Genomic DNA, 123600 nt, shown 5'->3' on the forward strand with positions numbered 1-123600 from the left:
TCCGACGGATTTAATTTCCGTCGAAAATTTCCGACGGAATTGTTAAATCAGTCGGAAAATTTCGACGAAACTAAAATCCGTCGGAATATATGTGTTTTCCGACGGATTTTAGTGTCCGTCGGAACCATTCCGCCGCGATTTGCCTTTTTTCTAGTAGTGGTTGTAAACCAGTAAATTGGTCGTTTAAAGACAAATTGGATGGTTCCACATCCAATGGGACTCCCGGACGGTATTAGGGACCACGATAAACATTTCGGCAATTTTTATTTCCGGGCGAAAAATAAAGTCAAAAAAATCCAAAATTGAAGGCTAATATCAACGCTTTTTGAGAAATTTTGAAGGTTTCAGGGCCGGTGTCGAAAAGTCTGGAAATTCTATAGGATACATCTCGAGGTCATATAATTTCGTTTGGAACCACATATGATCATTATTTGTTGTCATAAATGTTCGTGATAGGCGTAAATTAATGAAATCGGTGCAAGTTGTAAACCGGTAATTTGGTCGTTTAAAGACAAATTTGATGGTTCAACCCACCCAATAGGACTCACGGACGGTATTAGGGACCATGGTAAACATTTCGGCAATTTTTATTTCCTGGCGAAAATAATCTAAAAATTTTAAAATCGAAGGCTAATATCCACGCTTTTTGAGAAATTTTGAAGGTTCCGGGGCCCGGTGTCGAAAAGTCTGAAAATTATATAGGATACATCACGGGGTCATATAATGTCGTTTGGAACCATATATGATCATTATTTGTTGTCATAAATGTTCGTGGTAGGCTTAAATTAATGAAATCGGTGCAAATTGTAAACCGGTAATTTGGTCGTTTAAAGGCAAATTTGATGGTTCAACCCACCCAATTGGACTCGCGGACGGTATTAGGGACCATGGTAAACATTTCGGCAATTTTAATTTTCGGGCGAGAAAATTTCAAAAAAATTTAAAATTGAAGGCTAATATCCACGTTTTTTGAGAAATTTTGGAGGTTTCGGGCCCGGGGTAGAAAAGTAATAATATTTTAGGGAATAAATCTCGGGGTCATATAATGCCGTTCGGAACCATATATTATCATTATTATATGTTGTCATAAATGTTCGTAGTAGGCTTGAGTTAATGAAATCCGTGCAATTTGTAGATCGGTAATTAAATAGGCCGTTTAAAGGCAAATTAGATTGTTCCACCAACCCAATTGGACTCCCGGAGTATATTAGGGACCATGAAAAAAAAAATTGGCAATTTTTATTTCCAGGCAGAAAAAAGTCAAAAAATTCCAAAATTGAAGGCTAATATCCAGAAAAAAAAAATCCACGTTTTTTGAGAAATTTTGGACGTTTTGGGGCCCAATGTCGAAAAGTCTTAAAATTTTAGGGGATACATCTCGGGGTCATATAATGCTGTTTGGAGTCATATATGATCATTATTTGTTGTCATAATGTTTATGGTAGGCTTGAGTTAATGAAATCGGTGCAAGTTGTAAACCGGTAAATTGGTTGTTTAAAGGCAAATCGGATGGTTACACACCCAATGGGACTCCCGGACGGTATTAGGGACCATGGTAAAAATTTCGGCAATTTTTATTTCCGTGCGAAAAATAAAGTCAAAAAAATCCAAAATTGAAGGCTAATATCAATGCTTCTTGAGAAATTTTGAAGATTTCAGGGCCGGTGTCGAAAAGTCTGGAAATTCTATAGGATACATCTCGGGGTCATATAATGTCGTTTGGAACCATATATGATCATTATTTGTTGTCATAAATGTTCGTGGTAGGCTTAAATTAATGAAATCGATGCAAGTTGTAAACCGGTAATTTTGTTGTTTAAAGGCAAATTTGATGGTTCAACCCACCCAATTAGACTCCCGGACGGTATTAGGGACCATGGTAAATATTTCGGCAATTTTTATTTACGGGCGAAAAAAAATCTAAAAATTTTAAAATTGAAGGCTAATATCCACGTTTTTTGAGAAATTTTGAAGGTTTCGGGGTCTGGTGTTGAAGTGTCTGAAAATTCTATAGGATACATCACGGGGTCATATAATGTCGTTTGGAACCATATATGATCATTATTTGTTGTCATAAATGTTCGTGGTAGGCTTAAATTAATGAAATCGGTGCATGTTGTAAACCGGTAATTTGGTCGTTTAAAGACAAATTTGATGGTTCAACCCACCCAATTGGACTCCCGGACGGTATTAGGGACCATGGTAAACATTTCGGCAATTTTTATTTCTGGGCGATAAAAAATCAAAAAAATTTAAAATTAATGGCTAATATCCACGCTTTTTGAGAAATTTTGGAGGTTTCGGGCCCGGTGTATAAAAGTATAAATATTTTAGGGGATACATCTCGGGGTCATATAATGTCGTTTGGAACCATATATGATCATTATATGTTTTCATAAATGTTCGTAGTAGGCTTGAATTAGAGAAATCCGTGCAATTTGTAAACCGGTAATTAAATTGGTCGTTTAAAAGCAAATTGGATTGTTCCACCAACCCAATTGGACTCCCGGAGTGTATTAGTGACCATGAAAAATATTTCGGCAATTTTTATTTCCGGGCGAAAATAAAGTAAAAAAATTCCAAAATTGAAGGCTTATATCCACGCGTTTTGTGATATTTTGGAGGTTTCTAGGCTCGGACTCGAAAATTCTTGAAATTTTGGGGGATACATCTCGGGGTCCTATAATGCTGTTTGAAACCTTATATCTTCATTATTTGTTGTTATAAATGTTCGTCGTAGGCTTGAATTAATGAAATCGGTGCAAGTTGTAAAACTGGAAATTAGTCGTTTAAAGACAAATTGGCTGGTTTCACTCACCCATTGGGACTCCCGGACGGTATTAGTGACCATGGTAAACATTTCGACAATTTTTATTTCCGGGCGAAAAAAAGTCAAAATATTCCAAAATTGAAGTCTAATATCCAAGCTTTTTGAGAAATTTAAAAGGTTTCAGACCCGGTGTAGAAAAGTATTAATATATAATTTAGGGGATACATAATCTCGGGGTCATATAATGTAGTTTTGAACCATATATGATCGTTATACATTGTCATAAATGTTCATGGTAGGCTTGAGTTAATGAAATCCGTGCAATTTGTAAACCGGTAATTCAATTGGTCGTTTAAAGGCAAATTGGATGGTTCCACCCACCTAATTAGAGTCTCGGAGGATATTAGGGACCATTAAAAACATTTCGACAATTTTTATTTCCGGCCGGAAAAAAAGTCAAAAAAAATTCCAAAATTGAAGGCTAAAATCCACGTTTTTTGAGAAATTTTGGAGGTTTCGAGGCTTGGAGTCGAAAAGTTTTGAAATTTTAGGGGATACATTTCGAGGTCATAATGCTGTTTGAAACCATATATGATCATTATTTGTTATCATAAATGTTCATGGTAGACTTGAGTTAATGAAATCGGTCCAAGTTGTAAAAAGGTAAATTGGTCGTTTAAAGGCAAATTGGATGGTTCCACCCAACTAATGGGACTCCCGGACGGTATTAGGGACTATGGTGAACATTTCATCAATTTTTATTTCTGGGCGAAAAAGTCAAAAAAATTCCAAATTAAAGGCTAATATCCACGCTTTTTGAGAATTTTTAGAGGGTTTGAGGCCCGATGCCGAAAATTCTATGAGATACATATTGGGGTCATATAATGTCGTTTGGAACTATATATGATCATTATTTGTTGTCATTAATATTTGTTGTAGGCTTGGGTTAATGAAATTGATGCAAGTTGTAAACCGGTAAATTGGCCATTTAAAGCCAAATTGGATGGTTCCACCAACCCAATTGGATTCCCGGCGGGTATTAGGGACCATTGTAAACATTTTGTCAATTTTTATTTTCAGGCGAAAAAAGTTAAAAAATTCCAAAATTGAAGGCTAATAATATCCATACTTTTTGAGAAATTTCAAAGGCTACAGGGCTGGTGTCGAAATGAAATGAGATTTTAGGGGTTACATCTCAAGGTCATATTATGCCATTTGGAACCACAAATGATCATTATATGTTGTCATAAATGTTCGTGGTCTGGTAGGCTTGAGTTAATGAAATCGGTGCAAGTTATAAATCGGTAAATTGGCCGTTTCGGGGCCCGGTGTCGAAAAGCCTTTAGATTTTAGGGGATACATCTCAGAGTCATATAATTCCGTTTGGAACCATATATGATCATTATATGTTGTCATAAATGTTTGTGGTATTTTTGAGTTAATGAAATCGATGCAAGCTTTAAACGGTAAATTGGTCGTTTAAAGGCAAATTGGATGGTTTCATCCGCCCAATTGGACTCCCGGAGGGTATTAAAGAACATGGTAAACATTTCGGCAATTTTTGTTTTCGGGCGAAAAAAAGTCAAAAAATTCAAAAATTGAAGGCTATATCCACGCTTTTTGAGAATTTTTGGAGTCTTCGGGGCCCGGTGTCGAAAAGTCTTGAAATTCTAGGGAATACATCTCGGGGTAATATAATGTCGTTTGGAACTATACGTGATCATTATTTATTGTCATATTTGTTTGTGGTAGGCTTGAATTAATGAAATCGGTGTAAGTTGTAAATCGGTAAATTAGTCATTTAAAGGCAAATTGGATGGTTCCACCCACCCAATTGGACTCCCGGAGGGTATTTGAGACCATGGTAAACCTTTCGTCAATTTTTATATCCGGGCGGAAAAAGTCAAATCATTTCAAAATTGAAGGCTAATATCCACGCTTTTAAAGAAATTTCGAATTTTTCGGGGGCCCGGTGTCGAAAAGCATTGAGATTTCAGGAGATACATTTCGGGGTCATATAATGCCGTTTGGATCCATATATGATCATTATATGTTGTAATAAATGTTCGTGGTAAGCTTGTGTTAATGAAATCGGTGTAAGTTGTAAAATGATAAATTGGTCGTTTAAAGACAAATTGGATGGTTCCACCCAGACAATTGGACTCCCGGAGAGTATTAGGGACCATGGTAAGCATTTCGGCATTTTTTTTTTCTGAGTGAAAAAAAATCAAAAAATTTCAAAATTGAAGGCTAATCTCTACGTTTTTTGAGAAATTTTGAAAGTTTCGGCCAATGTAGTACTTTAAATTTAATTAATAGAAGTAAACTAATTTGCAATCAGTAAACATAATTGTTCAATAATACGAGTAATAAGGTGAGGAATAGTTTCAATTAATGAGTAAAAAGACGGGGCTTTTAAAGTAAACTAATTTGCAATCAGTAAACATAATTGTTCAATAATACGAGTAATAAGGTGAGGAATAGTTTCAATTAATGAGTACAAAGACGGGGCTTTTGACAAGTTGGATAATGAATTATAAGGATCTAATGCTTTGGCCCACAAAAATGTAACCGACTCATGGATATAACTATATACTTGCCCCCACCTTCTCACTTGTCCAGACGCCAAAAGTATTCATTACTCATTTTACTTTTTAATTTCCTTTCTTTTATATTTTCATATACATATTTTTATCTTTTTATTTATGAATAAAAGATAATTATAGATCCTATATTTTGGGTTTTGACTTTTGACCAGTGGCGTATTCAGGAATTCCGAACTGTGGGTTCGGAATCTTAAAAAACAAATGATGCTCATATATTAATTAAATATTCAATATATAAGTTCAAATTTTTTATTACAAATGGATGGATTAAACAGTTATAAAATAATAAATAAAAAAAAACCCCTACAAAAGCATTCTTCGAGTTTTATACTTTGAAAGCGTGCTAAAAATATTACTACTTCTATAAATGATAAATCTATAATTATATTGCAAAAACTCAATATTACACGAAAATTCGAAAAAACAAAAATCCCAAGTCCCCAATAAACACAAATTTGATAATGAATTTTTTTTTCTAATTATCAATTAAAAGACCGAGTAAAAATTTTAAATTCTAAGTTTCTGAATTCAATTTGTACGTCAACAATATATCAAAACTAATTAAACAAATCAATAATTAATCTAATTATCACTAATTTACAAACAAATAATGATTTAAGAATTAAGATGAGTAGAGGAATAAGAGGACTGTTGAAACTAATTTAATACGTACTAAAGGATAAAAACAATAATAATATTAGATAAGTATGAAGCAAGTAAAATAAAGAACTCATAATATTTCTTCATGCTTACTTCACCAAATACAAGAGCCATATATATAGGCTAACAAATAATAAGCTAAAAAACTGAAAGTAAAATGCCATGTTTAACCCACTAAATAAACTCATTAACTTCTAAATTCATTTAACTCTCTAACTTAACAAAATGACCACCATACTACTCCTAAAATTATTGACCCAACTATGGACTAACTCATGAAGAACAACGGAAGAAATCGAAAGAGGGGAAAAAAACAAAAAAAATGAGGGTGGTTGGTCTCGAACCCATGATCAAGAGGAGCCTCACTACTATTAATCACTCCTTTACCAATGTGCCTGAGTTACATATTTGTTTATTTACTTCACAAAAATTTGTTTTAGCCTTATTTTTTTTCTTTTTTTAAAAAAAAAAATTAAAATCAAAACTTATAATTTTTTTCAAAAAATCTGGGGGTTCAATGAACCCCCTTGAACCCCCCTTAGATCCGCCCATGGAAGTGGGAGAGCATATTTTAAGAACCCTTTTACAAATTGCTGACTTTTCGAAGCTTAGAGCAAGTTTAGCCCTAAGTCTTAAAACTTGAGGTGACATCATCATTTTGAGTCTTAAGACTTATGCTTAAGTTTTTTTCCCATTTTTCTTCAAAAATCTCAAGCAAGTCTCAAGTTGAGTCTTAAAATTTCAAGACTCAACTTAAGATTGGGACCCACCTCACTTTTATTTTTATTATCCTTTTTTTTTTACACTTTTCTACATATAATATGTCAAATATTTAAGTCTTAGGGCTAAAGTGATAAATTTGTGTAAGTCTTAGTGAGTCATAACCAAAATTTAATGACATCATTTTCAATAGGGACCACCAAAAATGATGTCACATCCAAGTCTTAAGACTTGGGCTAAACTTGCTCTTAGAGCAAGTTTAGCCCCAAGTCTTAAGATTTGGGGTGACATCATCATTTTGAGTCTTAAGATTTATACTTAAGACTTTTCCCATTTTTCTTCAAAAATCTCAAGCAAGTCTCAAGTTGAGTCTTGAAATTTCAAGACTCAACTTAAGACTTGAGATTGGGACCCACTTCACCCACTTCACTTTTATTTTATTATCCCTTTTTTTTTTCTTACACTTTTCTACATATAATATGTCAAGTATTTAAATCTTAGGGCTAAAGTGATAAATTTGTGTAAGTCTTAGTGAGTCTTAACAAGAATTTGATGACATCATTTTCAACGGGGACCACCAAAAATGATGTCACATTCAAGGCTAAACTTGCTCTTAGAGTTTCATAGTATAGTTTGACTTGAATTTTGTAGAATTAGATTAAGAGAAAATACAAGTTTATCTGTATCAAACTTGTATAATGAAAAAAAAGGGTGATATGTGTTACAGTATCCAAGACATTGAATTTCATATATATCACTTGTTTTTGTAACTTTTTTTTATAGGTAGAAAGTAAAAATAGAAATAAAAAAATCCATTAATCCATAATTAATAAAGCCATTGTTACAGTAATTCCAAAATGGAGTAATTTTAAAATGTAAGGAAAAAGATTAGGGCTTCATATAAGAAGTTAAAATGGAAAAAAATGGCAATAAATAAACATTTATTACACCGATTTACTCGTGTATTGTTGATAAATTCCTAACTTAATATTCATACTAAAAAAAAGAATTAGGACTGCATATAGCATTACCTATATTTTAATCAACAATACTATTTTTAGCAATCGTATTTTGTCTCTGAAACGATTGTTATTTTCTGTTAAATTATAGTCAATAAATATTTCTTCTAATAATTGTCCGTCTTATCCTCATTCATACCTTAAGAAAGATGATGCAAATATCGATTTGCACCAAAAAAAAAAAAAACAATAACATGAAGAAAAGTAAGCATAGAATTTCAACTTTTAAAAATTGGTGCTTAGTGCAAACACCATATTTATTTTGTTTTTTTTTTCGTCAATTTTTTTTTTCTATGAATATCTATTTATTTATATATATTGACAATGAATGCACCATATTAAAAGAAAAGAGGGGTCATTTCAATTGTCTCAATCTAGAGAGTATAAAATGAGAGATTTCTTCTAAGACTAGAATTTAATTTATTTATTTTTTGGAGGAGTCTATTTTATTTAGACTCCTTATAAAGGTCAGTTAAACTTTTTAATATGGATTTTGCCTTTTTTTAGATTTTATTGAAAATATTCTGTTTTTGACTACCTATGGAAAATCCATTATGCCGTACTAAATTACCTTTTCAACGGATATGTCTTAATCTTTCTAATTCTTATTGCATGTATGTACATGTACAAGTACAAGTACGTAGCACAACGAACTTATAGTTATTTTCATTTATTTTGGCGAGTAATACTTAATTTGTCTTCCAATGCAGAGATGATTAATAATAATACTTGCTTTAAATTGTTTTATTGTTGGATGATAAGTTCATTATCAATAATTAATCTATACTCAATCCTCATATATGTTTTAGAATCGATTGAAATGTGTTCATTAGTAATTTTAGTATGAATGTATTACAATCATGTAATAATTTGCTTGAAACTTTTATAACATAAATTTATTTGAAATTAAACTAAAAAGGAATTGTTTTGGGTGTTTTTGTCCCTCGGGAGAGTTACAACACGAAGACTGATCCGGGGTGAGCTGTACCTGCAAAACAAACGGAGACACCAGTTGGGTGGTGCTCCGCCTCCGACGCACAAGTTAGAAACTTGAAAGGAGAAAAAGGTGCGGAAATTTAGGTGGGGATCTGCTTGGATTCCAAACTCAGGATGTCTCTATCAAAAAGTAAAATGTGTAATAAATGGTAAAACGTGTCCTCAAAATGAGGGACATCTCCCTATTTATAGGGTCTTTGGGAATTGTGCCCCTGATTAGGTTACTGAACCCTAATCATTGGTGGGCTGCGCCGTTAGGCGGCATTCTCGGGATTTGGGCCTGAAGGCCGCCTTTTCCCTTGATTTCGGGAATGACACGTGTCGAGCAGGGATTGGTCCATTTTAGACCAATCTGGGGCTGACACGCGTCACCTTCTGATTGGGCCACGTGACAGGGTAAAATTACCCTAAACATTTGCCCCTCACAGATGTGACGTGGCACGCCACGTGGCATCTGTGACACATGTCACGCTCCGGCTGGCAGTAATTTTACCGTTACAGAGTAACCGTTCACCTTCCGGGTAAATTACGGAAATGCCCCCAAATTTACCCTCTATATATAGCCGTTTTACCCTCATAATTTTGTACGTTTACAAAAATTTTCTAGAGAGAAAAACTTCGAGAGAGCAGAAGTCATCCGTTTGAGTCAGGCGCGAGCAAGAAACTTTGTTCTTCCGCAACCCAGCCGGACCCGCCTTCCTTCAGATATCAAATCCAAAGGTACCGTCTCTGTCTCTCTCAGCTCTTTTCTTTTTTTCACCGCTTGTACATATTTCTTGCAATAAATGGATGCATCACCAACACACACGGCACAACCTAGGTTAGAGTCCAGCCGGTCACCAGGGACGGCTGAGTCTAGGACTGGGAGTGCCGGCTCGGGGTGTTGGGACCACCCTTTGCCATGGATTCCGACCAGTTATGTGTCTGTGCAGGACACCATGGCTCGGACAATGCAGACGGCCACTGATCCGAATTATAGAAGCGAAGGCTCAGGCGGCCAAACGCCTGAGGGAGAATCGTCTGGTCAGGGAGACCAGACAGCTCTGGAGAGATCCCCTCCGCGCGCCCCTTCAACCCCTGCTGACTCTTTCTTGGAAGAGTGTGACCAAGGCGGCGACGAGGCCGCCTCTGCCCCCATGGACCAAAGCGAGGGGGAGACGGAGAGCGACAGCTCCGCCTCTACCTCCAAGAGCAGCGATGACTTGCCCCCTCTTCTGGATAGCGAGGAGGAAGAAAGGAAAAAGTGGAATGAGAAGGACGATCCCTTCAGCATCCACGTCTCCTCCAAGGACCGAATCCAGATGGAGGAGAACTTAGAGAACTTTAAGAAAATGCACCCGCTTGGAGACGGGTATAAGATCTGAGTGCCGCCTGAGCTGGGCACCATCGCTTGGGGGGATGATCAAGAGAACGCCAACAACTATTTTGGCTGTTATGAGGCGGCGTTCAAAGCCGGCCTTCGCTTCCCCCTTCACCAGGCGGTGAAGGCAATTTTGAGAGGCTACGGCCTTGGGTCTGGCAACTTACCCCCAACTCCTGGACCAACATTCTGGGGTATGTTGCCGCCTGCGAGTTCCAAGGGCTTAACCCCGGCTGGGAGGCCTTTGCAAGCATGCATTATCTCAGCAGAAGCCCAGGCGGCTGGAGGGCGTGGTATACTCTAACCACACAGCCGCAATACATGATGACCTTGGACAAGGTCTCCAAGTTCGATGGCTGAAAGCACAGGTTCTACCTGATGTCAGCCCCAACCAGACGGGAAAATTATGAATTCCGTCTATATAATAAGAAGCCCGACTTGTTGGGCAGGAAGTGCGCTCTTCCCCAGATCCCAGAAGAAGACTTTGACAAGATAATCGAGGCAGACTTTTTCGGCCTCACAGACGCAACTCTGTCAACCGGGGAAACAATAAAAGTCCCTAAGAATTGGATTCCTAAGAGCGCCTGGTTCAGGGATGAATGTTTCCTAGCCGCCTGCGGGCTAGGGCACATGTTTACGTATGCATCTGGGTTCACACCGTCTGTAGTATTTTTCTATCGGAATTGATTTATGATTTTGATCAATTTCTCTTTTTTGTAGAAGAAGCGCTAAACATGTTGCAGTCGGAGAAAACTCCCAAGCGATCTTCTGCGACCATTTGCAAAGATCTTGCGGAGAAAGCTGCGACCGAGCTTAGGGCCAAGGTATTGAGCGCCTGACCCTTTCTTAAGTTTATTTTATAAACTGTCTTGCCCGGATACTAACCTTTACTTGTGTATTTTCACAGGGGGGAGAAGTTGGGAAATCGTTTGAGAAGAATCTCAAACGGGCTAGAGAGGAGGCCCCAGTTGTTCCCAATAAAATAAAAAAGTCCGCCTCTGCGTCAACTCCTGGCGCCTCAGCCGGGGCTAAGACGATGCGGGTAGCGGGGCGGCTAGAGAAGGTAGGCGGCAGCGTGTGCCTTGATCTTGTCAACCACTTATCAGCAGCCGCGGGGTTCACCACGCTTGCAAGCGTTTCCTGCTTGGCCGGCTCTGAAGGTAAGAACCCTTTCGAATCCCCACTTGAGCTAGGGTGGCCTTTACGGGTGAAATCCCACTCCCAACAGACATCATCCTCAGACGGTCGGCAACAGATAGGTGTTGCCTTAGTTTCGCAGGTGCTGCCTTAGTTTCGCACTCATCACGTGTTGATTGTGGTGCAGATCAATCTCCCCGCTGGCCAGACGTCCAGAAAAACGCCAAGGCCATGCTGGATGTCGTCCGGAAGAGGGATAAGGACAATATCCCTGGGATAGAGACGTTCAATCTTGAACGCATTCTATCCCTTCTAGCTGAGGTAAGAAACTTGTCAATTCAATGTTTTTTTTTTTTTTTTTTCAAGTAGTTATCCCGCCTGTAATTCTTATACCGCCTGCTTTTGCAGGCCATGCTACGGGTGGACGGTCTCAAACGTCCTTATTCCCGCAAACGGGAAGAGGTAAAAAGGGCCAAGAAGTCCGCCATAGACGCTGATAATATTGCTTTACACTCGACTATCGTAAATTAACTTGAAACTAAAGCAATAATTATGACACAAGCGTCTAAAATCTAGTAGCTGGAGTTAGATCTGAAGGCGGCCGACCAGCGGGCAACGGATGCTGAGACGGCCAAGAAGGGGGCGGAGGAGGCCTAGAAGAAGGCAGACGAGAGCGCCAAGCAGGGTGATGAGGCGCTCAAGAAGGCCCAGGCGGACCTTGGAAAACTGAAAACCAAGGTTGAGAGGCCGGAGAAGGAAGCTGCTCAAGCTCAGAAAAACTTTGCAACAACCCTGGAGGCGGAGCAAAACCACCTTGTTGCTGAGAATGATGCTGACAACGACGCCCGTATGAAGATTTCTTGGGCTGCCTTGTACCCAGAAGCTGATTATAGCATCTGGGCAATGGCACACAACTATGCCGAGTACGGGGTGTACTTGAGAGAGCAAGGTGAGCCAGAGCCTGCCTCCTTTGAAGCCTGGCTCAGCAACAGTGAGCCAACCGCGCCTGAGCTTCCTGGTCCAGGCGAAGCGCACCAAATTCCCTCAGATGATGAGGAGAAGGGGGAGAACCAGGAGGCTCCGTCCGCAAGCCAGAAGTGACCCCTCAGCGGCAGTATGCCAGTTTGCTTTTTTTTTTTTTTTTAATTTTTATTCAGCGGCTGTATGCCAAAACTTGCTTTTTCCGGCCTTGGTGCCGAGTATTTGTGTTTTTACCGGCTATGGAGCCGGGTTAATTAACAATTTCTTTCTCCCGGACGGGGTGCTGTTAACATTTGATCCGTTACAACCGTTTGGTTGGATGGACTTTTATGAATTGCACCGACTAGGTCGGTTTTGATCATTTAGCATTTGAATGTTTGTTTTTTTTGCAAATTTTAATTTTTGCCTAACTTATCGAAAGCATGCGGCGATTTCTTGCTTAACTTATCGAAAGCATGCGACGATTTCTTGCCTAACTAATCAGTAGTCCGGCTGTCCTTGCCCCTGGGCGGCTGTGTGATTGGTTTCAATTGGAGCTGGTTGATTGACTTGAAAACGTCTGATGCTGCAAAGAGCATGATATGTTTGTAAGTCAATCAATCACAGTAGTGATTGCCCCAAACCAAGTGCACAGCCGTACACCAACAGGCGTTTCAGTCACTACACAGACGGCTTATGCCCGTCTTGGTAGAGATTTCATAGCCATTGAACTCCTGCCCCAATTGAGGTGAGGTGCAATTTTTAAATAAATAACCTGTGAGAACTTCAGCCGGTTACCGACTGATACCTATGGGCATCCGGTATTTAGGAACTTTTTCGTTCTTCGTAGGTTATTTTAGTCAGATGGCTATGAGTTGACCAATTTGGTCGTTCAATTTTTGCCGTCTACATGGATACGTAGAACCGACAGATAATCTGTTCTCTGCGACGATTGCACCCGGAGGGGTGTCGCCGGACGCCTTTGTCCATGTTGGGACAGGCGATTTTATAAAAATAGCAACCATCCGACCATTTTAGCCTCTGGTCCTTTTTGAGACCGGTTGTGTAGCCACTAAACGTTTTTGTGCTTAGTTTCTTAATCAGTGTTGAATTTACACTAAGTATCGAACTTAGTTTTTTAAACATACGAGTCTGTCTGGGTAATATCCAGACGGACAGACAAATATTTGATCATACTAAGTATCAAACTTAGTTAGATAAATGGAGAATCCGTCTGAGTATTACCCAGGCGGATAGTCAAGCAGTTGAATATACAAAATCAAACTTTAATAAACAAGAGATCCGAGTATTACCCAGGCGGACTAACAAATGAAACCTTCACTAAGTATCAAACTTAGTTAGGTAAATGAGGAATCCGCCTGGATATTACCCGGATGGATAATCAAACGATAATTTTGCAAACAAAGTCTGAATCTTCATTAACTAACACTGTTTACAAAAAGTTTACAATCTTAGAAGTAGTACTTTTTAAGATTGTCTACATTCCAAGTTCTAGGAAGGCGCCTTCCGTCTGGAGTTTCCAGGCGGTAGGTGCCGTCCCTTACTTCTTCATAGATCCGGTAGGGGCCTTCCCAATTTGGGGTTAGCTTTCCCAACTCATTGGCCCTACCGATTGCCTCCATTTTTCGTAACACTAAGTCGTCAACTTTCAAAGGAACTTTCAAAGGACGCTTGTGTACTTTTTTGTTGTAGGCTCTCGTCATTCTCAGACGGTAAATCTCATGACGCAAGGCGGCATTGCCCCTGCATTCTGGGAGTGAATCCAATGCTAGGCGCATTGCTTCCCAGTTTGCCTCTTCATCATACAGCATGACTCTAAGAGTCGGCTCGTAATGTTCGATGGGCAAGACGGCTTCAACACCGTAAACCATGAGAAATGGGGTTTCACCGGTTTCCCCTTTCGCTGTTGTCCGGATGGCCCACAGGACATGGATTAATTCTTCTTCCCATAAGCCACCAGCTCTTTCTATTTTCTTTTTAATGCCGTCTGAGATGAGTTTGTTGAAAGCTTCAACTTGGCCGTTTGCTTGGGGCCGGCCAACAGATGCAAAATAGCTTGAGATCCCCTGATCTCCCAACCAAGTTTTTAGCTGAGGCGTCTCAAACTGAGGACCATTATCAAAAACCATAGACATGGGTACCCCGTACCGGGTGATAATGTTCTTCTAGATGAAGGAAATTACGTCTGAGGTTTTGATGTTTTTAACCGCCTCAGCCTCAACCCACTTGGTGAAGTAATCCAAAGCCACTAAGATATAGCGCTTTCCGCCTGGAGCAGGCGTGTAAGGACCTAGAATGTCCATGCCCCATTTTGCAAACGGGATTGGGCTGTGGATGGTCGTCAGATCAGTAGCCGGACGGTGAATGAGTTTGCCAAATTTTTGGCACTTGTCACATTTCTTCACCAACTCCTTGGCGTCCGCCTCAAGAGTGGGCCAAAAGTAATGTCGTCTGGCTCTGACGGCTAGGGACCTGCCGCCTATGTGAGAGGCGCAGAATCCCGAGTGCAAGTCTTTGATAATTTCTTTCCCCTTTTCTGGGGTGACACACTTCAACAAAGGCTTTATAAACCCCGCCTTGAAGAGTTCTCCATTTTTCAACTCAAATCTTGTAGCTCGCTTTTTCAGGACGGCTGCTTCCTGTGGCGAATCAGGAAGTGTGCCGTCTGAGAGATAGGCCCGGATGCCATCCATCCAGGTAGAGCTTCGGTCCAGAATTCCAACGGGATCCTCATAGATGCTTCTCTTTTCAAGAACTTCCCAGAAGACTGATCGAGGCGTATCATGGCAGGCGGAAGATGCCAGCTTTGACAATGCATCCGCCTGGTTGTTTTCCGACCTAGGCACCTGATTCAGCCGGAATTCCTCAAGAGCCTTGGTCTCTTCTTTGACTGCCTGAAGATATTTAATCATAGCCGGATGAGTAGCCTCGTAGCTTCCCTCATACTGGCTAACAACCAATTGAGAATTAGAGTAGGCGTCAATTTTCATGGCCCCTGCCACCTTACACATGCGAATGCCGGCTAGAAGGGCTTCATATTCCGCCTCATTGTTAGAGGCCTGAAACTTGAAGCGTAGTGCATATTCAAATCTGTCTCCTTCAGGAGACTCATAAATTACACCTGCACCACAGCCGTTCTTTGTAGAGCTTCCGTCTACGTACACTTTCCAAACCTGATCAAGATTATCCGAAGCCACCGGACGAGTCATTTCCACAATGAAGTCGACAAACGCCTGACCTTTCACTGCCTTTCTTGGTTCGTAAGTGATTTCAAGGCTCTGCATTTCAATAGCCCATTTCAACATTCTCCCGGATGAGTCCAAGGTAGACATTGGCCGCTTGAGTGGCTGGTCCGTGTAAATCACCACCGGATGTGCCAAAAAGTAAGGCTTCAATTTTTTGAATGCCATATACAAAGCGAGGCCAAATTTTTCAACCATGGGGTACCGAAGTTCAGCATTTTTAAGAACCTGGCTAATGAAGTAAACCGGGAGCTGCACGCCGTCTCGCTCAGCAAGGAGAACGGCACTGAGGGCATGGTCTGAGACGGCTAAATACATGTACAACGTCTCCCTAGGCAAAGGACTGACCAACCTAGGAAGAGAATGTAAATGCTCTTTCAACCTCTGGAACGCCGCCTCAGCATCATCCCCCCATTCAAATATGGTCTTCTTCCTGATTGCTTGGAAGAAGTAGAGGCATTTGTCACCTGACCGGCTGAGGAACATCTCCAGGGCGGCCAGACAACCGGTGAGTCTCTAAACTTCCTTAACAGAGCGGGGTGACCTCATGTCAATCACCGCCTGTATCTTTTCGGGGTTAGCCTCTATCCCCCTTTGATCAATCAGGAATCCGAGAAACTTCCCAGACTCAACACCAAAGACGCATTTCTTAGGATTTAACATAACCTTATGCTGCCTGAGGGTGGTGAATGTTTCTCGGAGATCAGCAAGGTGATCCGTCTGTAACTTGGATTTGACTATCATGTCATCAATGTACGCCTCCACGTTCCTCCCAATCTGATTAATGAAGGTCGTATTAATCATCCGTTGGAAAGTGGCAGGCGCATTTTTCAAGCCAAACGTCATCACAGTATAACAAAATAACCCCTGATCAGTGACGAAGGTCGTCTTCTCTTGATCTTTTTTCCACAGGGGTATCTGATGGAAGCCGGAGTAGGCATCCATAAAGCTCATCAAGGCGTGACCGGCTGTAGAAACGACCAGACTGTCGATCTTTAGAAGCGGATAACTGTCCTTTGGACACGCCTTGTTGAGTTCTGTGTAACCAACACACATGCGCCAGGTCCCATTCGGTTTCTTCACAAGGACCACATTGGCCACCCAGTCGCGGAAATTACAAGGCCGAATGAACCTGGCGTCTAGCAACTTTTTGACTTCGGCAGATGCCGCCTGACTTCTTTCCTCGCCGTGGTTTCTCTTCTTTTGTCGGATGGGCTTCTTTTTGGGGTCCACGGCGAGTTTGTGGACAGCAAGATCCGGGCTGACGCCTGGCATCTCTTCCACTTCAAAGGCAAAAATGTCTTTGAATTCTTTCAGCAGAAGGTGCAAGCTTGCACCCAAGGTAGCATGAGAAACCGTCCCAACCTTAACAGTGCGTTCTGGACGGCAGTCGTCCAGTACGAGATCAATGCTTTTGCCAGCCGATTGGGGACGGAGCTCATCTGACCATTCACCGGTCAGTGATTGCTATTTTTTCTCTTTTTTCACCTCCACCAGCAGAGGAGCCTTTCTTTTCTTTTCGGCTGCTGATGGGGCAGGAGCTGGGTCGGCATCCTTGACGTTGTCAAGGTCTATTGGTTCCTGACCGCCTGGGGCCACGGTATCTCGGACGGCTGAGAGATAACATTCTTGGGCCGTCTTCTGATCCCCATTCAAGGAACCAACAGAGCCGTCATCCCTCTCATACTTGATGAGCATGAGGGAAGGGATGATTACTGCCTTGGCTACGTTGAGGGTTGGCCTTCCAAGAATGATGTTATAGGCGGTCAACTCCTCAACGACCAAGAATCTGACGACAATATGTCATCCCTGGCCTTTCACTCCCAGCCGGATGGGTAAATCAATTCTCCCGGCTGGGTAGACCATCCCACCCCCAAAACCAACCAAGGGGTGGGTGACCGGATGCATGCTGCTGACGTTGTATTTCAGCTTTTGCAAGCATCGGAAACTGATGATGTCTGATGAGTTGCCGGTGTCTATAAGGATCCGTCCAACCAGCTGATTGGCAACCTTACATTGAATGACCACCGGGTCATCATGCGGGCGGCGAACGCTGCCCCTATCCTTCTCAGTGATCAAGACGTCTGGGAAGGAGGAGCTGGCTTCCGCCTGTTCATCATCATCTTTGTCCATCTTTTGAAGATGGCTCTTGGTGCCCCGGATGGTAGGGCCACCACATGAGAACCCGCCTGCTATAGTGTAGACCGGCTCCTTATCGGTATCCGAGCTACTAGCAGGCTGGGGGGTAGTCTTGGAGGACTGACCCTTGTTTTTCTTTTTTGCCCCGGCTGGGGACTTAGAAATGTAGGACTTCAACAGCCCTTTGTCAGCCAGACGGTCCAACGCACGCTGAAGACTGAAGCAGTCGTTGGTGTCATGGCCAACCTCCTCATGGAACTGACAGAATTTATTCTTGTTCTGTGACTGGACAAAACTCTTCATAGGATTCGGCTTCTCAATGGACAGCCGGTCCTTTACCTCCATGAAGATGGAGTTGCAATCTTTATTAAACTCGTACTTGGGGACGTACGGTTTAAATTCTTTCTTTTTCTTCTGGGACGACTGATTAGAGTCAGTAACCGCCCAGACTTCTTTTCTTTTCTTGCTCTCTTCTTTGTTTTTAGCCGGCTGAGCTTACCGGCTGTCTTTCTGTTTGTCAGACTTCTTGGAGTCCGACTGGCTACCAAGCGAGCAGAGGTCGGTAGCTTGAATGTAGCTTCCGCCTCCCTTAGGGCCGCCTGTAGGGTGAAAGCCCCTTTTCTGACTAGGTCGAACTTAAAGGTCGACCCGTCTCTCAGACCTTTAAAAAAGTCTGTAAAAGCTACCTCATCAGACAGTCCCTAAATCTGAATTCTGATCAGGTTGAACCGCCTGACATATGAGCGCAACCCTTCTCTCTCTCCCTGCTTAACAGTGCTCAAATCAAGGCTTGTTTTCTTAGCAGGGATGTTCATTGAGAAGTTGGAAGCAAACAGGAAAGCAAGCTTCCTAAAGCTGTCTATGGACCCGGCTGGCAGGTTGCCAAACCATTGTTGGGCAATGCCCTTCAATGTAGCCAGGAAGCATCGACACCAAGTGGCATCATCCAACCCCTGCAGATACATGAGGTTGGTGTAAGCCATGAGGTGGTCTTCCCGATTGGTGGTACCATCATAGGTACCAACCAACACATTCTTAACCTTGGCCGGCTGAGCCGCCTCGGTTATCTCCCGAGTGAACGCAGAAGGTTGTTCACCCAGGCGCAGCAGGCGAAGCTGCCAGTCCAATGGCTGGACATTTGGATATGCCGCCTGACCCCCAAAGAAGGCCGGCTGCATGAAGTGAGGAGGATACTGCCCGTAAGCCAGAGTAGGCACGTACGGGACGACTCCAATCATATGAGGGCCAGAATGGACGGTATTACCGCCTGTCTGGCTCTCATGCAAGGAGGGTGCACTCCCTGTAGAGATGTTGTTGAAGCTGTCTGGAAAGTTCGACGTTGAAGCCGACTCAGACAGCGATTGATTTCTCTTCCGGTTGATGATCTCCCGGGCATCGAGAGTTGATTTTTTACTTCTCACCGGTTGATGAGGCCGGCGAGAATTATTGGGGTTCCCCCCAGGAAGGAGAATTTTCGACCAATCGATGGTCCCGGCTGCCTTCTCCTTTGGGTGAGGAGTGGGCTGCCGGTTTCTGACTAACTTCCCCTTCTCTGGAGGAGTCTTCTTCGCCGACTGACCTTTACTTGGGCCAGCCTGGCTTTTGGTGATCAGCTTTGTAATTTCACCCTTAAAACTCGTCATGAACCTCATGAGTTCGTCTCGGGTGACAGGGGCCGATCCAGCTGCCGCTTGGGTTGCCCCTTCCGGCTGCCCAGTAGGTCTGCTCGGACCCGCCTGGGAGGCGCCCTGCTCCAGAGTCTCTCTGGGCCGGATGCGCTTGACTCTGAGAGAGCCGTCCTCGACTGTAGAGGTTTCGACCTGAGGATCCTCCTCCTCCTCATGGTCTGTAAAGACTTCTGGGTCTTCGCCCAGACGGTTAGGGGGTGGTACAGACTCTTGAACCATCTTCGAGGTACTCTCCCCACAGACGGCGCCAAATGTTTTGGGTGTTTTTGTCCCTCGGGAGAGTTACAACATGAAGACTGATCCGGGGTGAGCTGTACCTGCAAAACAAACGGAGACACCAGTTGGGTGGTGCTCCGCCTCCGACGCACAAGTTAGAAACTTGAAAGGAGAAAAAGGTGCGGAAATTTAGGTGGGGATCTGCTTGGATTCCAAGCTCAGGATGTCTCTATCAAAAAGTAAAATGTGTAACAAATGGTAAAATGTGTCCTCAAAATGAGGGACATCTCCCTATTTATAGGTTCTTTGGGAATTGTGCCCCTGATTAGGTTACTGAACCCTAATCATTGGTGGGCTGCGCCGTTAGGCGACATTCTCGAGATTTGGGCCTGAAGGCCGCCTTTTCCCTTGATTTCGGGAATGACACGTGTCGAGCAGGGATTGGTCCATTTTAGACCAATCTGGGGCTGACACGCGTCACCTTCTGATTGGACCACGTGACAGGGTAAAATTACCCTAAACAGGAATGACATGTACTCTACCTTTGAAGTTTGAATTATGGGTTAGCTATACACTCTCTTATAGGTTAAATTTTAAACCCTAGGTCAACCAACCATCATTGGGGTTTGTATATGACTAATATTGAATTTAAACAATAATGTAAGCTAACAAATAATGACATACTCGTATACTTGAACATTATAAATATTCTTTCAAAAATTCATACCTAGAATTTTACTCATCAATTTTAATAAATACTCTGTACATAAACATATAGAGCAAATCTTCGCTAATCACGATATGCTTGAATTGTTTTTATGCACCTTTCTCTCAAGGGGAAGTCTCATTCGTTTGATGAGCACATAACAACAAAGATATAAATACATTCTTGTATTACATTTTTATTAGTGACTTGAAATCTTGACCTTCGAGGAGAAAGAGGAGAGATATAGTACTAGATTATATTCTTAATTCTTATTATTCTATGTACTAGTAATTAGTAAGTTATATGGTCCGAGACAAAATATGCAAATTGCATATGCCTTAGGCCTTTAGCTTATTAGTAAAGAATCCCACTTTTTTTAAAAAAAATAAAAAATAAAAAGCTCCTCACCAATAAAAATTAGTCCTATTTATTATTGTAAGTGATCGTACTACTCTAAGCACCGAAATAAAAAGAAATAAAAGGTACAAGTAGTTGTACTCTGAAAATCATCAACCGATTTCATCATCAAATCAAATATTAAAATATTGCAATTTGCATATTTTGTCTCGGACCATATAACTTTCATGTCATATAGGTTTGCTTTGATATTACTATTTCTAGTTAGTGGTGGGCTGGTGTCTAATTTAGGTGGTTTTATTTTATTTTCATTTTTTTTTTTCAAATTCATTTTGATATTTGTTTGTAAAGACTAAAGAGAATAAACTTATTAATATTCCGTCAATATTTCTTATCTAAAATGTTTTCATATACTACGTATATTTTTCTCAACATATATGTAAATGTCTAAGACAATACAACTATACAAGTACATCTTACTAGCAAATTGTTACTCTCTCCCGAGGTTCCTTTCTATCTTATTCATGCATTTTATAAGCATAATTGTATTGTGCTCTCTAGATGTGTAGATTAATCTCCTCTAACTTTAAGACTATAAATTTAAATTATTCTATTCTAACTCGGAAAAAAAAAGGAATAATGTAAACTAATAATCCCACCTTTAGTCGGTCTTCCACAAACAATCCCACCTTTTGAAATTCCAGAAATAATCCCACCTTTGATAGGGATCTTCCACTAACAATCCCTTTGACCTACAACCTGTTAAACAGGTTAAAAAAAAATTCCCTTTATTTATAAAACTTAATCTCTTCTACGACCACCAGCCACCACCGTGGTCACCCCAACCCTCACCCTTTACCGCCACCTCCATCCATTAGGCCACTACGAAACCCCCAACCACGCCGAAATACCATCACCACCCCCAAAACCCGAGCCTCACTCAAATTACACCACCCACAACCTCGAAAACACCACTGACTGCCCCCGAAAACACCATCCACAGCCCCAAAAACACCATCAAAAGCCCCCGAAAACACCACCCACAGCCCCGAAAACACCACCCACAGCCCCGAAAACACCATCCACAGCCCCGAAAACACCCACAACCCCGAAAACACCACTGACAGCTCCAAAATAAACACCATCCACAGCCCCCAAAACCACTAACACCCCCGAAAACACCGCCCACAGCCCCAAAAACACCAATGATAACCCCGAAAACACCACCCACAGCCCCAAATAACTCCTCTTGGCCCTAAAAACTCAACCCTTAGCCTGAAAAACTCCATAAAAACCACCCCATGAAACCCACCTATACAAAACCCACCACCCCCACAAAACCCACGCCTACAGCCCCACAAAACCCAAGTACCACCCTGACGAAATCCCACCCCCACGAAAAATCTCAAAACTCCGTGTGTTCGAATTACATCATCGTTGAACTCCGGGATTGTGCGAAATTGATGGTTGTGGAAGGGGTGTGCGACTGGTGGTGTTTTCAGGGTGGTGGTTGCCGGAGAATGCAAGGGCGGGGATGGGGAGAGGAGTGCAGTGGCAGGCTGGGCTAGTGGCGGGGCTGGGGGTTTTCTTCTTTATTTTTTTTTAATTAGATTTGTTTTTTTTTTAATTATTAAAAATCGGACTAAACCTATTAAAAACCTACATGGGTCTTTTAACTTAAGAAAATCGGTTACCAGATCAATCCAACCGGTCAGGGATTGTTAATGGAAGATAGGGGCAAAAGGTGGGATTATTTCTGAAATTTCAAAAGGTGGGATTGTTTGTGGAAGACCGACTAAAGGTGGGATTATTAGTTTACATTTTTCCAAAAAAAAAAAGCCATATACCAGTTAGTAAAGCAACTTAATATAGTATATAAATAATGAATACTATAGAGTAGTATGTACTAATATATTTTTCCCATTAAACAAATTTTAAGTAAGTAGGAAAAAAGTACTTCCTGTATAATTGTGATGTTGAGACAAAAAGAATATACAGCCAATTTTATATCTCAATTCAACATATCTTTAATTTCTATCTATGTATATGTCACTTTCTCGTCATAAAATACTACGGAGTATTAAATTTAATTAAACTTCTCCAATCCACTTTTTTCAAGATAGGCATTATACGTGATTAAGATAATATGATAATCATATTATATACGAAGTAACATTTATAATATATTAACCATAACTTTTACATAAATGCGACAAAAGTCAATTATATTTATATATATAACCAAAAAGAATATATATATTCTTCCTCCTTAATAATGGAGCAACCTAAGCTAATTAAAAATGGGACAGCCGGACAAGGATACGTGGCTTCATAACATACATATACATATATAATAATCCTAATTAAAGTACTCTATTATATAGTATAAGATGATCTTAAACAATACTTTATTCCTCATTTAGCAATATAATCTAATAGTGCACGCATAGTTTATTGTTTAGATTCGTATCTTAACCTAAATATATATTGGTCATATACCATTAAAAAAATTCAATTAAAAGAAAAAACCTTAACTTATTTCCTTTGTTTATTTTTTTTAGTATGCCCACTCAGTTCACCTAAGCTCCGACTACATTCGGATCCGACTCGGGTAGCACGCCTAACTTATGGTGGGTGAGTTTCCTAACCAGGGGCGGAGCCAAGGGGGGGCTGGTGGGGGCCTTGGCCTCCCCATTGTCTCAAGATATTAATTAAATTTTCCCTTCATTGTCATTAATTTTGGTGTAGAGGAGTTGGTTTTTTTCATGTGATAGTGTGCAAGTTGTCAAGGGATCAAATCTTATAGCTAACAAATTTTTTTATTTTTTTTTCAAGTAAATGTAATACGTAGGTATAATATTGCCCCCCTCACTTAGAAATTCCGGCTCTGCCACTGCTCCCAACAAAATTTTCATCATACGGTGAGACTTGAATCCATGACCTCCCTTAAGCGACATCAAGTCGCTTGCCTTTTGAGCTAACTCTAGTTGGTTATTTTCTTTGTTTATTTTTCCTCTACTTCATAAATAAGGCGTGTTGCACTATACTATATATGTTGATCTTTAACTATTCGCAGGATCTTATTTATTTATCTATCTAGTGTGTTTTATATTATACGCATGAAAAATTAAAGTCACGATAGATTATGTGACTGATGTGATCAGAGTTATGTGTTAAAGAAGCTTAAATATGTAAATGATGCACGGATTATAGCCTTAGCTATAGGCATATAGCATTATAGCTTATTGTTTGAAAGCAACAGATACTAGCTTGAATATGCAATATGCCTAGCTAGCTAATAAAGAGATAGTATTATTGAATTAAGCTCCACCATCTCAACAAAACACTAGCAGCCAAAAGTATGATTATGAGCTCATTGCTTAATAAGCAACACAAAAACATAACATAATAATATATGGTCTTACATACAATTATGTTAATGGGACCCAACACAGTTAATCAATTACACTGACTGTACTATATTTATACATAGAGGAGTGGGAGATCATATTATGTTATTGAGCATAATCATGATTATTATTTATTTACGTCATATAATATATTTTCATGTATGATGTATCAACCAACGGCGTCCATCAAATTTGTGATTGATTACTAACCTAATTTGCAAATGAACTGACCAATCAAATTGCTAGGATTTGGAAGAACTTGAAGGACAGTTCTAATAAGTTCTCCAAAAAGAGCTTTACTTTCACTTTTGCCTTTTTTTTTGTTAAGTAGGTTTGATGAGCCGCAATAACATTTCCATCTTGGAAGGAAATTTGACTATCTTCATTAGGGCTCAAATGATTTATTGGTTAGGTATTTCTTTTGATAAAGAGAATAAGATTTTAAAAAGTTTGGACCTTTCAAATTTTGTTATCCAAGATTGCCACTAATTTTACATTTTAGTATGATTTTCGTTCTTTGAAGTAAGGTAATCAGCATTTAGCCTATAATACGTGTATATATCATAAGCTTTGTTCTCCTCACTTTATTCTTTTTCATGCTTATCTATTCTTGTTCAAAATCTTACGAAGTATGTAGTAGTGTAGACAATTTCAAACCAAAGTCAAATAATACATATGTTAGAGGACCAACTCAACCAGAAGTTTAAGCTGATGGTTGAGGCCCAAGAAGATGTTTTATACTCTATCATGTCCCTTCACATGAAAGTCCTTTGGGCTTGAAATATGGATGCAACATGGGCTTCCCGCATACCCTACGCAAAATATTCCACTTTGAAAGGAAGGGTGGATGAGATTCGAACACGTGACCCAATCATCAGCTTAAGCTTTTGATTGAGTTGATCCTCTAACAACATACATAAGTAATGATTGATTGAATAGGAAATTTTTTTAAAAAATGATTAGACTAGACCAAACTAATATATATATCATACATGTAAAAATCCAATCATCCCAAATCAGGTTTTATAAACTTAATTTGGATAAAAACACCTTGAGCTTAAATAGAGAAATTTGTTTTAATTTGTTTTGTCCCTGAAAACTGAGAGGTGACATCTTTGTTTCAATGCAACTTCTCTAACTTCTAGTATAGCAAGAGTAAAAATGAAATTTTACATTGTATGCACGACTCATGAGCTCACATAGATCATAGATGTAAGACAATTACTCCTCATTTACATGTTGATTATTTATTTGATTATTCAAATATCTAATTTTCATAAATGCATTATTAAATATATACATAGTTTGCAATAGCTAGGTTGGCCAAATTAAGAATATACTTCGTGGTTTATAGAGGTTTAATTAATTAGATGAAACATTTTTTTTAAAACAAAAAAGAAGCTAGCTTTGGTCTTCATTAAAACAAATAAATACGAAGTAAATAAAAGCTTTGGTCTTCACCACCTTCCGCATGAAGATGAACATTGGCAACTAATTATTGATTAATTGTTAGTTGTTAATTATAATTTTGGTGGTTATTAACAACATTTATTTTTTAAAGGTGCGTGGTTTTTTTACAAAAACAAAGATTTAAAAGGTGGAATCTAACATAATTTCCTTATTATTATTTTTTTTTTTATAATTTACCTATATTTACATGTCTTTGTAAGAATAAAGGAATACACAAAAGAAAGTGTCGTATAAGCAATTCCTTAAACATTCTTTTATAAATATAAAGGGTAACACATCTTTAATCATAATTTACGACTCAACGACGAGATAACTCAAATAATATCCATCTTTGAAAAGGAGAGAATGGCTAATTAATTTAAAGACAGGGTGTTTCACTATGAGAAAAGTACAAGTTCAACATTTTAGCATAGGGTTATATTTATTAGGCAAAAAAGGCTAGAGTTGTAAATAGAGCGTAAAATCTATTATGTGCCAATACGTAACAAAAGAATAGATTATCACAATTTGATTGGTATTTACTATTAGCATGAAAGCTTGCCAACTAAATTATCATTTGAATAGAAAGGGGTTAACACATGCATTACTCCATGATTGTCAATGGAATTGAAATTGATTTATTAGCCTTTTTTTTTATTTTTTTTTATTTAAGGATGTCCACCCGATTTATTGGAGCTTAGCTGCGACTACATCTGGATCCGACCCGGATGATCTGATCACACACCTGACTTATGGTGGGTGAGTCTCCCAGCAAGAGTTTGGGTATACATTGAGGTTTGAACCTGAGACTTCTCATAAGCGACATCAAGTTGCTTGCCACTTGAGCTAGCCAACTCTTGTTTAAAATTTTAACCTAGTTCACTAAGGCTTATTATTTAACCTAATTCACTAGGGCTTATTAATTTATTTTTTTTGGTATATGATACAATTATTGATCACAATTACTCTCTCCATCCATTAAGAAGTCCGCGTACGTCTTACAAAATTTCCATCTTTATTCCATTTTTTCACAACGTTGTGGACCTAATTTCTTATTATACTCTATTGATCTTTTGCCTATAGAGATAATATACTCCATACTACACACTTATTAGGCCTTGTTTTGCAGTTTTGTTCTCATTATTTTCACTTATTTGAATAATTTAGATATAATAAGTTCAAAATGTTTGAATAAATTTTTTGAACAGTAAACAAAAAATTACCTAGTTTAGTTTAAAAATCAAATAAATTATACTTCCATTAATTTAGGATAATTTCTATCAAAAAAAAAATAAAAATGGTGAAGAGGATAATTTCTAATAAACTAAGTAAGTTAAATTAGTAGAATCCGATAAATTGAACATACCCTTACATCAAAGAACAAATTGAGTAAGATTTTAATCACATAGTGGACATAGTTAATTAGTTATATTTCTCAATTAACTTGGTTTAGGTCTTAAACCATAGCTTAATGGAATACGTAGCTCAAATTTTAGTAATTTCACAATCATTCAAAATTAGGATCTTCTACACTATGCCTTTGTTTACCCTTTAATCCTAACGAATTAGGTTTGTGTTGGTTGGACTTTTTTTTAGCTCTTATCCATATATGAGCATAATAATAAATTATGTCAACCTTTTTGTTTGGACTATTACTCCAAATAGTAACACTCTTTCCTTGACCTTATGGCTTATCCATGGCATATGAAGTCTTTCATCGGATTTTTTATTCTTCATATACCTCAATTATATATTTCATTTTTCACCTTCTTGTTGACTAATTTGCCGACATTAAAATATATTTCACATTTTGTCCCTAACTCAAAGGAAAAAAAAGAGAGTTAAAAAAACCCTATATTGAACTATTGAAGGTTTTTTCAACTATATTTTCCCCAAAAGCTAGAATATGCTTATAATTAAGTTGATAAACCATTAGAGAGGTCAACTGGCATCTTCAGTGATTCATGTTAGCGTGATTCTAAATCAAACATAAAAAAAAAAAAAAAAAAAAAAAAAAAACCAATAAGTTGAAAGGTTTATATAAAAGCTTTGAGCATATACTCTAATTTTCAATTATAATTAAGATAAAAACCGTATATCGAATCCGAGAATAATTGTTACATTCAAAACAATCTATTTTTAATTATAACTTTATTTATAAGTAGAAACTCATACTCCCTTGTCAAGTTGATGTCATTCTAAATTGTAATTCCACTTCTCCGTAAAGTTTTCCTCTCTTTTCTTTTATACTACATATTCTATTTTAATCCAAGTTGGCTACTCTTAAGGAGATTAAATTTCTTATTGTAATCTATTACTTTCCTCTCAAGAAAAATAAATATATAAATAAATAACTACAAGACTCCGTCATGATATTATTTTCACATTAAACTTGAAAATAATTTGCCATTAAAAAATCAAGGAATCATTCACATGATTGAAAACCATAAATAAAAGGCAATTCATATGAAAATAATTAAGTGGACAAATTATTCAATTATATGTATTTTTTTAATTTTTTTTTAAAGATGTAGGAATTGGTCGAATTGATTCCATACGTCTTTAACCGCGACTTAAATAAACTATCAATTAAGTCAACTCTCTACATTTGCATGACCTAAACTAGCTGATAAAAATTAAAATGAATAATTGACATAAAAAAATCCTAATTATACTCATCTTAATTTATTTTTAATAATTATTAGAATATATCGTCTTTGAATTAATCTTCTTAAATTAGTCTGAAAGTTACAAAGCAATGTTCAAAACAATAATATGTAGTCCATATATTATATTGCTTTAGGAAGATACTCATATTGATTTTTGCTATATAATAAATAAAAGGCGTAGTACATATAAAACTTCGTAAATGTTAAGCTAATAATGCAATTTTCCCTCAAAAAAAAAAAAAGCTAATAATGCAAGGGAAATTTACTTTAATGTTAATATTCGAAGTACTACAAAAATTATGAAAGCATAATCAATAAACCTAATCAGTAATTACACCTTAATATAACTTAATTTCAAAAGTTATGAAATCCTTAATTAATATCCATATTTTCTCTTTCAACAATAAAAATGGGCCTACAGCAATAAAATGAATGAAAAACACAATATTATCATGCTAGTGTAAGTAACTAAGTAATATAAAGTGTACAAAATACAAAATTGGTAAAAGGAAGATTTCTTTTCATTTTCCTTAAATAAAAACTCCATCAACATCAACCATCTCAACGTGCTTAAACTTCAACTACAGCACTGTATTTAACTTCATTTTTCTTTTCATGGGGTAAAGATTTTCCAACAATAAAGAAAAATTGAAATTAAAATTTACCCAAAAGAGTAAATAATAAAAAAAAAATATTGAAAAATGTAATTTTACGTCTCAGATTCAGATTCCCTCCACTTTTTTTTTTTCATTCAATTTCAAAAAAAAAAAAAAAAAGACCCCACAATCACAATCACCTGTTTTCGACGGCTGCAGCGTCGCCGGAGTAGACCGCGGCGGCGACGGAAGCGAGCTTCTGAAGATTAAGCTTAACAACAGTATCAGCAAAAAGGCGCGTGTCTTCTTCAGTATTACCTTCAGGAACATCAACTAAGTAACTCTCCAAAACAATAGTGACGTCATCCTCGCCGGAATCTGGGTTGTTAACAGGGTGAAGTGACGTAACAGAGCGGTAGTTACGGAGGCGGTGTTCACCACCGATGATAGTAAAGCCAGTAACAAAGCGGGAATCATCAAGGATATCGAGGCGTTCGGTGCTGGTAGCAGCAGGGAGGCCAGAAATGACGTTAACATCGCGCGTGGATCCAACGGAGAGAGTGAAGTTGTCGCGAACAGAGCAGCTTTTGATGAAGTGTTTGTAGGTCTGGGGTTTATCGAAGCGGCGGACGATGGACCAGACGACGGCGCGTGGGGCGTGGATTTTTTGAGCGAGTAGGGAGGAACATTGGCGGGATTTGTTGAGGCGGTAGGTGTGGAACTCGGTGATGGAGGGGATGAGGGAGGTGAATTCTTGGTGGGATAAGCCGGGAGGAGGGGAGAGATGGTGGGTGGTGGTGTCGGGCTGGTCGTGGGAGGAGGATTGTTGAGGAGGATCTTCTATTGAAGAGGTTTCCGCCATTTGTTGGAATTTGAGGAGGAGAGAGAGGATGGAGATGAGAGGGAAAGAGTGGGTGTGTCGTGTGTGGGGGGTAGTGGGGGCTGATAAGGATTTGTTGGGTTTATTTCTGGGGGGTGTGTTTATAATGTTTCGCTTTTCATTTGGGTTAATTTGGATTTTTTTTTTTTTTTTTTCGTTGGACAATTTGTTTATTTGATTCGAATGTATGAACCACTTGGGTTGTTAGGGATGACAGCGGATCTGGATTCGTAGATTTCGATCTGTTTTTATGAGTATGTCCTGAACTCCTAATGGATTCACATCGAATTTAGATTTTTTTTTTAGAAAAAATTGATATGGACACGGGTATAATCATAATTTCGATGTTCAGACTGTTTACTCGTTTTTTTCAATTTTTTTTAAAAATAACGTTTGTGGAATTATGGGTTGATCTTTTCATTTTTATGATACTCGCTCCTTTGATATTCAAATTATAATAAAAAATTAAAACATTGACTATGCAAAATATTTTAATCAAGGATTTCAAAAAAAAAAAAGAAAAAAAGAAATTAAGGCCTTCAAATCACATAATATAACAAGAAAGAGGTGAAAGTGATGCAACTATTGTATGCTCAATAGTCAATACTATATACGGAGTAATTCATTCCTCTGTACACGCTACTACGCTAGCTCATGTTACTTCGTAATTCTTATCAAATATTTCACATTTTTACTTAAAGGGGTAGAGGGAGTATAAAATTAGTATTGAAATAAAAGTCGTCCATAAAAAGGGTAGGGTAGTTCACTCATATTTTTGTAAAGCTCTCTAAATTTTACGTCTTAAATAAAACTACTTCATATTGTTAACTCTAACTTATTAAAACCAGTTATTATTTATAAATAACCAAGGAAGCTAATTAGTGATCTTTTTTTTTTTTTTGAAGATTAATTAGTGATCTAGCTTAAAATATATAGATTGGGACTTTGTGAGTGGACACCACACTAGTACACTACACACCAATTAACCTCGGCGTCATTACGTGATTTACGTCATAATATGTTACGTGCTCAAGGAGATTAAAGGGGTGTGATCTGGATTAGGCCTTTGGGACATGTACTTTTGTTAGGATAATTATGGGAGAATACATTTGATATATTTTGATATATATGATATCGATTACTTGTGTGTATTTATATTAGCATTACTTAATAAAACCCATCAAAAATAAATGTCAAAGGTGGTCAATTATTTGGTTAATACTTATCATAAATTACAAGAGTACATCTCAAAATTTCAATACAAACATAATAAGATTGGGTAGTAAATTATTTTTCGGATAACATCCAATGGCGCTTGTCTGCCCCATCAACATGTTCAAGTATGGCAATGACACTAATAAAGCCAAATTACCATGTAAAATCCCATGAACAACAAATTTGGGATCATGTGCGACTTGCAATCTCATACATTAGCTCACATGAGTTTTTTATACTCCAAACTAGGTCATAGGCTCATAGCTTACTTAGGCAACGATCTAATAATTGACAATTCTAATCACAACTTTATCCTTGCACCCGTTTCCGTATAATAACGCAAACTAATATTACACGTAATTATTAGTGACGGCATTAAATGAAATTAGGAAAAGGGTCACTTCCAAAAATAGGTAAGGAAGAAAAATAATTGAAAGAAGACTGTAATAAAAGAATTAGAAAACATAATTGTATGTACAAAATAGTCATGGGTAGTACATTTATATAAGCTGTAAATGAGCTGAATATTGAACCAAAGAATAAAATACCTGCCGTAAGCGGCACATTTTTTTGCTTTTTATGTCAATTGCTTTACTCAGATTTCTCACCCTCTTATTCTTCATCAATTTTCTTATTACTGTATTATTTATTTGATGGGAGGCAGATATAATACATTATCTGTATCTCTGTATTCTATGTCATTTGGTTAACAACAATAGTACAATTGTCTCTGGTATAATTATTATTCGACAGACTTTGGTTCAAAGTTTGTTCAGATTTCTATTGGACCCTATTTTACTGCTTCTTTTCCTAGAGGTTGAGGTTTTTTTTAGGCCTTGTTTGGCAAGTGGTTGTTGGCTGGTTCACTTGGCTTGTTTGACCAGCTGGTATGTTTGGCTGTTTATAATGGCTTTTGAAATTGGTTGTTAAAGTTGGCTGTTTATAAAAGTGTTTGGTAAATTAATTGTTGGTAGTTGGCTGTTTATTAGATAATTTGTGGGCCAACAAGCCAACAAAAAAGCTACTCAAAGCAGCTTTTTCATTTTGGCTTAAAAACCACCTTTTTCACTAGCTAAAAAGCCAATTATCAAACACATTTTTTGACTGTTTGACCTCATAAAAAAGCCAAAAGCCAAAAGTTAACAAAAATGCCATTTACCAAACATGGCCTAAAAATTTAGTGTGAAGTGAAGTATTTAAGGACTTACTCCTTTCAATATATGTGCTCTACTTTTGTGGATACAAATGTCAATATGATATTTTGATAAAATAGTGTTGTAAATAATATAAAACTTAAATTGAAACACATATTAAGTGAAGTATTTTAGGAAATACTCTCTTTAATATTTGTGCTATTGTTTTGTCGATATGTATGCTAATATGACATTTTGATAAAATACTCCATATTATAAAAGTCAAATACGAACACATATTAAGAAATGGTGAAATTTTTATTTCTCCATTTTTAAAAGTTTTTCTATTTGAATAGTGATTGTATCACACCTTTCAAAAAAACAAAAAGTGATTGTATCACAATTATTATTTATTTAATTTGAACTAATTAGAATTCCAAGAATGTTGTTGGCTAATCTGCTAATCCTACAAGAAGGATAACAAACATAAACTGCGGTAACCAATTGGTTGTTGTTGTATTGGTGATTGAGACTACACTTGGTAGGGAGGACTCGTGTTCAATCCCCCGTAACAATAATTGGGAGGGGACTAGAACCTAACCACCCAAAACTGATCTCCAAATCCGGATTAGCCCAAAGGGTGAACCGGATAGAACACACACACCCAAAAAAAAAAAGGGTGAAACTGTGAAAGGCCACTCAACAGTCAGCCCATTAGCTCCAAATTGGCCTTCTTAGTTCTTATTGTCCAAATGGACCTTAGTGTCTTTTTTTCCTAAAAAAAAAGGGCCTTAGTAGCCCTTATTGTCCAAATGGTCTATTGTATGGAGATTTAAGTGGAGCATTATTACACAACACACACATTTGTAGAGACCTTTCAGCTTTTCAAACAAAAATAGTCAAGCACTTTGGAATTGTTAACATGGTTATGGGATGCACCCTTCTACAAGAGATAGAGAGTCTACTTAACAAGTCGAACAAGTTTACGTTCCAAAACCATATGAAGTTAGGACATTTAACTTCTTAACCCTATACAGTGTTAACTTTTTCATAATTTATTGATGTAGGACACTTACATGTGTTGTTTGAAAGGTCACTCCTTAACAAAAACTAATCATACACAAATTCATACTTACTACGTACCATTATTAGTTACCACTAAACAAGATAATACTCTTTGGAGACATAGTCACAAGTCTCACAACATGAATACCTAGATTAATACAAGTATGTTTGACATAATACACAAGTGAAAAAAAAATTAAATGAAACCAAATCATGAGCAGCCCAATAATCTCAAATGTAACAAACTAGAAGGAACCAATTTCTTTTGTTTTGGAGAAGATTTGTCACCCTTACTCTTCTTATCTTGCTTTGTCTTGGCATTATGCTCTTTTTCCTCTGTAATCTGTGTAAAAAACATCAATTTATTTACATATTGTTTAAACATTCTCATAAAAACTAATATCGTGTTTAGCAAATTACGCGCATCTTGTTTAATCACTACGAAATGACTGAAATTAGACGTAGATAATACCGGGAGTTCGTCCATGCAAGTTGGGGATATTGGTTGCTTGTTGTTGCTACGACGAGGCAGCCTAAATCTAGAAAAAGAGTTGGAAAATCCCTTTCTTGATATTCGAGGAGAAGTTTCTTCTTGAGAGTATTTTGATGGAGACAAACCAGCTTCAGATTCAATGAGTGAGCATACCTATACATCATATTTGCATAGAGTATGGATGTGAGCTTATAGTCCCATGTGCATACGAGTTTGCGAGGTCACAACAATTACCATGTTATATAATTGACAGACGCAATTAAGATTAACAAGTTCAAGAATAAAAGATCATAATCTTTAGTTTGAACCTAAAATGCGGAGTGATATTTATTTAAATCTTTTGTTTAATGATTGGATATGTGGTCAAAATTAAATAAAGGACCGTTAAGGAGAAGAATGAACACAAAAAAAATGAGGCCGGATGCATTTATTAGCTCTTATAAATGAGTATGCATGATATGGGCCGGTAAGGGTAGGGAAAACCATACGCAATAAAACTTTTAGCTAATAGAAGTCTTTTCAAAACTTTTACGCTAGAAAAGTGATTTTAGCGCTACATATGATTTGACACTCATTGTGAAAGCACAGTTTTTTGTGTTGAATTTTTCTTATGCTTGTACGATAATTAGTAAACCAGGAATTCAAACAATAAGATACTTGCAGAGTATATTGTATATAGACTATACAACTTTGTTATTAACTGAATCCATGTACAATTATATAACTCTAATCACGAATTTACCTGGATTAATCGTTCCTCGAGAGACGTGATTCGATCCAAAATCGAACCTTTGGATTGAGCCTCCTTGACAGCCAAGTCAATTGGTATGCAATCTCTGTTCACAGCCCCAAGTCCTGCACCATCATTGGTCCATCTTGCTGATGAACATTTCCTACCTTCCAAATATTTAATCTTCATACAAAAGTATAATTTTAGTACAATGTTTCATAATATACTAATACAACTTATACGTTACATAGTAGAACATACTTAATAAAATGGACTTCCTTTATAGTATAAGATAAATCATAAACTTGCTTACCGTAGAATCCAAGTGATCAAGCCTAGAATTCAGAGAAGGCATAGAGTTTGAAGACAGAGATTTTCTCAGATTTCCATCCATCTTTTTTAGACGAGATATTCTTAGAGATAAATATATATATACAAGAATCTAAATTTGATAGAACAAAAAATGAAGTAAATATTTATAAAGAGATGGGAAGTTAGGAGAAATGCACATTTAAATGCAAGAAATAAGTGTTGACTGAAAAAAGAAGGCATGTGTTATGGGAGTGTCTGTTAGTGTTACACGATATTGTGGCCATTAAATGTGGCTGCTAATGAGGCATGGATGATGGATGTGTTTAGTGAAGTTGATCGGATAAAATATGGCAGCATTCACATGCTATTTACTATTGTGGACTCGAATGTTATTTTTATTATAGATACCTACTCTGCTTCTTACCCTCTTCAATTCTATACACGTGCGATGTATCGGGTTGTTTTTACATTACCTTGTAGCTCGACACATAATTAATACCTTATTGTATTAATAATCTACTATTTAGATATTTTGAAAGGTACTTGGAGACCCCTTCCATATCCACTTCACTTTCAAAATATTTCTCAAAATTCATATGAAGTCATGTATAACCTTCAATTTTAGAGAATATTAACTTTTTTAGGCTTGGAAAGGATAGAGAACTGATTTGTTTCCTATGAACTGATTTAGTCAATTATGGACACACCTCGCGTTAGTTACTCAAAGGCCTCAAGCATGTATGCTTGTATGTGATGTGATGCATATCAACGAGCAGCACTTCAAGCGAAATACTCGTAAGGTATACACAAAAGATTCATTTATCAGACTTTACAATTGTTCAGGAATTGGCCTGTTGTATGAAGATATCTTTCGACTTCATCGCCTCTCAATGCTCATACTAGTTCTACTCTACCACACTGTTTCCAAATATGATGTAAACCAACACTTTTTCTCCCACACTTTATTCAAGGGGTAAAAAATGATTTGAGCAAACGTTTGAAAGAATTATCAACATTAACAAGTCAAATCAGTAATAGTTTTTAACAAAGGGAACATTTAAGTCACCCTAAACTAGACCTAGTCATCTCATAAGCCAAGAAACAAGCTGCATTTGCTGGTACACTCCGACCCATTGCAGGACCAAACCCCTTGTACAATCCTTTGACACCCTCACTTGCTAATATCTTTTTGAACGCGTCTATGGAGCCAGAATATTTGGGTGCCTTAAAATCATCGATTTGGATAACACTCTTCACCACATCAGTCGGGTACACTGCGCCCCAGAAGCAAGCTCCACCTATACCTCCTGCCAAAATCAAAGAGCCCCTACCCAACGAGGAAGTATCATGGCCACCAGCTAAGTACATTTTGACAGCTTCATACACCCCAAACATTGCAGCATTGCCCGGAACTTCACGGGCTAGAGTAGGGACCAAGCCTTTAAATAGACCCCTTGCACCTGCTTCAGATAAGACATGCTTTGCTACATCTATAGGTCCTCCGTACTTAACTGCCACTGTAGCTGCGCCAGCTCCAGCCAGGGAACTCTGGGCCTGCAACCTGTCCTTGCCAGAGGATGTTTCAGAAAAAGTCTATTTACTTTGATCTAAAACATTTATAATACATTCCACTTTCACAACAACAATTTACATATGCTCATCACTGCTGTAATTTGCAGGTGTGCTTAGAATCTTAGATAATAATTTGTGTATCTGTGAGATCTCTAAATTCTCAGACATGACATCAATCAACATTTATTTTTCTGTGTAACATGTAAGAATTTTACAAATTTCTCACGATTGGAAGTTCCACAATTTAGGCAGAACAGTTAGCCAAACCATTAAAGAAATCAGAAGCAATTACCAACCAAACAACAGGGCACAAGAACTGCATAGGGTCATAGTTACAATCCCAACAATACAAATGAACACGTCCTAATCAAGACACCTGCCAATGCTTGAATCAAGCATATTAAAAAAAGCTCTTTTCTGGAATAAAGAAACAGAAGAAGAAAAATAATAGTATTCTGGCCAGCACAGCCTATTCAAATATACCAGTAAATCAACATGTTGCCTCCAGATAGTGAAATACACAGGTAAGCAAGCAATCACATCTAAATTCTGACCAAATTTAAGGAAAAAACATAAATGAGGGAAGCAGATTGCATTGTCATTGTACCTGCACTTGATCAATTCTGTGGGGCATGCCAAAAAAGAGACAGCAACTCCAGCTCCAGCACCACAAGTAACTTGCTGGCCAACTGTGAGGTGTGCCCCAGGTTCAGACCTTAACAGGCCTTCCATTTGGCCCCTAACTGTGAAAAGTACGGCGTTGAAAGCAGCAACAGTAGCAAGTGGGGCCCCCATACCTTTATACAAACCCCTAGGACCTTCTGCAGCTATTGTTTGCCTCACAGCATCCATAGCACCTGAGTACCTGGGAGCTTGGCCAGGAAGGGGAGTTGGCTGGCTTTGGAGCTTCACCTTGATGGTGTCAAAAGGATGCCCAACTACCAGCTGAGCAGCCCCTCCGACAGTCCCAGCAGTCAGGTCCTTTGCTACGTCTCCCATTTCTGAAGTCACAAAATCAAGATGTATCCAAGACCCTTAGTGATATAAGAACATCTCAGAGAAATTAAAAGGCATGATTTACATAAACATATTCTTCTAGTAAACAATAACACTGTAAACTGGACAGCAAGTTTGTGTGTTGCAACTAGCAACCGTAAAATCCAGTTCCAGTTCTCCTATATAAAGCAAATGAAGAAACCTAAACATCTTTTTCACACAGGATGACAAAAATCTCAATGATGAATTTCAAAGATTGCCATAATAATACAACCACAATTCATTTTTAAGGATAACCATTTGGTTTACCAATCAACAGAAAATTCTCACACAATTTTCAAATTTGCACTTTTGAAGCTGAATACTTCAAATTCTTTAGCCAATACTGCAATCACTATTTTCATCCTTCAAATTCAGCTGAATCACACGTAAACCATTCAAATGCCTAGAATCAATCCTCCCAACTAATTGAAACTGTACAAGCCCCTCATATATAATGCTTTCAACTGAAGGATACTCAGCTCTCCACTTTATCCTACCCTGTAGCCACCATTTCTTGACCTATTTCAAGATAATTGATTATATCATACATTCAACAAGGTCATCTTTTTAGTAGTTGATTTACAAAAGTCATAAAACTTCGCAATGCCCAAAAATACAATCTCCTCTTGAGCTACAAAGTATTTGATGAAACAAAGTTCAGTTAGCATTGGTCTATGAGACTGAGTTCAATGACTGACTATGAGGTAAAAAAAAGGAAGCTATAGACCACAAAAACAACCACCATCATGGAAAAGAAAAAAAAATACGTAGTACTATTTTTAGAATTATACCATCTTAAACCCCTATCCTAACGAAATTTATCAGAAAATACAATTCTTACTTCTGAAAGTAATGCAGTCATTTTTAATTGTGTGATATGAAGTGCTAAAGTGGCAACTAAATCGAGGAAGTAAAAGCATTTGACATCGTGATACTGATACATATACATCTCCAGGCTGGTGTTATTATTCCCCAATTCTGAAGTTCTTAAGCAAGCAGAAACTCTGCTCACTATTGCAATTATCTAAATACATAACAACCTTGAGAAATAAGTAACCATATGACAAAGCACTCAGAAAAAAATACAAGTATATCTTAAGATTTCAGCAATCTAACAAATAACAATAGCCGGATCAGCTAAAATGTATAAAGCAAACATGAAGATCTCAGAATGTTAATTAAATCAATGAAAAACAACATAACTAAAAAAAAAATAAAAAAAAATAAAAAATAAAAATAAAAATAAAAAATAAAATAAAGACCCCATTCACATGAAAAACATCAATGAGACTGAATCAATTATTGGAAATAAATTTGAGGTCAATACTTACCAACAAAATATTCTTATGCAACCCAAATCACAGCCAACAAAAGCTCAAATCAAGCTTCAAATTCAATCACTCAATCAGAGTATACGATCTGAAAAAATTAATCCATACACTATTACATTCAAACAAAAAAATCTCCACTATAAGACTAGTCAAATAATCACATTTAAACGAATTCAACAAACATTCAAGAAATAGAGGGATACCATTTGAGTATTACAGCATGAAGCCAGTAAAATGCAAGAATTTAAACAAATTAAAAAGAAACCCAGAAAGAGGGAAACTCAATTAGGGAAGCTGACCCATAAAAATTGGGATTATTTACTTTAATATTCTGGGAATCTGGGATTCTATTAAATATATAAAATCATTGAAAAGGGGTTTCCTAGAATCAGAATTAGAGAGCCACAAAAATGAGAGTAATGATAAAAGATAATCAAAAGGGACGTGGGTAAGAATGTAACCTTAGGTTAGAGATGATGAAATTGAGCCCCAGAAAATAAAGTTTGCTCCTTTTTTTTTTTATCTTCCTTTTTCCTGCAGCAACCACCACCACCAGTTGCAGACAGAAGGATTTGTTGCCGTCGATTTGGTGGGGATGAAGGAGGAGAGAGAAAGAGGAGATGTGGTATTTATACTCCATGATATTATGAGCAACATCCAAGGGCAGGCCAATCACTGAAAATTGACTCAAAAGATACTCTTGGGTTTCTGTCCTTTTCTGTATTTTTGTTTGTCACTTGTATAGTTGTATTCAATTTTAGGTAGTGCACACATGAATGTAACAGTACATTGTCCACCACCACAAAAGTTGGTCACCAACCCATGATCCTGCAAATTGTGTTGTTAGTCTCGTTACTATATACTCTGTATTATACACTCGGGTGTCTATATATTGTAAAGGCAAAGTCGGGTGTCTCTATATTGTAAAGGCAAAGTAACGTATGTACATGTACATCAGATGCTATCATGTACGTATTTATATTGTTATTCATATTGTCTAAACAAAAATGTTGTTTGTACGGAGTAGTAAAGATGGAGATGTACAGATTTTTGGGAATGAGTTGTTTTGAATTCAAATCAAATGAACTTAACATTTTTTTTTTATGAGAACACGTAAATATATTACAAGTACATGTACTGAAGTTTGCCAAATCAAACATGGGGGGGGGGGGGGTGGAGTACTTTCATCAGCTGAGTTGAACGTAGCATAAGAAAATGCAAGTTCAAGCCTAACCAAAATTTAGGCACTTTAGCTTTGAAATACGTACTCTGTAATAATTTTTGGAGTTGTCATCATTTGAAAAATTTAGCATGTACTTTGTATACAACAATTTGAAGTCCATAAGCATCTACTATAGACTCAAATATTACTCTCTTATTACGAAAATTCCGCGTTATTCACTATTCCTAAAAGATACTCCTAACAAAAACACAAAACTAAGAGTTTTAAAAAACTGACTAAATGCTGTAATAAATTACTACTTCAGCAACAAATTAGTTATCTTCAGCAATTACTGATGATTCTTGATCTTCAACCTGATTCTATGTTCCCCTTGGCGCTATTACCTGCTCAGAAATATCCAATCTGCAGACAATCTAATTAGACAATTCACACTTCAGTATTACATCAAAGGCAAAGGAAGGGAGATAAGTGAAAACAATATTTTGTGCTGCCGCTGAAAAGATCTCTATCACTGCTCAAAAGAAACAATTCTCACATGTATGAAACCTTTATATCTATCATCACACCCTTAGCTACTACTATATATGCTCATATAAGCACCTAACTATTATTATTATTATTAGTTATCTTTTGCTCTATATATATGCTATTTACACCATCTATACCTAAAGCCTGAGGATAAAAGCCGGCCCTCAGCAGCAGCAGCAACCGCACCAAGTACTCGACACCTTGGGTTACCTAGAAGAGGTCAGCTAGTTGAGCATGGCATCCCAAGAGAGAGAACTAATGAAACATCCCCGTCTCGGTCAATTCCATCATTCAGGGTAATTTCAGGTTCATAATCACTTTTGCTGGGAAATCCAAGAGCTAAATCCAAGTCCAATTCTTCTGAACCTGACCTATTGTCTAAGCAGTGGTTGAGATTAAGAGTATTATATCTCCTGGGATTCTCTGATGGCTCTATCTGCAGCTCAACAGCTGATTTAGCACATTCTCCACCATCGGATGATCCTGATGGTCCCGAGTCTAAAGAAAAGGAATTCCCACTGAAAACGTCATGCCCCTGCCTCAATTCAGAGGCTGTAAAACCCATATCCTTGTAGCTTGAATCAGAGCGAAATCCAACCTCTGCAGTGTGTTCCCTCGCTAATTGGCCACATGGAATAATATCAGTCTTCATAGGGGCCCTTTATATCGTTATCAGAGAAGGTATTATTTTTCTGCAAAAAGAATAAGATGCAATGAATAAATGTGAGACAAGATCATGCCACATATACAATATAAAAAAACTTGGACAGCTAAAGCCTAAGCATAAACCATTGTCAAACTCATACTGACTAGAATCTCATCTCTACCAACACCAACCCCTCCTCCCAAAGGATAGAAAAAAACTAGAAGTATAAGAGTAAGATTTATCAAGCAATATAGGTGATACAGTGTCAAGTCAACTTAAGGGGACTCTCACTTGCTGCAGTTGACTTGCACTCAATAACTCACCTCCCTTGAAGAACAGCAATATATGGGGACCAAAATTAATAAATACAAGTAAAGAAAAGGTATTGGTATCGTAAGTTCTGATAATACTCAATCAAAATATATTCCACACATATTCAGCTGTGCATACTGCCGCAATATTCAAAGACATAATCAGAGAACTCAGGCGAATGATACCTGCAAGTCATAACTATAAAGGCCCCCACCGGAATCCTCTTTACTCCAATCACGGACAGGTGTAATAGCATCGGCTTGGAAATCATGATATTTCAGAGTTGCTATATGTTTATTTAATGGAGGCAATTCATGTTCAATACTTTGTTCTTTAGACGTGACTAGAGCCAAAGATGGCAAAGCAACTGGTTTAACAGATTCTGGCCCATGCATGGAGCTGTATGATGTAAGTGCAGAGCTCCCAGAGAGTAATGCAGAAACAAATTTGTTCTGTGATCCACAAGTAGCAGGTGAAGAAACACCTTGATTTACAGTCACAACGTTCAAGTCAGGGACACGAGAATCATCAAAATTCTTTATTCTAAACACACCCCACAAAAATGGCAGAGAATTCCAGCCAGTCAAAAAAATATAAACAATTAGAGACAATAGGGCACATAGATCTTTGAGACCACCTAGAAATAAACACTCACTTGGTAACAAAGGAAGTTTACTTTTAATAAGAAAAACAAAGCACTGTAGCAAAGAGATACTTACGATGTGATCTAGCAGGAAGCAAGCTCGATGGAAAAACTAGAAGTTAAAAACCTCCAAAGTTCGCTTCCAGAGCTATATCATTGGTTGACATGCCTTCTAGCAACATCCTGTAACTTCTTTCATAACTGCATGAAATGCCAGGAAATTAAAAAGCAAGAAATCAAAATCTTTCACTAGAAAGGCAGATGAGGATTACAGGATTACTAACCTACACAAATCTTGAGCAAAGAAGTAGAGAGCAATATCTTGCTCATTCGGATTATTCTTCTGAAACTGAATGGGCCAAGTGTGCAATCGCGGCACTTCCTTCAACAGAAGTTCATCAGAAAACTTAAGAACCAAATCAGCAATCTTGGATGATGCACGAGTCGATAAGTGTGCTTGTACCCCATAGCAGTCAGTGGGGAGTTTCCCACTTTTCTCCAAACTAAAAGTACCCCTATATAAATATGATATGGTAACATTTTAATTTAAGATGCTCCAAGAGGTCCACAGATAAACATGAAAGATGATAGAGAGAAGAGGGGCTAAGCAAACAAAACAAAAGGAGCATACCTCCAAATACACCTAGATTCTGGAACTGCAGAAGTCAAGTTGGGAGCCATATGGTCAAGATTTACCGGATCAATTGTAGGCTTGACTTTCATATGCTGAACCGTAAAAGAGGAAACATCATTGTTGTTTCTTTTGATCTCGGCTAGCTCAGCCTTCTGAGTGGATAAGCTCATTCTCAGATCAGGGTATGCATTGACATTTTTGGCTGGAGAATTGATCACATAGCTTGCACAATTGGGAGAATTACTTTCTTCAACAGATCCAGCTACGACACAAAACAAAACTAAATATTAAAAAAGCAATACCGGAAAGAGGAAGTCCCTTAACATTGTTGACCAAACCACAGTTCAACAAAAGTCTCAAATCAGAACATGTAATAAGAATCCTACCTGATGTGTTCACACGGTTTTTGCCTTCAAGAGCAAGGGAATCAAATGCTTCAACATTTGTATTTCCATTAACCTGGATGGCAGATTTGTCCTCAAAACTCTTTATGGGTGAAGATGCCGCTTTACCAATCTGGGGAGCCACTTTGGCACAAGAAGACCTAACATTTGTAGGACTAGAACCAGCAGAAGGAAAATCTACTTGATTGGTCTTGCTCTCCAATGAACAATTTTTTTCAGCAATGTTGCTTTTATTTCCATATCGTACACCCTTAATATTTGAAACGGAAGACTGCATATTTGAAACCTCTGGAGGCATTGAGCTGGCACCAGCCAATGACAAAGATTCGACCACCTTCTTGTCAGGATGATCCTTCTTCAGTTCACAGTCAGCTTTATCTTCGGTAGATCTTCTCCTTTGATGGATATCTTCCCTCGAGTGTTGTACTTCCAAATTTGAGACAGAACTGTCAACTATTTTTTTATCGGTAAAAGACCCTGCAAATGAAAAGAAAATGCCATTGAGTTACTGACATAAATGAACTGAACACTGACATGCCCACTCCACCACGTTGTCAATTGACATGGGAATTAACAGGAACAACTTGCCTCCACAAGATTGTTGTTCAGGTTTGGATGATCTATGTTCTGATGAACCTTGCTTCACCATTTTGTTATCAGGAACAACAAAAGAAGATACCTGACGAGAAGCATTTTTCTTCTCATTCATGTTCTTCAATGAAGATCTATGAGTCAACCGCGAATTCCCTCCAGAGTCAGAAATCTTCAGCGGTTGAGCACTTCTGTCATCAATTCCTTTCTTTGCTTTTGATCTCACATCTATAGCAAGCCCAGGTCTCTTATCAGATGAGCAGGAAGCTTTACTCGAATGATTTGTCTTCATTTTACCATCATGATGAATAGCAGATATAATTGTTGGTGAACCTTGACTAGGTTCCTGTATCCGTGATGAGTTTGGAGCATCGTCTGGTCCCTCCATCATAACTTGCCTCTGTCTCTTTGGATCTTGCATCAACAAGCACTCTTCGCAAAACCAATCACCTTCGGACACTTTATCCATTTTAGGGCTCATGCAGTAACTAATGGTATAAACAAAATGCAAAAAGGGGCATCATCATAAATGCTTTGCAGGAATTTCAATTATGTTAAAAGACAAAATACGTATATATATGATCACTTACATATGCTCTGCTCCATCACTGCACTTGCTACAAAGAGCAAGTGATGCCTCTCGACCAGCATCACCACAAATATCACATATTCTTACCTATACAAAATGGAACAAGCTATGTCAATCCAGTAATCCACACACAAGTATGACTCAATCAAGTAGCAACAATTCAGATAACAAGAACTCGTGACTTCAGGAAGAACTTCTAAGAAACACAAGATATCATCTAAGCACTTGGCAACCTTAGTCAGGGTGCTGGCAGCTGGTACCAAATGCACAAAAAATGCATGCATGCATGTAAGGTCACATATAAAATAAGTAGAAGAGGGGCAGGAGTCTAGGTTAGAGACAGCGTAGACCCAATATTTTGCAGCAACATGTACACGTCCATAGCTAACACCCTAGAGCACGACTTGCAAAGTTTTTATTTTTTATTTTTAATTATTAGCATAGGCCAGCTAAAAGCTCTGAATTGAGTTCCAGCAATATGTACACAATCCACAGTAGATGTACCTGATAAAAACTTGAAAATATTCACTATTAGTTTCAATGAAGAGAATTTAAAAGCTTTGAATTGAGTTAGAACCTTATACACATAGATTATATCCAATTTAAGTTTATGTAGGTAATCCATTACTATGATGAGGCAATGCTTGTAATAACTTTTGCAGATATCCGGAATGGCAAACTATGAAACCCGACTCTTCCTACCAGTTGAACAATATGGCAAAGAAGCAGATGCAGTAAACCGTCCCAAAAATGCAGATGCAGTTCCGAAATCCAATTTGACACAGAACATGCCAGCTTCTTACTTCTTAGTACTAAAATGACAAACAAGAGAACTATGCGAGATTAATTAATCTAATTCAACATGTTCAGACACAATGACCTTACAAGAATAGAAACCCACCAAACAATTTATGCAATAGCTTTTTCTTACAAGTACTATGTTTCAAAATAGTGAGACAACTAAATTCCCCCACCCACCCCACCCCCCCCCCCACACACACACACCAAAAAAGAAAAGATAGAGTAAACATTAACAAAAAAACATACATCCACCAATTCATCTGGTTCATCTGCTCTGTCCTCATGCATTAAATTCTGGTTTTGAAGACAGGGATCCTGTGTGCTGGCAATTGGGGAACCTTTACTAATAGACAGAACATTCAAAGATTTCTCCAAAACATCAGGATAGGGGCTACTAACTGAAACTGCTCGGGATGTAACTATTTTGTGATCTTCACCACCATATTGATCACTACTAATCATAGCTGCACCATCGTCTTTACTTATACAAGAGCTGTTGTCCCCTTGGCAGTCAAAAACATCTTGATCCTGACGTTTTACTGTAGTCTGAGAAGTAATTGCAATTTGAAGCATTGGCAAATCTTTAGAGTAACCAGGAGATTTCAGAGAGTCCAAACTCTGAAGGTCGTCAGAAAATGAGCTCTGGCAAGAAGTAGAAGGTATGTTACTCACTTCACTACTGGATAGCTTCCCGTGACTATCGCCTTTTCTATCCTGAGAAGGATCAACAACTAAAGCTTGATCTATAGTTGACTCCGGAGAGGCTTTCAACAAGTCAACGTCCTGTTTGCAAATTTCAGAATTAAATCTAGAAAATGTTCACCAGGAAGGCATGAAAAGGCATAAAGATTGACATTTGAATTTAACAAGAATTCCACTAGAAAAATATATTCTTGATATTATTCAGATTCTACCGGATAATTATTATAGATAGATAAAGTTACTGCACAATTAGGCAGAAAGCAGTTAAAGCAATGCTAGACAATTTACAAATTTATACAAACTGTTAAGTAAGACTAGAAGTACTCATGTAGAAAGATAAACTCGTTGGAGCAAGGTCGACAAACAACTAATAAGTAGTCCATATATCATATCGGAAAATCAAAAATTCAAAAATATAAGCCACGTAACGATTAAGCAAGCCCGCCCCTTGGCGTCTAAAACCATATATGCATACTTCAGACACCCACCAGGTATGCACTTGGGGGTAAAATAAAATAAAAATTCAGCTTCTTAGGCAGGAAATTGCCAAGAAGTTTTACAGAATATGAACACCTCAGAGAAGCTTATCTCATGAAAGCTACAAAAAGAACTGCCAAATGCTATTGCCATAAAATAAATTCACATAAAGGCTTATAAATTCAAATGCGGTTTTTCGGGAGGAAAAGAATCAAACACGAAACATCAACGAGTTGAATACACGAGACAAACAACTAAACAAGGGTTCCTTTTCATATACCTGAAGCATTACTCAGTTAAGCAACAAGCACCTAATTCCTGATGCAAATAATCAAAAACATAATTGCTAAAACCCTCGAAATTCTAGTATAATGGAATAACACAAAAGATTCAACCTTTACAAGGTTATTCGACTGCGGAATGCATACCACCAATCCATCATATACAAAACACAGAGTCGACAATAATCATTCTTATTTACAGCATGATTAATCATGATCCAATTCATTCAGCTTCATCCTCCGACCCTAAACTAACAATTAAACATTGATTAATCTCCCAAATCCCCATATAAATCATAATTCTGCCTTTATTATACTAATAACACGTGCAGCATCCACCATTATTTCATTGATCAAGCATAATCATACATAAAACAAATACACGATTAACCATCATAATAAACCACAGAATTCTGATTAAAAACCTAATAAACAAACCGCCCCACAAAAAAAATTCGCATTTTTATACCATTTCAATCAATTTTCATGAAAATGGAATTCAAACAATTAACAATTTCACATTGATTAAACCCTTTAAACGTCAAATTCCCATATCAAAACCCAACACAATTTCACAATAAAATAAACCCCAGATATGAAATCTTAACCCAAAAGTCACGAAATTTCCAGAAACATGCAAAAACCCCAGAAAAATCTACCCCTGAAGATTGAATAAAAATCATCATAAAACAAATAAGACATTGGAATTAGAAAACATGCCTTGGATTTCAAAAGGGTAACGTCACGATCATACAGCTCTCGGAGTGGTTTAAACTTTTGATGTTTCTTCTTCATCACACTGAAATAACAGAGAAAATATTAAGGGAGAAGACTGACCTTTTTATATATTATGATTGTTATATTTGTTTTTTTTTCTTGTATTTTCCTCCAATCAAATAAACTAAAGACTCAATTTTTCTATGCTAATTTTTCTCTCTCTATCATCAGCAACGTGTAGTTTGCTTCATCTTCATGCATCATCTACAACTACACGCTCTCTCTTTTTTTAAAGTTTTACTTAATTATATAAATAATTGACACATATAACACATTTGGCAAATTTTGAATTCCAAGAATTGGTACATTTTTTTTAATATAAAAGGAATGGGGGATGATAAGAGGGTTTTTGGAGTAGCTTTATATCCCCTAAGTATTAGTTGTTTTACCTTTAATTGTTGATTTTCTACTTAATTACAAAAGATAGGATAGAGTCAATTAAATCCAATATCGGATGAGATTTTATTGAGGTTTTCACATCAAAATGGATTCCGATATCAATAATTACACTATGTTCTCTGCCCACAGTTTCGCAGCACTTTCTAGAATGTCATTAGCTGTAAATGTAATATAGTTGTGAATTGGGCTTATAATTTGGGCTTTGCAACATTACTAAAACACCGGTGAAAATTTTGTGGGAATTGATACGAAATCCTTAGCCATTTGATAAAGCAACGACACAAAATTCTAAATACAATTAGCAAATTATTTCCCTTCTCTTATAAGTCTATCTTAATTTTTTAGGTGATTTCTTATAAAGACTATTACTTATTAGATTAAGCAACAATGTACGTGTTTGTTTAAAAATGTAAAGCTTCACATTTTTCTACTTTTTGGTACTAGTGAACAACCATAACACTCCTACTGTAGAATAACTATATTTGTGTATGTCTATATGTGTGCAAGCAACAACGTAAGTTTATCCCATAAAAAAAATAAAAAAATAAAAAATAAATAAATTGTAGAAAGCCCTAAAAAAGGTGATCGCCTAATTATATAATGAATGAATGATGTTCCCTCTATCAAAAACAAATAACCACATATCATAATGTAACGTTATTGAAATAGTAGCTTTATAACCGAGGATTTGTTCTTATGAGCTTAATTTTTATTCAGTTCACTGTAATTCCTAATTTCCTTCTCTCATAAATAATTCAATTCAGCTCAGTTCAATAAATCAAAACAAACCCTAAATTTCTATTTATTAACTTAAACCCTATGTATTCACTATGAACTACTTTTGCTACTCGACATTATAAGTCTTATTCCGTATAAAGTATACAAGCATGTCATAGTGCATAACAAATGCATATGTATGATACATGAAATTATATATAAATATACCAAATCATATTGATATATGAACGTCAAATAGTTCTCATACTTTATAGTTATTATAGAAGCAGTAATCTCAAACACTTGTCTTAATCATACTTCAAATAATTGCAAATTATTTAACATGATAGGGTTTTGCCATTATTTATTTATTTTTAATTTCATTCTCCCTCATAATTTAATGCGATATTTTCAAGTATTAAAAAACAGATGAAACAGAGGAAATAATAATATAGCTGCAAATAAATTCAATTATATATTTTGCTATCGAAATTCAATATATGCTTAAACTATCATAAAATCAATACGAGTAGATATTTTCAATGGGTTACACTTTAATAATCATGATAATATCTTCATATGTACCACAAGAAGCTCGAATCTAGAGGTCCAAAAAACAATCATGAGAAGTAGTGAATTGATGTTGTTGCATGCGATATCGAAGCTAGACAAGTTCTAGAGAATACTAGAACTACTTTATAAAATGTTATAGGGCACTTGAATCAAAAAATATCCAATGTACACGTACTTACTATACGACGCTTGTTTGCTTGATTAGTGGCTCGCATACATTCTCTTGTTTACTGCATGATTTTATCACCACTTATCAATTGCCACGTACCAAGTATTTTTTATTTGGGTTATTTTTATTTTTATTTTTATTTTTGTCAATGTATAATTCTATCCCTTTTACAAAGTATATTTTTTAAATTTAGATACTCCCTTCATTTTATATTAAATTAAATGCAACATTAGTGTGTTTAAAAAGTTTACTCCATCGGTTTTGACAATGTTTTGTATTAATCGCAATATTAGGATGTTTACAAAGTTTAAGAAAATTTATAAGTTGTAGTCTAAAAAAGTTTTTTTTATATAAGTATAAAGTATAGTAAGATAGAAAAATAATAAATAAAAAAATAGCTTAAGTGATGAGAAATTGGGAATGGTAGGAAAGAGAAATACAGAGTAATAAAATATTTGTGAAAGTCTGGTTTGTGGGATAGAAAAATTATAAAATAATGGTGGTTCCTTTCTAAATGTAAAAGTGTTGCAATTAATATAAAACGGGTGAAAAAAGAAATTATTGTGATTAATATGAAACGGAGAGAGTATGAAAATTTGTAGCGTGGGGCCCAAAAGAGGATTTTTTTATGAGTTATTTCTTGTAACCCCGGTCTTTGGGTCAAGTCGCTGTGAGTCACGGGTAGAGAAATATTCAACCCCTAAACCAAAGTTTTGGATTCAGATCAACCCAATGAGTATAAAATTATTTTTGCTTATTTTTAGAATCGTATGATTTTTCAAGCTTATTTACTACTACATAATTTTTCAAATTTTTTTTCCTGAATTTTTAATCGATTTTCACTATATTATTTTTAGACATAACATTCTACATAATTTAAATCGTCACCATTTCACCAAAGCACATCAATTCCAAACTACTAAAAAATGATAATAAAATTAAAAATAATAAAACTTTTAAACATCCAAAATTTAAGGAGGAGGACAACATTATTATATGTGTGCAGTATATACGTACAATATCTCTTTTGACATAATATCACTAGACATGCATGTTAATCGGTGACATGACGGTGATGTGGGTTATCCAGATGCAATTAGTGTGGGTCGATAAGTGGTGTAAGAGGTGATTGGTGTAGATGTAAGCAAGAGTTATAGGAAATAGTTAAATAAGAATAAAAGATGTGAAATGAATATTCGATGGTAGACAAACAATCAAACTTAATCAATAAACAAATATTAATTTTCAAAATAAATGTATTTTTAAAAAAAAAACATAAAATTGGGTCGACGGGTCAGGTTCGGATCGGATTTTACCCATAAATTTATGGGTCAAACGGGTTCGAATAAATCGGGTTACGGGTCAAAATTTTTTGTTCAAGACCCACAAAACGGGTTAAATTCGAATCGGATTTGCAAGTCGGGTCGAAAATTGATAGGTTTAAGTATGAGGCATTCCAAACGTCTCAGGAGTGAGTCTCATTTGGTATGCCTCACAAGAATATAAAAAAAAATATTTCGCTATAATTTTAGCGATATCTTCTCATGGACGATCAAATAATACTTAGTGGCTCACCGTGAGCCGTTAGTTTCATTTATTAAGGACTTGTTTTCTTCAACTTATTTCAGATACTCCGTTATTATTACTTATTCCTTAATAAATTCAAATCACCCCCAGGGTGCGCACTCACTGCCGAGAGAACAGCCAGGAGGGGCTTGTTAGCTCGGTGGAGTCAGCCCGTAGGGCTGACCAGGCTGAATCCTCCACGTAGGAGATAGTACGCCTATAAATAAAGGGTAAAGTACAACGGAAAGGAGGTTAGACACTCAAGTTATTATACTTTCTATATCTCTCTAAGTACACTTTCTCTCTCTAAACACTCTCTAACTTAAACTTCGAAGGGGGGTTCCTCGAGCCACCTCCGAGGGCAGTTTACGTGTGCTGCCTTGTGTAGGTTGTTGACGGGACCCAACTCACCAAGCAGAACGTTTGGATCCATATATGGAACAGAAGGGCGTGCACCAAGATTAGTACATATATACTATGTATATACTTTGTATATTTTTTTTTACCAAGGTTAAATATAATTTATCTTTTTTACTAATTAATACATGCATCAATGCATGGTATCATCTAGACCGAACTGACTCAAAGTAAAAGGACAATTCTTATGTAGTGTATCATTTCAGTATCGTATTTTTTCTATTTCTTGATCCATTTTCAAATACCCTATGAGTTACTTATGCAAGATTTTTACATGCATTGAGTATGAAAAAAATATTGTCACCATTTTAAATCCCGGTTACCCGCTTTGATTGATTAAGCGTATTGTCACATGATGACAATGTAGTGCGTTCGTTCCACATAAATTATTAGATATGATGACTAACCTTGAGTCCACCTTTTATTCACACTTGATTGAACTTAATAATCCCTAATATTTTTTTACTTTTAAAGTGAAGGTATTGCACTTATTATTACTCCGTATTTTATTATCTGCCTAAAAAATAAAGTTAAAAGACTATTAAAAAAAAAATCACTAACCAAACACTCTCGTAACCATCTATTAAAAACCAATTCCAAGATTTCCAACCTACATACCCATTATAACCCGCTATTGATTATCCCAACTTGCTTATGGCCATGCCAATAAGAAGCTGAATTTGTTATTACCGGACTAGTGACTACATATAAACTAGACCCTATTCTAATTTTGAGTCGAATACAACCCGCCTTGTTTACATCCCTTAGTTGAATTGAAATAATTGAACTAAACGAGCTCATCATAATTGTCAATCAAAGAACCTTTTATTTCAACCCGAAAGTTTTCAACCCGACCCATAACCAAACCGTCCGAATCGACATCCCTAAGGTCCTAATCACTTTATAAACAACCATGTTTGTATTAAAAGAGTTTTAGTTGACGGGTATAACGCAGCAATTAGTAAGGTAATCATTATCTCCACTTGGCAAACATTAACAGGCCACCACAGATATCATCCTCTCAAAATTCCCATTTGTCACCATTAACATTTGAACCTCCATTACCATAAACTAACCACAGATTCACAAACTCCACTCTCTTTCTCTCTCCTCTCTCCTCTCTCAGCCGCTACTTCCAAATCCTTTATTAAAAAATGCCCATTTGCGAATTCACCCCATTTTTATTCAATTCATCAACAAATAAGTTAATACGCTATGCCAATTAACCACAACTTCACCCTGTTCTGATAAGGTTTCCTCTGTTTTCCCCCTTTTAATGGAGTCACTGCCATTGATTTACCGAGCTCCACACCCTCCAACGACGTCGTTTAAGGCTTATAATCATGGATTTGGGTCTCTCTCCTTTGACTTTTTTCTCCCTAAGTCAACCCTTTGCAGGAGGAGGTTCAAGTATGGTGCTGGTGTTGTGAGGGGTTCAGTGGACCCTGGTAGTAGAAGGAGAGATGGGGTTGATGGGATTGAAAGATCAGACGGTGGTGGAGTAGGGTATACCAGATCAACAATGGAAGTTACCACATTTAATCAGAGCTTTGGAGATGCTGCTAGTGCTACTTCTGCTGATTTTCCTGTTTGGGACAAGATTGGAGCTGTTGTGAGACTTAGCTATGGAATTGGTAACTTTTTTTATCTGGGGTTTTTCTTTTTTTATGTGTGGTTGTTTTAATTTTAAGTAATTTATTTTTATTTGATGTTACAAGGTATATATGTTTGTTGTAAAAAAAAAGGTATATATGTTAATAATTAGAAATTTTTATAAATTGTACCTTTTCATTCATTAATTGGATTAAGAGAGCAATAAAGGATTAAAGGGTAATGATGTAAACGAAATTTGATATGAGGTCTTGGTACTATCAACTCGAACAATGGGTGATGATGTAAACTAAATTCCATGTGAGGTCCTTGGTACCACGACCCGAACAATGGAATAAAAGGGTAATGATGTAAACAAGGTTTTGGGTATAAATTTTATGAATTATAATGAGATAATTAGGTGTAGCCGTGTAGTAGGTTTTGAGAATGAATTCCATTACCTAAATTGTTTAAACAAAGTTGTTATGCTCCATAAAAGTTTACCAGAAAGAAGGGTGGATGAGGGAAAATATAGAAAGTTGTTTTGTCAATATCATCCTTTTATTGTCACTTTGTTGTTCCTTTAAATTGTTGGGACTCTTGGGAGGCTCAATTTCTTTTTGTAGTTGCTTTTAGGTGAATAATCACATGAATTTCAAACGAAGAAAAAAAATAAATTATTAAGTAAATGATTGGGTTAACCATCACTTCTGCGAATTTTTCCATACAGTGATCCTCTATTCCTCTTTATTCGAATCTAATTTGTACATAGTATCTTATAAGTAATCCTTTATCCTTGTACACTGTAATGATTTTTGTTCCCTATAATGATATGTTACTCTGACTCGACTACTTGTGTTGGACATAATTACATGTGACAATGTTTCTTGATGTCAGTCTCGCTATTTAAGTACTACCTCCATCACATATTATTTGCAACGATTAGATATTTTTCCTCTCTACTTTATGTCAAATCGTTGCAAATAATATGTAACGGAGGTAGTAAAATTTCATGCTTTTGGTCCATAATCATATGTCAATTGTACATATCCATGTTACATTGCTGAGCACCCAACATGGGTAAGTTAAAGTGGAATGATAAGTACAGTCGTATGAAGTATTATGTTGGACTGTAAAGTAGACTTTATGACATAGCAACTTAGCAAGCAATGTGGTGCCATAGTGTTTGTCACTTAAGATTTGCACAGTATGCCTTATGGATTTCCTTCTATACTTGAAAGATGGTTCGCTTTATCAAATTATGTGACAGAAAAATGTGTTTGATGTACTGATAAAAGTGATAATTGTGTGTGATTTTGCTTACATTAGGCATATATGGTGCTATGGCTCTTGCTGGGAGGTTCATATGCTCACTTTCCGGAATAGACAGCTCTGGTGGTTTCCAACCGTCATTTGATGCCATTATTCAAGGACTTGGATATGCTACTCCTCCAATTATGGCTCTTCTATTTATATTAGATGTATGTCTTATGACTTTCCCTTTGAATGAGCCTGAGGCTAGCTATATGTTACTCTGTATATATAATCGCTGGCTTAGATGTTTTTAATTTTGTCATGTTCACCTTTTCATAATTAATTTCCTAATGGCTTATGTTAACTGGCTGTAGGACGAGGTGGTGAAGCTATCACCCCATGCTCGTGCGATAAGGGATGTGGAGGATGAGGAACTACGAAGCTTCTTCTATGGAATGTCACCATGGCAGGTAGATGATTTAGCAACTTTTAGAATTAGAAGACTTGCTAAATTGAGAAACATGTGATATGTGAAAAAAACTGTTGGAAGTTTTGACTAATAATATAATCAATTTTGCAGTTTATACTCATTGTTGCAGCAAGCTCAGTAGGTGAGGAACTCTTCTATAGAGCTGCTGTCCAGGTTAGTAAATGTCTTCAACCATTTTGAATTTCTTTATCAAATAAAACCAGTAGTAATTTTCCATTTAGGGAATGCTGCCACTTTGTGATGGATATTGGGGAGTAGAAATATAGTTATATCTTCTGCAAAACATGTGAAACTTTTAGCCTTTAAGATTGAATAAACACTATTAAAACAAAAATTTCAACTTCATAAAAGAGAATAGTAGCTAGTGATAGTTGCCCGCGTTAATTAAATCATAAGGACACATCTTAGCTTATTAGAAGAGGCCTTAAATAAACCCTCGGATAAACATCCAAAATGTTGTTTAAACCTGTACACTTCTAGCCTGTGCTGTGAAGTTTAAACAGTTATATGTTGATGCTATAGGGTGCTCTTGCTGATATATTCCTTAGAAGCAGTGACTTGGTGACTGATGTTCGGGGAGTGGCCGCTCTGGTAACAACCTCTCCTTCTTGTCTATTCTGCCATAGATCTAATGTTCTATATTGACTTGACATACTATCTCACCTTACCCTGTAATTCAATATGTAGACTGGTGTGCTACCCCCACTAGTACCTTTTGCCCAGGCATTTGCTGCAGTCATCACAGCTGCCCTTACAGGTTCTCTATATTATATAGCCGCATCACCAAAAGGTAATTTCTCACTGTCCTTGTTCAAGAGAGGTTCATGGATATAATTTATCATCTTATTATAATCTTGGAAGTTTCTTTGTTTTATTTCAGATCCTACATATGTAGTAGCACCTGTTTTACAATCTCGCTCTGGCCGTGAGGATTTGAAGAAGCTCTTTGCAGGTTGGTTTCTTCCCTCCTTTTGACTTTGATAATGCATTCAGCTGATTACATAAAGTATCTGTGATGCACGGTAGTTCTCAATTCTTGTTCAATTCTCTTACCTTTTCAGCTTTAGAGACGATCCTGATTTAGGTTCTCTGGTTGTGCTACCAATAAAATTAAAATTAATCCATAACAATGTGTAATTGAATTTATTTCGTTGCTCATATGCGTTCATTATGCAGCCTGGTATGAGCGGAGGCAAATGAAAAGGATATACTCACCCCTCTTGGAAGGAATTTTGGCACTTTACCTTGGATTTGAGTGGATCCAAGTAAGCTCTTCAATTCACTTGTGTGTTTGACATGTTTGTTAGATTTGTCCAACAAATTTGTAACTTTTTCTTCTTGGTTTGCCTCAGACAAATAACATCCTTGCACCTATCATCACACACGGGATATACTCTGCAGTTGTTCTTGGACATGGTTTATGGAAAATTCATGATCATCGACACAGGTTACGCCAGAGAATCCAGCAGCTAAATTCAGAAAGGAAGAACCTTTTTTGAGGTTTGCTAGTTACCTTTACACAAAACTGTATATCACTACCGTAGACTCTAAATAGATCCTCAGTTTTATGATTAATATCACAGGAACTATAATTGGAGTAGTATAGAGTGTGTATATATAGCTATACTATACTGTATACGATAGATAGATGAAATGAAATATACAAACTAGAAGTAACTACAAAGGGTTTGTAATAAAATGTACATTTAGCGAGTGTCTTCTATGATACTATACTTTCCTGCACATATATGGCTTCTTAAGCTTATGACATAACTGTCTGTATCATGCAATTTTTGGAAAGTTCATGCAATTTTTGGAAAGTGCATTCGGAGCACCTAAACTTTTAGTTGAAAAAAAATGGTCTTTCGTCAATATTAATGGATAAATCATTTAGACTAATGCCGGGGTGGCCGAACCGTTTACCCACTTGATACCCATGCAATCCACTGGGTCACCCACCAGGATCTGACCAAGCAGAAACCGAGCTTGGCTGGATCAGTTGAACCACTTGGCTATCCATGCAAAATCATTTTGGTTCAATTCTGTAAGTTTTGACAGAAGCATAATACTACTGATTTACTGATGACCATATTACTTTAACACATGGAATGTTACATGATTAAACTCAATCCATTCTTATAAATGAACTTATTATTATGACTGTTATTTAACAGTAAATGTATATCCATGTCTTGAGCATTAATGAAAACTTTTAAAATCCAGAGCAAATATAATCCGCAGGAAGTCAGTCTTCTAGTTGTGCAATAACGCTAGCAAAGACTCGGTAGCCTTGGCACATGTCCGACAGAAGGCAGTATTCATTCTTGGCATGGTAAGTTGCCATTAGACCTGTAAGGCACAGATATCTTATTAGACACTCACATTCACAATGAATTTTCTGATAGTTAAAGACTACTGATAGCAAGTGCACATCAGGACTGAAATTTGACCAATACTATCAGGCTAATGCAAGAGAGAACAAAGCAGCCACTCTAACATACAGAGAGAAGAAAATTGTTTCTATTGGGCTACCATAACATCTAGAGGTGTTTGGTTGGAAGTAACAATTCTCTAAAAGTTAAAAAACCTTAGAGCTTTGACTCCAAAGAAGAGTAAAAGAGTTGTTTGATTGACCAACATCCCAACTGAAGTTCCACTTACCTAATGGATTATGGAGCTAGGTAAGCAACAGTTTCCATCGAGTTAGATGTAGGGAAGCAGAATTTCCCACAAAGTGCAACTTCTTATGCTTTTGTCAACAAAACAACTTCATTGTCATCCAATTCCCATATTTATGTGTCAACCAAATGATAAATTGTAGCACTACTACTAAATGGTGTCTATATATATATATCTAGAAATCTTCTCTTCATGATTTTGACTAGTCTTTAACTCAAAAGAATTCACCATGACAAAGATGTATGGCTCAATTATATGATATGCAGTCAAGAGCAAAAAAAAAAAGCTATCATGCCATTATTTAACAAAATGAGTAAATTTGTAGTAAGAACAAGACTTTTTTGACCAACTGTGTGCATAATAAGCAAGTCATTGTAGAAAAGTTACCATATCCTGCTGTTTGAACATCAAATCCGTCATCCTGAAACAGAATAGGCATATCAATGCATGATGACATAACAGAAATCAATAACTAAAAATTATAGCAAAAAAATTACAAGTATATAAAAATCTCACTTTTAGATCACGAATCAGTGGCAAACTTCCAGTGATGGAGTATGGCTTAACATGACCAACAACTTCTTCAGTAGCTTTGCATAAGACGTGGAAACCACGAGAATCAAGATCACAAGCCACACCATTGTTGGCCTCGTCAAAAGTTATTGTGAGTCTGGTAAAGACAGCAGATGTTAGTTACCACAAACACGAGGAAAATTATACTAACATAAGATAAAATGAAGAGGTATAAACCTTCCCCTTATGTTTTCATCAGGTAGCACATATTTTGAAACTGGTCCTCTCGTATCTAGCTTCTCAATGTTAGAATTTATGTCATCGACATATTCTTGAAGCATTTTCATACAGTCATTAACACTGCAAAGGAACAAAAACAAGTACAAGACATCTGAATCACTGTTCTACCCAAAAAGAACCCATTGGTGTTGAAGAAGGCAAAGCAAGTAGAGCAACGCAGCAAAGTTTAGTTTGAGGATAAAACTAAAAGACACAATAGCATGAGTATGTTGTGCTTACTCGTAAAAGGGAGTTAACCTGCAAATAAAAAATAAGGCTTAATGAGACATCTCTCTTATCAATGTTTCACAGAGAAAAAGGGACACCACCAAAGTCAGCACTGATTAAGAAAAACCGTGATATACCTGACATCACCAGAAATAGTACACTCGCCAGGGATCTGGTTGATACCCCCTCCTGGATCTGAAACAACAAAAATCAGCAAGAAAGTCAAGCATCAATAACACATCAGCAAGACTATCAGCCAGTTTCCATACAAAAATCAGGAATTCAAAGACCAGCACTTACAAACCCATTGAGTGGGCTTCATGGTTGATGGGGTTGCAAATCCATAGCGTTTCTCTTCAGGGTGTGGAGGAAAATCTTTGTAAAATCGTAACTGTATCTCCTTAAGTGCTTCCATTGTCATTTCCATAGCATTTACTGCCTGCATATACAATATGCATCTATTATTTAAGTTTGGTTGGGGAGGGTTATTAAAAAGTGGATTGCATCATAATAACAAGCAACATTGTTAAACTACAACTACAAGATATTGTACCAAAATGCTTCCCATCTCTTTCGAAATAGAGTTGGTTTAGCTATTCTTAGCAGCTTCAATAACACAAAATATTAGATGAAGATTGGCAATATGCTTCCAGAAACATTCATATCTGAACTCGCTACACCGAACTTTGTACCTCTCCCAGCATCACCTAGAAATACATTACAGCCTGTCTGTATAGAAATGAACCCCTGTTCTAGTACTTACCTTCATTAATTTAAATAAATACTATACCAAGGGGGTTATGATGGAGTATGTGAATGTGTAATAAAAGGTTAATCATTTTTCATCATCTTCAGTACTCAATAGTGTCAATAGGCGACGACTAATTCCATGCAACAATAATCACACAGCTGGCTATTACACAAACTCCAACATTGAATTCAAAAAAAATGACATCCTTGAAATACATTAGATGTTAAGATGTTCCAGGTAAGTGTTTACAATATGAAGCAACCAGCTAATTCAGACAGAAATACTTAACAAAGAGGTAACAAGATTCAGTTCAAAGACTTTCAATTTATGCAAAATCTGCGCATAATTTACTCAGCTTGTTAATCTAATATAGCTTCAATCGACAAATTAATGTAAAAGGATTGGAATAAGACTTTCATAACCACCTACATGAAGACCTCGACAATAGGCTAGGTACAAAAGGAGGATGAGACCAGACGTTCTAAAATGTGGAATAGTCTAGATGTCAAAAATTACAGAAATGCTCTCCAAATAGAGAATTTCAAATGGTTAAATAAGAAAATAGCACCAGAAAGTTTGTAGTAAATTAATTTCTTATCTCTCAAAAAAAAAAAAAGAAAAAAAAAACTTCAAGTTTATCTCAAAGCACCAAAGAACCAGGAATGTAAACCAAAGAATCAGGAATTTCAAATTAGAATCTCCAACACTTCATCTGACATTGTAGGATGAATTGCAAACAAAATCAACTCTAGCATGAAAATCAGAAGATTTTAGCAAAAAATCTATCGCAAAGATTGAGAAATTAGATTGTAGAATATAACTGGTCACAAGGCAACTACTAAGAAGGTGGACTCAGAAAGTCAGAATCCTTCCGTCTCATCTAGTTCTACTCCATATTGACTTATTTCCTAGAGAGTCAGATTCAATGTTTTGAAAGACATGAGAGCTGAGACACTCAATAAGGGTCCTAAAACCTGAACACATACTACAAGGTGAAGATGCTCACATAGTAGTATTATGTAAGGAAAATTCATACCAGTCAAATATTATGAATATATCCAAAATTATGCATATTTCATAATGAAAAATACCTTGTGTGCAAGGCCACTGTGAAAAAGTTTTCCAACACCCTGTAATTTCCATGGTATCACTCCACCAGTACCAATGCAAGGTTGTTTATCAGCTGTGTCTATCCAAAACCTGAAGAAAATATAAAGGATTACATAGGTTAAGCATAAGCTTAAACATGAGGACATCATATGTGTGATGTTACAAATCATGGCCGAGGGACACATACAGTGGACCTCCCTTCAACTTATCAAGCAATCCATCCTTTCCAAGAGCATCAACACCAATGCCTGTTATAGCTGAGTTCTCCTCATTTGCTATGAAGACCGCAACCACAGTAGACTTTAATTTTGGTTTTGCCTCCCCTAGCTTCTTCATCAATGCAGCTACCAAGGCAACATGTCCCAAACAGTCTGTAGTCCCTCGACCCCTAAGTTTATCACCATCGATGCTCAATGAGAAAGGATCGAAGTCCTACAAATCAATCCATAAGTATTATTAAAGACCAAAACCAACTCAAGCAATGAAGCCTGAACAAGGGGCTTCCAAGAAAGTTTGAAAATATAATCAATAAACCTTAGTCTCTCACCTAAAGACTGGTCAAGACTCAAGAAAGATTTAAAGTATGTATTCATATCACAAGTGAGGCAGATAAGCTAATTTGGTGACTCGAGTAATTATATACACTCTGTGTTAGACTAGTGGAAAGGGAGAAAGGTAAGAAATTCATAAATCCTTTTAAACCTTGGAATGGAAACTAGAAACCTTAAGCCTTGGATTATGTTACCCGGACTATTCCCATGTGGGCCATGCCATATTCGACAATCTTACATGGATATGAACACTTGATACATAATATGGACCAAAAATATGGTATTTTTTCACAAAATAGCCAAGCATGCCATTTGGACAAATACCCAGGTTCAAATAACATAATCCTTAAAGTAGAAACTATGAAGAATACACATTAAGTCAAACACTCAAACCATATGTTATGGCAATGCCTCTAATGAGGCTTCTGCCTGGGCAAATCAGATGTATACAGCCTAAAGTGGCTCTTTTACCCTTATTAGTATAGCATCAAAAAGATTGTTTTCATTTAGCCCCCTGATTTAAAGGCAACTGAGTCACCACAGAGCATAAATGAAGTGACATTTTACAGACAATCGATACACTCGATTTTAGCCAAAGTCGAAATTACCCATTAGCTATTAATCCATTGGGATACATTAAACATTTGAAATTGGACAAGGGTTGTGATCAATGCTACCCCGAGAGGTCAATCATCGAATCGACCACCTTAATTGACTCATAGTCAAAACTCCAAGACTGCAGATATTCACACAGGACAAACACAAAGTAAGAACAATCTTGCTTGCATCTTCAAATGTTGACATTACTTCAGCACCTCATACCAATTCCCTTGACCCTCACAATTCAAATTCAATAAAATAGCATCCTTTACCAGAAAAGGCAGCATCAAGCCATCAAGTAGCACCATGATTCAGACCAATAAAAAAATCCCAGCAAACTTTATACAGAAGCAACAGATTCATAGAACAATCTCATGAGCAATCATTAAAATTTCAATCAAAATCAAATTATACATACAGAACTTCATATAAATCTAACACACTCAATTAGAAACACAACATTAACATCAATTAACACCTTAATCAAGCAAAAAAACAAAACCCCAGAAACAAAAAGTTCCAAACTTTCGCAAAAACTAAACTTTAATCAACAAAATAATCAAATACAGAGAAGAATCAATACCCAATCAGAAGGATTAGCAGTGACAACATCCATATGACAACCCACAAAGGAGACAACTTTGCCGGGTTCAGTACCCGGATACTCAACAATAAGGTTTCCTCTTTTCGGGTAGTAAGTTGCATGGTTGATGATGAGGGGCCCACCTCCGGTGGTGGTGGAAAGAGGAGAGAGAATCTCAAGTAAGTGGTTGACAACCCTGTCTTCTTCTGGGATTAATTCAGGTGGGTTGTTCTGTAAGTATTTGGATTCGCCAATTAATTTGGTTAAGAGATTGACGAATGATTCTTTGTTTAGTTCTCCAAGTGTTTGATCTAATTCTGATGATGGTGCCATTGAAGAAGAGACTATGAGAGCACGGAAGAGAAAGACTGGTTTAGGGAAGCAAAATGGAGGGTGTTTTTTGTAAGCAAAGGAGTTTTTGTAACGCAAGTAAATCGTTTATAGGAGTAATTTCATTGACTGTACAGTCTATACAGACTATACTGTGTAATTGTGCTTATTAAGCACTTGACATAAGTCGACTTGTGAAATGGGTTGGTTAGATTGGTCATTATTGGGGTAAGCATGGGACGGGTACCCATACTATTAGTACTAACGGTTCGGGTACCCGATAATCAAAATCCCTAAAAGTGATATCCATTACCTGGGTACCCGGATTTTCGGATCGGTTATCGGTATCCAATAAGATATCCAATAATGATAATTAAACTTAATTATGTAGTTATTATGATATAATTTACCACTAATTTACAACAATATCATATGATTTTGACCAAATTATTAATAATATTACTAATTATTGATATTATAAATTAATTATGAAGTAATGTAAGAGTTTTGATTTTTAAAAAATAGATTTAAGTAGGGAATAAAAGCAAAAAAATGCTTATCGGATCGGATGGGATAACCGTTAATTTTAAAATGATATCCAATAACCATATCCGATAACAAATTATCGGAACAGGTCGAATCGGTTACCCTAATTTTCAGAACGGTTTTTCGGTAGTGTTGCTCAGCACTAAGATTGGGGCTAACAAATTAGGTTTAAGTGCGAAAGACCTCTTGATACAGTGTTTTAGAAGTCGTCTCACATCCTTAAAGTTGTGAGGTTCAATTCTTAATATGCACAAATCTCATCCCTTTTCCCTCTCAGGCATTGCTAGTCACGATTCTTGTGATAAGAGCCTTCAATTGGGACCTTACAAATTAGGTTCAAATCAAGGGATGAATTTTCATAAATCATGGATGCTTTCATGTTACGGGTTTAGATTAATCAAAATAGTTAAAGAATCTAAACTTGTCTTGTTCTTTTTTTTTTTTTCTTTTTTTTTATGGAACTTGTCTTGTACTTGGTATATATGTGTCTATTGTTTAATGCATCATATAGAATTATTTTAATTCATTAATAATAAAATAAAAGTGTACAAATCGAATAAGAATCATGTCAAATCCAACTAAAAAAGATTGACAAAATGTGAATGGTAAAAGATTAAGGTATATTAGGTTTAAGTTTAAATCACTTTGAAGTTGTCTAGATTCACATAAAATCACAATTTAATTATACAACCTCCCTCTATCTTTGGATCAGATTGATTTTTAAGAATGATTTGTAAAGAACATTTTAGTGGGATTGATAGTGAATTTTTGCAACTAGGAATTTTGGATCATAAATTGAGTGTGACCATGGTGGAGGCCAAGAGGGGCCTTGACATAAATCACAAAGTTTAGCCCAGGCTAATTACATTAAAAAATTAAGGCCCATAAGTGCACACATTTGAAGCTTAATTTATCAATGCCAACTTCCACAGTTGCACTTCACTCTCTTTTATACGTGATCGTGGGTCAGGCTGGGCTAAGGGTTTAAAATCAGCCCGTTTGTTTGGGCCGGGCCATACTAAAATTCAGGCTGAGTAGGCTTGCTTAAAACCCGCATAAATAACCGGCTTTTCAGGCAAGGCAAAACATAAATAAACTTCTTTAAAAAAGTGTAACCAATATTTATTTTTTTGGAACGACCCCTTGCAATTTGATAGCAGTAACTAACTAATAGTCTAATGCAACTAACTAATAGTCAAATAGAAAGCAGTAACTAACTAATAGTCTAATGCAACTAACTAACAGTCAAATAGAAAGCAGTAACTAACTAATAGTCTAATGCAACTAACTAATAGTCAAATAGAAAGCAGTAACTAACTAATAGTCTAATAGAAAGCAGTAACTAACTAATAGTCTAATAGAAAGCAGTAACTAACTAATAGTCAAATAGAAAGCAGTAACTAACTAATAGTCTAATAGAAAGCAGTAACTAACTAATAGTCAAATAGAAAGCAGTAACTAACTAATAGTCTAATAGAAAGCAGTAACTAACTAATAGTCTAATACCATAACATAGCAGAGCTCATGCAAGTGTCCAATGTAACCAATGAACCATACATATATGACCTGAAAAATATGCCTTCATATGAACGAAATGATTACTTCAAATTGGGAACGAATTGAAAATAAATTTTGGTTTTGGTTCATAATTCCATTACATTCCAACTATATATCTTGTTTCTTCTCAAGGTTTTCATTTATTTCCACATATTTTTAGGAATATGTCATCACTCTCATTCATTACTATTGAACTAATATAATGCCTTCGTCTTTAGTTCTTCATGATTACTTTTATTTTGTTTGTTTTTGACGGGTTCATTACTTCATTCTCAACTAACTATTACACTATGCAAAAACTGGAGGAACTATACATTGATATCCAAGCATAGATAGGACCAGTGCCTTGCCACCCTCAAACTTTAAATGTGGTCCTTGCAAGAATGAACTCCCATTCTTTAAATTAATATATTGGTCATCGGTACCACGTAACATATGTATCAAACTAAATACAAAGTATGATATAGTTTTAATTTTTAAAATTGTTATATACGAGTAATTAAATAGCAAAAGCTAAGTCATTCAATAGTTGTCTAAAAAGTTTGAATAATGTACAATAAATCTATCGTATTATACATATAATGTAGAAGCTAGAACTAATGAATGGTTTAATTGGTTGTCCAATCTATTAGGCGGTACGTGTTTGACCTTGATTATAATCTCAAAGTCATTGGTGAAACTTCGGGACAAGAATTATATCTAGTATAGTCGAAGTTGATCTAGTATTATTCTAGTGTATGCATGGTTATTCATTGTATCATTAATAAAAAAAAAAAATTAAAAAATAAAGATGTCTATTTATTGTCAATAATATATGCATGTACAATGATTTCATAAGCTAAATGATGCCCACGGATATATGAATTCATACTCGATCTAATTCATAATGTATAATATATAGATATTGCAGTGCAGAAAACAAATTAGAGACAAATATACGTTGACAGTGCAATGCTATCTTCCAGAAAAAGCAGAAAGAAAGAAAAGGACAGTGCATCCTAACATTTCTCTTCTCTATCAATATCAACACTGTGGTCACTCAAACCCATGCAATTTTATATTTACTACTTTTGTGGTGCTACCTTAGTTTTCATCATTTGCATACAAGTTATAAAGCTTCATAGGAGTACTTGTATTTGGCGTTGATACCGACAAGAGTTGGCTCAAGTGTTAAGCAACTTGATGTAGGGCTTAAGGATGGTCTTGGATTTGGACCTCAACTTATACATAATCTCTTGTTGGGAGACTCATCCATCATAAGCCAGGCGTGCAACCCCGGTCGGATTCAAATGTAGTCGGAGCTAAGTTGTATGATGATTATTATTGACTGTTATTTTAGACAGTAATTGTCTCACAAATAATGTCAAAATTACATCAACTTCTATGATAATAACTAGAACTTATTAGGAAACGATGGAGAAAGTACCTGTATTATTAAATCGATCTACTTCGTTTTATCATCCATATGATCGTGTTAAAATTAACAAGAAAAACTGTCACCTTCTAAAATTGACAACTCCTTGAATAGGATAGTTACCTATCTACATTGATTAGGACACTGAACATAATGTATTAATTAATTGTTTTTTTTTTTCCATATATATGTTTTTTCTTTTTTGGTCCTTTTGGAGGAGGAGGAGGAGGGGGGGGGGGATGGGGTCCCTAAATGGGGGGTTCAATGAAATGAATGTAAACCTAATTATAGAATCATTAGTCTTAGCACAACAAAAGAACACCATGTACATAGAGATTAAATGACCTAATGCATTACAATCGATACGAACATCTTTTTAACCTAATTGATTGTCGTCGAACTATATATGTAATTGTTACGTTACACAAATATTAGAAGGTAAGTATATTTTGGTTTATTATGGAGTATATCAGAACTAGAAGTTTTCTCAGCTTGAAACCGTACACAAATAAAACTATATATTCAATGTACTATATATGTAATTACTAGCTTGATATATGATTTACGTACAACTTTAGTCTATAAATTAACAACTAGAGCTAAGATGTATAGTTAAGTGCACTAATAGTGTATTTAAACCAATCCTGGACTTCGATCAACTATCAGCTTGTGCTTTTTTTTGAGATTGATAATAACTCCTCTAACATGCACATCTCATCACTAAATCTACTAGAATTTTCATGTAATCTAGCTTCTTAGGTAATTAATAACACTCGTTGTATTGTTAAAGAAAACCCAGCAGTATGTATATAATAAATTATAATATTATGTATATATCCAATGTAATCATTGTACAAAAAGTATTACTTATGTGACACATCAAATGATATGATCTTTCATCCAATTATAAATTTTAATTTAAACCAACCTAGTTTCCTAGCTCAAACCATTGATCTATTTTTCAGAAGATATGACAAAGTTGAACCATGCCACTATCGATAATTGAAGAATGAATGCAACTGTTGTATAGGAAATCTTCGGAGAATGAAGGATGAGAGAAACCATGAACATTTAAGATTTCAATTGATTTGAAGACTATTCACTGTACTAGTCTGTAATCAGAATGATTTTCTATAAACTTTTTATTCAAATTAAACCCTTGAATCTGTAAACTTAAAACTTCAAACATACAATCAGAAAAGTGCTATTCTTGCTCTTGGAAAATTTTACATTAATAAACAAACTAAATACACAAAAAGAGAGCATACATAAGCTTATAGATGTACTACTTATAAACCATTAAATATTGATTACTATTAGTATTTTTAGAATTTTTTTTTTTTTTTTTTTTTGGAAAATTACAAACATTATCTTATCATCATCTAAAGTTAAGAACAGACACATTACTATTCTTCTCAAAAATATTCTCATGTGAAGCTGAAGGTCTTGGTAAAGGTATATGTCCTAAGCGAAGCTCGAGATCGAGTTCTTCAATGGGTGCTCTTTCCTCATGATTATTAACCTTAATAACCCCTTGTGACATCTCATTAACTTGCATACCAATATAATTACTACACCTACTATTAGAAGGCATAACCTCAAAATTATTAGTACTACTTCTACAATTAGCTAATTGATAAAAGAGAGACGATGTTGGACTAGTACTAGTCACCATGGATCGGGCTTGGGCTTGGGCCTGGGCCTGGACAGTGGACTGATGGTGAAGACGAGCACGGTCACGGCGGTGGACATTCATATGTCCACCTAGAGCTTGTGCTGACCTGAATTCTCTTTTACAAAAGGTGCAAGTGTATGACCTTGGTGGCCAGTTTGTATCCATGGTGCTCCTTGTATCCTCGGCGAACGCGCGAGCTAGCTCCCATGTGTCTTCTCCTTCTCCTTCTTTAACAATGATACTTACACCCTTCATATTAGTTGATGATCTCCACATTTGCTATATAATCAAATGTGTTTTGAACTTTTGAAGTTTAAGGGTGTATGTATAAATTTAGGGCTTTATTATTTGTTTTTCTTGGGTAGCTATTTGTTAGAATATATAATATAGTTTCTCAAATAAGGGTAGTAGTAATAAAAAAAAAAAAAAAAAAATAGAAGGGCACATAGTTAGTGGGAGCAACATTATTTTTCCATGGAATTATCAAAAGTGTACATTTCAATTTGTAAGATGATAAAATTTCACATGTTACAATGACAAAATGTTACTTGCTAGTTGCTACTTGAGGGGTTTTGCAGTGAATTAAGGAATGGGCTTGCTAGTGAAAGATGTAGACATAGATTTTATTTATAAATATATATATATATATTGTATGAAACCCTAGAAATTATTCAAGTTTATTGAATGTAATGGAGGAGTAGTAGTAGTTTTTTGTTGGTCCCCGTTTCATTTACAAGAGGTAGGTCCGAATCTTGGATAGAGGAAACGAAGGGACATCTTAGAGATAAGTACTAGCCATAGATTTAATTTGGGACTATCCTTGTTCCATATTATTACTCCATCGGTATTGCTTTTAAGTCGTGCAGCGTACTTGACATGCCACCAGAGATATGCATATGGACCATCGATCGACCATGAACCGTGCATGTATATACGTTATTTTCAAATCAAATTTGACATGAACCCAACACGAGTACGATAAGTTGGCCACTGTATTATTTTGCTTATTTTTACAATATATGAACTAATAGTAAAGTATTAATGGAGCTTGTTAGAACAACATAATTCGCCACGACATGTTACGTGGCCCCATGCATGGGCTTCACTATGAAAAATTTGCACAATCCGACTTGTGCCCACTTTGATGATAAAAATTGTTAAAATTGGCCTCATAGAGTTATGTTACGAAAAGTGTCAAACCTAAAAACAATGCCTCCAAAAGAGGTATTCATTTCAAAAACTAGTCTACCCTCGAACTTGACTGGACCAAATAGAACAACAATAGTTTTGAATAGTTTAGTCAGAGTCCGCCAGTCCGGTTTTAGCATAACCAAACTAGTCTCCAACTCTTTAATTTTAAATTTCCGGTCTTTAACTCGATTTTGAACAGGTAAACAACTTCGTAACCTTTTTTTTTTTTTTTTTTGAAAACAACCTCGTAACTCCTAAATGTCATTTCCTTTCCTTGATTTCTAACATTCCAATAGGTTTTAATAAATTACACTTACCCTTTGACATGACTAACACGCGACATTTTTGTTTTTTTTTTCATGATTAAAAGCCATTGGGGTTTAATTATGCCCGGTCTATATATCTCGAGGGTTAGAACAGTCTTCTCTCAAAATTGGTTCAAGAGATGGTGGGGTTACTCACTTAATTGGGGCTGGAAGCGTCATAAGATGAAGGAGAAAAAGGAGGGAAATAAAAAGTAATGGGAATTGGTCTGCTATTCCGTAATTCTCAGCCTTCTGAAAAATCTTCAACTGCGCATCAATTTGGTAATCTGTCGCTCTTTTGTTCTTCCTAATTTGTTTTGTCATTTTCGCTTTTTTCTTCTTCTCATTTTTTTCCCCTGTAATTTACCTGTCTCTGCTTTTTTTCATTATATTTCTTCATTTCCTTGATTGTTTTCATAATTTATTACTCCGTATTATATTTGAAGTTTATAATTTATAATTGAAAATGTACCCTTTAATTAATTTGTTTTTTTTAGAGTTGATATGTTCTTGTTGCTTAGTTTATATCATTATACTTATTTTTCCCATGAAATTATGATACAGTGTTCTTTGTTGAGTTATAATATGGGCAAAAGATTGAATATTGACTAGCAATTTTGCCAATTTATTTAGTAAAAATATTTACAATCTTAGGGTATTCAAGGAATGATGAAATATGGTTGTTCAATTTTGCCAATTTATATAGTAAAATCATTTACAATCTTAGGGTATTTTAGGAATGATGAAAAATGGTTGTTCAATTTTGCCAATTTTCGTTCTATATAAGTTAGGTAATGATTTTGTCATTTATTCGTTGTCACCAGAATTTAAGACGAAATTTTTTGCGGTTGTGTACTTGTTTTTGATGCTATGTAATGTTTTGAAGATGAATAGTAAATTGGAAGTTTTATATGAATGAATGGTGCAATTAAACTCAATTGGGATTGAATTTTAGAGATTAGGCTACCATATGCTCTTATATGTTAGTGGAGCGTGTTCGATGCAAAAGAATGGAGAAAATTGTGCACAGCTAAGGAAAACTTTGGAATGATTTTGAGTTGCATTAGTAGCACTAGTATTGAGGATGGTTGAATTTGAATGTTTAAAGGTGTAGCATACGCATTGCTATGTATGCTTTATGTACGAGTGTTGAAATCTAAATTATCAGGTTAATTGAAGTCATCAAACTCAAGGTTAATCAAAATCTTAGTAGGGAAGGGTTGGAGTTCTCTTTGTACGACGTTGGAATTTTCCTTGTACTTTTATTTTTTTTGTGTACTTTCCTTGCTTCTTTCCTTCCATCTTATGACACTGTAGCTTTTCATGCCAAAACAACACTGATATAGGGTATGATTGGATTCTTGTGTCCAATAAGCGCTAGTGTATCTCATATTCTACTCTCAATTTGTAGTATCCAGTACTTGTAACATGATCTATGCTTGAATTTTTTGGTTTTCATGAAAGACCTGCCCTTCCTGAACTGCAATACAGTGTTTTTTATTTCTTTCTTTTTTTAAAAAAAAAATTCCTATGTCGCAATACTTTTTTCAACTTCTAGTAAGAATAGTAACTCTCAAGCTATTCTAGTTTCACAGCATGATTTCCACATAATTTTTTTGATCTAAATTGATTTAAGTATTATGTTAAGGGTTTGAATAAGCACTCTTCTTGTACATTGCTCTCAACTATAGAATCATCATCTACTCTTATTTGCTTGATGTTTTCTGTTATATGAACTTTCTAGTTGTTGGATTTGGTTTTCTACATACAGAAATTTACTTTTGTTTCTGATTGGTTTTCAGGTGTTTTCATCAAAAAGTAAGAACATGGGACAAAATCATAGTCCAGTCTTCCTCAAATTTCCCACATAACTTCTACTGGAAGCATATCATGCATTTAAAACCCACTACTGGTAGGTGCTAATAACTAGACTTTTGCTCTTATAAAAATGAATACTCCGTATTATTTATTGATAGAAAAGGACCTTCATGTATGATCCATTATTTTAATTCTATTGAATTCATAATATGTTTGCTACACTTGAAGGTAGAAAATTGCTTGTTCTTAATTTTTTTCCGGTGTGATTGCATCATGGGAGATCTGTAGATGGCTTGTTTATTGGCCTTATATAATATACAATACTAACTTTCAGTGTGGTGATTTGGTTTTTACTATGGTGACTTCTTTAAGGCTGGATGTTGCTTTATATTGTACATTTTGGAGACTGACTTTCAAAAGTGGTATGGGATCTTTGTTCTCAATACATATTTTCCTAGAGCAGCTTAAAAAGAAACTGAGCCTACACGGTCACATGGAAGATCCCTAATCTTTATTTGAAACACTAGGTGTAAAGGATGCTAGTTGTAACCTAAATTTTTTTATGAATATGACCCATTGACCCCGCATGAAAGTTTTGGTGGGGAATGGTAGAAATCTTGGATGCTCTGTCTATGTTTTCCATTTGTTTCACTTGCCTAAAAACTGACTTAATCAAATTTGGAGACGACCTGACCAATTTTGCTGGCAGTTTGGTTTGACGTAAGCTTATTTTTGGTATTTGACACACCTTTATCATTAATAATTTTTAGGTTCCACAAGTGACCATTTAATTTTCAAATATAAAGGTATTTAAATATACTTCACACTGTGATGACTTATGAGAAGCACATTGCTTGTACGACTTATGTTTGTAAATTGTATTATCTGAATAATGAAATTGGAGATAGAATTCTAGTCAGCACACTTCAGCTGGTTGGTGAAATGCTAATGAAAAAAAGGCCATTTTAAGTAGTAACAGACATAGATCATCTGAGATTAAGCCTTTTTAGAGAAATATAGGGTTTTTCCTGATACCTTCGTGAAAAGTCTACAAACCATTGTTGTATCAGCTGCACAATATCCAAATGACGTTAGCCCTTCATTTTCCATCTTACAATTACTTCAGATTACCAGATGTTGGTATCATAAACCAGCCTTGGCGTCCAATTTTTTATGTCAATGACAATATTTTCTGCCCCTATTCCCCCTATCTGTCTTGACAGATTTTGTAGTTGCTGTTTACAGACTGTTTATTTGCATAGATTTTCTTTGAAATTACTTATTACGAAATATAATGGAGAGCTTTCTTGGATTCATCTACCGGATTATTATTGTAATATCCATTATTTTAAGAAATGAAGCAGTAGCTATGCTTGCCATTAAGTTGGAGCTGATTAGCTGACTTCCATTTTGCTATACTGCAGTTGACATTGTGCTAGAGAAGTTATATTGGGTAATTAGACTAAAATATTTCAGTGAAATTGGGCTAATGGCAGCACGATCTGCCCCTAAGGCTAACTAGCCTCACTGCTATGATCCACTCTTTGTCCGACTTCAGCAGTTTAAATTCCTTATTGTTGGATTGGATAGGTATTAAGAAACTAACAATCATATAAAACTTAAATTCTTCAACATTTTTATTAGAGGATTAGGCCGTGTTTCTAACAGTGTTATCAAGTACAGAAGGTCACTTTTACTTCTTTCTCCAACCACACCTCAACTCAGTGATGATTGATGTTTGTAGCTGTGAGTCTAAATGTCTAATACTTCATATTAATTAAAAGTTATACTTGTCCATATTAGTTCTAAAGTCTACGGGCATTTGCTGAAATACTTATCCATGTTGTTGTTGTGTCAGTTTTCTTAAATGACTTTTCTACATTTAGAAATTCGAAATAATCTGTAGCAAAGTTTGCCTATCCTTGTTTCAAGATTTTCTGTAGAGATGCTATGTTATTTGGACTCTTCATTTCACTTCACACTTATGAGATTCTTGACACTCTTACACGAGTATGGATACTTTAGTTTAGTCCTGTAATTTCGAATTTTTTTCGTAAATTATCCAAGTATGACACTTGGATACTTAATCATCTTCGAGTACTAGTAACACAGTGCAGTTGTGTTACCCTTGACAAGCCCTCCTTAGCTGCAACCCTTTATTGGCATATATTATTACCCATTAGTTATCCACTATTATAACAATCGTATTTGGGACAAAAGAATTGATGCTTTACCAGGAAACAGCATTTTTACTCGTCATTCTCAGTCCAATTCCACACCACGAAAAAAGGCATTCAGTTGTGCTTTATGAGAAAGAAAGAGGCCCCTTCTTTTTGACGTTTATTTTTCCGATAAGCTAACTATAATATGCTCTAATATCTGTGTCCAAGATTAGTTTATGCTAATTTAATTGTCTACTTTACCATTTCATCTGTTGATTAATTGGCTGTTAATGAATAATGGGTTTGGTTTCTGTTCCTTTCAGGATACGTATATCATGAGCTCCTTTTGTAATGAATCGACAAGGACAACACACACGGATGGTAACTTATTTTACTACAAAAGCTCGAGTTCTGGTGCCTCTTGATAAGACTCCTGTCTTGATATATCATCGTACAAGGTAGGCATATTCTATCAAAAACTGATGTTTAGTTTACCAACTTATATATATAACTTCTGATAGCTGCACCAATATCATCATGTAATTTGATTATTTGAAATCACTTTTGGTGAAACCTTCCACTTGCATCTGCCGTCAAACTAGACATAATTTTCTCTTATTTTTCCCATAATGTTTTTCTTTATTACTAAAATTATATCTCATCTTAAGCATTACATTTGTAAGTACAAAGGTACATAAAGTATCTTTGTAACCACAAGATTAGTAACATATTTGTTCATCTGTTGCCATTTAATCTCATGAATGAAGTTGCTTTTGAACCTACTTTGTGATTGGATAGAGGTAATTATTATACAAAGTTTAAACCTCACGATGCAAAGTTTAATTTTGGTGCATGATGCAAGCTTAGTTGGGGACTTATCTAGGTAGTGCACTGTGGGTGTGATTAGGTTAAAATACATTAAGGTGATAAGGACTCTGCTTGATGATGAGCTAGGCTTATCCGTAGATAATATATTTATAGGCATTGGCCCCTGGATGGATTCTTTTTTTACAACATAAATGAGAATAGCTGAATAGTAACTTTTTTTCCTTGCTTGAACGTCTTAAACCCATAAGTGGGGTCAGCTATATAAACTAACATGAGAATTTATCAGGAGGGTCATCATTGTGGCTCATATCGAGGGATGTGATATCCTTGGCCTACCGTAACCCTACTCCTTTATTTAGGCTTGGGATTGGTAGAAAACCCACTGGCGGAGTTAATAATAACTTATTATTTGATGTGGTAAATCCCAACCTCTATACTCAGGGGAAAAACTACGGTCACGAACTTCAAGGGTAAATAGCCCAATATAATGGGGAGTAACATGGTATAGGTATAACAATTTGTATAGATTTCTCTGCCTTTTAGTTAACTTTAACTAATTAAAATCTGTGTTTTGCTAGGTCTAAGTTTAGGATGGATTAACTTAAAACCTCTCCGTCCTACAAGGGCATTGGAGAAGAAGAGAGAAAAACTGTTGTAAACTACCCCATATTGGAGAAGATAACTATTGTTAATTGATTTTTGGATGAAACTTCACTTAGGCTTATCTATGTTCCAACTCATAATGTTCTTGATGAGTGTGTGTCCTAAATCCATTTAACCAAGCTAACACATTAATCTCGTAAATTCACCTCTATTGAATCGCTGATTAATTTATAGCCTCTAATTGTTTCATTACACTTAGGACCTGTTCTCATACGTTTATTTTCAGTTCAGCTCAACTCATTTCAGTTCAGCTCTTAATTTCCTTCTCTTATAAAATATTCATTTCAGTTTAGTTCAGCTCAGTTCAGTCCAGTCCAGTCCAATTCAGTTCAGCTGAGTTCAGTCAATGAGAAGGATTTAGAACAGACCATTAGTGTCTGCATCTTAGATACGAGTACACATTAAATTGATACATTAGAACTTTATAAGCACCTCATGGATAAACTTAAGTATAGTACTCGTATATAATTTGTTATATACACCTGGGCCGGGTCAATTACTCATTTAATCAACAAAGAGCAAATGGTTCAATTTAAATATTTTCACATAATATGAGCTCTTGTTCAGCTGTACAAGGAACTGGTTTATTTGCTTTACTTTGATTTGCTAGCCATGTACTCCGTATGCTACTTATGTCATACAAGTATATTGCTTTTGTTGTGATTATGGCATAGCTAGAACATTTCGTCAGTGGAAGTTAATGAAATATTATGGCTTTGCTCTTTTTTACTATAAAATAACATGTTTAAGAAAAAAAAATTACGTCCTTCAAAAAAAAAAAGAAAAAAAAATACGAATATAAGTTTATATAGGTGGCAATAAATACATATATAAGTCAATAAATTTAAATGGAATATCGAGACACATGACTTTTTTTTTTTTTGATCGGTAAACTACGGGGAAGGGGCCCCATCTTATCACAGAAATGGGGCTGTGAGGAGTCGAACCCCCCATCACATGGGGGGAGATGGAGGGACTAACCATCCCTCCATCCTCTCACTCCTCGAGACACAACATGACTTGTTATATAAAGCTCTTTTAACAAAAGGGGGTCACAAACCATAGTAGAATGATGCAAAAAACAAAAAAAAAAAAAAAAAAAAAAAAAAAAAAAAAAAAAAAAAAAAACTTAAAAGTCACTTGTTTCAATCAATTTGATTAACTCATTTGTTATTTAGGGATTAAGATTTTTCAGGAGGGAAACCAGAAGAGTGAGGAAATAGTTAGACGGGCCTATCTAATGGGCCAATGGAATAAAAGGTTGACAAGTGGTGTTTGGGCCCACAGAATTAGAACAGCTATTGAATTGCTGTCACGTGGGAGCGTGGGAGAGGGAAAAAAAGGGTAAAAATTTGATATCGAAAACCAACAAATCATTAAAACAGGGCACATGCAAGTACCCCCTCCATTCTTTTAGATTCTCACGTTCCTTGAGCCGCACGTGCTCACATGCCTAACCCTATAAAGTTTTTTTTAAAAGGATAGATTACAATACAAAAGGTAATCTTCGCTCTATGGATTTCTGTTATTTTTTAGAAGTTTGCTAATTGAGCTTTATTATTTTGGCTTCTTATGATTTATAATCCCATGGTTGAGAAATTATAATTTGCAAGAGTTTTTACTTATTTGGATTAGAGATATATTTATACGCGTTTAAGAATTACTAATGGACAGTTGAAATCAGGAACGCAACCACTATTAAAAGAAAAAAAAAGTGTCAAAGTAAAGTCTTTCGAGGTTAATTTTACATTTGTTACATCGATTGCTTACACGATTTTTTATCAGAGTAGAGATTCTAATTATACCATCGCAATGTTAGTTTCAATTCTCCTCTATAGTTGGTCTCCCCTTTGTGGTATTAGTCATGAGGGAAGATGCCTTGACTCTTGAGCTTATGTTGTCATTTTGTGAGTTAGGTTCTCATTTACTCATCATGAATTCTCATTTTCTTTCTTGTGCTTCATAATAAGGAGCTCTTATTTGTTTAACTTTGATTAAATATAAGAGTATATCTTTTCTATTTGCTTTGGTTGCCAACTTGTTTCATTTATATATACTGGAACTTGTTTCTAGGCTGCAGCTTGACTAGGGCTGGTTGTTGAAGTCTGTTAGACTTGAATATTGAGATGTAAACTACTAAATTTTGTTCATTTCAAGGAATTCTTTCTTGTTTTTACAAGAACATGATATTGTTATTGTCACTTTGTTTCTATTTGTCTCCTATAATTTGTTCTCTCCCTTTGATTATACCCTTTGTTTCAGCTATTTGTTTTTGAACCCAAATATAAATCCTTTTGGAGTATGAATGTAATCAATATGACATTCTAGGTCATTTTATAATATCAATTATATCTAATGCAATTTTTGTAAAACAAATGGAAGTTTCAATTGAATTGACTAAAATTTTTTATGTATAAAAATTGCTTAAGTGCTTATGTTTGATTTAAGGTGGAGAATTTGTCCTCGGTGTATAGGTTCAGTGGAGTACTAGTGCAATAAATTCATAAATAGACAATGTGGTATTGTGTTGTTACTTAAATATACTCTTACCTACCTTGTCATGCCCATGTAGTCCCTATGTGACAAAATACTTTTCTTGATCCTGAACAATCTTTTAAACGTAGCATTTTTTTGGTTCTTTAGGTAAGGAAGCGCACTTGGGTTGGGTGAGGCATCTCACCCTCAAAGTATCTCGAGCTCAATCAGGCTTATACAGTGAGAATTAAGTTAGAGGATCTCATCTTCATTCTTCAAAGAGTCTATTGAGAGTTAAAGTCACAAGCTCTACTCTTATATATCCAAGGGACCTAGATGTATTGTTGTCCAACTTTGTTTACAACTCCAGCACATTTGGCGAGTTTGAGTAACATAAGATTGAGTAGTTAATTTTATCATAAATCTTTGAATAGAGGGTGTGTATCTTAAACTCGTATATTGACTCTAGGTTACAAGAAGGTATTGTTTTGGGTAGATTATGTTGTTGTTCTACATACTCTAAAGTACAAAGTATTGATTTTTTCTTTCTTGGACGATCTATGTTACTTAGGTTTTATGTAAAAAATACTACTGTAGATAAATTCTTATTATCAAGATAATAGCAGTCTTAAAACTGAAGATTAAAAGCATGATGAGTGACATTATAAGCCAAATTCTTGTTACTTACAACATCATTCCTTCATGAACCCTTGTCGCCGCCTAAAGAAGTGTCTAAGCTGGCTGATTAGCCCAATTGTTCAACCAAAACTTCTTTTTTAATTATGTTTGACCAAGCAATTAATTATTATTATTATACTATTCATAATTCATTATATCAATTATTATGTGTTGCATTATATACTAAAATAATAGAGCTTGCAGTTTTAATTATATACCTGTCCGAGCATCATGGGCTTAGCTTTGAAAGTTGACATTGCAGAACTTTCTAGACGTCATTGTTTTTGACAATTTCAATATTATATCATAGTTTTATTAATTTTCAATATGAATACGTTGTATAGTACTTCAAAATCCATATTTAGGTGTTTTTCATGTTTTGATCTTGGAGAGGACTTATTCTCATAAGTTCATATTATGTCTTTATATAGTCTTGTATAAATCGTCGTGGAAGTATTACTCCTATTGAGCTCATTTTGCACAGAATGTAACCTTCTTTTTTTTTAACCGTCTCTTTAACTGAAGTGATCTAAACTTATTAGTCTTATTTGTAATCTAAATTGTTAAAAAAAAAAAAAAAAAAAAATCGATAACTCTGTCGGCCTTTGGCTTCTAATTGAAGTTTATATGGTTTCCAAGATTGCATAAATCTTCTACTTTATTATATTAAGTTGCACATTTATATTGCGTTAAATTAAACTACTATATACTTGTATATATCTGTATAACAAAACAAAAGAACAATCAAGGTCAAAGATTTGCATGCTGGATCTCAAATAGTCAATTTAGATAAATTAAAGTAACACAAAAGCTATGTTATTTGAAGTTAATTAGTCTTAATTTTTTCTTCTTTTTATTTGGCACATGATCGACTGTTTCTCTGTTAGATATTTGAAAAAGAAGCTTAAAGATCTAGATTTGCATTATTTAGTGACTTTTATGAAGGTGTGTTGTTAACTGGATTTCTAAAATTTCAGTCAAATAATTAATTTGTAAATATACTTTACTATTTTTAGAAACATTAAGAGGGCATTTATACTATATACATATGGAAGTTATTGGTCTCTTCCTTATGATTGTGAGACATATTAAATATGTTACTGCTTTTATTTAATTTGTTTGGACTATAGAATTATGTTTCTCTGCATATGTTGGGCATATAGTTTTGTATACTTTATTTTTGTCCTCCTTTTTAATGTATAGTATAATTGTATACTTATCCCTTACAACTTACAACTAGGCGATTGTACCCTGTATTTTCCCTATTGTATAACCAAAACTAGAGTCAGAGACTTTTGTTTTCCACTTAAAGTGACAAAATTATTGAGTTTACTAAAATTATTTTCTTGTTCTAGTTGTTCAAGTGATGGACTTAATACTTCTTGATAGGGTAAAGCAAGAGGAGGTAATGATCGCGATGGATTGAACCTGTCTAGGAATGGCACATTACCTGTGTCGAGCCTAGCCATCACCAGGCATGTGAGTTCGGCATGAGGCAAGACCCATACGATATTTGAGTTTAACTTTTAAAATTTGGCTTGGTTTAGATTTAGGGTTAGGGTCAATTTGTAACGTCGAACTACAAATTAGTGTTTTTATCTAATACCTTGGGCATGAAAATAATGAAATACAATGTTTATCAACTTGGTAGATCATCCCATGGTTTAAAACTTAGAAATGATCTAATCCAAACCCAATTCAATAGTCGTTCCAAATAACAGGTTGTTGTACATTATAAACTTCGTAGTTGTTAGTGGCGTTACATAAAAGACGCAAACTAAAGTAGTAGGAGTAATTAGTGGTCATTGTCGTCCGCGTGGATTACTGTTTGTTTCTATGTTCAAAATGATTATTAAATTTGATTAATGAAATCCTTTTTTCGTTCCGTTGATTAAGAAATTAATAATGGTCTAAATCATCTTCATGGAATCTATGCTGTAAGGTTTGTGACTGAATAATAAAGTTATTAGAGGTGGGCCCGGTTCTTAAACGAATAGATTACCGTCCTTTGATCGTACATTAAAATTGAGTTTAATATTAACAAGTTGGCTTAATTATATTACAAGCAATCTGAAAGGCCAGATTAAAAATTAATCAAAGTTGTTGGTCGGAAACTCGGAATGTTATGTACTCGTACGTGCTTGTCAATTTTATGCTGATGCCTTTTCCATATTCTTCAAATATTTAAATGTTTTATGAGTTTTCAACTATACATAAAATTCTAACCTTCTTTTAATTTTGTCCTTAGACATGTACATTGATAATATTTGGGTCTCATTTCTTTGTTACACATGCTGTATTCATATATTCTCTCTATTGATTTGATATTTCAATTGACACATTAAAATTTAGTTACGGTCTTAGACCGATGGAGTATGAGTAATTTTCAGCTTTTTGTTATTGCATATATACCGTGTAATTTTAAGCAATGATATTTAATTTAGGATAACGTGATTTTTGGATCAATATACAACTTATGGCTCAACCGATAGATTAAATTTAGTTACAGCCTTACAGACTTATGGAGTATGAGGAATTTTCAGTTTTTTATTGTTGCATATATGTAACTTTAAGCAATGATATTTAATTTAGGATAACGTGATTTTTGGATCAATATACAAATTATGCCATTTTAGGACGTGTGTTTATTACATGAGGATATCAATAATAGTAATGATTAGTACTCAATATTCTAGATTACAATAGGAGTACTTTATGAAGAATTAAAGGTGGTGAATTAGTGTCAAATCCTTGAATGTGTGTTTCAGACTGAGCTTGGCTTATTATTAGTGGTCAGTCTGAATGTTATAATTCAAGCTAGGATTTGAGTCATAAAAACAACAGAGATAGCGTACTAGAAATGAAAGATTAGATGCTACAAACTTTAATGGACTTTGACACTATGTCTACATCAATGACCAAACTAGTAATCACAACTGTAAATCAAAGGCAAAGACAAACAGAAATACATGCCAATTTCTGAATTCAATGTAGACTGTAATTTCATAATTTTGTGACTAGCCTGAACATCAAAATGACCGCAAAAAAATAATGTCTAAATTTAATTTCAAAAGGCAAATTTGAAAGGAAAAAAAAAACTCTCTTACAATTTGGTTACTACGGGCAAAGAATTAAAATCTAATTGCAAAAATATAAATTTAGAGCTTTTTTTGGCATTATTTTTTGTTTTCAATTTTTTTTTTTTAAACAAAAAACCAAAAACAGGAAACAATAAAAAGGAGTTTTCACCTTTTTTGTTGTCAGTTTTCAAAATTATCATGACTTTAACTAGTTTAACTAATTTTTGAATTTGATCAAATAATAATAATAATAATAATAATTTTTGATTCATTTTATGACATATATCATATTATTTTAAAAACAAAAAACGCAAAAGCACAGTGATGCCAAACGAACCCTTAATTTTTTATTTTATTCATTGATAGTGATTAAAGGCTTGTTCTGATTGACTAAACCGAACTGAGCTGAACTGAACTGAACTTATTGGAGCTGAATCGAACTGAATATTTTATGAGAGATGAAAATTAAGAACTGAACTTATTGGAACTGAATTGAACTGGACTGAAATGAACTGAAAATAATCTGAAGATAACAGGTCCTAAGATACTTCATACAAATGACTCCCTCCATCCTTTAACTACGTGTCTATTTCTCTTTATTATGTGAATAATAAATGTTAGAAATAGAAACGTAGTTAAGAGAAGTTACTATAATTCTTAAATCAAATCAAGAGATTATTAAATAATATCCATTAAAAAGATTACTCTAATCACACATAATTGGCTAAGTTAAACAATTTTATTGGGATAAATGTATCACACGATTCATACCTGACCACTTTCATCCTAATCATAATATGATATATCCCCCCTCTATTTGAAGCTACCTTTTTCCAAATACTATGGATTATCTAACTAACTATTATTTTACCATATAACTCTATAGTTAGTCATCAAATTCTATATTAATTACCTCCAATGTCAATGGAACACACTTTAATTTTATAAAGCGGCAAGTTAATTTTTTAAACTTCTCTTCTAATAGTACTTATATTCTTGTTTATTGATACATAATAAGATATGATAGAACTTTTGACAATGGTTAATAATTATTGTTAATTTTTTTTTTTTTTTTTTGATTACTTACTATAACAAGAAAAACATAAACTGAATATGATACTAAGTATAGTAGCTACCTAGATCCAACATGATTTTTCCTATAGATTAAATTAAGGTATTGATAATAGTAAATATTGATTGTTATGTCAAATGAAGTGCTCATCATTACATGATTGGATTGGATTGTAGAAAATCTAATTAATATCCTAGGTTTAGGCATTTGCATTATATTAACCTTTCCTTATGAAAGGTGAAAAAGACACCATAACTTATATTATTATTAATTATTATTATTATTTTGTTAAGAAAATAATGACCACTTATCTTTGTTTCTTCGACTTATTAAATTTGTTTTCTTTCAATTGAAAGCAAATGACAATACGCTGTTGTGATTCAGTACGTACTATTTGTTTTTTGGTACTATTTGTCAATTAGCGATTAAATTTACTACCATTTCTATCTGTTAAATATGGCAAATTTTTGGGTGTACTCCGTATCATTTTGTTGTCTTTTGCTTTATTTTGACTAGGGCTGAGTTAAAAATATCCGAATATCCAGTTTAATATTATTCGATCTAGATATAGGGTATTTGATCAGATCAATAGTTTTAGTGAGATTATTTGGTCACTATTGAACATTTAATTAGAAAAAAATTTATTAAGGGTTTGTTCACATTTACTGAACATAATTGATTGGAGTTGAACTGAACTAATTAGAGTTGAAATGATATTTTATGAGAGAAGAAAATTAGGAACTGAACTGAACTGATTGAAGCTGAACTGAAATTATGCTGAAGTGAACATGCCATAAATCAGTGTTAGGTAATCGTTATTTTTGTGTTGGCAATATTCTACAAGGAGTTGTTTCCTTGGCGGAAATCAATTTAATATAATCTTGTTAATGTATTCCCTCAACAACAACAACAACAACAACAACAAAAAGTAATCGCTATTGTTATGACTCTGTGATCAAACCTCAGAGCTAAGATTTTTGGACTTTGACTTTTATTATCACTTATACTACCTCGTCATCCGTTTATTATTACCTCTATTCAATTTCATATTTCTATATTTGATTTTAATTATCCTTTCATATATAAGCATGTCTCAGTAATAACATGATACCTATACACATACATGAACTCATAGTGGTCCACTTTTTATGAATTTACCCCAAGCCATGTTTCATATCTTATATGAAATACATGTGTTTAACATGGGTAAATTCTGTGAGGAGTATTGAGCCTTATATAAGTTGTGCTTGATCACATATAGTAAAAAGTATAAAATAATGAGGATGGAAAAAGCTCTTTAAAATCGAAGGAGATCTTAGCTTTTTCCATTGTTAGCAAGGAATAGGTTCAAATTTTATTCACCTTCTCGTGTATGTGGCTCATAATCATTAACTTGTATAATTAATTAATTATCGATCGATTTATTAATTTGTCGGTGAACAGATAGATAAACAACCATCAACATAAACATATTTTTTCCCCTCTTTATCAAAAACTAATTAATCACAAAAGTTAGTGTTGCATTGAACATATTCATAGTGGACAAGTCCTTAAAAAATGTTGGGTCTTAATTTAATCGACGGACTTGAACACGCATATTACGGATTGTTAATTAATGGGTAAGGTCCGTAGAAGCATTATTATTGGTTAATTGTTGTGTTATGAGTGAGACTACCGAAAAGATATTGTTAATTAATTACAAGTATTAAGAATACGACAAAAATGCACATGTACTTTCAAACCCAAAGTCCAATTTGCTCTAGGATCACAATGCATTTTAGTGCTTGCAATTATTTGATCTGTCAAACTAACATCAACATTACTCCTTAACACTAACTCGCATTATTATTTAATCTCAATATATGTACATAGTATGTGTGTAGTTTAAAATTGTTGTAACATTTTCTAAAATAATACGGAGTACGTACTTCATAATAATAATAGCACAATTGTTAGGAAAATAGGAAGACTATTATTTTTAGTAATGCATCGCATCTTTAATTACAAGAAATTAGGATAAATAAACGTGATGATCAAAAATTCAAAATCAAGCAGCTAATAGAGTTCGGATCAGAGTATGTGTATCATTTGGCTATTTTTTTCCTACTCCCAAGTACCATTAAAGAAGAAACTAGTATTCTAGTAATATTATTATGAATGTTAGTTGTATCAATGATTTTATCTTTGTACTCTTTTGATATACTACTATTCTTCTGTAGGTTTGTTTTTCGAATTTGTCATATATACTTGTAATATCTAATCCGTGATTAGTTATTCAAGCTAATCCGTACTTCTATATTCCTAAAATTTTAAGATTGAGATTTCATATGATGATATTTAAATCATCAAGTAAATTAATTATTTTATTCGAATACAATTTAAAATTATGTATAATGTTTACAGCAATTGGATTAGGAATTTAACAACCCTAAGTAAAGTAAACTAATTATTGCCTAGTTTTGCAGTTAGATTATGTCATTATGAACACATTTTTGTTAACATTAATCAATTGTGCACATGACACTTAGAAATAATTTTTAATGGATACTCACCAAACTAATCCACTTGAATAAAAATTATAGACAAAAATCAAGTTTAATTAAAAGTTGAAAAGTAAGTATTTGTTAGGAATAATAGTGGATTGAGTCGGATTTTAGACATAAATACTTTTGTCTTGAGTTGAGCAAATAAATATAAGTGGGGAGTACAAGTGAAATAGAAAATCCAATCTATACATTACCCCTAATGATACATTTACCATTTTAGATGGAGGAAGCAAAGCTTTTTTTTCTTAAAATAAAAATAAAAAATAAATAAAAGGTTCTAGGAGTTGAATATATGTATGTAGGAGAAGGGGGTTGGTAGGTGGATACTCCAAGAATAGATCATAAGAATGCAATAAGCACTTTATTAGTAAGGTCAATGCTAATATTTAGCAACTTCTTTACTTTTGAACCCTCTAACTTTATTTAATTAATTAGTAAAATTTTGTTGATTATAGTGAATTGAAGGCTAAAAAATATTGGTGAGGCAGTGAAATAATACTACCTCTGTTATATATTATTTGCAACGATTAAATATTTTTCCTCTGTACTTTATATCAAATCGTTACAAATAATATGCAACGGAGGTAATAAAATGAGGTGGAAAACACATGAATGGAATATGGTTTTGTCCGTAAGAGTATAATAATACGGAGTATGAGCAGGGTGAAGTGTGACACATGACATAGTAGTGTCATAGAATTATAAAGAGAGATCCAAAATCAGAGAGAAAAGGGACAGCAGAAAGAGTGAGTGAGTGAGATTGAGCAAGTTTGTGTTTAAGAGGTAAGGTGCCCTAAAAACTCGGGGGAGCATTCCTGTGTTAATTGGGTCAGAAAAGAGTCTCAGTGTTACTCCTGCTTCGCTTTTCTCTCTGCCCTATGCATACACAACCCTCTCTCCATCCATTTCTACATTATATTTACTCTCGTACTATATGCCACCCTTTTCTCTTTTTTTTTTTTTACTAACACAAGCAAACAATATGCAACCAGCAACCCCCACTTCACCTGAGCTAGATTACAGTGTCACCCTTAGCATTTGTTTACATTTACTGAACTAAACTGAATTAATGTTTTGTTCGTGTTTGTTATTGTGTAATATGGTGATGTATTAAATTGGATTGAATTTAATTGAATTGGGTTAAAGTAAATCAAATTATACAATTACAATAAATAAGTTGATCAACTAACTTAAAAATAAGTTCAATAGAACATGTCTTACTGTGTAGTGTGTTTATTACTCTATAGGAATTTAGGATAATTCCTCTTAGTAACTTACTTCTAGCTAAACTTCGTATCATCTCTAATCTAATATGATCTACTCTGATCTAATCTGATTCAATGAAGTTGTACGTGTTAATGATTATAAGGGCTCGATAGTAGTGCAAGTAGGGGTTATATATGGACAGGTGGCCCCCGGAGAATAGGGGAGTCATATAACTAAGAAAGAGACAAATACCTCGTGGCCGACAGCTATATAGTCACCTCCATTCAATCTTTCTCATTTCATCCCTTCCTCACTCACTCACTCACTTAACTCACTCACTCACTCACTCACTCACTCACTCACTGTCTTGTTCTGGCTGAACGAAGGTTGTTTTTTTCATTGACTATTTGATCACACGTGATGCCTCTGATTTTTCCCAATTTTGTTTCTCACAATCTGCTATTCTCTGCCGCATTTAACTAATCCTGCTTACCAATTTACCATGCTCTTTGACATTTATGTCCAACAACATCAAAGAATTTGGTAACAATGAATATGATGCATTCGACACATACTCATTGATTCCATTGTTTTGAGTCTTTGTTAATTGTTTTGGATCTTATTCTTAATTATTTGCAAATATATTCTGTTTCGGTTGAAAACAATGGGACCTTGCCGAAGGTCCACTGAAATGGAGAAGACTGGATTCGATCCAAGCTGTGTTGGGCCGAAGGTTTCCTGCACAGTGAACACACGTAAACTAGCCTCGGGGGTGTTTCCGAGGAAGGCCCCTCCGATGCTAAAGTCAGTACAATGTGTAAAAAGGAAGACACTATGCAAGAGAGTTTGTAGCTTGAGGCTTTTGTGGAGTATATCTCAATGCAAGAATGAGCATATGAGTTGGAATAATCCGTGTATGAGATAATGTATGTGATGATGCATGTGTTGTTGTGTCTGATAGTGTATATGATGTTGAATGTGTTAATATGAGGGCTTTTATACCTCATCATACTTGGAGAGGTTGGGCTTTAGCCCAATTGGCTTACTTTGTGGGCTGACTTTTGACTTTTGAGCAATTGGAGAGTTGAACCTTGACCTTGGGCTTTTAATTGGATCATTTAGTGCTCCGGCCCAATTTTGACTAAATTGGACCCAAACAACTTGCCCCCCAGACCCGATTTGGAAGAATGACGGGTCGGGTTTGATTTAACTCAGAAAAGGAGGGAAGTAAATGATTTAATTGATCCAAAAATTTGAATTTAAACCGTAATTAATGAGATAACAACGGTTAATGATTTGCGGAAGTTGGACGGATAATGGGCAGTTTAATCACAAGACATGTGTTTAATGGTTACTTAGTGGGTACTTAAGAGAAATTAAAGCACAGACTCTTCGTATCCCGTACCTGGAGATATAAACAGAGGCGCGTCATTCTCCTCACTTATTCACCAACACAAACCCAGAATTCTTCGAGAGAGAAACCAAGAACCCGCATCAAAACTTCGCAAATTCCCCCGAGCATTGAGCTTAGAAACTGAGACTTGCCACTACGAACTCGTAAATCGGCAACTTTCGCTTCAGATTAAGGTAAATTCCTTTGATTTCAGTTTATTTTTCTTCGAATTCGAACTCCTTCCCCCTTTCTTTCGACTTTTCACTTCGAAATAATCCATGGCAAGAGGAGTTAGAGGTAGAGCCCGTGCTCCAAGAAGAGCAAGGCCGATTCCCGATCCTAGGAATAGGATTGGGACCTGGAATGGTCAAAGGCCGGAGTCTGTCCCTGCTGAAGGGATTAGGGCGACTCCCCTTTCCTCGGCTCCTCCTCAAAGAACGGATGAGCCGAGTGCTTCTGGACGGGACGATGAAATTCCCGCTGTCCTTTGGGATATCCTCCCTGGGTTTTCAGAGTGGGAGAATGCCGAAGTCGCTTCGGCCATGATAAAGAACCGCCCCTACTCATGGTGGGTAGAGAACGCCGATCAATATCGATTTGCTGAGCAAATTGAGTTGCACTACGGCATTTTTGAAGCTGATGGATATTGGTGCCGAATGCCCTCAGCATCCGATAGAATCCATCGTCCACCCCCGGGGTATGTGGGGGTGTACACGAGACAGCTTCAGTATGGGCTGAGGTTCCCTTTGGACGTTTTCGTCCGAGACTTGCTGATCCATTACAACATTTCCCTATGTCAGCTAACCCCCACCAGCATCCGAAGGGTGATGACATACTTATGGGTCTGCAAGTTCTTCAGATACGTGCCGAACCTGCACTGCTTCAGAAAGCTCCATCGGCTAGTGCCAAATATTCAGAGTGGGCACGGAAGCCATGGTTCTGGGTGGTATCGGATTGAGTCCCGGCCCCAATATTTGACCATGTGGCCAAATGACTCTTCAGACAAGGACTGGAGAGGTCAATGGATTTGGGTTAGGGCACCCATAGATCCGGGCCACCCTTGTGTCTTCAGCGCTCCCCGGTACTTAGCTGAGCCTGATCCCGAAATGGGAAGTCTAGGTCCCCCCGCAGATAACGGGGCGGATCCGAACCTGGATCAGCAACATATCTTCGGCAAGCTGCCGAACCCGGGGGGAAGTGGTCGAATGCAGCATATCCCGGAGACTTGGCTCCCCGATACGCATTACGTTTTCCAAGAGAACATGCTAGCAGCTGTTGGCCTCAGCCGAAAGTTTAAGGATGGTAAGCTTCTTCGGCTGGGGCCGAGGCTTTTTAACTACCTTTTTCTTCTCTCGCTTTGCTTTTTTATGCTGTGCCATATCTGAGCTAAACTTTTTCCCTTTCCTTTTTTCAGAGCGGGACGAGACCAACGTTGGTATTAACTACGCTCGTCTTGGTGTTAACCGAGAGCGAGTTGTAACTGAACGGGCCCCGTCTATCACTGAGCCGAGGCATAGGGAAGTTCATCTGGACTCTTCCCACTTCCAAATTGAGGCTGTTGCTCTGTATCAGAGGCAGAAGCCTTGGTGGAAGAAGAGAGACCCTTGGTTTCAGCTGCTGAACGAGGAAGCTGAAGCTGCCCGCACAGCCGAAGAGGTTGCACGGGTACTTGAGGCTTGTGAAGGAGGAGAAGGGTCCTCCAGAGCTGCTGAAGCCGAAGCTGCAGCTAGAGCAGCTGAAGAAGACGAGGCTTTGCTGAAAACCTCGGTGAGCTTTCAGACAACTTTTTTACTCACACTCTTCTTCCCCCCTGTCTGTTACAGTCTAAAGAGAGTAACAGACACAGAGAAGGCAAAGCTCCTGTTCGTCCCGAAGATCAAATACAAGAGTCTTCAGACTCAGATATGGACGAGCAGCCTCTTCTGAAAAGGCGCCGAAGGATGGCCATCATCGGCCCTCATGATTTTCAGCAGAGGCCGATGACCATCGGCGTCGCAATAAGGGAACCTGAGGAAGGCAATGGATCGCCGAGGGTTCCCCAGCCAACACCCCAATCTCCTCAAAAGACCCCTCCGCCACCTCCTGAGATGGAGGTGGATCAGAGAACTCCCGAACCTAAGGGAGGGGTCCAAGAAGAAATCAAGGAGAGTGCTGCTGAGCACGAAAATAAAGATGCCGTGATGTCAAGTGCTGAAGGCTTCACGGCAGATATCGCAAGAGAGGTTGAGGCTTTCGTCCTCACCCCTGAAGAAGAGGAGGTCATAGTACTTGACTCCTCTGAGAAGGACGATGCTGAGACAACCAAGGCCCATCAAGCTCCATCGTCGTCCTTCCCTTCTTTCCAGACTCTGCATTCTGGAGAAATGGGTTTCTCGGCCCCCCGAATTCCAATCCCAGATCACATCTGGGACCTCATATGGGGTCAAAACCGAGAAGGAGCTGCAGCCTACTTCGGCAATTTTGCTGGCATGTCCGAAGTAGACAGGGCAAGGATCTGGTCGCTGAAGGCCACTGCTGGGATGGGCGAATCCAGTAGATCAGTTCCTGACCCAGCCAGGTCTAACCAACTGCTGATGATGCAGGTAATTTTCCTTCATTTCCTCCGAAATTCAGCCCTATTTTTTTTTTTCTTATTACTTATTTTTTTTTTTTTTGTCTTCCTGTTTTCAGTTCGTGCACAATCAGACTCTCACTGTAGAGCTGATTGATACCCTACAAGATAGGGTAGACGCTGCTGTGCACGAAAGGAAGGTGGCTGAAGAGGAAGTTAAGCTTGCTAAGCTGAAGCAAGCAGCAGCTGAAGAGAAGCAGCAGGAGGTTGAGGAGTACGGTAAAAAAGCTGCCGAAGCTCTGAAAACCTTCTGCGATGCTATGGAGATGGAGGTTTTTCCCCCACTGATGGAAGGGGAAAAATTCCTCCAGGAGCATATGGGAGTGGACGTCTCCAAATTCAAGGCTGCTATTGAGAGCCGAATTCAAGAAGGAACTGCTGCACAAGCTGAAGTGCAGCAGCGTCTAGAGGCTCTTGAAGCCAGCCGAATGGCTGCTGAAGAGTTGCTCCTGGCCAAAGACGTCCAACTCTCAGAGGCTGCTGCTGCTGCTGAAGCCCAAAGAGCTAAATTCCAAGAGGCTGAGGATCAACTGCTGATCCAGAAAGTTGAAGTGGCCCAAGCTCAGACAAAGGCTTTCCAAATTCAGCAAGAGCTGAATGAGCTGAAGGGTTCCTCCTCCAAAGTCGCTGATGAGCTGAAGAAATCCAAGGAAGACTTGGAGGAGACCCAGAAGAAGCTGGCTGATGCTGAGGCTTCACTCAAGGTCCGTGTTTATACCCAAGAGGAATATGAGATGGGTTTCAGAAACGGATTCCGAGTATGCCGAAGACTCTGCCTTCATGCTGAGCCGAAGCTGGACTGGTCTAAATGTGCTGAGTGGGTCCAGAATCCCGAAGACCCTCACATGAAGTATGCAACTCCAGCTGAAGCTGAAATTCTTAAGGCTGAGGAAGCCGAAGAGGAAGCTGAAAGACTGGAGTTGGAAGCTGAGCAGAGGGAAAGGGAGGCTCGGCAAAATGCAAAGCCCGCCTCTTCGGCTGCTGGGGCTGAGGCCACCATGGGACTCAACGCTGATCAGTCTGATCCCCCGGCTGAAGCATAGGAACTCGGGCAGTCGTCTTCAGAATCTTGCGGTTCATCATGTGCTTAACTTTAGACTTGCCGCTTTCTGAGTTTTTTGCCTTGTTTTTTTGCTTCAGCTTGCCTTGTCGTACAGCAGTTTTATTTTTTTGCTTATGTACGTATTTCGGCAGCTGTTATTTTCCGCTTGTGGGCGGCTGCCGATACTGAATTATTGAACTTGTAGCTCAAAATTTTTTTTTCAGTTGCTTTATTTTTGAATGCTTTACTGTTTCTTTTCTTCAACTCTGCCGAACATAGCTGCACTGCATGCTTCTTGCCCCCACAGAAATTGAAGTATGACTTTAGTTGAATAAGCAATTTCTGAACTTCTTCAAAATGGATATCCGAAACGCAGGGCCAACTGAAGGCAATGCTTCTGGGATACAAGTCTTACTGAAGATTGACTGTCTGAAAGTTGGATATCCGAAACACAGGGCCAACTGAAGGCAATGCTTGGGATATTAGCTTTCTGGGACTAACTTCTTTAGAACAAGTCTTACTGAAATTTGACTTCAGCTGAAAGACCAGCGTTCTTAAAGAAGACGCATATCCGAAACACAGGGCCAACTTAAGGCAATGTTTCGGATAATGGCTCTCTGGGATACAAGGCTCAGTTAAGGCAATATCCCAGGATTGTCCATGGACTCATGTCTTTGGAGAACAGGTCTTACTGATGTTTGATTTCAGCTGAAAGACCAGTGTTCTTTAAAAAAGACTGAGTTTTGTAAGCCATCTGAAACCCAGTTACCCGAAGGCGAAGGTTTCAGACGAGGCTGATTTAAAAAGGCTGTTATCCTTGATTTTCTGTCTATCTTTGAAAAATGGATACCCGAAACACAGGGCCAACTTAAGGCAATGTTTCGGATAATGGCTCTCTGGGATACAAGGCTCAGCTAAGGCAATATCCCAGAATTGTCCATGGACTCATGTCTTTGGAGAACAAGTCTTACTGAAGTTTGACTTCAGCTGAAAGACCAGTGTTCTTTAAAAAGACATGAGTTTTGTAAGCCATCTGAAACCCAGTTACCCGAAGGCGAAGGTTTCAGACGAGGCTGATTTAAAAATTTTCAACTGTTGCTGTTATCCTTGATTTTCTGGCTATCTTTGAAAAATGGATACCCGAAACACAGGGCCAACTTAAGGCAATGTTTCGGATAATGGCTCTCTGGGATACAAGGCTCAGTTAAGGCAATATCCCAGAATTGTCCATGGACTCATGTCTTTGGAGAACAAGTCTTACTGAAGTTTGACTTCAGCTGAAAGACCGGTGTTCTTTAAAAAGACAGGTTTTGTCAGCAATCTGAAACCCAGTTACCCGAAGGCGAAGGCTTCAGACGAGGCTGAATAAAAAAACCCTCAAAGAGTAGATAGAACAAAGAAAATTTTGAAAGGATAAACAGTTGTAAATTTTATATAAATGGCGGCTCCAAGGCCTGTCATTAGTTCAAAATGTACTTACAAAGATTGTTCTGCCCCGAAGGGTTTACACATGGTATTTTTTCAGTACATCAGCATTCCAGTGATTCTTCAACTCAGTTCCATCCAACTGCCGAAGTCGGTATGTCCCTGGCTGAAGCTCATCATAAATTTCATAAGGTCCCTCCCATGTAGCTGAGAGCTTCCCATGGATTCGGCCTTTCTGAACTGCAGCAGCATTCCGAAGGACAAGATCTCCAATTTTGAGAGGCCTTGCATGGACCCTTCGGTTATAAAATTTGCTGACTCTCTGCTTATAGGCCGCCATTTTATCTCGAGCTGAGTCTCTTACTTCGTCGAGGAAGTCGAGAGATTCCCTCATCAGTCGCTCATTCTCAGCCGAGAAATGGTGCACTCGAAGGCTCTCAGAGCCAATTTCCACTGGAAGGACGGCTTCGGCACCATACACCAGTTCAAAAGGTGAGTGGCCCGTTGCCTCTTTTTCAGTTGTCCGAAGGGACCAAAGGGTTCCAGGGAGCTCCTCTAGCCATTTGGACTTTTGATCTTCCACCCTCTTCTTGAGGGCACTTAAGATCTGTTTATTTGCTGCTTCGGCTTGTCCATTACTCTGCGGGTGGCATACCGCTGAAAATGCCAGTTTTATGCCGAACTGATCTGTATATCGCTTCAGCGGTAAGTTGTCAAATTGCCTCCCATGATCGAAAACAAATACTCTCGGGATGCCAAAGCGAGTGATGATATTCTGCCAGATAAATTTTCTGACAGTTTGCTCTGTAATGTTCGAGGCTGCTTCGGCCTCGATCCATTTACTGAAGTAGTCGACACCAACTATCAGCCATTTTTTCTGGTACACAGCCTCTGGAAATGGTCCCAGTATATCCAGTCCCCATTGGGCAAACGGGAGTGGATTAAGGATCGGCTGAAGATCCCTTGCTGGCTGATGGATAACTGGAGCATATTTTTGACATTTTTCGCATTTCCGAACCAGCTCCTTAGCATCTGCGATCATGGTGGGCCAGTAATATCCGGCCCTCAATGCCTTGTGGGCTAAGGTTCTTCCCCCAATGTGGTTCCCACAGATGCCGAGGTGAATCTCCCGCAGGATATAATCTGCATCTGTTGGTCCCACGCATTTCAGCAATGGGGCTGAGAAGGACTTTTTCAGAAGTTCCCCCTTGAAGACAATGAACCTAGAGCTGGTTCTCTTCATTTTGGAGGCCAAAGCTTTGTCCTCAGGAGTTTCTCCCCGAAGCTTAAAAGCTAAAATGGGTTCCATCCAACTAGGCTCTGGGTCGGCGCAGCACACTTCAGGTGCTTCGTCGACACTTCTTACTCGACGCACTTCTACATATACAGACCTGTTCAGCTCGGTAAAAGATGAACTAGCAAGTTTGGAGAGTGCATCGGCCTGAGTATTCTGACCCCTTGGGATCAGCTGAACCTCAAAAGTTTTCAGCTCTGCAATGACTGATTTGATCTTGGCAAGATAAGCTATCATGGAGGGCTCTTTGGCCTCATAGCTGCCACTGATCTGATATGCAACTAGCTGAGAGTCTGTTTTTAAGCAGACATGATCGGCTTCCAAGGAGATGCACAATTGTAGGCCGGCGATTGCTGCCTCATATTCGGCTTCATTGTTCGAGGCCTTAAAAGAAAATTTTAGTGCATACTCAAAGGATTTGCCTTCGGGAGAAGTTATCACTACTCCTGCCCCCGAACCGTTTTCGGTGGAAGACCCATTCGTAAACACGGTCCAGACTTTCTTGTCACTGTCCAGCACTTCTTGGTATGAGCATTCGGCCAAGAAATCCGCCAGGGCTTGAGCCTTGATGGCAGCCCTCGGACGGTAGCTGATGCTGAATTCGGTGAGCTCAAAAGCCCACTTGGCTAGTCTACCGGATTTTTCAACCTTGCCAAGAACTTTTTCCAACGGCTGATCAGTTAAGACCACTATCTGATGGCAATCAAAATAGGGCCTCAGCTTCCGAGCAGCTACCACTACCGCGAAAGCAACTTTCTCGAGTAGAGGATAGCGGGTCTCGGCATCCGTCAGTGTATGACTGACGAAATAAATCGGTTGCTGACTCTTACTCTCTTCCCTCAGCAATACTGCGCTGATGGTGGCTGGGCTAACGGCCACATATAGGTATAGAGTTTCTCCTTCAACTGGGCAAGCCAGCGTTGGGAGTTGAGCCAGATGCTCCCGAAGCTGTTGAAAGGCGTCTTTTTGCTCTTCCTCCCAAACAAGCTCTTTTGTTTTCGGGAGCTTCAGGGCTTTGAAGAAGGGTAACCCCTTATCCGAAGCTCTAGAAATGAACCTCGAAAGGGCTGCCATTCTTCCGGTGAGCCGCTGAACATCCCTCTTCGTTTTCGGCTCAGGAAGGTCGAGCGCCGCTTTGACTTTAGAGGGATTGGCATCAATCCCCCTTTTGCTGACCATGAAACCCAGGAATTTCCCTGACTTCACGCCGAAGACACACTTCTTCGGATTCAGCTTCATTTGATGCTTTCTCAAGGTGGCGAAAGTTTCAGCCAGGTCCTTTACATGGTCCTCTAGTTTTTTGCTTTTGACGATTGAATCGTCAACATAGACTTCCATGTTTCGGCCCTTTTGATCGGCGAAAACTTGATCCACCAGCCTTTGATAGGTTGCCCCCGCATTTTTCAATCCGAAGGGCATCATTTTGTAATTATACACCCCAGCGTTCGTGACGAATGCTGTCTTGGCCCGATCGTCGGGGCGCATAAAGATCTGATGATACCCCGAGAATGCGTCCATGAAACTAAGGCATGGCCACTTGTCGAATCGACTAGCTGATCGATTCTTGGCAAGGGATAGAAATCCTTTGGACAAGCCTTATTTAGGTCCGTGAAGTCAACGCACATCCTCCAGGTACCATTGGGCTTCTGAACCATCACCACATTTGCCAGCCATTCCGGATATTGGCAAGGTTCAATGAATCCTGCCTCCAATAATTTTTTGACTTCGGCTGCGATGTCTCGGTTCTTATTGGCGGAGTAATTCCGCTTCTTTTGCTTAACTGGTCGACACGCTGGGTCAACATTAAGCTTATGGGAGATGAGGTCTGAACTTATCCCTGGCATATCAGCTGCCGAGAAAGCAAACACATCTCTGTTATCCCGAAGGAGCTGAATAAGTTCACAACGGGTGTTAGGATCAAGGTCCATCCCGATTGTTACACATTTCTCAGCATCTCCTTCGGCCAACTCAACTGTTTCAGTCTGTTGGTCCATGTCCATTGCCGATGGACTGGACTCTTCAGAATCTGGTCTGCTGCCAATGTCAGCAGGTGTCCCAGTCTTTGTGTTCTTCGGCTGGCTCTCTGAGTCTTTCGGCTCAGATGAAGAGTCAACCTTTTCCCTTTCGGGACCTTTTTCTCTGGGCACAGACCCTTGGGCCGAAGCACTTAGGCCTTTCGGCTTTTTTGTGCTTGGCTCTCTTTCTTTTTCTTTCTCCTCCTCATCCTTGTCGTTATCTGGGCGACTACTGGATGGCTTGAGGTAGTTGCACCTTCGGGCGTCCTTCTGGTTGCCCTGTATCCTTTCGGGGAAGCCGGCGTCTGAGACATAAATCATCAGCTGATGATAAGTTGAGACGACCCCTTGGATCTCGTGAATTATGGGTCTCCCCAAAATCACGTTGTACACTGAAGGAGCGTCGATGACCAAAAACTCAATCATGACGTTCCGGGCTGCCTCATCGCAACCGATGGTGACAGGAAGTGTCACCTTCCCATCTGGATAAGTTGAAGCCCCATTGAACCCGGATACCGGATAGGGTACCGGCGTAAGGTGCTTGGGCTTCAGCTTAATTTGGTTGTAGGCCTTTCGGAACAGAATGTTTGCTCCGCTGCCACCGTCAACAAGGACCTTACTGACGTCGTGGTTGGCCACCGTGGCGATGATCACCAACGGATCCTCGTGAGGGAACGTAATCCCCCGGCAGTCGGCGGCTGTGAACGTCATGTTCGGCACCGGCGACTGGGGAGATTGAATGTCAGCGTTGTTCACCTGGTGAGTCAAAGCTCTAAGGTGACGCTTGTGCTCCCTCCGAGAGTATATTCCTCCCGAGATAACATTGATCGGAGGGAATTTCCCCTCCGGTTTTTTACTGTTTTTCCGGGGGAAATCAAGGTCCTGCCGAGGGTCCTTTGCTAGCCTCTCGGATTCTTTTTTCTCGCGGTGATCCGCGATGTATTTTTTCAAGTATCCCTTCCGGACCATGTCCTCTATCTGGTCCTTCAGCTGGATACACTCTTCAGTGTTGTGGCCCGAAGACTCGTGGAACTCACACCACTGATTTTTATTTTTTCGCTGATACCACTCTGGGAGTGGTCTCGGCTTTCGGTAACTCTGCTCCTCCTTCGTCACACTGTAAATTTTGGCGCGTGGAAGAGAGAGCGGAGTGTAGGACTCGTATCTGCCTGTGTATGAGGCAAACCTGTCCTTCTTTAGGTCGCTGGCCGAAGATGGCTCCGAGGCCTTTGATTTTCCCTTTGCCTTATGGCCTTGGCCTTCAGACAAGGGTATTTGCCTCTGTTTCCCTCCCCCGGATTGAGGTTGGGTTTTTGCTTTATTCCATTCTTCGGCTCGGATGAACTTATCCGAAGCACTAAGAGCTTCCTCCAAGGTCTGCGGGGTATGCATGACCATGAAGTCTAGGAATTTTCCTGGCTGAAGGCCATTCTGCATTGCAAAAACAGCTAGCCCCTAGTCCAGCTGAGAGACGCTTGATGACTCGTTACTGAAACGGGTCAGGTAGTCTCGGAGGCTTTCGGTTTCCCCCTGTTGCAGACCCATGAGCTCTGCGGTAGTCTTCTCTCGGCGGTTTGCCGTGGAAAACTTGCTCCTGAACTTGGAGGACAGATCATCCCAACCTGTTATGGAGCCTTGCCTTACTCCCTTGGAGATCCACGCTTGCGCGACCCCCTTGAGAGTGGTTGGGAAATATTTGCACCAAGTCGCCTCGGATCTAGGGCAAAGATGCATATGAGTCTCATACGAGGCCACGTGGTCCTTCGGATCCGTGGTCCCGTCATATGTGATATGCGACGGTATTTTAACCGTGGGTACGCGCTCTTCTAGTATCCATTGCTCGAATGGTGAACTAGCGGGAAGCATAATGGCCTTGCCCTTTTTCCTGGCCGAAGGGACCGCGCTCCGCCCTCTCTGAGAGGTAGGAGTGGTTTTCGCCCCTGGCTGGGAAGTCTGGGCCTCGGCTGCAGGGAACGTGAGGCGACTACGCACGCTCGGTTCCTGGCCGCCGAGTCGGTCAAGGACGCTTCTGCGAGCAGTCTCAGGTTCCCGGCGAGTAGATTCTGGCCGAGAAGCTGAGCTGCTGCTCTTATGCGCTGCTGGTCTTGAGGATGAGGATCCTTTAAATAATTGAGAGTTCTTCTTCCTCTGTTTTTCATTTTTCCAAGAATCCTCCTCCCACTCTTCCAGTTCCCGGAAGGAAGGAAGCTTCCCACCGTCATGGTCTAACTTCCTCCGCTGATGCCGGGTATGCGGAGGAGTTCGATCACGAGGCGGTGGCATATTCTGTGCCCTCATTGCCTCCATGAGTACTGCCAGCGCTCTTGCCACCTCTTCCGAACTGGGCCCCGTCAAAGGGGTCCCCGGCCGAGTGTGGGCATGAGGCCGTGCAGCCGATGGTTGGCTTCGGGACACTGAATATGTCCTATGATCAGACTGACCCCTGCTAGACCGAGAGTGGTCCGGCCTATATTGAGAGTCATGCATTATAGGAGATAGGGAATCCTCCTTGTGTGATCCTCCCCCCGAGCCGGCACCCTTGGGAGAGTTCCGGTCCGGCGAGGGCGATGGTGTAGGGGTTTTAGGCTTTTCGCCCGCTCCTTGACGGAGGCTTTTGCTCTTGCGGTTCTTAGCCATGGCTGCTAAGACAATTGCAAGATGATCTTGGTTAGGAATTTGGCTTAAAGATTTTTGAAAGTCTTCCCCACAGACGGCGCCAAATTGTTTCGGTTGAAAACAATGGGACCTTGCCGAAGGTCCACTGAAATGGAGAAGACTGGATTCGATCCAAGCTGTGTTGGGCCGAAGGTTTCCTGCACAGTGAACACACGTAAACTAGCCTCGGGGGTGTTTCCGAGGAAGGCCCCTCCGATGCTAAAGTCAGTACAATGTGTAAAAAGGAAGACACTATGCAAGAGAGTTTGTAGCTTGAGGCTTTTGTGGAGTATATCTCAATGCAAGAATGAGCATATGAGTTGGAATAATCCGTGTATGAGATAATGTATGTGATGATGCATGTGTTGTTGTGTCTGATAGTGTATATGATGTTGAATGTGTTAATATGAGGGCTTTTATACCTCATCATACTTGGAGAGGTTGGGCTTTAGCCCAATTGGCTTACTTTGTGGGCTGACTTTTGACTTTTGAGCAATTGGAGAGTTGAACCTTGACCTTGGGCTTTTAATTGGATCATTTAGTGCTCCGGCCCAATTTTGACTAAATTGGACCCAAACATATTCTTTGTGGAATCGACCCCTAACTACTTTCACTAATTACGTGTGTGTTACGACACTGTATCACTCCTATCACCAAATACCCCATTATATCATCTATGATAGGTGTACACTGATGATAATAAAAATTTCAAACGTTCATTCATTTACATTGTACAGAGTATATTTTTTTATTTAAAAAAACTTTTGTTAAATATATTATTTTGAATGTATGACCATTTATAATTATTGTTTGGAGAGCTATGATTTCTTTTGCATGCAAAGTCATAATTCATCTAAATCATGATTATATATTCTTGTACAATGATTTAAGTTGAGAAATATTACTCCATAAAAGTTTTATAAAAAAGTTGTAAGTATCATGTCAATAGGTCAAAGCAAAACAAAATCTCAAAAATACGAATCAGAAACGTCAAATCTTCTTAGAAAAATGCCAGTGAAAAAAGAGAGACATGTATAATTATATGTTAAATATAAGAAAAAAAATAATGGGGTTTGAATTTCTTGTCTATATATATCCAATCAACATTATCCTAGGTCTCACGTAACATTTGCTTTGAGCTCAATTTAATGATGTATTTATATAATATAATATGATATCATATTATATTATATTAATCTATCCCATTACCTTTTTTTAATTTATTTTTGAAAATTATTATAATTTTCTACTACGTATGTTATTTTAAAAATTAAAAAGGAGACAAAAGGGAATTTAGAAGATATATATTGGACCAATCTAATGAAGAAATGGACAAATATTTGTGTGAAAATATTAACAGGAGCGGACAATAAATTGCCTAGTCATAAGGAGATGTGGGTCCATATTTTGCTAGGGACCCCACCCCTTGTTTGGAGGTCACTCCTAATAACAACGGAGTTCCAAGATTGGCCTTGCTTTACAAATAAGTACTCTTAGCTCTTTAAATAGTTAAATTAAAAGTTCCATAAAATGTACAAATGGGTGAACAGTTAGTACAATAATTAGATTATATATATGGTAGAGTAGAGGTATATGCACAATAGTAGAGGTATATTGTGCGTCTCTGCATCCAATTAATATCAATTATAAAATCAAAGAACATAAAGAGTAAAACAAATTAATATAGACTCTAATGAATATAAAATGGTCCAATGAATATGACATCATCTTAATTTTAACATTTTTGTTTATTGGGATTAATATTCATGTTCTTTTATTTTAGACTTGATATTCAACAAATACACAATGAGCATTGTGCATATGCGTCCATCATCTTATTTAACCAATGTATAAGGATTAAAAGTTAGCTTTTGACTAAGTGTTGTGTTGCATTATCAATGATTTTAAGTACTAATGTGATTGAAAGTAATAATTTGTTTCATTCAATAAATACTCTAGATAATCTTAGTGAGGGGATTTTTTTTAAGATGAGTATATTATAGCAATAAGACCTTTTATTTTCTTATTTATGTCCTTCAAATAATGGTTGATGAAAGAATATTTCCCAAGATTGAACTTGGTTCTAACTATATAACTATGTAAGAAGTATATTGCTAAGATAGTTTCCAAAAATTATAGTGTTTTTATATACTCAATTGTTGAGTCATATTAATTATATAATGATTGGGTATTCATTATTTTTTTTTTTTAAAAATGATGAATACTGAGTACAATATACGGAGTACTATTCATTAACAATATAAAATGACATATTAGGTTTTTTTAAAAGGTAATTAAGGTATAAGAGTAGTATGTAAAGTTTAATTTATTTTACAACGTAGGAAGTAGGAGTATCACTAATGTAGAAATCACAATAAACATAAAATATATAGCATTCTGAAATCAAATCTCAAATGACACCCAAAATTTTAAGTGGCAATATAATTCAGCAAAGTACAAGGATATATTTTCATATAGCCAAGCTCCAATCCATATACGGAGTATAAACTAATCCGTAGTAATTAACAAAATCATCAATGTGTATATAGTAAATAAACCAAGAAAGTACATCCCATTAACTGACAGGTATCTCAAATTTAATAGTGTATGGATTTGTTCTCTTCAACTTATTTTAGATACTTATTACTTCTTTTCTTTTTAAACAAGTGTTTCATTTCTATATGCACGGAATTTTAGGAGAAATTGGAGAAAATAATAAAATATGGAGGCAGTGGGGGTAGGTGGAAGAATAAAAAAAATGTAAAAAAAAAGTAGTTGAGAAATTGGAAGAGTGAGAATATGAAATTAATAAAATATGATTTATGTTGGCTCCATTAGTTGAGAGAAATTAATTAAATAATGTAAAAGCTTTCCAAATAAAGAAATAGAGCAAGTATTTAAAAACGACCGAAAATGAAAAGTGGAGCAAGTATTTAAAAACGGATGAATTCCTTAATAAATTCTTAGCAGATTAGACCAAATTAGAAAAAACCAGGCAGATTAGCTCAGAATTTTTTTATTATCATTTGCTTATCGTTAAATATCGTTAATCGCGTATTAAAAAATTATAAAAATTACATACTCCCTCCGTGTTTTTTTAAGTGATACATATTGACCGGCACATAGTTTTAGGCAATTTAATTGACTTAAATAAAATAAGAGGTAAGTGGGGTAGTGGAGTATTAAAAAATTGTTAAAGAAAGATAGTGGGGTTAATAGTTTATTGAAACGTAATGAATGTGAGAGGAAAAATATAATAAAAAAGTAGTAGTGGGTTTGGGTGGGGGCCATGAGAGGAAAGAGATATAATATTTTAATGTATTGTTTTGCCAAAAAAGGAAATGTATCACTTAAAAAAACACAGGCGGAAATTAAAAATGTATCACTTACAAAAACACGGAGGGAGTATTTGAAAAGTTAATAATGAGACGAATCTAAAAAGATCCCTTTTAATACTCCGTAATGTTTTTTTTTTAATATATAAAGTAGTATTAAAATGCAGTTAAAATTTAGTCAAATTGTTAAATAAGATCAGACCAAACTAAATAATAAAAATTTAGATTAGATTAAATCAGACCTTAAAAAATCAGACCATATCTATTAGTTTCAGTTGAGGAGAACACCTCCCGTGTGTGTTTTTTTTTGCTACAACGGGGTACAAACTTTCAAAAAGTAGGTTATTCTTAAATTTCTAGTCACGGAATTAAATATGATGCATTTCTACTGTCGCATCAGAAATATTACATAGGAGAAAGGACAAATTAATGTTTAAGGGTTTTTTACCTATGAAAATCAATTTTCCCACCCACTGCTCAGAGTAGTGACATGACATTTAATTAATATATGAGTCATTCATTTATTTAAAGTCCTGTTAGGATTTTCTGCTACTCAGAGTTTTATTATGGCTCTGTCTTTCTTTTTTTAAGTTGACCAATCCCATCTTCTTCTCTAGATTGACTCACCTTTGTCTTCACAATTTTTCCTTTTTATTTTTATGTACGTACTGTTTATTTAATTTTTGTTTAATTTAAGAGCTGAAAAAGGTTACATATTTAATTAGTGTAACCAACATTATTAAGATGAAAGAATTAGATCTAGCTATTGTATATTTTACTCATAGTTTGAGCTATACTAATTATATAATACGATAAGTTAGGGCTAGAAAGAGTATATGAATTTTCCTGAAATACTCTCAATTTTTATTTTGTATTTTCTCTTAATAAACAACATGAAAGATTCAATTCATCTACACAATTAAAAAATTTAGTGCTACTAGTAACAAAAATTATTCAGTGACTAGTATAACATCATCAACGTCTTGTAAATCTATCCTGATCATGTTAAAATTAACTGGTATTATGATTTCTCCGTATCTTTGTCAATGTTACTCTCTGCTAAACTTGAGACAGACATTAACCTGAAGATGATTTAATTGTCCGTAACATAATCTTGCATAAGTTTGAACAACATTAAAATCACTTCCCTATTTAAAATAGTTATACATTGACCTATTCGCTTAGCTTATACAGAATAGTATTTTGGTTTTACACAAATGAAGTAAATTCAATTAATGTAACATTGGCATTTGGTGAATTCAAATTACAAAATTATGCTATTCACATTGACCTTGACCAAACTGAAAGTTAGAATTGCATGCAACCAAGTTTTAGTGATGCTTTGAATGACTTATTAGGTTTTTCAAAAGTTAAGTTATATATGAGTAGTACACAAAGTGAAGCTTAGCTTGATTTGGGCTTAACTTAATTAAGTAACTAAGTAAGTAATTAATAAAGCATATCAAGTAGCCTCATACTTCCACATTTTCTCCTATGAGTCAAAGCTAAGGTTTTTTAATTATTAATAGACAAACTACATGATCATACCAATCCACGTTTCCTTAAATAATTAACTTCAGCAAACACTAGAGTTAATTAACTACCTTATTAGTTTCAGCTACTACCTTTTTCGTTTTGATTAACTTATCACTCTCAATCTTATTTCAGTTAGCATTGTCTAGCATAGCCAAAGTGTCTAGCTTTATTAGCCAGCCCCAATTTCCATTTATAGCTACTTTTCAAGATCTTATTCTTATCAAATTAAATCTTAAGCTCAAAATCTCCTTTTATCGCACTTCATATATCACAAATAGTGAGAACTCAAGCCTAGTGATACTTTCAAAGTCATCTTATTAAGGGCTTGTTCACATTTATTGAACTTAGTTGAACAGAATTGAACTGATTAGAGCTGAATTGAACTGAATTTAACTAAACTGAACTGAATAGAGCTAAAATGAATATTTTATGAGAGAAGGAAATTAGAAGCTGAATTAAACTGATTGGAGCTAAATTAAACTGAACTGAATAGAGCTGAAATGAATATTTTATAAAAGAAGGAAATTAGAAGCTGAATTGAACTGATTGGAGCTGAACTGAATTGAAATTAAACTGAAGTGAGCAGGCCCTAACAACATTGACATGGATTAACAAATTCCTAAATCTCCATTGGAACCTCTCCTGATATAACCCAAGTACCCAACACATAAAAGGATGACATCAAGCAACCAACTAACCAAAAGGTAGAAAGCTCAACTTCTAGATACCAAGATTAATACTTTACATTACCAAGTAACAAAGTGAAAACTTGATCAACCCCTAACCCAAAAGGAGTTAGATATATATTCCACTTAGCTAATCTAGATTATTGAATGAAATGTATTATTCTTTTCAGGTACATAAGCTAATTGCGATAAAATGAAGTATTTAATACGAGTAGCTACAAACACACAACGTGAGTACAAGATAAACTACAAAGTATGTATATTTTAAAAACAATCTTATCACTAGTAGAAAATATGTAACGGCAAGCGGTTCAAACCCCCTAATGGGAAGCGGTTCTGAACCGTATGCTTTTAGGGGGCTTGCCATTAGCCTTTTACATGGCAAGCGTTTCAGAACCGCTTGCATTTGTAGTGAATGGGCAGCGGTTTTGGCGCCAAACCGCTGCCCATTATGGCTATAAAAAATATTTTTTATTTTTTTTGGTGTTTTTCACTAAAATTGATACATGAACAAACTATATATAAAACCAATAATATTTAGATAAATTAATTGATTGTTGTAACTTGTAAGTATTACATTTCATAAAAAAAAAAAATTAATACAAGTAATAAAAATAATACAACAGCTTGATTAAAAAAAAAAAAAAAACAACAACAACAGCTCTTGTTTCACTTGCTCCACTACCACCACCGTCCACATGCACCACCACCACCACCGTCCACGCACGCGCACCACCACCACCCACTAAATCCCAGCCATTTTCGCCTAAAACGACCCCCACCATCCATCAGATCCCAGCCCATTCGTCCACCAAGACCCCCACCAAAACCCCCACCATCCACCAGATCCCAACCCACTTCGCCCACCACGACCCCCAACAAAACCCCCACCAACACCAGATCGGCCTGAAACAAATCAATTAAACCACACATCACCATAAAATTTTAAAAAAAAAACTTAAAAAAAAATACCATGAATTCCACCATAACCTCGAAATTGGCTTGAAATTTGGGTTTTTAGGGTCAAATTCAACCAAGAAAACTCTAGATCTAGATTTTTATGGTCGAATTTGACCTAAAAAACTTGAAAATTATGGTCTAAACTCGAATTTGCTCGAAAATGATGGTCTTGGCTCCAATTTGCTCGAAAATATGGTCGTGGGTCGAATTTTTCGATGGTCGCACCACCACCGGACTGAGAAGCGATGAAATTAAAACTCATGGAGATGGAGAACGGAGATGAGAGAAGAAATACAAGGAGATGGAGGAGAGCTGGAGAGAGTGAGGGCGTGAAAATGGAGGGGAGGAGGAGAGAGAGCGTGAGAAATAGAGAGGAGGAGGAGAGATAACGTGAAAACTGAGGGGGGGGGGGAGGAGAGAGAGCGTGAGAAATATAGAGGAGGAGGAGAGAGAGCGTGAGATTTTAGGGTTTTTAAACAAATGGCAAGCGGTTCATGTTCCAAACCGCTTGCCATTTACAATTTGGCAAGCGGTTTACCCTAAACCGCTTGCCATTTACAATATTGCAAGCGGAATTGCAAAACCGCTTGCCATTTGGGGCTTCCCATTACATTTATTCTACTAGTGTATCCACCAATACAACTTTCTTTATAATCCGTTATTACTAAAAACAACTATTTTCATTACTTATAAAGAAATTTTCTTTATAGTTTTCATTTTTTTTATATGAAAATAACTAATAATGAATTAAAAATACAAACTTCAAAAAAAATAAAACTATAAGACCCAAATAGAAGTTCATTCTTGAAGAAAGACTACGAAGAACGACTACGCGCTTCTAACACGCGTTGATCATTGGTAAGAACATTAAACCATAAAATAATGATAAAATTAAAGTAACAAAAGAAATTAAAAGAAACAAAATAATATAATAATTCTTTTAATAAAACAGAAGCTTTAATTTATAATTTGATGTATATTTAAACTTTTAGAGTGGGATGGTGTATCTGTACGAGAGAAATGACTGCGTCTCTATCTTTCTCTCTAAAAAAACTTTCTCTCTCCTCTTTTCCAGCTTAGCTTCTTCCTTTCCTTTCTCTGTACTCTTACCTCCTCTAATTTTTCTTCTATTTTAATTTTCTTTGTTTTTATTTTTCTTTTTATATAAACTTCGACTTCTGGAGCTCTCCTTTTCCTTTCTTCATAAAATATTCGTCAATCTTAAAAATAATCCCCAACCCACAAAAACAAACATTTTATTTTTTTAAAAAATAGAACTGTTCTTCTTCCATCTATCCGGGCTATTATAATTTTTTTTATAAGTTAAGTTTACTTTAATTTATTAAAAAAAATTCAAGTCCTAGTACAATTAAGTTATTATTGTGTGTGTTATTGAATGCTGTTGTTGGAATGGCTGGCTTAGATTTAGGCACAGCGAATCGTTATGTTCATCAACTTCATCATCAGGGTCATCACCGGCCCGACCTCCACTTACAGCAGAGGTCGGACCCGTCTGAAGAAGACGATAACAATAACAACAACAACAACAATATTGATCATGATGACCACGACCACCATGGGTTAGACCTAGTCAACGTTTCCGGGGGAGGCTCAGGGCAATCTGGCCCTGGAGACGTGGTAGGTCGTCGACCCAGAGGTAGACCCCCCGGGTCGAAGAATAAACCTAAACCTCCCGTGATAATAACTCGGGAGAGTGCTAACACTCTCCGAGCTCATATCCTGGAGGTAGCTAGTGGTTGTGATATATTCGACTGCGTTGCCTCCTACGCTCGTAGGAGGCAACGCGGGATCTGTGTCCTCAGCGGAACTGGGACAGTTACAAATGTTAGTCTCCGCCAACCTGGGGGAGGTGGTGGGACTAGTGCTTCAGCTGTTGTTACACTACACGGTCGGTTCGAGATCCTTTCGCTCTCCGGCTCGTTCTTACCACCACCTGCCCCACCTGGAGCCACCAGCCTAACCATATTCTTGGCTGGTGGTCAGGGGCAGGTGGTCGGGGGGAACGTAGTCGGTGAGCTCGTAGCTGCGGGTCCCGTTATCGTGATCGCCGCCTCATTCACCAACGTGGCTTACGAGCGGCTGCCGTTGGAAGAGGAGGAATCAGCAGCGGCAGCAGCAGGTGGTGGAGGTGGGGCCCTCCAGATGCAAACCGGAACAGCCGGTGGAAACGGGGCCCAGTTTCCAGACTCATCTTCAGGGTTACCTTTCTTAAATTTGCCCCTGAATATGCAAAACTGCCAGTTGCCGGTTGATGGATGGGCAGCTGCTAATAGCAATTCAGCTGGTAGACCTCCATTTGGATAATACTACAAATTAATCAAACTCAAAACAGCAACATCAACACCAGAAGCACCTTGTTTTTTTTTTTTTTTTTTTCTTTTTAGTTTAGAAAGTTGAATTAATTAGCTAGTGTACTTCAACTCAAACTCCATCCATTCCCAGCCATTTGATGTTGATGACAACAACAACGAAGACGATGATGAATGATGATCAAATTGCTGTAAATTCTCGCCTTCGCAACAGCGACATTTGAAGGATCCATCAGCAGGTCAGCCAACAATAATAATAATCCATGGTACTATCATGTAACTCTTTGTACTTTTTTTCTTGGAAGTAACTTCCCTTTATTTTTTCTTTGTATTTTGGAAATTCTGGAAATAGTCTCTCTCTTTCTTAAGCTCCATTTTTCTTGTGTGTTTGATGAAGGAATCAGCTTGTTTGTTTATGTCTATCTTAATTATTATTAATTCAGTGAGAATTAAAAAGAAATTGATGTGTGAGGATTGTTGACACAGTTGTAGATGAATCTTAATTTCGATAATTAATATTCATACATACATGTTTTTCTTAATAGCTAATTAATTAGTCTTTACCAATCCACAATCATCCATAACAAAATATATAATCCCTTTTCCTATTGTTAACTAACCAATATATATACATAAATAACTTCATTATCTAATCATAATATATAGTTTTTAATGAAATCTTGTATAGTTTAAGAACATGTTCCATCATATTATATATATGATGAATATTTGGGAAATGAAATCATTACAATTTACAAACATACATCATGTGCATCAACTTTAATTTTATTTTATATATTTTTTTAAAAAAATATTTGCATTGTTTTCAGGGAGAAGTAATAAATACTATAGTAGAGAGTTATATAAAAACAATGGGAAAACAAAATTGGGTTTACTTCTCAGTAAGAAGGATTCTTCTTGTCCTACCAAAAACATAAACATTCACAAGTTTTCACTAAAATTGTTAAGAATTATTTTCTGCTACTTAATTTTTCTCCTGTTTTTTCTACAATTTGGGAACTGTCAATTCTTCTAGAACTTCTGCTCCTCTTCTTTATCCCAAATTTATTTTTATTTTTCTAATTATAATTGCCATTTTTCTAGGCAAAGTAATAAAATTATACTTCTATTTTAAGGGGAAGACACATAAGAAAAAATCTATTTTTGTTTACTCTTTTTAGCAAAAATTTTAGGGCTTTTTATAGTTATGTTTTGATTTTTGAAGCATGTGGTTTGTATAATTCTTTGGACTCATATGCATCCATAAATAAAATTGTACTTGCTCTGTCCTTAAATAATAGATCATCTTTATATGATTGAAAATTTCAATAATATGGGTTGAAAATTCGTGATTATCCATTACTGAGTAATAATTTGTATATTTTACAAAGCTAACCAACATTTAACTACATTATCGTTATATGTTGACTTCATTATATTGGATCTATTTTATAGATTTAAGGTACTTTAATTTGAAGTTTTCTGTGATTTTCCTGAATTAATTAACTACTTCAAGTGTTTTCAATCTAGCTGCTTTACATGTTCTGGATATATACTTGAAATATAAAATATTTTTTGTTATAATGAATTAGATTTAGTACAATCAATATAATTTATGTTTACATGGATGCTTAATTATATATAGATTACTACAGTAGAACATTATCTTATCTTTCAGCTTACTAGTTTGATACTATTTTATAGAGAAGTTCTATAAATATATATTAATATGATCTTATTTAAATTTTTTTCTAATTCCACCTTTTTGTTTTTAAATGGCAGCAACATTTGATAAAAAAAAGTGTCATATTGTATATTACTATTACTTATAAATTTCATGCTTAATTATTAAGAAGTAGCTAATGCTTAATATATATGTCTTCCCTATTAAATATTTTCAATCTTTGCCCTATATTTTTTATTTTGTGTTTCGATTTATTGATTCAAAAGACTAATTTAAAACAATGGTTTTGCGAATTTAATTGCATATTTATATCCAAGTTGCCGTCGGATACGCTAACATGAGGGATTGAGGGAGTTGTTTAATAACTAGCTCCTTTGTCCTTAGCTCCATATCCATGCTAATTGTCAGTTAATTATTTATTAATTATCTTATTCATCAACTAATCCAGCCAATGTTATGGCCGAAACGAATAAACAACATGTCTCTCCGGTATCTCCGATCGATGAAATCGAGTCGATTAGCCAAGAGTAAACTTCCAAAGCAATGATTTATATACGTTAACTATTGATTTAGCTCAATATATTAAGAAAGCTTTTGCTTAAGTATGGTCACAAATAATTGACATTTAACACCTTAAACTTAATTATTTATGGATGAACTTTACCTTTTGTTTGGTTACATTGATTGTGAAATGACCTAATTTATTTAATTATATTGTTGTAATAAGGTCGATTGTAATGTTCTAATTATATGTAGTGAATATGGAAGTATGATGTATGTCATGGATGAATTAATGTTATCCATAACCTTAATGTGGTTTTTTAATAGAAATATGTGATCTTACGTATGATCAATCATACAAATTAAGATTCTTTAAGATTTATTTGATGAAATGTATGTTTTAATGTATGATATCAAGGTCCACTGAATTAAAGCAAGTTAGGGTTCAATGCTAGGGTAAGCAATGCAAGGGATATATAACTCAAAGCTAGGGACAATATATAATGGAGCAATCTTTTGAGATAGATGTGATGTGATCGTGTATTTTTTGTCATTTATATATGTTGGAATCATGTACGATGTATTATATCATCAAATGCATCCATGTACTATGTACCTTTGTTTAATTAGAGAGACTAATATTATCAACACAACAATTAATTTTGGATGGAAATATTATAGAAGTACACATCTTGAACTGAATCAACATATATCAAACTATGTGATTAACATGTCGATGATCTTGACTAAGGTTATAACTTATAAGGGAATATATATGTTGTGCAACGTTTTTTCCTAACATATAGATATATATTCAATAAGTAGAAATAAAGTTTTACAAACTACAACATATATTTATGAAATAAGTTTATTAAAACGGGAGTCTAAGTAGCTTCAATAGTTCAATATTACAAAAAATAATTTTTTTTTTTTTAAAAACAACTTCTTGCTAAAAAGAGTTAAACATGTATTAGGACTTTTTGTGAAAACTACCTTATACATTTCATTTTTTATGAATTAAAAAATGTTGTAAGAAATTACCTTATAAACGCTAAATGTTGTAAGAACGAAGCTACGTACCTTTTGTCGCATTATTGCATTGAATGAGGGACGTTTAAATGTTTAATGACCCATGTATTTTCAATCAATTAATTTTTCTCCTTTTTCTCACCCAATTTCTCCATAGCCCCCCTTATAACCCCTAATTCATCTTCTCTATCATTGTTAAATCAAACACATGGTAGCAACATACAACATTTAGTTTTTATTAGTTAGTTTCTTACAACAATTTTTTTAAGGTAGTTTTTCAAAAAAAAATCCTTGATATTAAGATACTTTGCATTTATAATAGACTCAAGAAATACTTTTTTACGTACTGTCAAACAAAAAAAAAATAAAAATAAAAATTCTAAGTTCATGTGATTTAACAGATGATCATATTAGATTAAATCTAGTGAAAATACATGCATGTATTATGTCACGCTCTTCATTAGGCAATCTTAATACTACCTCCGTTAAATGTTATGTGCAACTTTAGAATATTTTATATCTCACAAATAATACCCCAAATTTGCACATAATAACTAACGGAGGTAGTAGTTTATTACTCCGTATGCTTTATGGTATGGTCAAGCATCAATTTTCTCAGGTGTGAATATTGAAGTTTTACAATGTTAAATTTTTTCCCTACCAACTACAAATTGCTCTCTAGATCGAATCCAATCTTTTGTTTCAAACCGTCGATAAGAAGATATCAAAAGCATATAAATGTGCGTTTCGAATTATATTGCAGATATATTTTCCGAGATATTAGTGTATGTTTAATCGAGTTTTGTTTATGGTAAATATGTTTATCTTAGTACTGTTTCCTAATTCTAGGTTACCAAAGATAAGGTAGCTCTAGGAATAGTTTGTACTCTATATATTGTTTTTCCGTGATTAATGAGAATTAAGCCGAGTATTCACAAAGTTTAGCTTGGTAGCGAAGCATTCTCAAAGTTTAGCAAATTATGTAGTTTGTACTCTATATAATGTTTTTCCATGATTATTGAGCTGAGAATTAAGCCGAGTATTCACAAAGTTCAGTAAATTCCTCTTAGAAATGTAATTTGAAGAAACTTATAACAAGTTAATGAGTTCCCTAAGTAAATTTTATTACATGTAAAAGTAAACATAGGAAGCATAATATTCATCACAAGCAATGCAAGGAGAAAGGAGGGGCGATATCTAGACCTATAGATATTGTAGGTTTCAAATTAGAAGACAAGATCTAATTACTTAGTTATAATATCATTGTTATGTATATTATATAATAGATTTTGGTTTAAAGATTCAATCAATTGACCACATTTGTACACTTTCACTCTTTCAGAAGGATTAGGTTTCTTTTAAAATTTGGATTAAAGTGATGATGATGGCTTTGCTTCATTAGAGAAAAAAGAACAAATTAAAACTTAATTAAATTCTCAAGAATATAGCTAGCTAGGCTAAAAGAGTGAGATGATAATAATTTTAATTTAATGACTGTTTAATTGATACCTTGATAGTATTGCACGGAAGTAAAGCAAGTTAATGAGTTATTTCAAACTTTGATGTGTAAACACAATATAATTCGGAAATACTACTACTTACCATACAAGCCGTGGCGCCGAGCACAAGTGTTTTCAAAAATAGGTTTGTTATCTTTAAGTTTCTAAAATAGAATTCATTGAGGATTTAGGCATCTACATGTAGTAGCCAAAACCAATACATTTAATTATTTGAAAGTTTGTTGAGATTTGCTTTGCTGAATTTTGGGCTCTTTTCTTGCTTTTGCACCAATTCATAATACAAAGTGGTAATTTACTTGGGACTTTCACGAAAATAATAAGCTAATGTTGTTATAGATTTCATGATCATTACCCGTTACATCTATATAAATTTGTTCCACTAATTTATTTTTAATAAAATGATACATGAATATCTTAATAAATGGACCAGACAATAATTATTTAAAATCTGTTGACCTTAGTGATTCAATTTTCTTAAATTTATTTGGTTGTTAAAGCTGAATATAACTTATTAGTGAAATAATGTAAAATGATGATGAGAGATGTAAAATGATTATTGGAAGGTAAAGTGGAATTAAGAAAAGGTAGTTAGGACATTAAGATATTAGCTTACCAACTTCAAATATGATAAAGCAAAGAAACAACAAATAATGAAAGGCAAACTTGGAATAGAGAATATGTTGACTAAGTCTTGTGTTCTTACAATATTAGATTAAGACATCTATTATATATATGCATGTTTACACACATTATTTAGACAATAATAATAATGCTGTTATGTTTATCCAAGTTGTCAACAAGTAAACTAATATAATGTTTATACCAAGAAACATCTAAAACTATGTATTATACTAATATAATAATAAAATTAATATATAAGGAGGAGTCATGTTCATCATGAGCTACATAAGCTAGCTAATGAAATTTTAGCAACTCCGATCCTCCAACCTAAACTTTATGCAAAACATGTTTAATTATACACTAAATATCATTGTGTACAGTAAATGATGATGTTGGCAACAATAATGAAGCCAACTTGTAATTAAGACCCCTTTAATTAATTTAATTTATACTTTTTTTTGCTTTTTGTTAATGGACTTCCTCAATTGATGAACTAGATTAAAGTTACAAATCACAATATTTTTTTTTTTATTTATCCTAACCCTTTTACGCTGTTAAGATCTTCTCATTTGCAAAATTTTAATAAAATCCAGCATGGTAAATATAAATAGAATTATGAATACATAGTAAATAGAAATATGCTAATGAGATGAGAAAGTAACATAAACTAACATATGGTCACCATTTTCTAGTAACATAACAAACTAAATGAAAAGTTTAGTTATCATGTCTCATAAAAGGCAAGGTATGTGTTGAAGAGTACAATTGATGTAACCAGGTTATGTCAATCAAACAGTAGGCATCATGGTATGATGAGAATGATTAGTACATTTTTTACGATATTCATTATGATCATGAGCTAGTATAAAGCGTGAGTAGTAGTATTGAAGAAGCTTCGAATTAATTGAGAGACATAAATTAAAGAAGTGAACTTTTTCTGCATTTAAGAGGAATAAGAACAACATGCTAACTCTACTTGTACTTCAATCTTTCTTTCATTCTTATAGCTTTTTTGGTACTTCTTTTCTAGGGCATATACTCTAAAATCGCCTTTCTTATTCATTGGGGGAGTTGGGTGGCAACCTAGTAGGACATGGTAGTTTAAGAGTGTAGACCGATCATCGAATCATTTTGGTCTTCAGAAAGCTATGATTAATAGTGATGTAAAAAAGATTCGATCATAAGCCTTAGCTTGTACTATTGTTATTTATTAAGATCGAGTTTAGGCATGATTAGCAAAATTAGTTTTTGTGCATGATAAATTAACAACCTATTTATTGTATGTAGAAGCTATTGGATCTTTTATACTTGTAAATATTGAGATCCTGGGTGGTAAAAGGTTAATCAATTGCCAAAGTCATTTGATGTATACGAAGTATATACTTATATAGGTTAGTTTTTTGCACAACATATACTAAATGTTAAAATCTAATATATATATATATATATATATATATATATATATATATATATATATATATATATATATATATATATATATATATATATATAAAGGGGAGTTTTTTCCCGAGTTTTTAAAGAGCCACTTAAGATCTAATTTTCTTAGAGCGCCACATAGGATTATAAATTTTTGTTGTAGCCAATCAAATAAGAGATTATTATAGTTCTTTTATAATTAAATAATTCAAATGCCACGTAAGCAAAATTGGCAAATAAAATTTTTAAGTTTAAACTAATTATATGTTATATATTATCTTTTGATATTAGGAATTTTATCTAAATATATAACAAATTTTAGCACATTAATACCAAAAAAAATATATATATTTTAAAAAAAATCAAACAAACCGTGCATCGCACGGGCTTCATCTAGTAGTTATTAAAACTAAATATATACTACTCCGTTAAATATTAGTTAGTTGCAACTTTGGAATATTTTATATCTCACAAATAATACCCCAAAGTTGCAACTATTATTCAACAGATCCAGGTAGTTTACAGAGTTCACCATAGCTTTTACTAACCCCTTCTTTAAAGCTAGCTAGACAAATAGTTATGTTGATTTTTTATATTGAAACGTGAATGGACTACCCTTCACTACTATATCGAACAATGCATGCTATTAGTGTCTAACACACTCTTGGCCAATTAAGTTAGTTGGCATTCGTTAAAACTATCATATGATGCAACTAGAATTGCGGAGCCTAAATATATAGAAGTTTACACGTTCAATGGTGCTTCATTTCCGATTGGATTGGGCATACATACGATTAGTTGCACAGTGTCTCTCATACTGATAACTATTGTGCAGAGTTTAGATTTAAGTAGAGTTCAAGGTCGAACCACAAAACCCTCCAATTTCATCAATGAAATATTGAAATCTTATACACACTATTAACACCCCCACCTTTGATTATTAGCACAAAAAGTGTAACAACTAACAACAACATAGTAAATAAACACCACCACCCCCAAAAACCTAGCTATAAAGCATTTTTTGTAGATGAAAGTAGAGGTGTCAAAACCATACCGACCAGACCCGACATGATCCAATTCAAAACTGATCTGAAAAATACCCAATTCAGATTTGGACTCGAGTGGACATAATAATTTAACATGACTCAAATTTAAAAATTAACCCGACCCGACTCAATCTCACCAGACCCGATTTGATCATTTAAATTAACACCTCTAGATGAATTTAGTACTTCAGAAGCTCACAAATCACAACACATGGTAAAGTAACGAATGGACTTGGGCTTAGTTACATGTAATATAAGTTAAAGCTGTCTCGGATAAAGGTTCAAAAAGAATATAACTAAGAGCCCAAATACATGTAGGTCATGAGGGTTTAAGATACATAGGGCCTTAGCCCAACATAAAGCCCACTAATGGAAGTTCTACTTTTTTCCACATGACAGAAAATAGGAAATGCCATTGTTACTTGCTAGGACGAAAATTCATAAAGGCTTTAGGATGTAAATTAGTAAATATTACATGCAATTGGAAATTTTTGTAAGGGGAATATCTCTATATTTATTTTCATCTTCTTTTAATTTGCAGGTTATTTTTAATATGGATATTGTGGAATATTGTTAAATTTTACTTATGTGAAACTAAGTTTATATGCTATAGTTGATTAGTCAATGTGTGATGTGTCTATTGTTTGTGGACATATGGTAAGTTATAAAAATATACTTGTATATTTATTCCTGTAAATAAATAATAATAAAAATTAAATAACGGTAAACTCTTATAGGACATATATAAACATAATATTACCTCAACTATGTATCGCTTTCCAACTATTCAAAAAAAAAAAAAATGTATTGCTTTCCAAACAATATGATTTTATTTTTGTTATCAAATTGAATGTATCCAAATAGTACTTGGGACATTGACAAAGTGCATTCAAAAAGTTTTTTGTAGCTAAGCGTTTGTATCCCAAATTTTTCTATTCTATAGTTACAAACAAACAACGACAATCTTAACATTCAAGCCGTCATTGCGAATGAGCATAACGGTCGATTTTAGGAATTTTTTACCATATATTTTAGGTGAAATGTTTATTTATACGGTTGAGTTTCTTATTACAGATTGTCTATTTGTTTGAGTGTGTGAAAGTATGTATTTTTATATCAATGAAACAATGACCAATTGTAAGTATGAAATGCCTAATCACTCTAGGACAACCCGTAAGGAAAATAAACTACTTAAATTTTATCACATGACGAAGCTCAATACTTATAAAAGTACTATCCTTATATCATACAAGTAATACTTTAAGAATGGAGAGATCGGATTAATTTTAAAATAAATAATAAAGTATACGGAGTACATACTAAAATTTCAAATACTCAATACTTGTTTTTATTTAATCACAAGGTATACACAATTATGACAAGAAATATTAATCACAAGTGATTCAATAATATTCTCAAGATTAATCAAACTTGAGATTAAACCTGCCTACCCAAGTTAATTAAGTAGTTAAGTATATATCATACGTAGTATATATAAGTATATCCATATATTAATCTATATACATATATATGTATTAATAATCTTGAGCATAAAATTCTATAATCTCCTTAACATTAAGCTTGAAAAAAGAGGAGCAATCATTATACATCAACCAAAGCATATGCTCAAACAATATAGCATCCACATCAACAAAAATCACCCTTTTTGTTGTTATAATACCATCCATATAATTCTCCAACTCCCTCTTATTATTATTATGATCATGTTTATGATGATGACCTTGCATAGCTAACTCAATCAAAACTCGAAACGGGCTCTCTTGTAACACAAATGGATCCACCAAGAATTGCCTTCTTTCTCTTCCAACCACCACCGTGACCAAATCATTATCGGATAGCATAGCATCATCATCCAAGGACCGGTAGCCTAGTCTCGAGCTCGAGTACCTCCCGGAGCATCTCCTCACTAGAACCGAAACTGGCATAACCAAGCAGTCCATAATATCGATCGAGGATAAGGAAAGATGATGCTAAATTTTAAGATTAAAGGATAACTATTATATGTAGGTTCAATTCGTGTATTGATAGAGAATATATGCAGATATAGTAATGATGGAAGAATTGGTAGTGGTGGTATATGTGGTAATGAAGGAGTCAAATGACCAAAAGTGGTGTATTTATGTACATTGTGAAAGTAGTTTGCTTGTTGGATTGAATGATTTAAACGCGGGAGAGAAAATGACATATTGAGGTGCTAGTGTGCTACAAATTGGCCTACCAACGGTTAGTATAATGACTAAATATATGTGTGATGCTGTGTTCCGCTTGTGACCTTGGATATGCAATGCAACTGTATAACACCGTGTCTAAAAATTATTAGATTATTTCATATTTCATAGAGCATTCAACCATAAGCTTAACCTTTTGGTTGAATTAGTCCTTTAATATATGATACTAGAGCTAGAGCTATCAATTTGGGTAAACGGGTCTGGTTTGGGTCGGGTCAACTCAGGTCGGGTCTGGTCAATTCGGATTAATTCTTTAACATATGCGGGTCGGGTTTGGGTTGGGTCATGCTTGAGTCGGGTCACGTCGGATCATACTTCTTATCGGGTTAATAACAAGTCGGGTTACATTCGGGTCGGGTGAACAATAGGTCGGGTTTAATTCGGGTTTCATGGGTTAAAACGGGTTAGGGTAATTCTCGGGTTCGGTTAAGTCAATAATTTGCGGGTTAGAATCAGGTCGGGTCATTCTCGGGTTTGAGTCGGGTTCGGTTCAAGTCAATAATTTGCGGGTTATAATCAGGTTGGGTCATTTTCAAGTCGGGTCATTCTCGGGTTCAAGTCGGGTTCGGTTCAAGTCAATAATTTGCAGGTTATAATCAGGTTGGGTCATTTCCAAATTGGGTCATTCTCGGATTCAAGTCGGGTTATGTTCAAGTCAATAATTTGCAGGTTACAATCAATCAGATCGGGTCATTTCCAAGTCAGGTCATATTTGGGTTCAACTAACTATAAATAGATAATTATCATCTTTATCAACCTAATTATTTCTTTTGACTATAATATATATGGCAATATACTAGGGAACTATACTATATGATTTAGGAAGATAATTATCTCCTTTGACCATGTATACAACAAATATATACTATATTTAACTCTTTAATTTGAGGATGATGCACCTTTCTTTTGCTGGCCTGGACCGACTTGGTCTCCCTAGACAAAATACTTTGATCAACAATAATAAGGTGGTCTAAATTGCATTTAAGGTGATTTGAAATCGGCTCAGGAACAATTCGGATTCAATTTAGGTCGGGTCAATAACAATTCGTGTTAATTTCGAGTCTGGTTAGTAACAGAATGGGTTGAATTTTTGGGTCGGGTAAGTAATAAGTTTGGTAAAATTTGGGTTTGGTCAATAACAAGTCGAGTTGAATTTGGATCAGGTCAATAACGAGTCGTGTTGATTTCAGGTCGGGTTTGTAAGAGGTTGGGTTAAATTTGGGTCAGATTCGAAACATGTTGGGTTGAATTCAGGTCAGGTTAGTAACAAGTCGGGTTAAATTCGGGTTTTAAAGGGTTAAAACGAATTTAGGTCAATTTTGGTTCAAGTCGGGTTCGAAGCAAGTTAATTAAATTGGCCGTTTAAAGGCAAATTGGATTGTTCCACCAACTCAATTGGACTCCCGGAGGGTATTAGGGACCATAGTAAAAATTTCGGCAATTTTTATTTTCAGGCGAAAAAAAGTCAAAAAATTCCAAAATAGAAGGCTAATATCCACGTTTTTTGAGAAATTTAGGAGGTTTCGAGGCCCGGTGTCGAAAAGTCTTGAAATTCTATGGGATACATCTCGGGGTCATATAATGCCGTTTGGAACCATTTATGATCATTATTTGTTGTCATAAATGTTCGTGGTAGGCTTGAATTAATGAAATCGGTGGAAGTTGTAAACCGGTAAATTGGGCGTTTAAAGGTAAATTGGATGGTTCCACCCACCCAATTGGACTCCCAGAGGATATTAGGGACCATGGTAAACATTTCGCATTTTTTATTTCTGGACAAAAAAAAGTAAAAAAAAAAATCAAAATTGAAGTCTAAATATTCACGCTTTTTGAGAAATTTTGGAGGTTTCATAGCCCAATATAGAAAGTCTTGATATTTTAGGGGATACATCTCGGGGTCATATAATGCCATTTGGAACCATATATGATCATTATTATGTGTTGTCATAAATGTTCGTAGTAGGCTTGAATTAATGAAATCCGTGCAAGTTGTAAATCGGTAAATTGGTCGTTTAAAGGCAAATTGGATGGTTCCACCAACCCAATCGGACTCCCGGAGGGTATTGGGGACCATAAAAACATTTCGACAATTTTTATTTCGGGCGAAAAAAGTCAAAATAAAAAATCAAAATTGAAGGCTAATATCCACGCTTTTTGAGAAATTTTGTAGGTTTCGGGTCCCGGTGAAGAAAAGTCTTGATTTTTTAGGGGATACATCTCGGGGTCATATAATGCCGTTTGGAACCATATATGATCATTATTATGTGTTCTCATAAATGTTCGTAGTAGGCTTGAATTAATGAAATCCGTGCAAGTTGTAAATCGGTAAATTGGTCGTTTAAAGGCAAATTAGATGGTTCCACCAACCCAATTGGATTCCCGGAGGATATTAGGGACCATGGTAAACATTTCGGAAATTTTTATTTTCGGGCGAAAAAAAGTCAAAAAAATTTCAAAATAGAAGGCTAATATCCACGCTTTTTGAGAAATTTAGGAGGTTTCGGGGCCCGGTGTCGAAAAGTTTTGAAATTCTATGGGATACCTCTCGGGGTTATATAATGTCATTTTGAACCATTTATGATCATTATTTGTTGTCATAAATGTTCGTGGTAGGCTTGGCTTAATAAAATCGGTGCAAGTTGTAAACCGGTAAATTGGGTGTTTAAAGGTAAATTGGATGGTTCCACCCACCCAATTGGACTCCCAGAGGATATTAGGGACCATGGTAAACATTTCGGCATTTTTTATTTCTGGACAAAAAAAAGTAAAAAAAAAATCAAAATTGAAGTCTAAATATTCACGCTTTTTGAGAAATTTTGGAGGTTTCATAGCCCAATATAGAAAGTCTTGATATTTTAGGGGATACATCTCGGGGTCATATAATGTCGTTTGGAACCATAAATGATCATTATTATGTGTTGTCATAAATGTTCGTAGTAGGCTTGAATTAATGAAATCCGTGCAAGTTGTAAATCGGTAAATTGGTCGTTTAAAGGCTAATTGGATGGTTCCACCAACCCAATCGGACTCCCGGAGGGTATTGGGGACCATGGTAAACATTTCGGCAATTTTTATTTCCGGACGAAAAAAGTCAAAAAAAAATTCAAAATTGAAGGCTAATATCTACGCTTTTTGAGAAATTTTGTAGGTTTCGGGGCCCGGTGTAGAAAAATCTTTATTTTTTAGGGGATACATCTCAGGGTCATATAATGCCGTTTGGAACCATATATGATCATTATATGTTGTCATAAATGTTCGTAGTAGGCTTGAATTAATGAAATCCGTGCAAGTTGTAAATCGGTAAATTGGACGTTTAAAGGCAAATTGGATGGTTCCACCCACTAAATTGGACTCCCGGAGGATGTTAGATACCATGGTAAACATTTCGGCAATTTTTATTTTCGGACGAAAAAAAGTCAAAAAATTCAAATATTGAAGGCTATATCCATGCGTTTTGAGAATTTTTGGAGTCTTCGGGGCCCGTTGTCGAAAAGTCTTGTAATTCAAGGGAATACATTCCGCGGTCATATAATGTCGTTTGGAACCATATATGATCATTATTTGTTGTCATAGATGTTCGTGGTAGGCTTAAAATAATGGAATTGGTGCAAGTTGTAAACCGGTAAATTGATTGTTTAAAGGCAAATTGGATGTTTCCACCTACCCAATTGGACTCCCGGAGGGTATTTGGGACCATGGTAAACATTTCGACAATTTTTATAGCCGGGCGAAAAAAAGTCAAAAAATTCCAAAATTAAAGGTTAATATCCACGATTTTTGAGAAATTTCGAATGTTTCGGGGCCCGATGTCGAAAAGCATTAAGATTTTAGGGGATACATCTCGGGGGCCATATAATGCCGTTTGGAACCATATATGATCATTATATGTTGTCATAAATGTTTGTGGTAGGCTTGAGTTAATGAAATCGGTGCAAGTTGTAAACCAGTAAGTTGGTCGGTTAAAGGCAAATTGGATGGTTCCACCCATCCAATTGGACTCCCGGAGGATATTAGGGACCATGGTAAACATTTCTGCAATTTTTATTTCAGGGTGAAAAAAAGTAAAAAAAAAAACTCCAAAATTGAAGATTACTATCCACGGTTTTTGAAATTTTTTGGAGGTTTCGGCCTTAGAGCAGGGGTGGATGAGATTCGAACTCATGACCTTTGTGTTACGCTAGCTCTAATACCATGTTAAAAGACCAAATCAATAAAAGCTTAACTTGATAATTGAATCCCAAGATCGGTTTATATACTTTATCTATATTCATGTTAATTTTTATGAGTAATGTAATTAGAATACAAAGTTTCCGAGACTAAATAAATACATATGGAGTAGTAAATATGTTTGATTTGTCTTGATATATAGATTTAAAAAGTAATATTTTTGTAAAAAAAAAAAAAAAAAAAAAAAAAAAAAAAAAAGGGTATTATGATACATATTTAAAAATATCTATGCTTAAAAAGTGTATTGAATGATTTACACAAAAATAAGTACTACGTAAGTAGGAATAACTAAAAGAAACGAGGAATACAATGATTTGTTTTTCAATTTTGTGTTTGGTACATGCACATTAGGTCACTTCCAAGAAAAGAGTCGTTGAAGAAATTGCTAGATAATGGAAGGTACCACTCCATATGAATGATATGATTGATATTCCTTTTCAGACGTTGCATTTTCAACCAAAGTTAGTTGTTTTTTTTCGTTTGGTTGGTTATGAAACAGGTATGTGTTGATGAAGAAACTCTTAGAGTAGACTACGGTCACTCTAAGAGGTTCGGTAACTTTCACTAACCTCTTGGAGAAGTTAAATAATGGCCCAAGGCGGTGATTTCTTGAAGAATTTGTAGTAGTGGGTACATCACGGGATCTAATTAAGGCGTTACATAATATTTAAAAATAGTCTATCAGTCATTTAATTACTAGTTTATAAGAGTAGATGATTTCAACTTGCAAAGTTGTCTTTCGTGATCTCGTAGGACAAATAAATATAAACAGTTATCAACCTTATCGGTTTAGGAAATGTTCAAAATGTTCCAAATTCAAAGGTATATTAAATAGATAGGTGGATTGCTAAACACCGCCAACAAAAATGATCACCACCGCCAACATTTGGTGTGAATGGACAATAAAACCCTTACTAGTTCACCATCCCTTCATCCTTCCGGCAACCCACAACCCCTTCCAACCGACGACCCACCACACCCCCCTCTATGACAACCCACCACCTTCCCTGGTCGGCGTGAAGGTGGTGGTTTTTTTTATTTTATTTTAGGCAACCGTGGTAACCGGAGCCCAAAACCGGTTACCGTGCGTGGTAACCGGAGCCAAACTTGGTTACTGTGGATGGTAACCAGCTTTGGGCTCCGGTTACCACGCACGGTAACCGGTTTTGGGCTCCGGTTACCGTGCACCTTAATCGATTCTATGGTAACCGGAGCCCAATTAAAATTGGGCTCCGGTTACCATGCACGGTAACCGATTTTGGGCTCCGTTTACCATACACGGTAATTGATTTTAGGCTTTGGTTACCGCGATTGCCTGAAAATCTGAAATTTAAAAATAAAAAAAATTAAGAAAAGAGGGAAGGTGGTGGGTCACTAGTGCGGTGGTGATCGTCGCCGGTCAGTGTGGTGGGGGTGGTGGTGGTGTTAGTCGTCAATTAGGGTGGTGGTGTCAAGGTGTTATTAGTGATTGATGGCAAGTGGGAAGATAGTAGTGAAGTACTAAGGACTTAATTGTCCATTCACACTAAATGTTGACGCTTTTGATAATTTTGAATGGCGGTATTTAACACCCCCCATTAAATAAGGTGCTTTTTGTTTTTAAAAAAAAAATAAGGTGCTTTTTTTTTGAGACAATATTAAATAAGGTGCTTTATACATACTTAACATAGTTGATTTTCAAGAAAGGTAATGGAAAGAAACCTACTTCAAAAAGGATAGAGGAGAAAAACCTTCCAAAATTGATCCATCAAGGTGTTTCCATATCCACGAGACAATCTCATACGTATGACGTTACTCATTAATATAAAGTATTATTGTATTTTATACATGCATTTTTGGCATGCTTAAATATAATACAACTCCTAATTAAAGTATAAGCTAACTAATTGTCCACATTGATGATTTTGGTAGGTTAGGTGGTAAGGCATTTTCCATTTCCGGTCTTAGATTAAATCTTCCTAAACCCTCTCCGCCATACAATTTTTGAACATGTACTCTTAGACACAGGTTAGGCAAACCGTTTTTGAATTAACAATCCGGCGATCCCACCTTGCTATAGACATGGTTGAGTTGGTTGTTACATATAAGGAAAAGGTTAATACTGGTCAATTAATCATGGTCTCAACCATAAATTGAGTTGGCTTGATAATGCATGTCAATGTCACACTTTAGGCACTTAGCTTGAGACAAACAAGCTAAGCTAAGCTAAGGTAGTTGATAAATCACCTACTAACACACAAATACTAATATTGTACGCGTTATGACAGCTTAGCCGACCAAAGTCTCCAACGAAGCCCAATTATCATCAAATTATCTGTTAATTAAGTAGGTATTATGTAAGGTCAAAAAAAATATTTATCTGTTCTTGAGTTTTTGTCAAGTTAAGCTTCATCTTCACCTTCGTATATCTTTTCATGATTTCTCTGTGTTCAAACAAATAAGTTGACTTGTTCCTTTCCATATGTATATTCTACTTCACAGTTTGGTACATAAATATACGTTGATTCTAAGCTAATATTAGGAATAATTTGACAGTGTTCACAACAGAAAGGAGGGGAAAAAAAAAAATCAGATTTACATGGTCTCCTCAATTTGTTTTTTCATTTTCAATAGTAGCATTTTAAATTTTAATGATTATCAATGTAAAAATTTGATCATTAATAGAGATAGAATAAATAGAGAGATGATGCATTTAGACGGTGATCTATAGGGTACGGGTGTACGACAGGGCGGTTGCACCCTCATTTCAGGGTAAAACGGACACGGTGTGGTGATGGGCAACTATCAATCCCCAAAATGAGTAAATTTGAGAGGGAATGTCAACCAAGATTTGCTCAAAGTTGTGTACACCACTACACCCCTCATTTACAAGTATGCCCAAAAATCCTAATTATAGCCCACGGTCCATTCACTAATTCAGAACATGGCAAC

At 36.2% G+C, this 123600-nt stretch overlaps 8 protein-coding genes and 1 long non-coding RNA gene across 12 annotated transcripts; 3 read left to right on the top strand and 6 right to left on the bottom strand.

Moving 5' to 3' along the window:
• Positions 1 to 28554: 28554 nt before the first annotated feature.
• On the bottom strand, positions 28555 to 30106 carry LOC110730187 (abscisic acid receptor PYR1-like). Its single transcript, XM_021909963.1, has one exon. It carries the CDS (start codon positions 29581 to 29583, stop codon positions 28918 to 28920), a length of 666 nt encoding a protein of 221 aa, XP_021765655.1. The 5' UTR covers positions 29584 to 30106; the 3' UTR covers positions 28555 to 28917.
• A 2892-nt stretch (positions 30107 to 32998) lies between these two features.
• LOC110729993 lies at positions 32999 to 34705 on the bottom strand. Its single transcript, XM_021909778.1, has 4 exons — positions 34551 to 34705; positions 34250 to 34420; positions 33487 to 33660; positions 32999 to 33357 (listed from the first exon to the last, which is right to left on the bottom strand). The coding sequence occupies exons 1-4, from the start codon at positions 34629 to 34631 to the stop codon at positions 33226 to 33228; spliced, it is 558 nt and encodes a 185-aa protein (XP_021765470.1). The 5' UTR covers positions 34632 to 34705; the 3' UTR covers positions 32999 to 33225.
• A 775-nt stretch (positions 34706 to 35480) lies between these two features.
• LOC110730188 (mitochondrial carnitine/acylcarnitine carrier-like protein) lies at positions 35481 to 39111 on the bottom strand. Of its 3 annotated transcripts, none has more exons than XM_021909964.1 (4): positions 38952 to 39110; positions 38491 to 38578; positions 36729 to 37122; positions 35481 to 36110 (listed from the first exon to the last, which is right to left on the bottom strand). In XM_021909964.1, the coding sequence occupies exons 3-4, from the start codon at positions 37118 to 37120 to the stop codon at positions 35612 to 35614; spliced, it is 891 nt and encodes a 296-aa protein (XP_021765656.1). In that variant the 5' UTR covers positions 37121 to 37122; positions 38491 to 38578; positions 38952 to 39110; the 3' UTR covers positions 35481 to 35611. The 3 variants fall into 3 exon arrangements, with proteins under 3 accessions (XP_021765656.1, XP_021765657.1, XP_021765658.1); XM_021909965.1 differs by lacking the exon at positions 38952 to 39110 and adding an exon at positions 38694 to 38931; XM_021909966.1 differs by lacking the exon at positions 38491 to 38578 and having other exon boundaries at positions 38952 to 39111.
• Positions 39112 to 40161: 1050 nt separating this feature from the next.
• LOC110730189 lies at positions 40162 to 47368 on the bottom strand. 2 transcript variants are annotated; one of them, XR_002513010.1, is made up of 10 exons: positions 47002 to 47367; positions 45068 to 45604; positions 44022 to 44107; positions 43429 to 43919; positions 42823 to 43317; positions 42434 to 42698; positions 42087 to 42317; positions 41879 to 42003; positions 41345 to 41643; positions 40162 to 40893 (listed from the first exon to the last, which is right to left on the bottom strand). XR_002513010.1 is itself a non-coding variant. In XM_021909967.1 (9 exons), the coding sequence occupies exons 1-8, from the start codon at positions 47074 to 47076 to the stop codon at positions 41922 to 41924; spliced, it is 2262 nt and encodes a 753-aa protein (XP_021765659.1). In that variant the 5' UTR covers positions 47077 to 47368; the 3' UTR covers positions 40162 to 40893; positions 41879 to 41921. The 2 variants fall into 2 exon arrangements, 1 of the variants encoding a protein (XP_021765659.1); XM_021909967.1 differs by lacking the exon at positions 41345 to 41643 and having other exon boundaries at positions 47002 to 47368.
• A 4506-nt stretch (positions 47369 to 51874) lies between these two features.
• Positions 51875 to 56053, top strand: LOC110730191. Its single transcript, XM_021909969.1, has 9 exons — positions 51875 to 52533; positions 53819 to 53970; positions 54118 to 54213; positions 54324 to 54386; positions 54756 to 54824; positions 54921 to 55023; positions 55114 to 55185; positions 55410 to 55498; positions 55586 to 56053. The coding sequence occupies exons 1-9, from the start codon at positions 52176 to 52178 to the stop codon at positions 55730 to 55732; spliced, it is 1149 nt and encodes a 382-aa protein (XP_021765661.1). The 5' UTR covers positions 51875 to 52175; the 3' UTR covers positions 55733 to 56053.
• Positions 56054 to 56342: 289 nt separating this feature from the next.
• On the bottom strand, positions 56343 to 61978 carry LOC110730190 (acetylornithine deacetylase-like). Its single transcript, XM_021909968.1, has 10 exons — positions 61528 to 61978; positions 59981 to 60225; positions 59775 to 59883; positions 58233 to 58371; positions 58070 to 58127; positions 57945 to 57962; positions 57663 to 57785; positions 57429 to 57582; positions 57300 to 57333; positions 56343 to 56582 (listed from the first exon to the last, which is right to left on the bottom strand). The coding sequence occupies exons 1-10, from the start codon at positions 61858 to 61860 to the stop codon at positions 56479 to 56481; spliced, it is 1317 nt and encodes a 438-aa protein (XP_021765660.1). The 5' UTR covers positions 61861 to 61978; the 3' UTR covers positions 56343 to 56478.
• A 4695-nt stretch (positions 61979 to 66673) lies between these two features.
• Positions 66674 to 67766, bottom strand: LOC110729994 (zinc finger protein 11-like). Its single transcript, XM_021909779.1, has one exon. It carries the CDS (start codon positions 67323 to 67325, stop codon positions 66753 to 66755), a length of 573 nt encoding a protein of 190 aa, XP_021765471.1. The 5' UTR covers positions 67326 to 67766; the 3' UTR covers positions 66674 to 66752.
• Positions 67767 to 68304: 538 nt separating this feature from the next.
• Positions 68305 to 77236, top strand: LOC110730192. The gene is made up of 4 exons (XR_002513011.1): positions 68305 to 68827; positions 70348 to 70457; positions 72849 to 72983; positions 76660 to 77236. It is a non-coding gene; the product is annotated as an uncharacterized LOC110730192 (long non-coding RNA).
• Positions 77237 to 104993: 27757 nt separating this feature from the next.
• On the top strand, positions 104994 to 106811 carry LOC110730193 (AT-hook motif nuclear-localized protein 23-like). The gene has a single exon (XM_021909971.1). The coding sequence runs from the start codon at positions 105436 to 105438 to the stop codon at positions 106348 to 106350; it is 915 nt and encodes a 304-aa protein (XP_021765663.1). The 5' UTR covers positions 104994 to 105435; the 3' UTR covers positions 106351 to 106811.
• Positions 106812 to 123600: the final 16789 nt, after the last annotated feature.

This window comes from Chenopodium quinoa, unplaced genomic scaffold (assembly GCF_001683475.1).
Source record: "Chenopodium quinoa cultivar QQ74 unplaced genomic scaffold, ASM168347v1, whole genome shotgun sequence".
Taxonomy (NCBI): Eukaryota; Viridiplantae; Streptophyta; class Magnoliopsida; order Caryophyllales; family Amaranthaceae; genus Chenopodium; species Chenopodium quinoa.

What these genes read in the sequence shown, in the direction of transcription:
- LOC110730190 (XM_021909968.1), bottom strand. Translation starts at nt 61,860, where the DNA reads ATGGCACCATCATCAGAATTAGATCAAACACTTGGAGAACTAAACAAA. An exon ending in CTGCTAATCCTTCTGATTGG is followed by an intron (nt 60,226 to 61,527) that starts GTATTGATTCTT and finishes ATTGATTTGTAG; the next exon opens with GACTTCGATCCTTTCTCATT. An exon ending in TGTTCAAACAGCAGGATATG is followed by an intron (nt 56,583 to 57,299) that starts GTAACTTTTCTA and finishes TGTGCCTTACAG; the next exon opens with GTCTAATGGCAACTTACCAT.
- LOC110729993 (XM_021909778.1), bottom strand. Translation starts at nt 34,631, where the DNA reads ATGGATGGAAATCTGAGAAAATCTCTGTCTTCAAACTCTATGCCTTCT. An exon ending in TTGATCACTTGGATTCTACG is followed by an intron (nt 34,421 to 34,550) that starts GTAAGCAAGTTT and finishes TTTTGTATGAAG; the next exon opens with ATTAAATATTTGGAAGGTAG. An exon ending in TCGAGGAACGATTAATCCAG is followed by an intron (nt 33,661 to 34,249) that starts GTAAATTCGTGA and finishes TATGATGTATAG; the next exon opens with GTATGCTCACTCATTGAATC.
- LOC110730187 (XM_021909963.1), bottom strand. Translation starts at nt 29,583, where the DNA reads ATGGCGGAAACCTCTTCAATAGAAGATCCTCCTCAACAATCCTCCTCC.
- LOC110730191 (XM_021909969.1), top strand. Translation starts at nt 52,176, where the DNA reads ATGGAGTCACTGCCATTGATTTACCGAGCTCCACACCCTCCAACGACG. An exon ending in CTCTTCTATTTATATTAGAT is followed by an intron (nt 53,971 to 54,117) that starts GTATGTCTTATG and finishes AACTGGCTGTAG; the next exon opens with GACGAGGTGGTGAAGCTATC. An exon ending in ATGGAATGTCACCATGGCAG is followed by an intron (nt 54,214 to 54,323) that starts GTAGATGATTTA and finishes TCAATTTTGCAG; the next exon opens with TTTATACTCATTGTTGCAGC.
- LOC110730189 (XM_021909967.1), bottom strand. Translation starts at nt 47,076, where the DNA reads ATGAAGAAGAAACATCAAAAGTTTAAACCACTCCGAGAGCTGTATGAT. An exon ending in TTACCCTTTTGAAATCCAAG is followed by an intron (nt 45,605 to 47,001) that starts GCATGTTTTCTA and finishes ATTTGCAAACAG; the next exon opens with GACGTTGACTTGTTGAAAGC. An exon ending in TTTGCTCAAGATTTGTGTAG is followed by an intron (nt 42,004 to 42,086) that starts GTTAGTAATCCT and finishes CATTTCATGCAG; the next exon opens with TTATGAAAGAAGTTACAGGA.
- LOC110729994 (XM_021909779.1), bottom strand. Translation starts at nt 67,325, where the DNA reads ATGTGGAGATCATCAACTAATATGAAGGGTGTAAGTATCATTGTTAAA.
- LOC110730193 (XM_021909971.1), top strand. Translation starts at nt 105,436, where the DNA reads ATGGCTGGCTTAGATTTAGGCACAGCGAATCGTTATGTTCATCAACTT.
- LOC110730188 (XM_021909966.1), bottom strand. Translation starts at nt 37,120, where the DNA reads ATGGGAGACGTAGCAAAGGACCTGACTGCTGGGACTGTCGGAGGGGCT. An exon ending in ACAGAATTGATCAAGTGCAG is followed by an intron (nt 36,111 to 36,728) that starts GTACAATGACAA and finishes TGGCAAGGACAG; the next exon opens with GTTGCAGGCCCAGAGTTCCC.